At 35.3% G+C, this 144,179-nt stretch overlaps 2 protein-coding genes across 2 annotated transcripts; one reads left to right on the top strand and one right to left on the bottom strand.

Moving 5' to 3' along the window:
• The first annotated feature begins 38,739 nt into the window (after positions 1-38,739).
• On the top strand, positions 38,740-132,295 carry LOC149566002 (Sugar isomerase (SIS) family protein). Its single transcript, XM_089819456.1, has 24 exons — positions 38,740-38,906; positions 39,374-39,439; positions 39,556-39,632; positions 39,824-39,905; positions 40,067-40,114; positions 40,632-40,787; positions 40,907-41,003; positions 41,206-41,248; positions 41,589-41,656; positions 41,764-41,848; positions 41,966-42,014; positions 95,028-95,100; positions 95,227-95,287; positions 117,354-117,420; positions 117,535-117,591; positions 117,708-117,761; positions 117,862-117,990; positions 130,587-130,650; positions 130,739-130,812; positions 130,953-131,006; positions 131,110-131,178; positions 131,372-131,461; positions 131,568-131,675; positions 131,834-132,295. The coding sequence occupies exons 2-24, from the start codon at positions 39,389-39,391 to the stop codon at positions 131,885-131,887; spliced, it is 1,710 nt and encodes a 569-aa protein (XP_089675582.1). The 5' UTR covers positions 38,740-38,906; positions 39,374-39,388; the 3' UTR covers positions 131,888-132,295.
• Positions 114,060-114,528, bottom strand: LOC149566003 (uncharacterized). The gene is made up of 2 exons (XM_089823359.1): positions 114,440-114,528; positions 114,060-114,300 (listed from the first exon to the last, which is right to left on the bottom strand). The coding sequence occupies exons 1-2, from the start codon at positions 114,526-114,528 to the stop codon at positions 114,060-114,062; spliced, it is 330 nt and encodes a 109-aa protein (XP_089679485.1).
• Positions 132,296-144,179: the final 11,884 nt, after the last annotated feature.

The raw sequence follows: 144,179 nt of genomic DNA, 5'->3' as shown, positions 1-144,179 counted from the left end.
AAAGAGACAATCATGGCTAAGTTTCGAAGGGACAATGTAGGAACCTTTGACTTTGGAAGACCCCCTCCATTATCAGATCCATCTCACCCATTGTTTGGGCAGCTGCCACCACCCATAGGCTCTTATGATCCAAATTATCCTCAATATATTCCAAAAGAAGAGCCTCTAGCCAATCCATATGACCCAACAGACCCAAACATACCATCATCCACCCAAGTTGAAATCTCCATGCCGCAAGCCAACCCAGCCACCAACACTCCATCCTTGGTTCATACCTCTCCGCTCCAAACCCCCTTTACTCAAAATACCTCACCGTTCACCCCCTTCACTATTGTTGTTGCTCCCACACCTAGCCTTCCAAATCCACCCATCTCCCAAATTAGTGCTAGCATCTTTGGCCAACCTCAGCAATATACAACAGGGATGCTACCCATGGGGCCAAGTAATCAACCTTTCATCACCCCCAGCTTGTTCACCACAGCCCAAAATACAATCCCATCATTTCCATTAAGTCTTGGGAGCTCAATACCACTAGCCACAAATCCACAAGCTACTACCTTCACTCCACAAAGCTATCAAAACCCACAAGCTACTGCCAATCTTCTACCAAGCTCCCAAGTGACCCCAGCTCCATCCACCACTCTACCAAGCTTCCAAATCCAGCCACAAAGCTATCAAACCCCATTAGTTCCATTCCCAAGCTTTCAATTCCCACCACCAACTAATCCATTACCTCCAATTACCAACTACTTTTCAATGCCACTTCTAGGAGGTAATCCACCACCCCAGCCAACCACCAATTATTTACAGATACCATCCCAAATGGGGGCACAACCCACATATATTGGTCAAACCCCATAAGCCCTCCGATCCTTTCCCCAAGCCTCACAACCATCTTATACCTTACCTCCACAAAGCAATCCATTTATCCCATAGCCAGCTTATGTTCCTCAATCCCAACCTCAAATCCCATATCAACAGCAAGCCTCACAGCACATGCAGCAATATGCGCCATCTCCCCCTCAACAACCCATCATCCACCATGCAGCTGCCCAAACAATGTACAATCCCTATCAGCAAATCCCTCACAGCCATCCATATTCAGTGGCCCCATCCAGCACATACCTACCTCAAGGCACTCCTACATTGGGGGCACCCCAACCATCACCTATCAATTCAGAGTGGGAGCAAATGAAGACAGCTCTAAAAGCCATCCAAGAAGGGAATGATCCAAAGACATTTAAGTTTGAGAATGTGTGTCCTTATCCATTTGATAGAGCCATTACCACGACAACGTTTCCCAAACACTTTGAGGTACCTAAATTTGACAAATTCAGGGGAAAAGGAGACCCTGTCACACATATCAAAGAATTTGACATGCATTGCCAGGACGTGGCATACAATGATGTCTTCCTCTTGCGCCTTTTTCCCAAAAGCTTGGCTGGACCAGCTCTTGAATGGTTTTATAGAATCCCCTATGGCACAATTAAAAACTTTGCTGAATTATCTGAGGCATTTGTAGCCCAATATGCCCATCTTGTTGAAACAGAGCTATCAATAGTTGATCTTGTCCACACCAAGCAAAAAGGTGGAGAAAGCCTTGCTGAATACCTGCAAAGATGGAAAACCCTTACCACCCGCATATCCTGCACCTTGCCAGAACGCCATGTGGTGAAAATGTTTATTGATAATGCACATCCCAGCTTGGCTCACCACATGACCATGAACTGTTTACAGACCTATAAGGATATCAAAGAGAAAGGAATGATTCTTGAGCAAGGACTCATCAAAGATGGTGTGGTAAAGATTTACAAAGAGGCCAACCAAAATCAATCACATTCTAATGACAAGTCTAGGTATTGGAACAAAAACAAGCATGTTGCAACAGATGGGGTTACTGATACCAGACATGTGAATATCGTTGGTCCTTCTCAAAACCAGTCTAACCCACCATATCAAACAAACAACCAACAAGCTATCAATTACCAGCAACGAAATAACCAAAGCTATCAAAACCACAATACAAGACCCAACTTTCAAGGGTCTAACAATCAAGCTAATGCCATCAATGTAGCTGCAGGGCAAAAGCCCAGATTCCAACCTGCACCTAGAAACTATACACCCCTTGGTGAGCCATTGGATGTTATTTTTGAGAAATTAGCTAAGGAAAACCTCATCAAATTTCCACCTACCCAGCAAATTGATCCAAGCCAATCCAAAGCTGCATGGTACAAGGACAATGAGTATTTCATAGGGTAAACGGTCACACCACCCTCAGATGCATGAAATTGAAAGACTATGTGCAAGACCTCATTGATCGGAAGGAAATCACTGTTGGTGCCCAAACCTCTCCCAATGCAGCCTTACAGATTTATCAAAATGCTTTTCCTCCACACAACAACCAAAATCCTGGAAAAGCACCTATCCAAAACAACACCAACAACCGCCAGCCAAACCAACAGCATGGGAAGAACAATGACCACACTTCATCCTATATAGACTACGGTAGCCTTATAGGTTGTATATCTGAGAAAGAGCCTTCTGTCAATGTTATCAATATCTGAGGACCAGACAATGAGTGTGCGGTCACCACTCGAAGAGCGCGATTTAACATCGCAGGCCCACCAATTTCTTCAACACCATCAGCTCCATCAAAAAGCTGGTACAATATCTTGGAACACCTTGGGAACATACCAGCCCAAATATCCATTTTAGACCTTCTCTGCACTAGTCCTGTGTACAAAAACATCCTTGACAGTGCTCTCATAGAATCCCGTGTCCCTTCTGATATCAATGCTACTGATTTTCGTAATCTTGTTGGACACCTTTCATCCTCATGTGCCCTATCTTTCAAACCCACCGACATACCCGCGGTTGAGCCAGATCACACCCTTCCGCTTCGCATAGCCATCATGGTATCCAATTTTGCCATGAAAAGAGTAATGATAGATAATGGATCAGCCTTGAACATTTGCACCCTAAAATTCATAAAACAAGCTGGGTATACTGAGGTAGATATGATCAGTGAGGTTATCACCATCAAAGCTTATGACAACTTGGAAAGGACCACAGAAGGGACTATTATGCTACCAATCAAGGTTGGGCCAGTCATTCAAGAGATAGTTTGCCATGTTGTTGATCTAAACCTACCATTTAACATCCTCCTCGGTCGCCCATGGATTCATGCTATGAAGGCCGTTCCATCCACCTACCATCAGTGCATCAAATTTTCGCATCAGGGCACTGAGGTAACCATCCATGCCGATCCAGAACCCTTTGCTTACTGCAATGCGGTTGAAGCTTCATATACAAACCATTGCCCTGGAATAGACATCGGCACAGCCATCGCCAGCTCATCCCACACTTGTAATGACGCAGAAACCATCCTTGCCTCCACCCTATCTACTGTAAAGATCAATAACAAAGGTTGTGGAGAATATAGTCTATCAGATGCATTTGTTGTCGGAGCAATCCCACTTGATCCACATACCCATGGACGACCAACATATCACAAAGCTAAGGAGATTCCACCTCCTTGATACAAACAGTTTGGCCCAACCACCTTTGTGTCCTCAAAAACCCCTCTTCATGAGGAGCTCACTCCAGATATCAACAATTGGCTACATAAGGATGCACCTCCAAGAAATCAAGCACGCCTTGATCACTTCAGCCAGAAGTATCCCCAACAACATAAGCTCATCACTAAAAAATGGAACTATCAAGGAAGTGGACTAGGACCAGAAGAAAGGGGCATGCAATTTCCCATAGAAGCACATAATTGGGAAATAAAGTCAGGTCTTGGCTTTGGCATACCCACAACTGGGGGCACCAACGAGAATGGTCACGCTTTTTCGAACATCCACCGCAACCTTGTCAAAATTGAAGACATTCCTGAGGAAATTGAAAAGAGAGCCTACGATGATATCCCAGACCAAATCTTCCTAGGAGACTCTGTTCTCTGAGAACTATCCATCCATCTCATTGACCTACCACTTGCTCATCCACAACTCATAGATTGGGACCAACCAAGTGTCATACATATTGATGAGTTCGCATCAGAGGAAGCGCTTCTAAGATTCATGGGAGCTGAAACTCCTCATAAGAAGACAAAGCCAGATTTTGCCTACATCTACAAGCTAGATCCCAAGGGGTATTTTGGAGAAAATCCCCAACCTAGTTTCGATACACCCAAAACTGGAACTAAGGTAAATCTGGGACTAGCTAAGGCAGTGAAGAGAACCCCTTAGCAAGAAAATCCAGAGCCACAAGCAGAACATGAGGATTTAGTATTGCCTCCTCAAGATAATTGACCAGAGGTGTCTTCTATTCTAATAGAGGATACTAGAGAAGTCAACATTGGTTCTTCAGAGATCCCTAGAATTGTTCACATTGCTGCATCCCTATCACAAGACCAAGCTGACCTCCTCTTTGAGGTTTTATGAGAGAACATTGGCCGATTTGCATGGTCATATCAGGACATGCCAGGACTTGATCCAAAGCTTGTAGTTCATCATCTTGCAGTCGATCCAAAGATCAAGCCCGTAAGACAAAAGCTTAGAAAAATGCACCCCAAGGTGGCATTACTAGTCAAAGCTGAACTAGAAAGAATGTTAGCTGCTAAGGTTATCCGACCTATCGACTACTCAGAGTGGATCTCCAACATGGTCCTTGTCACTAAGCCTTCTGGTGACATCAGAATCTGCACTGATTTTAGAGATCTTAACAAAGCTTGTCCAAAGGATGATTTTCCCTTGCCCAACATAGATATGATTGTAGATCTTACAGCTAGACATGAAATTATGTCCCTTATGGATGGATTTTCTGGGTATAATCAGATCAAGGTTGTAGAAGAGGATCAGCATAAGACAGCATTCACTACCCCTTAGGGAACCTTTTGCTACACCATGATGCCTTTTGGCCTAAAGAATGCTGGGGCTACCTATCAAAGAGCTATGACAGCCATTTTCCATGATCTTATCCATAGCATTTTGGAGGATTATGTGGACGATATCCTAGTCAAATCTCACACCTTCATGGATCATCTTGCTGACCTGGAGAAAGTCTTTGATAGGTTGGCCCAATATCATCTCATGCTAAATCCCAAGAAGTGTGTCTTTGGGGTCACATCTAGCAAGCTTCTAGGCTTCATAGTTTCTAAACGAGGTATAGAGATCGACCCCAAAAAGGTCAAGGCTATCTTAAACATGCCTCCTCCCCAAACACTGCGATAGCTTCGCTCTCTTCAGGGAAAACTTCAATATGTTCGGCGCTTCATCTCCCAACTTGCAGATAAGTGTACACCATTTTCACACTTGCTAAAGAAGAATGAGAACTTCAAGTGGGATCTTTTATGTCAGCGCAGCTTCGATCAGCTCAAGCAATACCTCACCAATACCCCTATCTTGGTTCCACTAGTTCCTGGTCGTCCCTTGATCTTGTATATATCAGCAACACCTACTGCTCTAGGGGCACTTCTAGCACAACATGATGATTATAGCAGAGAGAGAGCCATCTACTATATCAGTAGAACCCTAGTTGGTTATGAAATCAATTACACTCCTATGGAAAAAGCTTGTTTGGCAGTTGTTTTCTCAACTCAAAAGCTTCGCCACTACATGCTAAGTCATACCATCCAACTAGTCTCCAAGATTGACCCTCTCAAGTATATGCTCTCCAGAACAGCACTTACAGGCCGTTTGGCCAAATGGGTTATGCTACTAAGTGAGTTTGACATCCAGTATGTGGATAGAAAGGCAATCAAAGGGCAAGCTATAGCAGATCACCTAGCTGATGCACCTCTAGTAGATGCATATCCTTTGCTCACAGAATTTCCAGATGAGCATATCTGCCTAATTGAAGAACAGCCCCCATGGAAGCTTTATTTTGATGGCTCATACACCTCTCATGGATCAGGGGCAGGAATATTATCAGTTACACCTCAAGGAGATTACATTCCAAATGCCTTCAAGCTACAATTCCCTAGCACCAACAATATAGCAGAATATGAAGCTCTTGTAACAGGATTAAAGATAGCTGCAAAATGGAATATCACTGAGTTACAAGTCTTTGGTGATTCCCAACTCATCATCAAACAAGTCTTAAATGAATATCAAACCAAAGATGAAAAGCTATTACTCTACAAAGAGCTAGTTGATCAGCTGACCTAGCATTTTACAAAGCTTCAGTTTACACAAGTGCCTCAAATGCAAAACAAGGCAGCAGATGCCATGGCCACTATTGGCTCGCTCTTGGAAATTCCCCAAGAAGCTACGCAGTATGAGTTTTTAGTTGAGCAGCTCCTCACACCTGCCTATGCGAATGAGGATTCAAACCGTGTTTATATCTTGGTTGGTCCCCAATCCCCTTGGTACCATGAAATTCATGCTTACCTTAACTTTTCTTTTATGCCCTAGATTAGCTCACATAGTCTAATTAGGCGACTTATAACTCTTCATATTTTTTTAACTTAGTGTACATCTTGCACATCATCTTAGTTTACCTTGTATTCTCATTATGATTCTTGGATGCTAACACTCTTGCTATCATCATTAAATCTCTTGTTTTATGGTGCATTTTGCAAGGGTTACATAACTTGGCTCATTTGAGAGCCTCTATAGTATCATTTTGCACCTTTGCACATCATAGATAGAGAGCTATAAGATACCTCTTGAGATGATCTCTTTCATGGATATTCTTGAGAACAAGGGTTCATAATGTAGACACCTAAATTTGATTACACTATTTTAGTAATCCTATTTAGTTATCTAAAAAGGCATTATTAATTAAATTTCTATTTAATTAATCCTTTGTCATCCCCTAGTTGATTAATTTAATTAATCATCTATAGTCCTAATTGATAAATCAAATAATCTATTATTTATCAATTATATCCTTTTCTCCTATCTAATTCCAAAAATCCCCATTTATTAAATAAATCTATTTGATAAATGAAATCCTCAAATTCAAAAACCCCTAACCTATCTCTAATCCTCCATTTAGCCTAATCCACCCCATCCACCCATACTAACCAAGCTTAGCCACTAACTCACCCACCCTCATTAATGCCATCCACTTGCACATCTCTAACATCCCTAATCTAATCTTAAACCCAAGCCTAATCCACCCCCTAATGTTGTCACATTCCTTAAACAATTTTAAGACTTTCCTAATCCAAACCAAAGTCTCCCCTCAAAAAACCCAACCACTAAGTCATGAGTGCTCTTACAAAACATAAAAGACTCTTACAAGCCCACTCATGACTCTTACACCCATCTTCCACACTCTTCCCTCTTCCACACTCATTCCTCTTACATCCCTCTTACATACTCAACCCCACTCATCATGACTTTAACCAACCCTTTACCCTACCCTCTCACACTCATCCTCCTTGTGACAAGTGTCACCTTCTCATTGGTGCTAAACAAGCACAATCCATGTGCTCTCCTTTGAGTGCATCCTAGCCCTCCTTAAGCCTTCATCCATCCTTGCATCTAAGCCCTCCATCCCTCTACCCCTTAGCCTATAAATTGAATCCCATCCCAAGCCATTTCATCAACAATCTTTGAGCTAAAGTTACCATGCTATTTTGAGAGCCAAAAGACATACCCATACCCTTATAATGCCAAATTGAGAGCTCACAAAGCTACCAATTTTCCATTACCCATCTCCATTGAAGCAGCTTTTGAGCATCTTGAGCATACATCCACAGCAAAAGGACACATCTACAGAATCAAGAAAGCATGGAGTGTTTTCTCTTGTGAGGTTTGCACTTCTTGTTTGCTTTCTTTGTCTAAGCATATATGTGAATTTAGTTTTTGGTTTGTGAATGTTTACTTTATTTGTTAATGTTCTTTGCATACTAATTCTTGTTCTACACATAAAAGTGTGCCTACTTTTTGGTATACATTTTTGGCACCCATCGTGGGGTCGAACAGCCTTGTCTACCTCTATTTCTTACATTTTCATCATTTTTCAAGCTTTTTGGTTTAGATTTTATTTTACAAATAGAATTATCATATGATACTTTACTAGTGATTGTAGGATACTTTCTATAAGGGAGTGTGATACTTTACCAATTAATTCAGTTGTACTTATTTTCTCAATTTTGTGGTATTGCTTCTTACAGATGATCATTCTAGTTTGGTTCACTATGTCGTATTGTACAGAAATATAATTCTACTTCACAAAGAACATCATAAAATATTCTGTTAGCCATAAGTATCGTACTGTTTGATTAACTTGCAGGATTAAACCTTCACTTTTGCATCTTTTAGATTGCATTTTTTAGTTTTTATCTTGGTTTTTAGATTCTAAATGTGGTTTTGCAAGTTTTCTTTCATATTTTGTTATCTATTTTGATGTACTAACCAATGTTTGTTGATGCCCTAGCCTTTATTGTTTTATAGGGACACATTTCTTACTTGCTTGCTAAAGACATTGCTAAATCAAAAAGGGTTACTAACATTGTCACAGGGTTGCCCAAGCAAAAACAAAAAACAAAAATTTGTGTCTTCTATTTCATTTTTATGGGTGACATATACTAGTTTTTTCCTTTTCTTAGCACATAAAATCACAAATAAGGGTTCATTGTTGGTAGGAGAGTATTCTCTTCACTATTAGGTGAATCAAGACCCTTCATTGAATCAAGAAAGTGGGTGAGATACTCCACTCTTTAATGGTTTTTATTATCTTTCTTGGAGTATTTGGGGGAAACATTAAGGAGTATGAGAGTATGCTCTTCACCTTTTAAGTGAATAAAAAATCTTGACCTCCTTGGTAAGGATCCATTTTGTTAATCTCCTAGCAAGATTCATACCTTTAGATGGTCTTCTATTGGTGGAAAGATGCCAATAGGAATGACCCGAAGTGGGAACAAGAAAAACCTAGCTAATCTAACCCACTATAATCACAAACCTCTTGACAAAATAAAAAGCCTTGGGGGGAGTAACACTTGACTTTACTTGGTGAGATTACTTGTGGGATTCAGGCCATGATTAAATCACTAGGTGGGTATTCTTAAGGTACCCTTGTGCTTGCAAGGTTCATTATTAAGTCCCACATCAGGAAGGAGAGGGGTGTTGCAAATGGAACCCTTACTAGACACATTAGGATTAGAGGCCACCCTTTTTAGTCACTCAATATCTTGGTGCAAGGATTGATCCAAGTGGACTATCTGAGACACCCCAAGATTTGACTCACCATATGTATCATGTTGGTTGTGTTAATAACACTTCCATGATAAAGCCAATATCTATTGTAGATAACCACTTTGTGTGAGGTGAGGGGGCATCAGGTTGTAGGCCAAGGTATTAAGTAATGAGTTGTATCCTTTAGGTAGAATGTGCTTGATGTGTCTTGAAATGTGCTAGACCTATGGAAATAATTTGAACATACACAAATAGTAGTTTTCATAGGGTTTTGATTTCAAACTTCCCAAGTGTTTTTATTGGCAAGGTTGCCTTGTCCCTTGTCCAATTGTTTGAAGACGTGTGTTCTCATCACCACTGTTATAAAAAAATGTTATTTTTCTATCAAAAATGAATTTAAACATTGCTACAATACTCTTCTTGGTAAGAAAACTCAATCAAATTAAGTATTTTAAGAAAAAAACACTTCACACGTTGTCTTTTACATCAAACTAGAATACTATCATATTAGTACACAAGAAATATCGTATGATACTTCTAGGTTTTACAAAGTATCATACTACTTCTTACAAAGTATTATACTACTTCTTGTAATGTGAAGTACTTCCTCTTGGAAAGTATCATATTGGACTAAAGTGAAGTATTGCTTCTTACAAAGTGTAGTATGACATTTTATATTGTCCTACTACCGTCTGGCTTACCAAACTATCTCTCCTAATTGCTAAACTTGCTTGGTCTTGATTCAAACTTGTTCTTGGCTGATCTAGGGTGCCTATACTTGGTTTACCATGGCTTCTTATATGGAAATCTGCATGTTAGGGATTGTTTTTTCTAAAATGGTTACCCTAATCTCTTGGCTACACTCTTTGATTGGGAAGGTTGGTCACTTGTCACCCTACTCTATCTATTTGGCTATTTGGCTTCTTGGCTAGCTCTTGACTTGAGTCGATGATGTCATGAATTGCTTGGAAACTTTTATTAACAATTCACTCTTTCATTGCTACCTCTCTTTGTGAAGTGAACACACTACCTCTCTAGTTTTCACATCAAGATATCTTGTGTCACTTATTAGCTTCCTCTAGTCTCCTTCATGCTTGACTTTCTATCTCCCACTATGGACTTCATGCCTTTTTCTTCCAAAATTCAACCAAGTCTATGTGATCATGAGTTTCTAGATGCCACTAAAGAGTTTCAAGACCTATATAGTGAATATAAAGATCTAGAAAATACAAATGATCCTACTTACCTTCATCTCACTAAGCACATGATGGGATTACTCTAGATTTCAAAAAATGATAGAGGAGAAGATAAAATCATTACATAAATCTTTCTTAATGCATATACATGCATATGAATCATCTTATTTAAGGTTATTATCTTCTTCAAGGTCTATATATTCTACTCTAAGACATTGATTGTCTTCATCTAAAGACCTCTATAGAGAACAAGTGATACCTCCTTTGAGCCTATGCAAAGATTGCATGATAAGCCTATATTTTACCGCTATGATGAAGACATGGATGCATCATATTCACTTGATAAACAACAAGAAGAGCCTAGACATACTTTTGAGACAACTTTTACTCCTTTGGAAAATTATTATGATGCCTTTTTGCAAAAACTCCTTGATAATGAGCTTATCACATTACCTAAATCTAGCTCATATAGAAGTCCATTCTTGAAAGTATATTGTGATTATCATTGACATAATGACCACAATACTTCAGATTTCATGGCATTGAAACATAAAATCCAAGATCTTATTGATGACAAGATAGTTGGCATTAGAAATTTTATAGACTCATGTGACAAGGATACTTCTCTTGAACAAGATCATGTTGATGAACCTAAGTCCAGTGATGGTTTCCTTGATACCTCCCCTTCTTCCAACACTTATGTGTCTTTGTATACTTCAAATATTTCCAACATGCTTCCATCAAATAAAGAACCTAATTCTTTCCACACTAGCTATGTGTATCCTCAATGGTTACCTCTAAAAGAAACTCAAACTAGCTACAAATCTTTTTCATGCTACTAAGACTAAAGATCCCCAATCTTCATGTGATTTCATGCCTACTATTCTCACTTTGACTAATCCTTTACTATCTCTTCATGATCCTACCATGCAAACCTCACATACTCGTTTGTCCTTCAAAGTAGCTCAATGTTAAGAGGACTCTCAAAAAGATGAAGCTATAAATTTCAAGAAAGATCAAGATCAAGAAACTTGTCATCTCCTTTGAGATCAAATTCCTTCATATCCTATTCTTTTCCATCTCCAAATTATGATGAAGATACCACCTCCAATACTTCTAATGAGATTATTGAAGATCAAGAAAAACTCACCATGCCTATGTTATCCAAAGAAACTTGTCAGGATCAAAGTATCCCCTCTTGTTATACTTCTCCATATCCAATTCAACACTATGCAAAAGATTCAAATTATCCTATCAAAGGTGTTTCTCCTATTAAAGTCACTTGTGAGTCTATTGATGGCCTTGGTCACATTACTCACCCTAAAAATGTTGATATCCCTACTTACTATCTCTTTGCATCTTCTAAATCTATCCTTGGTCCTTATCCATCTAAGCTAAATCCTTCAAACCTCCCTTCCATATTGGGGCCTCGTGTTCCTTCATCTCCTACATTTTCCACTCCTAGCTCTCCTATCATACCTCAAGATCAACAAAGGCACTCATCCTTGAAAAATCTTCACTCATCTATCCATATGAACTAGTCATATCATCCTTATTGATCCACAAGTACCAAGTCTTTTGGAAGCAATTTGGATGTGCAACATAAGAATAAACACAATAATCCATTTACAAATGAAGATCACTATGTCCTATCTAATCGACAGATAACTATAAAGAAAGAAAAAAACACATTCAAAAGACTACAAAGGTCCACTAATCAAAAAGAAAAATCAAAGCAAAGATAGGTTCCTAAATCCATCATTAAAGAAGTGCATTCTAAACCATCCAAAGTAAATAAAAAATTATAATCTATATGGATTCCCAAGTCTCTCTTGAAAGAATTGAACATTGAAATCAAATCAAAGTTGACATTCAAGCTTCCAAAACCTTTCACTCCATCTTCTCCCAAAAGTCTCTTAACATCTCGTATATAAAAACCTCAAGCTATTTCACCCATGACTCCTCCATTGTCCCATCACCCTTCAAGGTGTGTACCGATGTTGATCTTGTCCACTTTCTCACTTACACTTATACCAACTTCTCAAGCCTATGCTTACCTACTACCCCTACTCCTAGCTTTCGAAACCATAAAACATTTTCCTTTATATTCCTTTTATATCACCTCCCTTTCATCACCCTATTAGCATATTTGATCATATTTTTCTATGGTTTTGGCTTATCCTTCCAATAGGAGCACTATCTAACTTGAAAAAGCTTGACCCTATTTCTAAAAAAATAAAAAAGAGAAGAAAAACACAGAGAGAGAGAGAGAGAGAGAGAGAGAGAGAAGTGCCTTGGTGAAAACCTAGTAAACAAGCGCCTTGGTAGAAAAATTAAAGAGAAATAAATTTGTCCTATGGTGAAAACCACTTCTTTTAGTGCCTTGGATAAGTACCATGATAAAAACCTAGCAAACATGCATCATGCATATTTCTTCCATCCATTCCATCTTTCCTCTTTCATCTTGACAATGTTTATCTATCCTTGAGTATTGGATATCTTACACACTAGCTTCCTTATCATAATCTTGACCATTCACTCATAGCCTTCATATATAGTTTCATTCTTATTGCTCTATCTTATCGCTATCCTACTGAGTTAACCCCTTGGTCTTGAGCACACAAAGAAAAACATGGTTATCATAGGTCTCTTGACATGTCTACTCTTTTATATTACATGCTTTTATGATATCTCACTTATTGGATTTCACTTCTTATCCCATATGTTATCTCTCTTAATGGATTCCACTTCTTATCCTACATGTTATCTCCTTTCTTGGCTTTCTTTGCTTATTTCAAACCTACTTCATATGGCTCTTTCCCCATTTCATATCTTAAGTACTCTTGAGAATTTTTTCCTTTAGGATCACATTCATCTTGCTTCATGCATCATTTCCTATTCATCTTATCTATCAGATTACTACTACACCATGTCTTATACCTTGCTTGACATTGGAACAAAATAATGTGATATTGCTTAAGAGCTAGTAAATCCTGCCAAGTGGTGAAAACTTGGAAATAGGTGCCACTTGAGACCCTTTCACCTATGTCTATCATCATCTTTCTTTGCACTCACAAACCACTTGTCTTACATTGCTTTACCTTACCTAGCTTGGAATTGACTCTCGTCTAGGTCAAGGGGCCATGAACTGTGTAGCTTATCAGGGTCTCCTTATTGTATTGGTGTTTATTTGGCAGCTCGCTAAACATATTTTTTCAACACTTCCCTTAACATTGAATGTTTCTCAACACTTATCAAATACTTTAGCTACAGTCTAGGATGATGTAATACTTCTCATTGGTAGACTTGAGTCCTAAAGAGATAGTCGTGTGACTTCCACACACGCACTTAGACACTAAAATTGTTGAGATTTGTTGGCTTTATTTCTCTTTATCTGTTGTCTATGATGATTTCTTTACAAAGTGTTCCCTCCCTAATACTCTCTCAAGGATGTCATGAACTAGAGGGCTGGGGGCATAGGGCATGTTTTTCTTTCCTTTCTACTTGTGGGTATACCTTGTCGATCTTAGGTGTCTTGTACATCTTGCTTCTCCCACTTGACACTTAGGATCTACAACATATCATCCTTGAATTTTTTTTTGAAAGTGCCTACTTATGGCCATCTCAACATTTTGCGTCTCGATGCAAGCATAATCTTGCTATATTAAACCCATTGAATCTAACTGCACTGTCATCTTGACCTTTATGTCTTTCGTGCATAGGTTTGTTCCCACACTCCTATCTAGTATAGATCATATTCATATACTGATAGTTATACTAGTGATGGTTTTATGATCTTACAATATCCCTAAAAAAGGCTTGATGATAAAAACTAAGACCTACTTATATAACCCTTGCAGTTCCACCTTTGCATACTAGCCTGCATTCTAGGGTTTATTATAGCTTAGCTTGCATTCTAGAGTCTTCTTTATCTTTCATGGACATGTTAGCTAATTGTGTTCATCTTCTCTTACTTTTTCTTGATCATATCTTATCATCTCCTTTTGGCTTTCGCTCACCTCCTTGCTATCTTGTCATCACAAGGGGTTAATCTTATCATCAATTTTGGACCCTTTATATAGCATTTTTGAACTCATTGGATTTCCACAAAAATGACACCCTTACCTGATTTAGACACCCTAGATCCATTTTTAGGATCAAAATCAAAATCTAGGTTCATCTTGCTGGTGAAAATTGTGTTTTAAATTTTCTCCTTCTTTTAAGCAGTTGGCTAACATTTCAAGGCCTAAAATTTGAATCTTGTTGGGGTATTCTTCATTTCATTTCATCTTTCTTAATGCTTTGACCTAATGTTCATGCTTTATCTTTCTTGGTCAAGTCTAATCACACTGGAGCATATCTTCACTACTTGGTGGTCACTCTTTGGTCTCAACTACCTATCTGTCTTTATAGACTTTGCTTTATCACAATTTGATCTCAAATATCACTCATTTCTACATCTCCTCTATCTCATTTCAATTTTAATCTTGAGGGGAAGGAATATTCTATCATTGTTGCAAATTGCTTTTTCTCCTATGGCTATCTATTTACTCTTGATCTATCTACTTTCTTTGGCTACTTGGCTTCACATATCAATGCTCATCTCAGGTATTGATATTGTATATCTCTCTCCTAATGTTCAATTTTGTTGCTGACTAACTATGCATTAAGGATTTGCTATCTCTCTATGCTTCATTCTTTAGAGTTAGATCTCTTTATCATCTGCTATCTTGCTACCTTCATTCTTTGATTTAACGTGTTCCCAGATTGATCACACATTAGTCAAAGAGGGGCAATTGTAATCACCCAAAAATAGTCATCAAGACTATAAGCCCCCTTTCTACTATTTTTGCATAATTTATCTATTGCTTGTCTTTTATCAAATCATTACTTTGCTATTTATTTGATTATAACATATGGTTTGACCACTTTATCCTTAATCTTTTATTTAATTGAAACAACTTGCTCCCTCAAAATTAAATAAAAATCCCTGAGTCCCACTTATCCTAAGTGTGCACACATAAATCATTATTCCTATTTAAAAAACAAGAGGAAAAGGCATTTTTGTCTACACATGAATGCACAATTTTCTATGTGAGAGGAATCTTCTATCTTGAAAATAACCTTAATTCTTCTCCACACATATTTTTCCTCTTAAACATTACCGGTAATCTTGCTTAGGTGAGATTATTATGTACGTGGATCACTCAAGATACTGTAAGAATTTGGTATAGCTTTGATACTATGTAAGGATTTTCCTTAGGGAAAAATCACCCAAGATCAAGGAACTCAAGCATAAGCACAATAGTAGACCAACAAGGTATGATCATAATAACAATATCCAAAATTGATTTATTGTCATTCAATATTCTGTACATACACACTAGGAGTGCTTGAATATAAAGGCCTCTGGAATGCTTCTAGAATGCCTGGGAGTCAGCACACTGATAAGTATTACAACCAAGAACATGTCCACTAGAAGTGGATTATCCTCCATTAAGCATAGGAGTTAGTGCAATGATGAGAGGATGAGCCTACAAAGGTGTAGCATGTACAATTATGTTGTAGACACCATGTGCTTAATTAAGAGTGTAAATAACTATGTTGTCAACATGAAAACTTAGTTAATTATGCAAACTCTAGTGTTGTAGACACCATGTGTTGAATCAGAGTTGCTTACTCTAGTGTTGTCAACAAGACAACTCATAAGAGTATGCAAACTCCTAAGTGTCAACCTAATAAATAATAAAATAATGCATTGACTTAAGTAAACTTGAGCAAAGTGTAAATAATAATTATTTACACTAACACCCCCCCTTAAGTGTAACTTAGGGAAATACACTTAAGCTTATGAAAGCTAGGATGAAAGTGCATAATGGGTCCCAACTACCAGGCCATGTTAGGTACCCATGTACAAAGCAATGCAATCTCTCATAAAGCAGAGAAAGAGGGAAAACCTCATGGGAAAAACCCTCCTCCAAAAAGAGAGATGAAAAATAAGATGCATGGATGGATGGAGTAATCAAGACCCCCATTACGACATACATCAAGTATATACAAAAGAGAAGTATGAAAAGGAAAAAACCCCATAAGAGGAAAAAATCCCCCCCTAATGTATGATTTGGTGCTTTATATGTAGTACATTTACAATAGGCCACTTTGTCAATTTTGACCTTAGTGGACTTCTAATTTTTAGTTTACAACCTCCTTGGAGTTCAAATTTGGAACTTAGCAATGTACAACAATTTTGAAGTAATACAATGCAAAGAAAGGACCTATTTTTGAACATGGTATTTCTATCCACACAAGCCTATATTTCGATTGTAGATCTAGAAAGTAGACAAAAAATTATTCACTTTCAAAAAAAATAGAACCTAATTTGGAGTCTAGATGAGCTCGTACTAAGCATTTGAAGTTGCAAAAAATGAGATTTGCAACTTGAAGAAAATTTTATGAATAGAGGTATCAAACATCCTACACCAATGTGTAGATCATAAAATTCTACCCCAAAACAACAACAACAAAAATTGCTCGCAAAAAGGAGTCCATATGAGGGAGATATCCCTATTTGAAAATCACGTTTGTTATTATTTTTTCTGAATCGCTGCCACCGCGCCTCCAAAAATCAATTAGCTCTAGATTTCACCTCAGATGTCCAACTTTGGTGAAACAAAAGTCAATTTGGGGGTTTTTTGACCTTCTAAATATGATGCCAATATTTGATTAGCACTAGCAAGCTTCAATCTTCATTTGCAAAAAATTTCTCCTACTGGCCTGATGGCCAAAAAAATTTCGAACAAAATGTGCAAATCCAAAAAATAATGCAGAGAAATTGTAGAGACTAAAATAATAAAATATGTAGATCTGAAAATTTAATTCAGAGATCTGAAATGATCATACCTATTCCGCAAATTGGGCCTTTGGGTGTCGGTTTGCAAAAAAAAATTGCCTCAAATTTGAGTATAGCCTAGGGTAGGCAAATTTATAGTCAAAATTCACCGAATCAATGCTCCTGATGCAATGGTGAGGTCCACTTTGGCTCTAGATGCTCCAAATATCTACAAATACTCCGGATCTAAGTTGAGATGTCCTCAGAGAGGTAAAGCAAGATTGATCTCTAATGGCTTTGAAATGATGCCTCTATGGCTTTGATACCATGTAAGAATTTGGTATAGCTCTGATACCATGTAAGAATTCTCCTTAGGGAAAAATCACCGAAGATCAAGGAACTCAAGCACAAGCACAATAGTAGACCAATAAGGTATGATCAGAATAACAATATCCAAAATTGATTTATTGTCATTCAATGTTCTGTACATACACACTAGGAGTGCCTAAATATAAAGGCCTCTGGAATGCTTCTAGAATGCCTAGGAGTTAGCACACTGATAAGTCTTACAACCAAGCACATGTCCACAAGAAGTGGATTATCTTCCATTAAGCACATGAGCTAGTGAGATGATGAGAGGATAAGCCTGAAAAGGTGTAGCATGTACAATTATGTTGTAGACACCATGTGCTTAATTAAGAGTGCAAATAACTGCGTTGTCAACATGACAACTCAGTTAATTATGAAAACTCCAGTGTTGTAGACACCATGTCCTGAATTAGAGTTTCTTACTCTAGTGTTGTCAACAAGACAACTCATAAGAGTACGCAAAATCCTAAGTGTCAACCTAACAAATAATAAAATAAGGCATTGACCTAAGTAAACTTAAGTAAAGTGTAAATAATAATTATTTACACTAACAGATATATTATCCACCCTTGATTAAGTCTCTTTTTCCTCTTAACCTCAACCATCCATTTATCTTTAGAAGGGAGACTTTCTCCCCATTCTCTAAACTTACACTATCACACTATTGTTGTGCTTTAGGTTTTCTCGATGACTTTGGAGCTTGGAGAGCTTGGAGCATTCTTGCATTTGTATTTGCATACTTGCATTATGGTATTCTTGGCTTAAATTATTTTTTATGACCTAGATTAGCTCACAGTCTAATTAGGAGGCTTGTAACTCTTCATATTTGTTAGCTTATCTTGCATCTTGCACATCATTTTAGTTTACCTTGCATTGCAATGCATTCTCACTATAATTATTGGATGTTAGAACTCTTTCTCTCATCTTTGAATATCATGTTCTATGGTTCACCTTTCAAGGGTTGTATACCTTAGTTCATTTGAGAGCCTCCATACTATCGTTTTACACCTTTGCACATAATAGATAGAGAATTATAAGCCACCTGTTGAGGTGCTATCTTTCATGGGTATTCTTGAGAATAAAAGTTTATAGAAGTGTGCCTACTTTTTGGTATACAAATAATAATAACAAGCAATTGTTTTTTAGGTGGCATTTTAATGCAGGAGCATCTTGGGTCTTTGAGAAATCTTGCATCGACGAAAAAAATTGTTGTTTTTTGTACCAGTATGTTATTCATGAAGTAGTCATTGCTACTTTTGGTTTCATATTGTGTGCAGTTGATATCATGTCAAGGACCTATCCTAGGTCCTTGACCTAATTTATGTGACCTTCACAATCTTTATTTCTTGTATTTTTCTTCTAGCAAGGCATGTTCTTTTATTTGGCATGGTTTCCAATGCTTATGTGGCATCTTGTGTAGTTAGGAGATGACTATTAACTCCTGTGTGGACCTATCCTCGAGTGTGTGTGATCTTATGTTGTCATTTGCTAGGGTTTTGTCTTGCTCTCCAAGACTGGACCTAAATTGTAATTAAATGTCTCACTAGCTAACTTGTGGCTTAGCAAGGTATATAAGAAGCTTGATTAGCTACATGGGAAATCATCATCAGAAGTGTTAGAAATATATTAGAAGGTAGAGATGCGAGCTTGGACTCTAGTTTCATAATTTCCTTATATATGGCCTCAACCTAAAAGGCCTTACTGTCGGCCATGTTGATTTCTTATATGTGAAGTGAAATAATTACACCTATGACAATGTTGCATCTAGCTTTATGTTCTCTATTATTTTGAATTTTGTATGAAGCTTACATGTGACTCTCTAAGAAGGGGTTTGTTTGAAGGTTCAAGTTGATTTTATTCAACCTTGATCTCTTTCTTTCATTCTCCTTGTGTCACATAGTATCAGAGTGAGTTCTTTCTTATAGATTGGATCGTGGAGAACTTTATTAGATTGGTTGTAGGGTGGAAAATCTAAAATTTGACCTATAACTTGCAAAAAATTACGATCTTGCAAGAACTATTGTCAAGATGGTTTGAGGTAGAGGAAATACAGATAATGCCATAATGGATATATTGAGATAGATTGCAGCGAGGCTTCAAGTTGTGGAGATAGCCCAGAGAAGAGGTCTATATCTTGATGATGTTAGTGATGATGAAGAAGTAACACCTAATCCTAATCCTGAGCTTGAAGTTGAACAAGATGAGGAAAGGCTTCTGAGAGTTTTGTCTGGGGCGAATGCTAGACCTTCTATTGAGGTTGCTTTCTATGATGGAAGACTTGAGATAAATGCAGTATTGGATTGGATATTTAAGATGGATAAATACTTTGAATATGAAGGTACTCCTGATAACAAAAAGGTTAAGATAGCAATCACCAAGTTGAAGGGTCGTGCTTCACTTTGGTGGAATCATTTGCAGACTGAGAGATAAAAGAGAGGAAAGCAAAAGACCAAAAAATGGATGAAGATGATTGGAAAGATGAAGAAGAAGTTTCTCCCTACTGATTACCAAGTGAATTTGTTGAGAAAAATGCAAAATTTGAGAGAAAAGGACATGATTGCAAAGGAATATACTTAGGAATTTTACAAATTGGATATTAGATCTGGAGATGTGGATGATGAAGTTGAGGAAGTGGCTAGATACTTGAATGGTTTGAGGGTATTTGTTCAAGATGAGATCATCTATGTTAAGATGGATAGTGTGGAAGAAGCATATTAGTACACTCTAAAGCCTAAAGAAAGATTAGCGAAGAGACATGATCAAAGACAAAGAGGAAGATGTGGCATATTTCAAAGAAGTAGAGGCATACCATATGGTGAAAGTAGCAGATGTGACAATGCAATGCAAGATAAGGGGAAATTAGAATGTAAAGAAGAACATGCTAGAAAAAGAGGTAATTACATTAGAGGAAAATATACTAGTTACTCTAGGAATAATAATGATGGTAAAAGAGAGGAAATATCTTGGTTTAAGGATTATTTCAAGTGTGGAGAAGAAAGACATAGAGCTTTTGAATGTACTAACACTAGGAAGAAGATTGGAGGTAATAGCAGAAGCACCTTGGCTTGTGAAGAAGTTAAAGAGACACTTAATGAACCTAAGAAGGGTGACCTGATGTTGACAAGGATCTTGTGGAATGAATAAGTTGATGGAGAACCTGTTTTAAGAAGTTTGTTCAAATCCAGATGTAAGATCGCTAGAAAATATTGCAAGGTAATCATTAATAATGGAAATTATGATGATTTGGCATCCAAAGAGCTGGTTAACAAATTGCAATTGCAAAGATTAAGACATCTTAAGCCTTCTCATGTTGCTTGGATCCAACATGAGAAAAAATTACTTGTAAGTGAACAATGCCTTGTTAAATTCAAAATTGGGAATTATCATGATGAAGTCTTGTGTGATATTATGCCTATGGATTGTTGTCATATTCTTCTAGGTAGACCTTGGCAGTATGATAGACAAGCTTTGTATGATAGTAGATTGAATCAATATACTATTTGGGTTAAAGGGAAGAAACAAATATTGTTTCCTTTGGTAGAAAAGCTTCATGAAAATCATTGTACCGCAATTAGAGCATGTTTTGTTGAGGATAATAAATTTACAAGAGATGTGAAATAACATAATGGGTGTTTTGCTTTGATTCTTAGAAAGACTGAGAAACAAGATGAGTCAAAACATGCACTTGAGATTGAATCTTTGTTTGAAAATTTTCAAGACATCATTTCTGATAATGTACTTGACAGTTAACCTCCTGCGAGAGTATAAGTCATCGTATGTATTTGATACCTGAAAATAGTTTGTCTAATTAAGCTCCGCATAGGTTAACACCTAATGAAAAGGCTAAGTTTAATAGACAAGTGCAAGAGTTGGTTGAGAAGTGTAATGTCTACCCCTACTTGACTTTTCTGATTTGTTTTGATCGGATTCTTTTAGGCCTATTATATTATTATGTTTTATGATTAGCAATGCTAGATTACCAGAATTGCTTAATTTTATTTCATATTCAGTGAATATATGTGTTAAAAGTTACTTTACTGCTAGTTATTTCATGTATGCATGATTATACTTTGATGGTGATTGTATACAATGAATCCAGTTATTTAACGATGTTGGTTAGATGAATGATTTTTATGTGGTTTTTATGGATACTTACCCCATACTTGCATGTGTATGGTGTGTGTGTGTATGTTTTCTTTATGTTTGACATTTCTGATGTGGTTAAGGAAGGGAGTCATAGTCACCTGCTAGTCAGGATCTACACGATGCACCACTTCCTGGCATTGCTTGTTTAGTTTAGAATATTGTATTTGTATATGCATGGATTTTATGCAGATTGTAGGTACCAGGTATCGACTTCCTCGAATTGCTAGGATGAGCATACCCTATCACAGCATTTCAATGGTATAAGTGGGGAGATAACACTTGAGTCCAAATCCTAACCTAAGCCAATTATCCTAGAAAATAGGACAAGTATATGAGTTAGTTTCACCTTTCTAAATTCATCAAGTGACATGAATTCATGATTTTGACCCTTGAGTTTGATCTAGTTTTTTGTATTTTATGTTGAGTTTTTGTATTTGGTCTTGCGGGCCTGTGATGATTTTATGTTTTAATTAAATCATATTAAAAGATAATTTAAGGATTTAATTTAATGGAAATTTTATAAAGAAATTTGATATTTATTTAATTGAAAAATTAATTAAATAAAATAATTAAATTTAAAAGATTTTATTAAAGTTCTATTTTTGACGTATTTTATTTTATTTTATTTTATGATAGGTATTTAAGAGTTTTATTTAAATAATAAAATCTAAATAATGTTATTAATTAAGTTAATAAATATATTATAAAAAAATGTCTCGTGAACTAATTAAATAAAAGAATTAAACCTAAAGATTTTATTAAATTTTTATTTAGGTGTATTTATATTTATTTAATTTAATACTAATTTATTTAAGAGTTTTATTTTAATTAATAAATTCTAAATAATATTATTAGTTAATATAATAAATATTATATTAAAATGTCTCATAATTAATAAGAGAGAGTAAGCAATTATTTATTACAGTTTATTTTAATTAAATTGCATAAAGCTTATGCATGAAATTAAAATATAATAAATTAAATTAAAGAGAGAAAGAAATTATTTAATTAAGATATTTTGTAATTATATATCTAAAAGAGTTGTGCATGAAAAGGTAAAAGGTAATAAAGTAATAAACAGTAATTGATCAGCAAGTTCCCTCTTGTGATTGCACAATTAGAGCCCCAATTTAGGGGAGAACTCTTTATCAGAGATCTAGAGGTCATTATGCAATTACACAGGTTTTGTAGGAGCAATTTCTGAGAGAAAGGTTTTTAGAAAAAGGGAATTGTTGCGTGTTATGTGCGCCCATTGTTTTAGCATCAAATCCAGGTAGGATCTTGTGGTTTAATCGTACAGTAGATTTCCATTCTTTGAATTCTTGTCTTCTTCATGTCTGGATATATCTATTTTCAAAATTTTAGATTTGGTTGAAACTCTTGTGTTGAAATTTACTATTCTTTGTCCTTGATTTTGTCTATGAACGAATTAATTAAGTTGAAACCCTTGTTTGTTAAATTGAGATTGGAAACCCTCGTTTGATTTAAATTGGGTGATTCGTAATGGATTTGATTAAATTCGAGATAGGGGTTTTAAAAAGAAAAGTAGTTTTAAATTACTAAATTTAATTGTTTAAATTTCGTTGCTCTATTAGATCTAGTTTGGAAAGTTTCCATTTTTAGTAAGCTTTTGTTTTTGGAAAGTTCCCATTTTAGTAAGTTTCCATTTTGAGTAAGCTTTTGTTTTTGGAAAGTTCCCATTTTAGTAAGTTTCCTTTTTTGAAACTTTCTATTTTTAGTAGGTTTCCATTTTTAGTTTGTTTTCATTTTTGGAAAGTTTTTGTTTTTAGTAAGTTTCAATTTTGGAAAGTTTTTGTGTTCAGTAAGTTTCCATTTTTGGAAAGTTTCTATTTTTTGCATGTTTCTATTTTTGGAAAGTTATTGTTTTTAGCAGGTTTCCATTTTTTGAAAGTTTCTATTTTTATTAGGTTTCTATTTTTAGCAAGTTTTTATTTTTTGAAATTTTCTATTTTTAGTAGGTTTCCATTTTTGAAAAGTTTATATTTTTAACATGTTTCTATTTTTGGAAAGTCTCTATTTTTAGTAGGTTTCCTTTTCGGGAAAGTTTTTCCAAAGTTTAATAAATTTAAAATTATTATGGTAATAATTGATAATTATTATTAATAATAATTTTAATAAGTATTGTTAAAATTTGAAATTTAATTATTTGAAATTTTGATTTATTACTTTATTATTTAAATATATTTCTAAAGTAAATTAAAAATCAAAGAAATTAATTGGGAGAATTAATATTTTTTTTTATAAACTTGGATGTGTTTATATGGTTTAGATATATCAAAATGATTTGTAATACTAGGGAAATTGTATTATTCAAAAACCTTAGTAATTATAATAATTTGAGAAAATGAAAATTGAAACCCTAGTTTTGAACATCGAATCTTGTGTTTATTTTGGTAACAAATTGAACTATGAAACTATGTTTAAGTAACTTTATATGATTTGTTGAATCATCTGGGATTCTAGTGAACTTGGAAACCTTAGTAAATCTAGTAAATAGAGAAATGGAAACTAAAACCCTGATTGAGATCGAAAATATTATGAACTGTAATATTTGGAAATGAAAATGAAAACTTGAAAACCTATAGTGAACATTGAACTTATTTGTTTTCAAAACCTTATGAATTATGAAAATGAGTTTTCTATGTACTCTTTATTACGTGTGGTTTATTGATGTTGGGTTTCAGGGTTGACTTAGTACTTTGACCAAATCAGGATGTTTACTAGAGGCTCAGGAGTTCTGTTTTGTGATGTCATGATGATGGTTTGATCATAATCTTTTATACTCAACCATGGTAATGTGTCTTGTATGCTCTATGAGATGTTTTGATCTATTGATAATTATTGCTTTATAGTGTTCTTGTGTGAAACTAAGGTGAATGGTGTGACCTATCTGATATAACATTTGAGTCTTTGATCAGTTGTATTTGGATTACTTTCTAGTCACTTGTATAGGATTGAGGTGTTGGTATGATTTGTTCTTGGTGAAGTCATGTATGACGTGGATTGGTTTATGTGTACTTTCTTGGATTAGTCCTGTTAGGATGATCATTTTAGTGATGCTTGTATTTTGACCAGTGATATTTCAATGCTTGTCAGTTACTTGATTAAGAACTGATGTATGGTATGTGGTCTTTTGAGATCTTTTTTATTTTACTGAGCTTAGGGTAGGTTATATGTATGTCATGTTGGGATGTGGCTTGCAATGGAGGTCGAGGCCCCAAAGAGGCTGACAGGTAACCCATTGTAGGTTATTTAATAAGTGATAACATTTCATTAAATGGGTTTACAATGAATTAATAAGAGTCATTATTTTCCTTGCCCATGCCTCGAGTGCTAGTACAACCTAGGATGGGAGTAGAGAGGACACTTGTTTGTGATCATGCTTTGTTAGTATGCCTTGTTAGTATGAAAGGATACTAGTGCTACATAGAATCATTAAGGGGGCAGAGGATCAAAACACTAGTCGGGTAACCTTAGAGTTCATTCGTGCGATGACACTTGCCCACATGCATAATAGGTTTCCTACGTATCTGTGTTGTCTCTAGGATTAGTTGATACTTGTGTCTTGGTACCCTTTGAGATAGTTTGCTTTTAGGTGATTCCTTGAATCTAGATGTTGGTTTTGACTTTTGATTTTTTTATCCTCTTTGGGGCTTGAGTTTATCTCCTTAGTTCGGTGGGAGTGGACATTTTTGGGTTCCACGAGGTTGGGTGGTAGTGTTTTTATTTATACCATTGAGATCCAACCGTCAAATGTCATTGTTGGAGGTGTTTGTGTAGATGTTCCTTTCTATCCGTTCTTGCATTTCTATGATGGATGGTTATACATATTGTATTGTATTTGATTTCATAGATCTTACGAGATAATGTAATCTATTTCATGATGTATATTATTTCAGCCTTTCATACCCTGTGACCTATACAGAGGATGATTGTGCATTCTATTTATTGCCAAGTGGTATCATATATAATTATATTTTATTTAAATGGAATTTGTACTTGTACTTATTCTTTAATGTGGATGTGTCATATATTAGTTTTAGTATTAATTACACTTATATGTGATTCAATATCATGGGACCCTTAAGAGTTGTAACTTGTTTATGTGTTGTTGATGTATGAGTGTATGTTAATTGCTTCTGTTATTCTATAACTGTTGTTGTATCTTTATCTTTAAAAAAGAAAATGTTTGTCAAATTTAGTAAAACTTTAGTTTAACTTCTTTTGGGTCACATGGCGGGGCATTGCAAGAAGGGTTTTCTTAGAGAAAGTTTGAGTCCTTGTGCAATACCTATTGTGCTAACACCTAAAAAGAATGGAGTATGGAGAATGTGCACTAAATCTAGAGCCATAAACAAGATAAAGTAAAGTACAAATTTCCTTTGCCTAGGATGGATGACATAATGGATAGTTTGAGTGGAGCAAAGTAATTTACCAAGATTGATTTGGAAAATGGCTATCATCATATTAGAATCAAAGAAGGAGATGTATAGAAGATTTCTTTTAAGACTAATGGGAGTTTCTATGAGTGGTTGGTTATTTTAGTTTAACTAATATACCTAGTACTCTTATGAGGCCGATGAATGAGGTTTTGAAGAGATTCTTGGGTAAATTTGTGATTGTATAACTAAATGACATCTTGATATTTAGTAAAACTAAGGAAGAGCATCTTGGGCATATCAGACAACTATTGTAGAAATTGAAGGAGGAGAAGTTGTTGATTAACCTAAAGAAATGTTCATTTATGAAGGAAGAGATTGTTTATCTTGATTTTTTTATTTCAACTAATGGTTTGAAGATGGATCCTTAAAAGGTAAAAGCTATTCTTGATAGGCCCATACCTAATAATGTTGGACAAGTAAGATCATTTCACAAGTTGGCAAGTTTTTATAGGAAGTTCATTAGAAATTCCAATTCTATTTGTAATGTTATGATTGAGACTATGAGAGGAGATAAAAAGGATTTCAAATGGACAAATGGATTATAGAAGAGCTTTGGAACATCGAAACAAAAGATTACATAATTGCCTACATTTTCTTTATTGAATTTTAGTAAAGTTTTTCAAGTTAAGTCTGATGCTAGTGGAAGTGATATTGGAGCTATTTTGAGTCAAGAGGGAAGACTTGTAGCTTTATTTATTGTGAATTTGAATGATGCTAAGATTAAATATTCATTTTATGATCAGGATGTTTATGCTATTGTCCAAGCTTTGAGAAAAAGAGACATTATTTGATACCTAAAGATTTTGTGTTGTATATTGACCATAAAGCTTTGCAATATTTAGGAAGTCAGAATAAGTTGAATCAAAGACATCGAAAGTGAGTTTTTGCAAAACTTTTCTTTTTCATTGAAGCATAAGAGTGGATAGTCAAATAAAGTTGTTGATGCATTGAGCAGAATAAGGAATTTACTGATAAAGATGAGAGTTGAAGTACTTGGTTTTAATGATTTGACGAATTTGTATGAAACTAATCCTAATTTTTTAGGCCCTTGGAAAGCTTTTAAAGAATAGATGGTAAGTGATAAGTGGACCGATTATTTAATTCAGGAAGATATGTTGTTTAAGGGAATTCAATTGCGGATACCTAGAGGGTCTATGAGAGAGAACATCATGAAGGAAAAACATAGTAGAAAACTTGTTGAACATTTTGAGATTGATAAGACAATGAACTTTATTTTTGATAGATACTTTTGACCACATATTTATAAGGATGTGCAGAGAATGGTTAGAAGTTACAAAATTTGTCAAACAACAAAAGGAACTAGCTAGAATTTGGGATTGTATTAACCATTGTCCATACTTGATAAACCTTGGGAAGATATCAATATGGATTTTGGTCTTGGTTTACCTAGAACTCAAAGAGGTAATGATTCTATTTTGGTAGTAGTTGATAGATATTCAAAGATGGCTCATTTCATACCTTGTAAGATGACATCTAATGCAGTACATGTGGTTGAATTATTCTTCAAGGAAGTGATAAGATTGTGGTTTTCCTAAAACTATTGTTTTAGATAGAGATACTAAGGTTACTGGTTATTTCTGGAAGACACTTTGGAAGATGGATACAAATTTGAAGTTTAATTCTAAATTTCATCTGCAAACAAATGGACAAACTAAGGTTGTGAACAAAAGTTAGGGTCATTTATTTAGATGTTTGGTTGGAGATAAACCTGCTAATTGGGATTTGGTTTTGGCACAAGCATAATTTGCATATAATAATTTTGTGAATAGAAGCACTAAGAAGACATCCTTTGAAATTGTTAATGGGTTGCATCCTATAGGAACTACTGAATTAAGGGATGTGAAACTTGAGATGAAAAGAAGTGTTGAAGTTGAGGAATTTGCAGAATTCATGAAGACTTTACATGAGGAAGTGAAAATGAACTTGGAGGACAATAATTTAGGATACAAACAAAGAGAAGATAAAAGGAAGAGACATAAATATTTTGAAGTTGGAGACAAGCTTATGATTCATTTGAAGAGGAACAGATTTCCATCTGGCACCTACAACAAGCTGAAGATGAAGAAATTTGGTCCTTTTAAGATCCCAAGAAGGTTTGAAAATGGAAATGCCTTTCAAGTTGAATTACCATATGATATGGATATTTCACTTATATTCAACATTGCATATATCTTTGAGTATTTTGAATTAGATGATGAATTGATAGACAACTTAGATTATCCTAAGAAAAAGGCAAATAACATTAAGAGTATCTTGAATAGCAGAATAAGTAAGAGTACCAAAGGAAAAGACAACATGGAATAGCTAGTTTAGTGGAGAGATAAACCAATTGAAGATAGTTCATTGATTACACAAGATGAGTTGGATCTTTATGATTCAAGTCATAATATCAAGGATTTATGTGGACATCACTTCTTTATTATCCCTAGGTGTCTGATGTAGGAGCATCTTAGGTCTTTGAGCGATCTTGCATTAATCAAAAATATTCTTGTTTTATGTACCAATTTTTTGTTTGAAAAGTAGTCATTGCTACTTTTGGTTTCATATTGTGTGGAGTTGATATCACGGTAAGGACCTATCCTAGACCCTTATCTTAAGTACATGAGTTCTAATGTTTTATATTTCTTGAGTTCTATGTCATTTTTTGCGGTCTCTGTTTCCTACAATTTTCTTCTAGTAAGGCATGTTGTTTCATTTGGCACAATTTCCTATGCTTATGTGGCATCTTGTGCATCTAGGAGCCAACTTCTAACTCTCGTGTAGACCTATCCTTAAGTTTACATGATCCTATGTTCTTCTTTGCTTGGGTTTTGGCTTACTCTCCAAGATTGGACCTAAATTGTGATTAAATGCCTAACTAGCCAACTTGTGGCTCAATTGGCTATATAGGAAGCTTGGTTAGATGTAGGAAATCATCATCAGAAGTGTTAGAAGAATATTAGAAGATAGAGCTATGATCTTGGACTCTGGTTTCATAATTTCCTTATATATGGCTGCAACCCAGAAGGCATCACAATCGAGCATGTTGATTTCTTATATGTGAAGTAAAATAATAGACCTATGAAAATGTTGCATCTGGCCTCATGTTCTCGATTGTTTTGGATTTTGTATGCAGCTTTCACATGTGACTCTAAGAATGGGTTTTTTGGAAGGTTCAAGTTGAGTTTATTCCACCTTGATCTCTTTCTTTCATCCATCCCTGCATCACATTTGCATCTAGTGGGGATTTTTTTAATCATCACTCCAAAATATATGATCTTAAGGGCAAAATTATCATATTCAAACTGAATTTAGAAAATAAGCTAGACTTGAATCAAAATCATGAAAGATTTTTGAATCTTAGTAGTGTACTCGAATGATGCCTGGTTCAAATTCTCTACAGAAAAATTGCCAAGTTTTTCTCTAACTAAAGTTGTGAAGTGCAATAAGAGTTGAAGTTGAGAGGAATGATAGGTGTCTGGATGATCAACACATGTGGCCCTCTTCCTCCTCCAACTACCAATAAGCAATATAAGCCTCTTTTCATCCAAGATGCACCAACTAGGCCTCAAACTAGTTGGAAAAGCGAGAGACATGTCGTGCTAAAGCTCTACTAATATGTGATAGATGCCAATGGGAGCATTCTCTACATGTCTAATTTTTTACTTTCATGGACCAAACCTCGCCTATTAGATGACCATAAAAAATCAAGGAAAGTGATTGCAATAAGGCATTTGAAAAACTCACCCACCATTGCCATCTTAAGAAAATTAGAAACATAAATGATCCCACTAAGGATGTCAAGAACCACTTCAATACCAAACCCAAATTGTGAATCTGGAGAAAGAACTTGTGTTAAACACACAACTTGTGTTGAATCCTCTTGCAGGAATTGTAGTAGATCTGTGAATTAGCAACTTCTATAGTAAATCTTAGGAGACAAATTGGAAGGTCTTTGTGCTTGTTGTGGATGTTTTAACTGGAACTCTACAATCTCACAATGATAATCCTAGTCACATCTAATATGAGAGTTTTTGTTCAGGTTCCAAAAAAAGTCACAAAATAAAATTATTATATGCTATGGTTGTCAACAAGCAAAATGTGTAAGTACAACCATGACACTTGAATTATTTGACAAATCATCTCTCAGAAAGACATTTCATGGAATGCTAGATTGCCAAATTCTCAAAAAATGGATTTGTTGTTGAAGTTTTAAAGATATTTCAAACAAATAGAATTGATAGGAAGAAAGTAAAATTCCATGATTTTTGTAACCATCCCCCACATTGTGCCAACATAGAAATGACACGTTTTGATTGATTAAAAACAAAAAACTTCAAAGGAATCTAGTTCTGTCATATATGTATTGGTTATTGGACATAAAAATGCATTTGTCAATGTATGCCTCTGAATATTTTCCACAAAGGTAAAGGGTAGTGTGTAAATTGTTTGACAATATGACTTAAATAAATAATATCTCACTGAATAATATGATTGAAAGAATGAAACATGATGGATTTGTTGAAATTGATTATAGATTTCTCGAGCATATATGATTGGCAGGTATAATACCAGATTTTACAACCTTTACCAATATCTTGTCCACCTATACATATAGGACATTGCTCATAAGTTGCTCTTATATATACCACCCTCCCCCCCCACCCCAACAAAAAAGAAAGAAAAAAGAGTAAACAAATAAAATGATAGTAATTAAAATATAACAAAACTAAAGCTAAAAAGAGACTAAGGAAAACAAAAATTAGATCAATATTTCAGGTCTAAAAGGCCTTATAGTGGATGAATACAGTCTAATAGATGTACAAAACTATATATCAACAAGCTGTAAAAATAACAAAAAAAATTCATCCTTACAAAAAACTTTATTTAAAACCAATCATTATTTTCCTGGCAACACACAATATTAAGACTTAAACAGGGCAATCCTAAGTTCGTAAGGGTAAATGTTATTTGACTCTTTAAGGACATAGAAAAAAATCAAAATAGGAGTACAAGCCTAAGTGGATAAAGATAATTGTCATTTAGTTTCTTCGAAGATACATAAAAGAGTCAAGGTCTCTACCACTTTTCAAAGATGAGTTGCAAATTGTATTGAATAACGTCCATAGTGAATGCTTGAAACCAAACATATTATTGCAACTTTGAAGTAATTAAAAATACAAAATAGACTATATCTAGAGTAGAAATAGCAAAGCCTTGCATAAGGTATGCCTTAACAATGGTAGTGTTTCAAAGTAATCATCATACATGCCTATTATGATGCGTTCGTTTCTCTGACTGTACAAATATTTAAGTTTACAAGAAATGTGTTTTAGGGGCAAAAAAGTCATCACAACTTGTTTGTGCCCAATTCTTAATATAATACTCATAAGTAAAAGTGACCTCCATCTATGAAATTTGTTGGAACTCTACAAAAATCTACAAGAATAAATGTAATTTCCTTTGTTTTTGGGCACAGGGAATCAATGCATGTGCCAAATCTTTTATTATTTGCTTAAACAATTTTTCCAGACATTCTTTTGTTGTAGCATAAAATTGGGGGCTGACCATCAAATTGATAATCTACATCCGAAAATAATCATAACTAAAGATTTTCCTCTTCCCTAGGATTGAAGTTATATGAAGAAATGGTAAAGCAACATATAAATAAATAGAAACCAACATAGGAATATCTTCTGGGATGCCATAATTAATAGAAGAAAATGCTTCCTTTATCATGGACGATATTGATGATGGGATTCCATGCTTCAACTTGCTCCTTTGTCCAAATTCTAGGTTTTTGTGGGATCTTGGTATGAAGCATAGAATTTCAATCCCCAGTAAAAGGGAGCCAAATTTATTGACATGAAAAATCTATGGAGTGAGTACCATAAATACAAAAAGGAACCTAATGTACTAAACACTCGATCCGAACTCTTTGTAATCCAACACACACAATAACAAAAAAGGGAAACATTGATAACTCTAAATCGTAGATAACTCTGAAGTTGGGGAAAATAGTGCAGTGAGAATGATTTTGTCATATTTTGTTTTATTGAGGCAAATCCTATTTATCAAAGAGAATGAAAATATATATCCAAAGATCAGTGTAATCTTCTGAATGTCGTGAGTTTTGGAAACTCCATTACTAGAGAAGCGCAATAGGCTTTGGATAAATTATCTTTGCAAAGATGCTCTGCAACATTGCTGACAATTGTTGCATGAATCACAGTTATATTGTTCATGCTCGTTACTCCACTTGCTACAATTTGTAATTGATGTGGAAATCTAATAAGTGACATGTAGCAATAGAAGCTCACATACACAAATCCATGTTGAATATAGAAATAGAAGCGAAATGTTCTCTCTAAAAATGGAAAACACAACACTTTAAAGTTTTTCTCATAATTTTATGAGGGAAAAATGGAAAATATCACCCTAAAAAATGAGGTCATCCAATCAAAAAGAAGAAATAAAAGTAAAGAAAATTCGCTTTAATAAGTAAATATGTGAAGACTATAGAATAGGCTATAAAATAGGCATTAATTTGAAATGTAAATTAATAGTGAAAGATAGGTGAAGACCAATAATTATTATCATTATTTCTTGCCTACGATAGGTATACTATTGGAATCGTTTAGTGCTCTATTTTTTTGTTTGACTAAATTTGACCAACCAATAGCATTAAAGTATTAAATTGTATTTAACAAAAAAATCTAGATTTAACTATTAATATTCATTTTTTTTGTAATATAAATTAATTTTTTTCTTATTTCTCATTGGATAGAACAATGAGAAAAATGAAATTTTGGTTAAAAAATTAAAAGAATTTGAACATAAGTTAAAAAATTCTATAAAGTTCATGATTAAAATTCTAGAAATTTCTAGTAAACATTCTAAAAGTTTTCTACTTTCTAGATTTGTGGCATCAGATTTGGCACTGAGGACCTTGTCTTCTTTCTACTCTTTCATTGAGGAGCACAGGGCACCATTTCTTTATTCTGCGGAAACTACTTGCAAAGTTTTGCAAGAGCTTGAGCATCAGTATGGTTTTCACTTTCTATAAAGTCTAAAGATTCCATAGTTGTTTTAGATCTAAAAATTATGAGTATATACTTGTTTTGCTATGCATGTGAAAGGTATGTAGCGAAGTTTGTTTTGGTTTTGTAAAAAAAATCTACAAACAATTCTTCCCAATGTTACATTTGTGAAACAAATGTACTGCTGGAAACCTGAGAAATATTTACCCAACCAGATTTATGGTTAAAAACACAATGTTAGTTCCTCAATTAATACCATATTTTGTGAGTCCCAATTTTTTGGTTAAAAAATGTGCAGTCATCTTAAATTAATCCCATGTTCTTTGCATCATTATTTTTGTTTGTTTCTACCATTTATGGGTGCGTCTATTTTCCTCCTAGTTTGTATTGTTTCAAAATTTGGGAACACCTCATTTTATAAAAAAGATATTTCACCCACATTATAAAAAGATCTTGGTACTTTTGAACCCCAATTTTTTCCCCAATAAGAAGCCTTGAGTGCTAAAACTTGTACAAGGTGCAAAAAGATATACTGGAGAGAAATGGTGCCTTACAATTGCACAACATGGAAGACCTTTTGAATACTCTTATTGCTAATTCTAATCTCAAATTCAAAGTTATGTTAGTAATATGTTGAATTTATTTCATTCCTTAGTATATGTATTTGAGACACTTTCAAACTATATAAAGTCATAGTAATTGTGGATTGTATTTTCATTTTTTAATAGTAAATTACATTTTTACCATATGCACTTATCAGATTTTATAACAAAACAACTAGAAAAGGACTAGTGATAAAAAGAAATACCCAAATTCTAAGTAAGTTCATTTAAAAACAAACAAAATATAGAACAAGAAAGTTACAGTATCAGGATCCTAAAAATTTGTGATGTCCCATTTCTAACATAAATCAAAATTCCAACATTAATGAAAAAAAAACTCCACCAAATTCATGCTCTCATCTGTTTACATGGAAACCACCTAAACAAGGAACTAGAAATCATAGTTTACAAAGAGGACATTTAGCTAGGCATACATGCAACATATGGAAGCACGAACAAGGCACATGAACACGTCGAAGTATATCTTGGCAACAAATGTCATATTTTATTGAATTCATTAAATTTTATATGCTTAGATCTGATTGGCCCAACTTTTTAATTTCAATTTTATAAATAAAAAATCATAAAATTGATTGTGAATTTCCCTCAATTGATGCAACTTGAATTAAGTTGTTGTTGTGGATTATCTACATTTTAGGTGAACCACCCTACATCTCTCTATGATGTGAATGTATCCGACTTTTGGTTACTTGAAAGTCTGTGAGTTGCCAAAGAAAAATTAGGAAAATTTCTACTCTCTATTTTCCTCAATGCACTAAGTAATTTTCCCAATCTTGAAAATTTGACACTAAGCAAGGTGATATATGCTATATTCTAGGTAGATTTATTGTTTTAGCTTAAGCACTATTACCCCATGTCCCCATGCAACTGCTTAAATCAAATTTCTGCTTAAATTTAAGTAGTATAGTGTTCCCATGCAAAATAAAATTTATTGAAAAATAAAATTTTGGAATCTTTACCTATTTTTGTGGAGCAACTATTTTTTAGCATATAAAAATAAGTTGTGTGAAAAGTGGGGGGGCTAGAAATAAGCAACAACTACTTATTGAAAAAAGTGACACATGTCTTCACCATGTATTTTTAATCTCCTTTTTAATTTCCTATAATTTAGTATCATTATTTGCAAAAAAAGAGAGTAAAATCTAATTTAAAATACTAGTTAAAATTAAGTAACAAACATTACAATCATGGGGCCACTAGCTCCACAAATTGTGCCACAAAATAATGAGCAACTGCTGTTAGCGAAAATAAACCAAGCAACAACATGGGGACTTGCTCTTAATTCTATTTTTCTTTTCTTTTTGAACACTAACCATTGTATAGTGTTCTGTTGGAGAAATAAATATGACACCAAGAAGAGAGATGAGAAGGGGGTCATAATTCAATTTACCAAATCTTAAAGAATTATTTGTAGAATTTCTATGTAGAGTGATTGACAAAAGTTGAGATTTCTTGTGGGTAATGCTTCTTCATTAAAACTTATGTCAATTAGTCTTCCAAGTTGTTGTCGAGGTCTAACAATCATATTTTATATTGGAACAAAGTTTCTACACTAGTCAAAATAAGAACAGTGGACTAGAAAGAGGCCAATGATGCACTTCATAACAAACACTATAGGCTTAATATTTAGTTGAATGTGGAATAGGCTTATCATTGAGATTTCTTATTTATAGTTATTTTCAGAACATGTTGTTAGCGGGCTACAATGGGTTATTTTTGCAAGGGCAACGTGCTCTTCTAACTTTCTAATCATGGTTTTCCTATGCTGAAGAGCTACAATGTGTTATCATTTCCTACAATGCCAATGTCACTAAAATCTTGAATTTAAGTAGGCTTGGAATTTTTGTATTATTGAGTAACCTTACAAAGAAGCCTTGATGCAATACCTAAATTGTATTATTTATTGCAAGTAGTAAATCTGAAATTTAAATTATTAGAGTAAATGATACAATTTGGCTATTGTATAGACGATGGTAAACTAGAATGAGCATATGATGACATACTATAGTCTTGAGACTACATTGTTGGTGAGGAGCAGTGCATTGTATAGAGCCTGACTTGTAGGTGACGAGAACTCTCTCCCTTAGCCACATTAGACAAACTAAACATAAATGCAAAACAAACATGCACACCAAATACATGCAAGTATGGGATAAGTAACATAATAAATAACAAGTAGACATAGCATTAGAATCCAATATAATTAACTCATCATCACGAAAGCAATTGCATTTATTAACTAAGAGTCATTAAGCATCATCAAATAACACATGAAATGAGCCAACTATCATCTTTTTGAATAGCTAGAATAGTATCATCAAGAAATTCCGTAGTAGGACATGTTTCTGAATGAGGACAAGGAGCTTCAACTAAATAATCCGGTAAAGCTTGTCCCTTAATAGACTTATAAGAAATGAAATTAAGATCAAATTAGGTCATAAGGCTTTATCTCAAACAATGTTATGCATGAAAAAAGACATCGTATAATAGCAATGAGTCTAAGATCTTTTTCCACTTAATCAACACCATAGATCTTAGGGTTCATGATTTGATTCATCAAATACAATGTAGCTAATCACCATTTTGTTTATCTCTTCTTTTATAGAATCTTTCTCCTTGAATTTATCTCTTAGATCGTTTACCTAATCCTCTCCTAGAATTAAATGATCCAACTCATCATTCCTTATCTTTAATACATTTTCCATATCCTAAGAAATCAACTTAGTCAGCTAGAAATTACAATTTCATGCAAATAATTAAAATCTTGTTCCTCAACCAATACTAAGCTTCGACACTCGGTCATCACTGAATTGCCTAGTCGCTATAAAACTTCTTGCTCGACATCGACACTATCACTCGGTCGATACTGATGGTGGATGATAGTGTTAGCATGTTACAATGGGTTATCATTTTTGTGCTACTTTGGGTTATTTATGAAGTTATTTTTTCTAGTGCAATAATTGTCACTGAAATCTTGAACTTACACATCATGAACTCTTGTTTTGACCCTTTAAATGCCATGCAAATATTTGTTTATGTTCTTCAAAGTGAAGTCTCACGTTTATTATCTTAGTCCATGTCTTAGCATTTTGAACTAATTTATTTAAAAAAAAAAAAAAATTACTGTATCAAAAAAAATTCTAAAAGTATGTAATATTTTTTCATTAAATGTAGTATTTGGTTAAAACTTATATGGATGGAATTTTAGTGACACTATAAACTATTATAGTAATATTGATATGATTGATAATGTGAAACTAAATTATGATTGACATAGAAATGATAACTATTCCATAAGAAAATTATTTATACACAATTAAAAAAAAAAAAACATTAAAAATAAATTTTGCTATATTTAAATGCAAATATAAGAATCAAGAAGAAGGATTTGAAGGATTTCATTATGGCTATTAGCCTTGAAATTTTCACAACTAAAGGTACTAGCAAATTTTATGGACTTATAAGGGTTGGTTGGACATGATCCATAGGTGGAGGATAGTTGAGGAAGCCTATAAAAGCCATATCCCATAATAGAAAATTCAATTGAAATTTAGCATTGAATGAGGTCATAAGGCTTTATCTCAAACAATGTTATGCATAAAAAAAGACATCGTATAATAGCAATGAGTCTAACATTCCAAAAACAAATTGTTGCTCCTCAACCAAAGCATTGTATGTTTTGTCCATTTGTGCATTCATGAAAAGAGCTTTTGCATGAAAATGAGAGCTCTTTCCAACAAATATGCACAATCAATTACTAATTGAAAGAATGCAATTTACAACTTTCAATCCCTCTCATATATCTCGTTGGAGACAATGATCTACATGATACAAATCCAACTTTGCTATCTCAATGTTTGTACGGGCTATTGAAAATGTTTTTAAAAATAAATTTAAGGGTTAAATATGTAATGAGGGCTTCCATTATGACAGTGTTTGAATGTTGTAAAATTTGAAAGGGAAAATAGTCAATTGAGTATAGTGATGTCTCTTGATATGCCTCTTATATATGCTATACTTGACTTTGTTCTCAATGAATTTTTAATGTTGCTAGCCAATAAATTTTTTAATGTTGCTAGCCAATAAAATTGGTAATGTATCAATCTACCTTTTATGGTTCAAGCCTTCTCTTTTGGGCATAGATTTGAATTAGATTGATTGCTTTGAATACCATCTACATTTGACACAAGTTTGTACAATTTTAGAAAAGGTCTAGCTAATTGCCATTGGCTATTGGGCATTAGCATTCATTTTCCACAAAAATAATATTTTATTAAAATTTAGTACTAATTTTCAATTGAAAAGCATTCCAAATCAAATATTTAACCACATCATGAGGGTTTTAATGTCTACTTTAGATACATTAAATCAGCTTGTATAATTAGCAATGTGAAATCAAGCAAAGTTAAATTTGATGCAATTGATTTTCACAAATTAAAATTTTTCAATAGCATTGACAATCCATTTCAATTTGTGATGTGAATATCAGGATTTAACTGTGTGATTTTTGAGTCAAACTCGATGACCCATGTTTCATGAGTAGTGATTCAACATGAATCCATCTCTCATGAGAATAAATGGAACACTTAACACTCATTGGATCTAGGTGATGCTCATAGGGGTGAAGCACCGGGACAATCTATTTCAAGTTCATAGGTAGTCAAATATATACCTTGACTCATCTCTTCCTATGCCCCTTGTTTTCATAATAAGTTTTCCAATTCCACGTATCTACTTTCCATAAATCCAACGTACCATTGAAAATGAAAGCGAAGAAACCACGAGGCAGAACTGAGAGGAATTAATTCTCATGAAATGGCAGCCACGTGGAAGATATGACACGTAGACTACCTCTTGTTTCTCCCCTGCAGATGCGGTGTTGTGGTTGGTGGTATATTGGAAGATACGCGCACGATAGGGACGATGTATTCAAGAATGGAGAAGATTATTTATAAGAGTTGATGAATAGCAGTTGGTGGCTCCAAAATATTTTGACAATCAGCAGGATTAGCAGCATTCTTCGTACACCGTTATTTATCCTTTTTGCCCTCTTCTACTGTAGCTCTGCGCTTTTGCAAATTATCAGAATCTGCAGTAAGTCTTCAAACTTGCAATTGATCTAGAAAAAGTCTCATATTTGACTCCGACTGTTTTCAGCTGGTATCAAGTTTCATCATTTGATTTTAATGATGAAAGTTTTAGTACTATTTTACAATGCTAGAACCCTTTGTATCCGGCTCTGGTGTTTTTAAATTTTTTTTAGATTAATTGAATATAAGTAAGCTGTATAACGGCTATAAGCCCTAGCTTTTCATTGGAGAGACATATATTTTGCACTCCGCATTGGTTATATGGACATAGCTGGGAAGATGTCTGGGAATTTTAATTATGTATGTTGTGAATCAGATCCTTGGCTATTTACCGGGAATGATTTGTACTGAGATGTTTCTCCTCTAGAATTGCGGGCTCTTTATTTTCAGGGTTTTCTATTTGATAATTATAATGACGGCTTTGATGTGAAGTGCACATATAGAATAACTACGGTCGTTTTATGAATGCAGACAGAAAGCCTTTTAATGGCAGAGACAAATCTAATCAACGCAACTAATGCGTGGAAGAGCTTAGAGGTTGATTTTCATAAATTTCAATTTCTTTGAAGCCTTGGTCTTGATGTAGATGTGGGTGCTTTTGTTGCTCAATACTTACTGAGTAGGCTTCATTTGGAATTGGCTTCATTCTTCAGGCACATGTTGCAGATATCCGTAAGACACATTTACGTGAGTTATTGAAGGATGAATCCCGCTGTAAATCGATGAGCCTGTAGGGTTCTTTTTTCCCTTTTGTCAGGCTTATGTTTTTCAATGTATTGAATTAAAATACTTTTTGGTATTCATATTTTCGTTTATTGCACCTGGATATATTTGACATACTGGTAGATTTTTTTGGACATTTTTGTTAGCACAAATCAAAACTTAAAATAAAATTGGTGTTCAATGTGTTTTACTCTCTAGAGAATATGATGGGATTACATTGGACTACTCACGACAAAGAGCAACTCAGCAGACATTGGAGAAACTTTTTAACCTTACTAAGGTAACGTGTCATTTTCTGACATAATCATAAGAGGGATCTGAGAACCATCCTTACTTTGAATTTACAAACTTTTATTGAAATTAAGTCTAAATTTTGTCCACTATTAGTGCTAAAATCTCGGGTGCTGGAAACCTGATCACTTTATTTGTTTGTATGACTAGGTTGCACATCTGAAGGAGAAGATTGACAGAATGTACAATGGAGAGCATGTGCGCAACCTTCATCACTATATCGTTGAACTAGGGTCCTTTTTATTTAGGGGGATGTTCAAATAACTTAATGTGGATTAAACTTCCTATCGCAGGCTTAGGGCAAAGTTTGAGATATTCGCAATATGATCTGTTGTTGGAAACTCAAATAGTTTTTGATTTTAATGGTACCATGCATTAATGTCAAATGTCCAATATATATGGCAAATATCTTTTATCACTTTTTTTGTGATTACTAAGCAAATGCTCAGCTGTTACATAAGCCTATTTACTGCATGCTAAAGAGAACATGCAATTAAGAGTTGATGCAAATAGGAAAACTCAACTGATAATTTTTTTGAAATCTCGCAAAGGCTAGTTGGATTACTATCTGTTACAACTCTCATTGTATATCATTATAAGCATATGGAGAGCCAATTCAACAGGTTGCATTTAGGATCCATGTTCAGAATTTTTATGTACTTCTTTAGTCTTTGTAGGTTTTAATCTGTTGCCTCATATTTTATTACTACGACAGATAAACACTACAGAGAATCGTGCTGTGCTTCACATCGCACTAAGGGCAGCCAAGGATACAGTTATTAACTGTGATGGGAAGAATGTTGTTGATGATGTCTGGAATGTTCTTGACAAAATTAGTGAATTTTCAGAGAGGTTCCGGAGTGGTGCTTGGGTAATGACAAAGTTTGAGTCAGATATTAATTTTGTATATTGTGAGTCAACAGGAATGAATTGGCTATGATATAGGTTTAATTCGTCACCACTGTTTTAGTAATATTTAGAAATTGACAGGTAGGTGCAACAGGGAAGCCACTCAAAGATGTTGTATCTATAGGTATTGGTGGCAGCTTCCTAGGGCCACTCTTTGTGCACACTGCACTTCAAACAGGTGGAGTAATAATATAAATCTTTCACTTACTTTTCTAATTTTATTCTACATGGAGCTCCATCTCTGTTTTATTAACTTCTTTGAACTTTTATTTTATGCCTTAATCATTTTTCATTTGACAAGAAGAGTGACAATATATTTTGGTGGTAAGGCTATAATATGCTATACAAAAGGCTATAATATGTTATACAAATATTTGCAGATCCAGAGGCAGCAGAGAAGGCAAAAGGCCGTCAGTTGCGATTGTATGTAGACAAATCGCACGCCATTTTTCTTCTATGTTGATGCACTAATGCTTTGCTTCTCCATATGCTTTTTGCTAAAACTTGTTTTGAGACTTAAGTTTAGGAATTCATACAATAAGTAAGAATAGTGTAGGTATTACGTGTACTATTTAAATGCACAAATCTCTTGTTATAACAATAATTATGGTAACTGTAGCATGCTACCATATTACAAAAGAGAGAATATTCTTTTATCCAGAACGATATTACCTTTTTATCATTTTATGAATTATTCATTATTAACATCATTTCCTGATTTTACAGACAAAGTTCTCTGAAGTTAAACATTCCTCTTTTGCAGTTTGGCAAATGTGGATCCAGTAGATGTAGCACGGAGTATTAAAGGTTTAAATCCAGAGACTACATTAGGTCTGTTTTATAATTTTATTGATGGATCTTTGTTTGAAAAAATTCTAGCTTATTCACTAAGCATTGTATTCTGTTATTTATTTGAATCCTGTGATTGTTTGCTGCAGTTGTTGTGGTCTCTAAGACATTCACAACAGCGGAAACCATGCTAAATGCTAGGACATTGAGGACATGGATTATATCTGCTCTTGGGTGAGTTGGGGAATTAAGTATATGGATTGCAAATGTTGCTGATTAAATCTTTTGGGAATTATTATGTTGTATGTACATGTTGAGATATCTTACAAGCCTCTGTTGGCACATCTACAGGCCTGATGCTGTTGCAAAGCACATGGTGGCAGTTAGCACAAATCTCAAGGTATTCTTCATAATTTTTTCTTCGTCATAATACTCTATTTTCGTGCATTCTTAATGTAATGTTTGGTCACCTTGGTTTCTTTAAAAAATAAATAAATTTTCCTCTATCAAATTAACCTGACTTATTATCTCATATATTTGGCAATCTCTGTAGTTTGAAGTATTATTATGTAGTTGGAAGTTGTGGTATTTTAGCCATGTCCATTTGTATCCATCGAAGTAATTCTCCTCTACATAGATATCTTGTTAATGTGAACTTGCCAATTTTGTCAAATGTTTATCATCTATAGTTTTGTTATTAATGTTCTGGTGGCTGTGAGAGAAATCCTTCATACCTGTGTTTGTTCCTTCAGTATTCTTCATAGCTGCTAGAGACATTGTGCGGCTTCCTGTATCTTGGTCAAGCTGTTTCTTTATCAACGCTGTTCTTCTATAATTCATTCCTATTATATTTGCCTTCTTGACCGCTTGGAATATGTGACATGGCACCGTAGATGAGACGACCTGGCATCATGGATTCATAGTGAGTGGAATGGCCCATCTTTGTGGTCACACTTTGCATAGTATGTTGACAGATCATAGTTATTGATCACCGTACATGCTTTGAACTGTATTGGTCATGATTTTAATGGCTGTCTCCTTGTTTCCACAGTGGAGACCATTCTTTTCTTGGGAAGTATTCGCAATATGAGCCTATGACAAGGAATAGAGACTTTGAATGGCATATTGGGGTTCTGTGTCAGAATTGATGAACACGTCTATGTGTATTGTTATATCTGTTATCACCATCTATTTGTTTTCATGTTCTGCCTTATTATCGTTCATCATTCATTTTATGTGTTGCTTCTTCAAGTTAGGTATAGGATGATTTGGCATCGTAGTTTCTTTCTATTCCATGTGGGTAGCACTCATGTTACATCATTCGACGATTTTTTGAATGTTACATTGGTCTCTTTGTATTTGGTGGTGATTCATATTATTAATGCTTCATTTTCTTTAGTGGTGATTCAAATCTGAAGACGAGTTCAGCTCAATTCTAGCTCATTTGATGTATCAACAACCAAGATAAGGATGATCGAGGAGCATGAGAGGGTGGAAGAGCTTGATGCATCTTGTGAAGCAGATGAAGAATGCCAAGTACTTTGTGGAAGATCAACAAGCTCGTGTAGCAGTGCAACTTCACAAATCCTTGGCTGGATAAACATTGAAATCAACTCTAAATTTTTGTGATCCTTGACAGCAAAAATCCTTGGCTGGTCAAACATTGGAATCAACTCTAATAATGTGATAATCAAAACAGTGAGATTGCTGCCGCTGCTGAGCTGAGAGGGAGTCTTTGTTGAGAGGGAGTCTCAACATTCAGTTGTTCTATTATGTGTTGTAATGCAAACATTGGAATCAACTCTAATTAATTGTGATAATCAAAGCAGTGAGATTGCTGCCCCTGCTGAGAGGGAGTCTTTGTTGAAAGGTAGTCTCAACATGCAGTTGTTCTATTATGTATTGTAATGCATTTTTTCTCTGAGATGGAGAAATTTGAGGTGAAAGCCTTGTAATGCATTCTTTTTTGCGAAAGAAGTTTGAGGTGTAAGCCCTTGTTAATGCATTCTTCTCTGAGAGAGAAGTTTGAGGTGAAAGCCCTTGTTCCACCCTCTATGAGTAGCCATAGTGGATCCACCCTCTGGGAGTAGCCATTGTGGATGTCATGTGAGAGACTCCATGACTTAGCACTTATGTTCATTCACCCTTTGTGAGCAGCCATGGTGAACATCATGTTGAGAAGACAAAATCACATTGAGAGAATTTGTGATAAAATTTTGTTGTTGACACATTTTAGTTGCAGCCTTTGTGTTAGCATGACATATGAATGATCTCTTTCTTGGTAAGAGGGAGTGTTAATGTTTTGCTAGTTGTGAGAGAAATCCTTCATACTTGTTATAACATCCACTTTTTAAGGGTATTAACTGACAACTAGCATATCAAAGAAATACAATTATTAATTCATATTCATAGGAAGACAATTATATTAGTTATGTTCATGTGAATGAGATTAATGGTTACAATCAGTTAAATGAAAAATTTCATAACTAACAATTGAAGACACCATTTATGAATTTAAAACGGGATTTGAAATCTACATACCGTAGGATTCAACACTGAAATCCGTCTGCAAAACCTAGGTTAATTCATAAATATCGTTTAGGAACAATTAGCTATGCCACTTTATCATTAGCACATCACATACCACTGTATCAACTAGGACATCAATTACCATTATACCATTTAGGGCATTACATACCACTGTATCAATTAGGGCATCAAATACTATTGTATCATCTCTTCTCCTTTCATTGCTAACTATGGCAATAACATTTAGTTAGGAAAATACGCTCATATTCATTATTCAAATAAATGGAAGACTGAAATAACAATCCATCAGATAAACCTATCTCTTGCATGTAGATATATTCCATGTCCAGTTGGAAGATCAATCGATCTAATTGGTTGCCAATTACATTGACGAGAATAGTTGCTTTCATTTCAGAAAATAAATGAAATGATGATATAAATCAAACCATCTTATCTTCTACTTTAATAAACATCATAAAAGTAAAATACTTGTTACCAATAGGTGTTTGAATGCTTAACTTATTTTTCTCTGGTGCACGTCCTAACATCTTGTGGAAAGGGGAAACATTGTTTGGGGCTTAACCTCCCAACCACGGACCTTAAACTTATCCCCACACTTTCTCTAACTAGAAAGACCCTCCCAACCCGGAATAGACATGGAACACCTTGTCCAACCACTGAGCATCTTGGTACTTAATTCCACCACTTGGACAACATGAGCTATTGAATAGTTTCTTTAAAAGTAATAAAATTATCATATTAAATTTGATTCCATTTTCTTGTTCTTGCAGAACTTTCTTTCCACCTCTTCACCCTCTTTCTTGGCCAGCCAGCTGGGCGAGTCCTAGGTGTCTAATCCCAGGGGGTATTAGCTCACTGTTGAAACTCAACTGATGAGAAAGATAATATAAAATCACTACTGTCACCATACAATTCTTAAGATTCGAGAACTTCACTTAAAGAACTTCAGAGAAATAAACTTGAATTTGGAATCCGATTGAAACAAAGAGGTATCTTAGCATAACATATGTATTGGTTCAGACTTAACACGGTGAGATAGCTTCATTGAATGTACTATTTAGATATCATAGTCAAACATTGATACTTAGAAATCATGGACACTATCCTTGCATCTGTACTATCAAATGCATAACATATACCAAATAAGATTTGGGAAAGCTGATCACATCACCTGATCAAGAAAGATATGGAGCTTTTGTGCTTGACTCTGTACAACCAGCTCTTGAAGTTTGTGTTTCAAAATGCAGAGCTCAAAATCGAAGATCTTTCAATGAAAATCAATGACTTGGATTCGTCTTCAATCCAATCGCAAAAATAAGGAAGAGAAGAAAAATAAGGGAACAAAGGTAGAGCTCTGGACTCGGGGTTGGTTCTTCGACGTCCCTCCCACAAGAAGACATACAGGAAAATATAAAGGCTTGGAAGAAGTCGCGGCTCTTGCAGCAATTATAAAAAGAAAGCTGGCTTCTTGGTTCACCAATAAAAAGAGATGCCAAGTGTACTCCTTGTCTCTTATAGAGACTTATAAATATGAGGAAAGAATTTGAAAGTTTTCTAAACAAAAGAATAATTTATAAAATACTTAATACATACATACATACATACATATATATTATTTTGAGTGGTGGCATCGTACTATAATTATTTTATCCAAGGTTATACCTATTAGGATACGCATATGTAAATACGTGTATACTTGGGAGATTATTTTATTTTCATATCCTCTCAAGGTATACACATTTATATATACGTATAATAGAGATGAGCTTGTATAATCTAATACCATGGTGGCACCATTATTTTGAAGTGATGAAAATGTCAACATAAACCATTAAACATACATATTTTGATTATGTTAAAGTGTTTAATGTTTTATTGATTGTCCAACTAGCTCATGCATGTCCAATGCATGTATCCTGTTACACAGTCGCTAGGTCCTCAACCATGGTGATTCAAGATTCATACCCATTTTCCTAGTGATGGCGATGCCCTTGTGCCCAATTCTTTTCTAACAATGCTTCCACCCCTTTGATGTGCTCCCTACAAGGAAATTCTCCACAGTTAAATCATATTACCATAACAAGTTATTAATCATAAATGATCATAACGGCTAACTGCCTTTTCAATTCACATGCATTCATGATAAATAACCAACTATTTGAAATAGCTTTAATGTATCATCATAACGGTTAACTAGCATGTCATCTTTATATGAAATTATAGTGATTAACCATCTTACCATTTCACATGATTATAACAAATTTTAACTGTCATAACTTCACGTGAAACCTCAACCACTATATGAACATTTTAAATTGGGTAAAAAATTGGGATGTAACACTTGTGTTTGTTCCTTCAATATTCTTCATAGCTACTAGAGACATCATGCGACTTTTATATCTTGGTCAAATTGTTTTTTACAAATAGTTTCTTTTTATAATCCATTTATCATGCCACATAGGGTCATGACCCTACGTTGGCACTACCGATTATATGATAGCCGATACTTAACTTGATCGATTCTTTAACAAACTGACTTGACCACAATATAAATGATATATTAATATATGTTGATGATAATTTTTTATATATAAGAGTGTGTGTGTGTGTGTATATATGTGTGTGTGTGTGTGTGTGTGTTGATAGGAATCAAAGTATGATATAATATGCACATACATACAAAGTATGATATAATATGCACATACATATATCATATGTATGTGCATATTATATCATACTTTGATTCCTATCAACACACACACACACACACAAATATATAATCATTACTTATGGAATTTGTTTTGATTCACTATGAGGCTAATTTCTCAACACTCCCTCTTTAGCAAAGAGGGAATTGAAGCAATTATAATACAAGATTAAACACCACCTTAAGTGTACTCTATGATAGATTTATGTCATGGTGTTCGACAAGATCTGACCCAAAGAATCATAACAAATTGATTTATATGGTGTCCGGCAAAATCCGGCCCAAAGAACCATGATAACACTTGCTCCAGCACATTTTTGTGTCAGGAGATAGATCAGCTATTGATAAGGTTGTCACCTTACAATAGTGACCTCACACATATGAAAGATCGTCACCTTTCATAATACATGATTTGCAAGCAATCTAATTTTTAGTTATTCATGAATATATTAAATTACAAATGTATTTACAAACTTGTCATGCCAAGTTTACCTTTGAAGTACTCTATTTTCAACCTTGCACGAGACTGGGTGAAAATGTCAACATTTTGCTCATTAGTGCTGATATAAATTAGTTTGATGACATTTCTGTCAACCATGGCTCTTACGTAATAGTATGGAGTCTCGATGTGCTTTGATTGATTGTGGAAGACAAGATTAGCAGAAGGTTTGATGCAGCTTTGATTATCACAATGAATCATTGTGGGACTTAGTTGCTTTCCAAAAAGTCCAAATAATAGCTTTCTCAACCATACTACTTCGTGAGCTCCCATGGAGGCTGCCATATATTCAGCTTCGATGGAACTCAATGCAACTGTTGGTTGTTTTCTACTAAACCAAGATATCATTCTTGATCCAAGACTAAAGCAACACCCTGTAGTACTCTTGCGGTTTAAGGAACAACCAACCCAATTAGAATCAATATATCCTTCAAATTTAATCTCAACATTTTTGTACTTCAAACCAAGACCAATAGTACCACAGATATTTCAAGATATGTTTAGCAACGTTCAAATGAATCTTCTTTGGTTCACACATGAAATGACTTAAACCATTGGTGGCATAGTAGATATCATGCCTAACGTTTACTAAATACATAAGTGATCCAATGATCTGTTTGTAGAGAGTGGGGTCAATAGATTTTGAATTCACAACTTCTTCTTTTAGCTTGTGTAGATTTGTTTCCATTGGAGTTGCTAGAGGTTTGTAGTCCATCAAACCAAATCTAGTTAATATGTCATGGGTGTACTTCACTTGATGTAGAAAAATATGATCTTTCTTTTGACATACTTTTAGAACCAAAAAGTAGTGTAATAGGCCTAGATCCTTCATTTTAAATTCAGCTACAAGATCTTGTTTGCATCTTTCAATTAAATGATCTTTACCTGTTATTAATAAGTCATCAACATATAAAACAAGTATTTGTTATCCTGCATTTTGTCACCACAAAATGCAAGTAATAGTACGAAACTTTTTCAACTTAGTTTCACATTTTTCTGAGTTTAGTTTGTTATTTAATTGGTTAGTATTGATCAACCAATCAGTACCAATTGATATAATGGATCATTTTACTAAAAGCCTTTGTCAAGTCTTTTTTGTTTTGCTTTCTGTCGAGTCTTTGCTTGATTTTTGAAACCTTCATCCTTCGTTCTTTGTTTTTGAGTTTGTGTTTGTTTTTCGTCTTTTGGTTTTGCTCATGTCATGCTTTTCGTTTTCCCTTTTGATTCGGTCTAACCTAGAGGTCAATCGGAGTTGTTAGTCAAGAGATATGTCCATTTTCGTGCCCAAAAAGTGGACCTTTTTGATGCAACAACACGAATTAAAAATATCATGTTATATTTCTAATTTGACATTCGCTTTTTGAAAAATGTAACTTAAATTTACTTTATGTTATGTTTTTAAGTTACTTCATCTTTTAAATTTTCACTTAAAGTAACTATAGTGCATTTTATGTTATATTTTTAAGTTGAGTTATTTTTTGATTTTTCACTTAAGTGACTATATTAACTATATAATTCAATTTAATTTTAGCATTTAAATCAAATGCTCTAGTAAATATTACTTCTTAAATGGTATTTACGTGTTATATAATTAATATGATATGTAAATATATTTTATGTCCTACTTAAGTAATATTTTAATGAATTTAAATTGACACGTGCTTATTAAATCAGTTTAAGTCATCAAAAGTGGACATTTTATATGTCATTGCATGTAAAATTCATCAAAAGTAGACTTTTTACATGTTATTGCCTATAATTTTCAACTTAGAAGTATTAATCCATCAAAAGTGAACCTTTTTCATGTCTCTGCATATTTAAGTCTTCATAAGTGGACATTTTATATGCAATAACATGTAAAATTTATCAAAAGCGGACATTTTACATGTCACTACATATAAAGTTTACTTTGGTGGACCTTTTTGATGTCATTACATCAAAAATCCATCATAAGTGGACCTTTTTGATGTTATTGCATCAAAAGTGAAGTTTTCATACTTAAGACATCTAAAAGGTGAGTTGCATTTTAAAACATTCTTCCTCTCCCAAAAGGTCCATTTTTGCCTATGAGCACATATTAAAACATGTAATGGCACCCAAAATAGTGTGATTTTGAAGAGATGTATGTTTTAAAATATGTAAGTGACCCAAAAAAGTCCGATTTTGATCAAAAGACATGTTTTAATATATGCAATGACATTCAAAAAGTCCGTTTTTGAAGAACATGTCTTTGCCCACCAAGAACTCGATATTGGAGATTGTGAGAGATTTTCTTGATGGTTTTGCATGGAATCTTTTCCAATAGGGTCGTTTTTGCGTAGCTATGGATTTTCCAACATTGAAAATGGATTTATTTTGCTATAAAACAAATTTTCAAACTCCTTTCAAGGGTATGTTTTTGGAAAGATCTTCAAATAAATCCATTTTGAGTGATTTAAATCACGTTTTTGCAAGAAAAAGAGGAGTTTTGGCATCTTCAATCATTGGCAATACATCTTGGTTCACATTTTTGCACTTAGAAGTAAAAAACGAATTCATTTTATGCCTTTTATGAATCACGTTTTTGCTAAAAACGCCCAGAAAATTGGGGTTTTTATCCACTTTTTTGTGTTTTGGAGTCACGTTTTTGCATTTTGATTCATTTTAATACATTTGGGGAAGTTGTTTTTGCATTCCCAAGTCAAAAATGACTCAAAAACATGTATTTTTTGGCCACGTTTATGCAAAAACGGCCCAGATTTTTGCATTTAAAAGTCATGTTTTTGTTCAAAAAACTAAAAAAGTGGCATTTCAGCCCATACATTTGGATCAAGAGGGGTCGTTTTTGAGTTTTAATGCGTTCTCTTGTCTTTGAAGACCACGTTTTTGGCCTTTTCATGTCAAATTCAACCATTGAATGTCCATTACATACATGCACGGGAAAAGTCAAAAAGTTGTTTGAAAATCCAGATTTGAGGAAGAATTGGTCTTCAAGTCTATAAAACATGCTATTTTGACTCTTTAACCTCCAAGTGGACATTTTCAAACTTGCTCATCAATTCATGCTTATTTTGCTATTTCCATGCATATTATTGCTTGATGATTGCCACTTGTTGATTTTGTTGCCATGGAAAGTGCATTTTTCCTTTAAAAATGATGAAATGGTTCATTTTCACACTCTTGGTTTTTCCCCAATCTCTAAATTCGAATTTGTGTGTTGAAATGCATTGCATCTTGACATGTTTGAGTCACTTTTCAAAGGTATGTTTTTCTTTTGTGTTTTTGTACTTTGTGCTTGCTTGTCGGTTTTCTCCAGTTGAAGAAATTGCAAGTTCTTTCCCAAGAACTTGTTCTTGTTTCACTTCATGCGAAAGAATCATCACATTCCACTTCAATTTTCCATGCCACAACACTTCACATCTCATTCGACAAATGCGATTACATGTTTTTCATTTCATTCACCATCCACACATGCATGTAATCCCATTTTCTGCTTCCATTTCCATCTCTCCATATGTGTTTGCACCTTCATGAGCAAATGCATGTTTCTGCATCTTTCCATGCTTTACATCTCATCCTTCATCCCTTGTTACATGTTGCATTTACATGTAATCCATTTTCATCGCAATGACATCTTGAAAGCCCAAGTCACTTTTTAAAAGTCAAAAATCTTCATTTGCACGCATTCTCATGTGTTCCACTTTCATGTTTCAAAGCATTCCCATGCGCCAAACACTTTACTTCAAAAAAAGAAAAAGAAAAGTTAAAGGTGCTGATGGAAAGTTATTTCGAGTTTACATCCGGACATCATTGAGAAGGTTTTCAAAGTGTCAGAGACTCCAGTTTGTGCTTATTTACAAAGGAGAATTCGCGACAACTTGAGCAAGAAAAGCTGGATCACATCAAGTTTCCACATGACAACAGACAATTTATCAAAGTTAGAGGTTACCAAAAGACGCAACACCATAGTTATCAAGGTAAATGTAGTGGCACAAAATACAGGAACTCCCAATCTTGTGATCATTCGGGGATAACATCGCCAAGTACAAGGTCCTTCAGAACAATTCCTAGGAATGCTTCCTTCTCTTTCATCTTCTTTCTTCTTCTTTCATATTTGTAGTTGGAGAGGATGCATTGCATAAAAAAATGTAATTACATGTAATGCAAGTTACATGTGCATGTAATTTCATATAATGCGAGTTGCATGTGCAGTTGCATGTAACCCTATATTTTCTCTTTTAGTTAGACTAGGTCAAAGTTGGTTGAGTTGCTCCCACTTTTTTCTCCACCTTTTTCTCAACTCCTGTGCTTATATAAAGGAGTGCCCCTCATTGTAAAAATCATCTTTTGTTGTATGCAAGAAAGCTGTGCGACATTTGTGCAAGCATAACTTTGATTGTGTAGTATAAACTTGGGAGAAAAGTGAATAAAAAAAGCATTTGGATTTGAAGGTTTGACTGGAAGCAATTGTGATAGAGCAAATTAGAAGCTTTGACCATAATTTGTGCCTATTGTCTTGATTCATATTATTATTGTGTTCAATAAAAGAGCATAGTGATTTAAGAAGAAATCTGAGCCGAAGCTTTGACTGGGAGCGGTTGTGGAAATATATAGCTAGAAGCTTTGTCTGTAGCTTATGTTTTCTTCTTTATTCACAAAATAGTTAAGTTACGTTTAGTTTTAAGAAGTCTTTGTGCCCTAATTGTAAAGCTTTCAATTTAGAAGTATGACAAGACTTAGAGCCAAACCGGTACATTTTTAGCTAGCCTTTGAGTTAGTGAAGGTTTATTGGTATCACTGTTTCTAGCTCTTGATAGAAGTGTAGTTAGAGATTCACCCTGCCCATTATTTGCTCCATGAGTAAGTGGATTCTGTCTTGAAAGATAAGACGAAAGGACATTGATAACACCCATTTTATAAAATCTCTCAACTTCTTGTTTACCTTGAGTTGATCCAAGGAATGGTGAGAAGGGGGAGCCTTCCTTTTAAGGTAGGAGAGACTCTGTCTCACACGCTATGGCTGGTCATCCTATTTTGTGACTAGATTTTTATCCAAAATTTTCGGTTGCAAAATATCCACCCGACAATATTAACATGTCACCATTAGATATTTTGAAATATATGTTAGAATCAACTTCATTTTTGGATGTTGCAATTGTAATAATTGTCCTTACTAAAGTGTATGGAGCAACTAGAGCAAATGTTTCCTCATAATCAATACCTACCTTTTGAGAGAAATCTTGAGCAACAAATCTTGCTTTATGTTTTTCAATACTACCATCTGAAGCATACTTGAAATCGTATAACCATTTTGATGAAACAATTGATTTGTCTTTTGGCCTAGGTACAATATCCCAAATATCATTTTGTAATATATATTGATATTCTTCAACCATAGCATCTTTCCATGTTTGACAAGATAGGGCTTCTTCAACAGTTGATGGTTGAAATTTTGTAAGCTCAGTTACTAGTGCAGTGTAACATGATTTATTTTTGGTTTTCTTGCTCTCTCTAGAGATTTCATCTGGTTCAACATTATTTTCTTCAATCATTTTCGTTGCCCATAATGGCCTTTTCTTGATATTAGAGATGTCTCTATTTTCAGTGTCTAGTGATAGTTCATTCTCTTTTGATACATTCTCCCTCTAATTTTCAGTTTGTAGATTTTCTTCTAATTCTGTAATGGGCTCATCTTCTGTACTAGTGGATAGTTTTAAGACAGTGTTTTCTTCAAATTTGATATCTCTGCTGATTTCAGCTGATCTTTGCCTAGGTATATAGACTCTATACTCTTTGGTGTTTTCACTATACCCAACAAATACTCCTTTCTTCCTGGATGGTTCTAATTTGGTTCTTTTTTCTTTAGGTATGTGAATGTAAACAAGGCAACCAAATATTTTGAGATGACTTAGGTTAGTTTTAATTCCTGTAAAGGCTTCTCCAGGGGTTATGTTTTCTACGATTGAGTGGGCATCTGTTTTGAATATATACAACAGTATTAGTGGCCTCAGCCTAAAATGAGAAGTGTAAATTTTGATCATGTAGCATGGCTTCTGTTGCTTCAACAATGGTTCTGTTTTTCCTTTCTGCCACCCCATTCTGTTGAGGATTATAAGGTATAGTATACTCCCTCTTAATCCCAACAGAGGTGTAGAAGTCTTTGAAATTTTCCGAGGTGTATTCACCCCCATTGTCTGATCTTAGATTTTTTATTCCTTTTGATGTTTGATTTTCTACAATTGCTTTGAATTCTTTAAATTTCAGTAGAACTTCATTTGATTTTTGACCTTTAGAAAGTAAATCCAGGTTTTCCTAGAAAAATCAGCAATAAAGATTATGTAGTATGAGTATCCTCCTAGAGAAAGTTTTGGCATAGGTTCACACAAATCAATGTGGACTAGTTCTAGAATAGACTTAGATTTGTATTCATTTGGAGGAAAAGATCTTTTTACATTCTTTCCTAGAGCACATCCTTTACAAATGCCTATATGGTTTGAATTTAAGTTAGGTGTTCAAGTGGTGATTTTTTCTATATTTGGTGGTGTACTGAATGCAATATGTCCAAGCCTTCTATGCCATATTTCTTTAAGGTTTGTTACGTCATGATTTAGAGCTTGCTTTTGAATGTTACACAGTTTATATAGGGTAACATCTCTAGACCCTATGATGATAGCATTCTTGAGGTTAGAGTTTTTAGGCCAGTACAAAACTTTGTCTTCATTAAAGGTGACTTGATACCCTTCATTTGCAAGTCCAGAGATGGATATTAGATTCCTTTTTATGCCAAGTACGAAAAGAACATCTTTCAATTTTAGAGTAATCCGAGTTTTTAGTTGTATAGAATAGGTCCCAATTCCTTTCACTGGATAGGTGGAATTATATCCAATGGTGACTTCTTCACTGAGATAATTTCTAAAAGTTTCAAACTTATCTTTGAATCTTGTTATGAGACAGGATGCACCACTGTCTATTATCCACACATTTTTGTTGGATTTCATCTCACTTGATAGAGCTAAGTCGAATAATAGATTTTCTTCCTTTTTTGTTTCAGCTAAGGAGGCTAGAATTTTTTCCCTTTCTGGACAAAATTTGAAGGTATTCCAAATTTCTCACACTTGTAACATTGAACTTTAAAGAAGTCTTTTCTATTGTGATTATTGTTTCCTTTTCGTTGATCACTTGTCTTCCCTTTATGTTTAATTTTTCTCTTCATCCCTCTGTTATTAGAGACTGAGAAAAGCACTTGATTTTCTCCCTCTTGATTTGAAATGATCCCTCTAGAAATTAGTCTTTGATTCTTTTGAGGTGCAATCATTTTTAAGTTGATCAAAAATTGGTATTGAAGGTTTGTTAATGACTTGGATGAATGCTTCGCAAGATATAAGTAGTCTTCTAAGTGCTATTATGGACAATTCTTGATCTTCTACTTTGTTTCCAATAGAAGATAGTTGATTCCTTATTTCGGAAATTCTTCTAAAGTAGGATGAGATTAACTCTCCTTTATTCATTTTTATATTCATAATTTGATTTTTTAATGTAAGTAATCTACTTGAGTTGTTAATCTCAAATGTATCCTTAATTGTTTTAAATACTTTCTCGAGATTTGATATGGAGGGAAGAATATGATCTTTTACTGGATCAACAATGATTTTCCTGGCTCTATTATTTCACCTTTTCCAAGTGGCTTTTTTTGCTTCGTCTTCAGGTATTGAAATGTCTGTTTCAATGAATGATTCTAATTCCAATTCTTCAAGGATTGTTGTAATTCAACTTTTCCATGTGAAGAAATTTGTTGGTTCTTCAAGCCTATCCTTGACTCTAACATTGTTTGCCATGATGTTTATTTTAAGAAATTAGTTTAGCAATCTCTCTACCAGTTTGGCTTTGATAACATGTTAATTTATAGGATCAATTTGGTGGAGATAGAAACTAACTAATATTGATTGAAATATTGTCCTGATTTAAGTATTTACTCAACTTCTTTCTTGAAACTCTGACAATTACTTTCCTTTGCATTCAATGATGTGATCGAATGGTAAACATTAAACTTCTTTTGAGAGCTGATCAACTTTAGATGATCGAATATATATATCTCTATATATATATATATTAGCAATCTCTCTACCAGTTTGGCTTTGATAACATGTTAATTTATAGGATCAATTTGGTGGAGATAGAAACTAACTAATATTGATTGAAATATTGTCCTGATTTAAGTATTTACTCAACTTCTTTCTTGAAACTCTGACAATTACTTTCCTTTGCATTCAATGATGTGATCGAATGGTAAACATTAAACTTCTTTTGAGAGCTGATCAACTTTAGATGATCGAATATATATATATATATATATATGCACAAAACTTACAGATCGAATGAGAGTGGATGGCAGACTGAAATGTATTGATGGTTGTGTATTACATTGCCTTGTATTGATGTTTTCCATCAGTCATCGAGTGGTATTAAACAGAGTGGGAAACATGGAAACATGCCCACGTAGGGTCATGACCATACGTTGGCATTGTCAATTATATGATAGTCGATACTTGATCAAGTCTTTAACAAACTGACTTGACCACAATTTAAATGATATATTAATATATGTTGATGATAATTAATTATATGTATATATATGTATATGTATATATATATGTGTGTGTGCATATTATATCAGACTTTTATTCCTATCAACACACACACACACACATATTATCATATATTACTTATGGAATTCGCTTCAATTCACTATGAGGCTAATTTCTCAACACTCAGAGGTTCAACATTCTAATATTCTTGAGAGAGATGCCTTAGACTAATCCATAATGGGATCTCTTTAATATCTTCCTTCTTTGGTCAAAGTTTGGTTCCATCTTACAAGGGAAAACCCCTATCCATCTATCATGTAAGGGCCATTATTTAAGATCCATTCCCTGTCTTGTTCAAAGGAGCAGTAACTAAAGAGAAACCATTATACTATTGTTTTGAAAGATAAAATTTCCCCACATTGTCGGTTGCACCAAGCTCTAATCTTTGAATAGGTTGGCTATTGGCCTCCCCTTTTCATGAAAAAGGACAAGCTTTCAAAAAAGGTGCAGATTCATTCCCCTTAACATTCATTAACCAACAGAAAAACCACACTACAAAGACTACAATGATCTATTGTAGGAGTTACTTGCAAAAGGTTCTTTTGCACTAGATCCTATTTTGGGCATCAAAAGTTTCCAACAATATTGTTGAAATCTACCTTTTTTTCTAACCTCATCAATTCAAACTTATTTTAAATGGCAAGTCTCCAGAGTCTTGTTCTGCACATTTTTGGTCCTCCAATTCCCAACAGCCTTAACTTTTAAAACCCTATTCAAGTTTCTCTTCATGCCCTCTCAAATTCTCTCCACTCATAACCCTGGTTGACTTCATCCCAAATTTTGTTGAAAGGCCATCTATATCGATAGCTATTACGATAGACAAGCCCCTGGTGTCTATAGAAGCAATTCTTGTTTTTGTGATCCTCTATTTTCTAGGAATTCTCCTTGTAACTTTTAGAGATATCCGCATTGAATATTAAGATATCATAGCCGTTCAAATATTTAATCAGGATTGTTATTAGACCATCTTATTATTAGAGGTTGGTTTAATAGGGAGAGTGAAATAATTTTTTGGCAGAGAAATATTGAAATTTTGGCATAGATTTTGTTCTTGCAGATTGAAGGTAGCTGCCTAAAATTAAGACCTTTGATAATTTCTAATGCATTGGTAGGAGAATTGGATTTGTGTGGTTAATCAAATGTTTTGCGGAGAATATTAATTAGTTGTGGAAGCTTATATTGATAATAAAGTTGGTATTGTGGGAAACATGTTCTCATCCCAAGTTTTATCATGCCGCAGGAGTTTCATACCTTGCCAGGATTCGATTTAAAGAAATATAAACTTTATATTTCAGCTTGGCACTTTAATTAAATCTTGATTCTAGGCAGTCAATATCTCTCCAATTCAAATAAAGTTTGGAGCGTATCTATTTTAATATAGTTGGCAGAACAATATTGAGGCACAACCATTATGGGTTGAGAATATGGACAAAGCCGATTCGTAAGTTTTATCGGGGCAACACTAAACGTGCGATGTATTTATTAATTTGAGAAGGTAAATATTAAATTGTTTTATTTTGTAGGTCCAAAAATTACATTTGGGTGACTTAAATAGAAGTTGATGAAAGATGCCAAATTTTTGTTTGTGAAGGCATGTTTTAGAGGAGTATCCTTCATGTGGAGTTTGAAACCGTAATATATTTCCAATGGAAACAATTGAAGATTTGCATATTCCACGACTAAAGTTTAATTAATAGAAAGCATCTAGGAAGATAGGAAGTCAGTATTTGTTTGGTGGGAATACAAACTATAGATTAAGCTTATCGTGAATTTTGGATTCCATTCAAATGTTTCTAATAAATCTTTTGTGATGGAGAAATGGTGCCAAGAAGAGTAACAATTGGTAGGTGCCTTGCATGATTCTATCGGGAGTGTTTTGTGGCAGGAGTTAAATTAAATTTGTCAAGCTTATAGGGCAACGAAAAGATTCACTGGAGCGATTATTGCTTGATTGTTTGAAGCTATTTGAAGAAATTTGTCTACAACCACAATCTCGTTTTTAGCTATCTAACTAGCTAAGTACATGGGATCATGGTCCTTATATCCAAACATTTTGCCATTGAATTCACCCATGTCAAGACCTCTTAGGTTTGTGCCATCGACGACTTTCCACTTTGACACATTCTTTGATTCTGGATAAAATTCTCTATTCATTCTTGATCAATGTTGCTTTGGACAAGCTGAAATCCTTTGGGGCTGCCTCATCTCCTTACAAAACAAAATATGCAACATACAAGAAACATGCAAGGAACGAAAAAGTAGATTGAATTTCTTCACTTATAGATTGAACTTTGACTTTGACGAATAAAGTTTTGGAAATTTTACAATATAATTCACTCTATTTAGAAATGGGCTCTCTTCCAAAAATCTATGCCTCTTCTTTGACTTTTTCAACTTACTCTAGAATTATTTCTCTTTGAATTTCACAACCTCTTTTCTTGATTCTTCAAACTTAATGCAACTTCACCACTCTCTAGAGACTTTTTCTCTATTTGGAAATCCTCTCTCTTGAATTCTCAAAACCTTCAGTCTATGCTCTTGACTCTCCAATTCTTTGATATGAAAATGAAATCAGAAGTCCATCTCTTATTAAGTCATAGGACTTGTCGAACTTCATCCATGAAATTTGAATTATGGTGATTTTTTACCCTTGCCAAACTTCATTTGAAATAAATAAATTTATACAAGGTGAATTTAATGTTGTTTTTATTTAAATTTTTACCCTTGTCAAATTTCAATTGAATTTTACGATCTCTAAAGTCGAATTGAAATTGGAACCTTTTGACTTATATAGAAATTCAATCCCCAACTTGCTAAATTTAAAATGAGTTAAATTTGGGCAATGTAATATCCCTTCCCTAATAATGAAATTCAATATTATATCATAATAATTGAATTATAAATATATTATCATAATCTATTATTGATAATACTTATATTTGATTTAAATATTCAATTTAATATATATTCTCTAGAGTTAAAACATAAATGATAGTTCAATATATAATATAACTAATATTATATTAATTACAAAAACATATCCAAATAATCATTATAATAATGACTTAAATATGACGTCTAAGAGATGACATTAATCATTTAAACATTATATAATAACAAAGAAACATTTTGGACATGTATATTGGCAAAGGACGTGGCTCGTTTAATCGAGCATGGGTACTATAAGTACCATATCATTAGTAGATAGGAGGGGGATAACATCTTCAGCCGGACGAGCATTAGAGCATGACATTATTAAGGGAGCAATATCATCGGAGGTAATTGGACAACAGGCCCACACAATACCCAGCGAGAGATCACGTGAAATTCCTACTGGATGAATGAAGTATAACATGTATCGACAAGACACCTAGTTAAGACAAGCATCCCAATTGGAAGGGAACATTCAAGCGACATTCATTTCATTAAAGGACAGACATAAAGAGATAGGATCGGATAAGTCCCACCCCATATAAGGATTAAATGATAAAAATTCTCCTTGGGAAGTGCAAGTGCAAGGTTGGTAACATAAAACAAGGTCACCCTAATGCTGAAAGTATAAGCATCAAACTCATGCATTAAGGTAAACATATAAGGTATAACACCTTGCAAATATTTCTATCATACTCGTTCTTTCCTAATATTACTAAATATTAAATAGAATACTAGAATTACATATAGTGTATATGATACACTTCACCTTACACAAATATAGTGTGTCATTAAGTATATGATAAATATGTAAGTATATTAAAATTCAAATAGATACTAATTCAATATAATGATCATCTAAATTTTGATATTGGTTAAGTATATAAACTAATAGATAAAATATCCATAGTGTCAGTATAAGGACTTTGCTCAACTATATAAATGGCTTTGTGCTAGTATAGAGTCAAGAGTCGTCTTTATGTAAATGGCTAAGATGGGATTGATGAAATCTTGTAGTGCCAGTGCAGGAAGTGAGATCCTTGTATAAATGGCTATCGTGCCAGTGCAAAAGATGAGTAACCTTGTATAAATGGCTAGTTAAGGAGAAAATAATATATTTCTACTTTTAGTATTTAATCCTAACATTTATTTTGCAAGTATTGGTGTCCCAATCTAACCCTAGTAGTGAGGACATTACGGTACCCTCTCAAAATTGCTTGTCCTTAAGTAATTCTGATTTTCATTTGATTTGTTAGGTTATTGATCAATCCTTAGATTTCTTGTTAACTTAGTCAATTTCCAATTTTTAATTGATTCATTAGATTTTGTTATACGCAATCGAGAGTTTACATGATAAATTGATAAGTGTATTTATTGAATGATATGAGTGATTCAATTTATAGGATTTGGTGATTGTATGATGGATCGAAAGATATAGTATGATTGACCCTTATAGTTTTAATACAGTTTCCTTGATGATTCGTAGATTGAATAGGTTAGCATATTGAGCTCAAGTCCTTTTGTGTTTCATACATTACGTCCTTAAGAGGATGAAAATCTCAATGTCCAAGTTACTAGATACCTATCTACGAGTAGGTTCCCTCAAAGCATTGACACCGCATGTTCGTACCCATCTTGGATTCTTTCCTCAAGGATTTTGGCATCATATTCTTACTTATCTCGGACTCTTTCCTCAAGGTATTCGAAACCATGTCCTCACCCATCTTGGAGTCTTTCTTCAAGGCATTGGAATCAACGTCCTTACTTATCTTGGAATCTACCTATCTTGAGGGGATTTACTCTGCTTCTCCTGTCTTGACAATAAATCACTTGTATGAACTTAGATTCATCATTTGTTTAATCATATTTCTAGGCTTTTTTAACAATTGTATTCCATAGTTTGATCTTTTATAATTGTCTTCACCCTATAGGATGGCAAGGTCATGCTCTGATACCATTGTAATGTCCCCACTATTAGGGTTAGATTGGGATACTAATACTTGCAAAATAAATGTTAGTATTAAATGCTAAAAAGTAGATTTTTTTTCCTCCTTAATTCTAGCCATTTATATAGGGTTACTCATCTCTCGCACTGGCACGATAGCCATTTATACGAGGATCTCACTTCCTACACTGGCACTACAAGATTTTTTTTCAATCCCATCTTGGCCATTTATATAAGGACGACTCCTAACTCTATATTGGCACGAAGCCATTTATATAGGTGAACAAAGTCCTTATATTGGCACTATGGATATTTTATCAATTAGTTTATATACTTAACTATTGGTTAAAAATTTGTCTTATTAAATTTTATAACCTGACTCTTTGATACCCAATGTTTTGGAGAGACAAAAGGATGTTTACCAACAAATGAGGCAGTGTATGTATTCTATCACTGTCCTCTGGATTATTATGTACAACTCCCTATGATTTGCAATAATATGCAATGAATCTATTTTTATGAGATTGAAAGTTTTGACATTATAAGTTTGTAACTTGAGAGTAGTAAAGGATAACCAAATTGTTGGTAGGCACAAACAATTCAAGCGAGATGGATTTGAATAACCTATCACACTCAATGGAATGACTGTAGTAGATTATCTTGATATTTCTAATCCTTACTTCTATTCTAAATGTAGATTAACCATCTAAATGCATAAGAGGAATGAAGAAGATATGCACATGAGGGCAAATGGAATTGCTTTCACTATCAACCTTGAATGAAATGGAATCCAACCAATAACAAATAGATTCATACACATTTATCTTTCATTTCCCGGTGAAACTAGCTAACATTTTATGAAACTAACAAGAGAAGAAACAAAACCATATATCAAGAAAGTAAATGGAATCACTATACTGCAAACATCAAAGTGAAATGGAATTCATTTGATTATTCATAGAATCATACATGACTGTCCTTCAACTCTTAATGCTGACCTACTCTATGCATGGGCCACAAAACATGACAAGCAAATAGGGTAAATGGAATTATAGATCAATTCACCATCAAGTTTGCTGACCTTTGTATTATCAAAAGAAATTACATTTATAGTTTTTTGGCATCCCTCAGTTCTGGTAGAGAAACAGTCACAAAATATAAAGAAAATATGAATAATACATGAAAAAATCTAATCTTCAACATGGTGTAGATGCGTGATACCATTCTCGATGATGTCTTGATCCCATGGCACCTCTAAGAACACTTGGAAATAGTTCATTTTCATGCGACTTTAGAAAACCCTGTTAAACTCTTCGTTTCCTTCATATTCTGCTATTGGCGCCAAATCCATATAATTTGTATCTCAACGAGCACACCGATTTTGAATTTTGGCTGTCAATCTTAAACCAACGACCGCGATTAAAACCCAACCAATTCCCTTTATGACTTTCTCCTTGAGTCCACCTAGGTACACGTGTCAAACTGTCGTTATGTCGCTATAGTTAACGGTCCACTTTCCAACTAGGCACATCGTGGCAGACAGGTGGCACCATTTTATTGCTTGGAGAATCTGGCATTGGACTGCTTTGCTTCGTGGAATATAATGGGCCCATTAGGACACGTGTTGAACTGTCTTTATGTCGCTTTATTTATCTTTCATGCTACATTTTATAATGACAGTGACAAACATCGATTCGTTTGGAAATCAACAGTGAAAAGACTTTCTTAAGAACTTGGCTCTGTTTTGTATGAAACCAATCAAATGTAGACACTTGGCTCTTCGTTTGACAACTGTATCAGCCACAAAAGGAAATGACCCATAGGGACACATGTCGCTCTGTCACTATGTTGCTATCATTAACAATCAAACCACTTTCGAAAACAACATAACGACAATCATGGATCTTTTGATCTGATGGTTCATAAAGAGGTAACTTTTTCTGACAATCAAACATTCTAACCAACTTGAGCATGCCATCTTGATAACTTAATCTGACGCATTCCTTTTTTGAGGCCTATAGCTGAGTTAGGTCCCACCATCTCCATGTGTCATGCTATTGTTATGTCACTTTGGTTATTTTTCGCGCAACTCTCCATAACGATATAACGGCAAGCGTTGATTTCAAGTCTGATCTACGGTGACAATTCTTTTGGTGATCTTACCTTCAGTTGGGTCCCGTGGACAGATGTCAACTTGTGGCTATGTCACCATGATTATTCTTCGCGCAACTTTGGAAAGCGACATAGTGACGATCGTGGATCTTTGTGAGTCTGATAGCTGAGGAGATGCATCATTGAATTCTTATAATTCCAACATAGAACACCATCCATTGATCTGATCTTTATTTGACGATCTGGATTTAATCATTGAACCATTTGACTTGTCAACTTTGCAACGAAGACAGTTAGATCAAATATGAGCTGTCGATTTAATTTCAAGGAGAGTCAAACCACCTTTGACTGGATTCTTTACTATTTCTGCATCTTTTAGTGTTCACTCTGCATCAAATTCAACTGATCCTTCTTGTAGCTCATTATCACGATCTGCATATTGTCTTTAACCTTGATCCTCATATTCTTTGCTGCCATTTGCTCTAAATATGTGCGCGATCTTCTTCTTGGATGCATCCTGTCTTCACCACGAACACTTGATCAAAGCATTAGGGTTTCAAAACAACTTTCTTCTCATTTGGGAAACACATAACAAACCCTCCAAAACCTAGCCATTGGACTGGTTCATTGCTCATGTGATTTCCTGCATCAGGTTAGCTCAAAGGAATAATGAGAAGAAAGGCCATCGTATGGGCAATCTAGTCTCAGACTCAAGACATTGACACTTGACTTGACTCAAAACCCTAAAGCAAAAAGAGATGAATTGAAACTTGGGCAACATTAACCAATATCAAAATTTAGATGATCATTATATTGAATTAGTATCTATTTGTATTTTAATATACTTACATATTTATCATATACTTAATGACACACCATATTTGTGTGAGGTGAAGTGTATCATATACACTATATGTAATTCCAGTATTCTATTTAATATTTAGTAATATTAGGAAAGAACAAGTATAGTAGAAATATTTGCAAGGTGTTATACCTTATATGTTTACCTTATGCATGAGTTTGATGCTTATACTTTTAGCATTAGGGTGGCCTTGTTTTATGTTACCGACCTTGCACTTGCACTTCCCAAGGAGAATTCTTATCATTTAATCCTTTATATGGGGTGGGCCTTATCCGATCCTATCTCTTTGTGTGTCCTTTAATGAAATGAATGTTGCTTGAATATTCCCTTCCAATTGGGATGCTTGTCTTAACTAGGTGTCTTGTCGATACATGTTATACTTCATTTCTCTGATGGGAATTTCATGTGATCTCTTGCTAGGTATTGTGTGGGCCCGTTGCCCAATTACCTTCGATGATATTGCTCCCTTTATAATGTCATGCTATAATGCTCGTCCGGCTGAAGATGTTATCCCCCTCCTATCTACTAATGATCTGTTACTTATACTTACCATGCTCAATTAAATGAGCCACGTCCTTTGCCAATGGACATGTCCAAAATGTTTCTTTGTTATTATATAATGTTTAAATGATTAATGTCATCTCTTAGACGTCATATTTAAGTCATTATTATAATGATTATTTGGATATGTTTTTGTAATCAATATAATATTAGTTATATTATATATTGAACTATCATTTATGTTTTAACTCTAGAGAATATATATTTAATTGAATATCTAAATCAAATATAAGTATTATCAATAATAGATTTTGATTATATATTTATAATTCAATTATTATGATATAATATTGAATTTCATTATTGGGGGGGGGGGGGGTACTACATGCAAATACATTAATTTTCTTCCTTGTTGCCATTTTGAGAGAGATTCTCTTACGAAAATTGCCATGTGTCTTTGAGTTTCTATTATTTTTCAATAGATGCTATTTTGAGCATTTATCTTCATTAGCAGGCTTTGTCCATGTGTGTGTGTGTTTGGAGAGGTTGGGCTATAAATACTTTGGTCATCACTTTATTTCCAATATTATACTTAAATATTTAATTCCAATATTAAATTATTTTTCTAAATAATTCTCATATCCATTATTTTCAAAATTTCATCTCCATCTTGACTTGATTTTTTCATACACTTGATTGAATCCATGTTTGCCATTTCTCATTAGTCACGAGATAGGTATTATCATGGGCCTTCAATGCTTTGAACCAACTTGATTATTTCAATGTTTTAGATAACAAGAAATTTAATTAAGTTCCACATGCTTCTAATATTTCCTTAGATCAATTCCAAATTCATTTCTCATAATTTCTCAATGAGTTTTCAACATTTTCCATCATGAAATAATAATAACATATTATTATTATCATTAAACCTTGGGTGATAACTTAATTAATCCTCCAATATTTCCAAATAAAATTAGATGTTAATCAAACAAAACTTTTTGTACCTATGTAATTCCTTCATATGCATATTCGAGACAATGGGGAGGATTTTCTTCTTTCCTTCTGTGTGAATGAATTCAAAGTTGAGAACTTTAACATTTCAAATGAATATTGCTCATTCTAACCTTTGCAATTGATTTTATAAACAAATATCATACTATGTAGAGATTTGGCTCAATGCATATATAGCCTAGTCAAGGATATTTTAATCTTTGCATATTAAAGGTTCATGAGTAATTTTGTGCCTTCAAACGCATACTATTCTCAGTGAAGGATTCCAACCCTTACAAAAGTTCCCTCATATTTGTAATTTTGTGCTCATGAGCGCATTTTTGCTAATGTGAGGAACTTTAATTTCTACAATGATTCCATGGTCTTGTATGGTTTGTGCCCTAAACACATTTAGACTTGAGTAGAGCATTTTAAACACTTGAACTTTTTGCAATCATATGATGTTTGGGCCTTGAGTGCATTTAGACTTGAGCAGAGGATTTTAAATACTTGAACTTTACACAAGCATATGATATTTGCGTCTAGAGTGCATATTTACCTTGCTAAATGACATTTATTTAAAGGTTTCCATAGTCATGTGTCATTTGCGCTCAAGCACAATCTAACCTTTGCCGTGTATTTTCAAACATTCATATTTTCCTCCAGTATGTTCAATATGCACTGAGAACGCAAATCTTACCTCTTCATGAACTTTTCTTTCTTGAACACATTCCCTAACTTAGGGTTTTGCGCTCTGAGTGCATTTGGAGGTATGTAATGGACTTTATCACTTCTCAGTTGTGATGAATTTGTGCTTTGAGTACATGTCAACTCTCTCAACAAACTTTCCTTGTGCTAAGACCCCAATGCATAGAATCTTTTACCCTGAGGATGTAACTTGGCATTGAGATTTAACCTCCACAATAGATTGCATATCACCAATCTTTGAGCATTTGTCGATACTACTTTATGAATAGTTATCACAACTTCAACTTCCTTTGGCATTTGTGTTGGCATTCATGGTCGTACATGATGGAGAGGGCATACTTTTATGTCCAAAAATTCTAGCATTGTGATTGCATTTGGAGGTATCTATCTTACAAGCTTCTAAATTTCTTTGATGTCCTTGAGCACTCTTGGATGCATATATATTGTATTGAAGGACTCTATACATTGGACTTCTCCGAGTAAAAGAGGACTTATGGGCATGATTTGTTTCCTTCGATAACTAAATGTTCCAAGGTCCTACTTGAGCCAACCAAAGGATGCCCTTGGACCTAGGCGCAACTTAGACTTCCTAGAGCATTCAAATATATAATTTGATTCAATGGCGTTTATTTATTAGTGCCTTTGAGCATACATACACCCTAGCAAAGGATATTACATTGTATGATATTTTCCTTGGCATTATCGATCATTGTTTGATGAAGAGCTTTCACAGTTTCCAACGTTTCTTGTTATTTTTTGTCTTCATATTCCTTGAACTTGCTCTTTGAATGCAACTTTGATCTTGTGGAAGAAATTTGTGCATAAGGATCACGGGTGTGAACTAGTTATGTGAGGAATTTTCATTTTCAGATTGTTTCTTGTTTGTGGGTGTTAAGTTTTAACTTCTCCTTGCAATTCCTTCATAAATCTTCTATGTCAATCATTTCTAGGCGCCTATTCATCTTAGGGGAGGATTTTTGACATTTTTTAAGCATACTTAAATCATCACTTGCACTTTGTTCAGTCTCTACCCATTTTCAAACTTGGACACATATTAGTGTTATGAAGTATCCTTTTATGATTGAGTCATTTTCAATATTTTCATGCACATTTGATCAACACCTATCCACTTTGATGGATTTTCTCCAACTGAGGGAATTTTTATTTCCTTACCCTTTTCGGATACTCTCTAAGGATGAGACCCTTTCCCAATTTTAAGCATGCCTGCTACACTGCACATCGATAAGGTAGGTCCTAGAAGTAGAACTTTGTGCTGGATGTGACTGTGCCTCTTCGCCATGTATCTCTACTAATGTGTGTTGCTCGCCATCCATCCTAAATGTGTTTGCTCTTGACACTAGCGACGACTCCTCATCATCTTCCTAAATGCCATCTAATATGAAATCCATTCCACCCCCTCCTCCATAGCTTGCCTCTCCAAATTAGTGATATCAGCCTCTATAAACAATGGAGGTTGCTCTTTTGTCGTCCAATTGCTGTAAGGATCTATATCATCCAAATCAATTTGTCTAGCTGGTGCTTTCTGTGCCTTTGTTATGCACAACTGAAGATTATATTGCACATAAACAAGGTCATTCATGTGTTTTTGGGCTAACTTGTTTCCCTTCTTTGTGTGGATGGACTCTAATAAGCTCCAATTGCGCTCACAATGGGATGAGCTACAAGGCTGGCACAAGATTTTGAGAGCAAATTTCTATAGATGTGGGGTATTTTCATTCCAACTTTACCACCAATCATCTACAAAATAAAATATTGAGAACTTAGAAAGCAAAGTGAAAAGTGAAAACATAATTTATCAAATGGCAAAATTTCAAATGTTTTACATAGGGTTTAAGTGCCCCTTTCTCTCTAATTTACCTTTTCTCTCTAATTTATCTTTTAATTCTACATAGACTAGTTGTTTGGTCACAACAAGGTCTCTGCCCACAACATTGGGTATCATCGTCTAAATGCATACAAAGAGGCAAAACATGACCTCTCTATTAGGATTTGATAAAGAATCACAACCTGAAATGAGGGTTGTGGAAGTACCCTGCTGCATGAAAGGGTTGGTGGAGCCGATTGTTCTACCTCCTATCAATAATTCCCCATATGGGATCACATTTGAGCCTACCCTGCTTGTAGTAATTTTTAATAGACTCCTTGGCCCTATCTATGGCCTCATAAAGACACCCAATTGGTGTTTGGTCCCTATCTACCAAGCATAGAACCCTAACCAGGGGCTCAAACACCTACAAGTGAAATTTTAAAATACAAATTAGCTTACAAAAAGATTAATTAATGAAACTATTAAGTTAACAAATTGATAATGAGAGACTTGAATTTAGAATAATAAAAGTTTCAAGTTTTGAAGTAACAAATTGATAATGAGAGACTTGAATTTAGAATAATAAAAGTTTCAAGTTTTGCGCACAATCAAGCATAAAACCCTAACTAGGTGTTCAAACACTTGCAAGTGAAATTTAAAAAAATACAAATTAGTTTACAAAAAGATTAATTAATGAAATTAGTAAGTTAACATATTGATAATGAGAGACTTGAATTTAGAATAAGTGAAAATTCAAGTTTTGAAGTTACCTTCACAATCTCAAATTGCTTTTCCAAAAACTCTTGACAAAGACTATGCGCGCAACAATCTCTCCTTCAACCTTCTTTCAATAAGTTGAATCAAGCCATGGTCGAGTCACAAACAGTTGTTTCAAAGAAGGCAATCTACCAATAATGCTATGCAATGTCAAGAAAATCATTGCAAACCTTGTGACAGCGACTCTCACCAAATCTTTCCCATGAGTGTGATGTCTCATTAAGTGTAGAGCCCAAGGGTGATTGTAGTTGTGATTTGCCTTGCATCTTCCACAACTGGACTGTCCTCCAGAAGACGGTCAAGGACACGTGTTGCACAAGGTGTCCAAAAAAGAGTGGGGTGTCACTGTTGGAGGATTCTACCTAGCGTAATAGTAAAAATATTCAATAAGTAATTTCCATATTTTACCTCAAAACTAGATAAAATAAATATTGAATCATATACAATACAAAATTACCTGTTGTCGCATATGCTGTCACATTATTGCACCACATTCTTTACTCCCATTTCCATGACAACATTCTCCAACATTAATGCCAATGTTTGTGCAGTTTTCACCTTGTTGGAGGTACCAACCAATTTCCAAAACACCACATTATCCTCGCAAGCAATTAAAAAGTTAATAATGGTTTCGTTTTTTCCATCTATCCACCCATCATAAAGAATGGTGAAGCCAAATTTACTCCTCATTTTTTTGGTCCACCACTATTCTTGCCCTATGAACCACATTTACAAGCAACCTACAAAAACAAAGTGAAATCAAGGCTTAGTACATGATTTTGATTTAATAAACATGAAAAACCAATCAAAGTTTTAAAATGAAATCAAGTGGCTTCCAATTATTTACTAACCTCCCTCCCAAATCCTTGCAAGGAGGGGCTTTGTACCCTTTTCCCGAAATTGTCATAGCAACCACCAAATCTAGCCAATGAGGACTCTCAACCACACATAGTGGGAGATTTTTGAATTACCAAAAATCAGCACATGCAATGTCTATTTTCTGATGTGCCTCCTTGTTCCATCCAATGGCCTCTAATGATGGTTGTCCTCTAGATGTGTTCTTGGGCACAAAATAACTCCCTATCCCTAACGCTGATGGGTGTGAAAAACTAGGAACTCTGCTAGACGAAGCAAAAGTGGTAAAAGCGGAGGCACTCTAGAAGGCATAGTGCTAATGGTCAGACTGCCTCTAAATTTGTCATGCTGATTTAATGGTTAACTGCTGCCCTACACATAGAAATTAAAAACACAATATAAATATTTTAGTCAAACAATTAAACAAAGTTAGAAACTATCTAATTTAGTTTCAATATTTTTAGACATTATTCGAAGTTATAAAAAAAAAAACTAAACAAACTGCTAGGGTTTGTTTTAAAAAAACTAGATGTTAAACTAGATGTTCCTTAAAAAATAGTGATAGATTCAACAAAAATTGTCAAAAATATTGTTGAATCTTGTTCTAACGATTCAAATTTGTTTCTAACTTCTGAGTAATGATTTTCTATTCATTTAGATGAAACAAAAAAAAATAGAACATTTTTAAAAAACATAAAAATAAACTTAGCAAATCTATTTGGGAATGTGATTTTCTTGAAAAACCGGATTAAGTCTGTCTCAAATCCACTCAAATCTGCCTTCAATACTTTGCAGTCACCTAGCAAGGACTTGGAAGCCCACTTTCCTCCACTCATAAGTCAAGTCACTGCAAATAACAAATAAAATGAAAAACTGCCTTTTATTTTAATTTTAAAGTTGTTACACAAGTGCAAACAATTTTTTTAAAATTCATTTATTAAAAAAATAAATAGCCGATTTTTTTGTAGAAACTTGCTGATTAACTGACAAATTGTTACAAAATAATCAGTGAGCTATGCCTGTGAATTTTTTTCCTGAATCACTTGCCACTTAATAAAACTCCGCAATTACTTAGCAAGTGTTTCCACTATGGCCATCTGCACCGATACAAAAGATTTATTACAAAAAGGTCTTACTGACAAAATGTGAACTGATATAATTGCATCTACGATTACGAAGTAATTGGAAAATATTTGCTTGTTATTAACAGTGATCAAGAGATCAATTTATACAAGAGACTAAACGATGTTTCCTTAAGAAACAATCGTAAAGAATAGAAACATTCTATTCTAGAAACATTCTATTCTAGAAACATAAAACTAAATATTGGAAACATTCTAATATTTACAAAAGATTACAATAGGTAACCATTAGATACTAAACAAAGATAATAAAAACTATCTGTTATCGTAATATCCACGTATGCATAAAATAGTTCCAATTGAAACAACAATAATAACTAGTTGCAACAGATTTGGTTACAAATCTTTTGCCAATATTTCCTTGACCTTGTGCAAAATTGAACATTTCCTCTTGTAGCAAGCTTTATCTCTATCTTTACAATAGTTTCTTAGTGTTCTTAGTTTTGCTCACAGAAATCACCACTCATGATGCATAATCATGCTTGTATCATTCTTCCTTCAGCATACATGGGCTCTCTACATCAGATACAAAACAATTGTTTTGTATATGTATATACATCCAATAATCATAAACAAATACACATGTCGGCCTAACCATAAAACATGGTGGTTTTCATTACAAGAGATATTACAATATAATTTATTATGATAGCACAAACCTAAAAGTAGGTCACACGTATGAGATCTCTATACTATGTTATCATAGGACCTAAAGATATGTCACACATAAGATTTTTATACCATGCTTCGTGAGCTTATTGCCTCTAATACCTATGTGAGTCAAGGACAACAACGTGAATGCAGGATGTCAAGGAGGTGCATGTTCGTACAATATAGACAATGCACAAAAATAATAGAAATAAGTTAGTCTAGTAGCAAAAAACATGGAGGATGACTATGCTATGAAAATAACGACAATACAAGAGACTAGAGAGCAAGAAAAGCCTCACTATCGGAGAATGTGGAAGATTCCAACAAGCTACTGTACTTCTACTTTCAACGAATGTGCACACACAAAAGCAATAGGATTATTGAGTGGTTGTTTGGAGACTTGCCTTAGTCAAGTCCTTGCTTTGATGTTTCCACCTCTACAACAACCCAATAGACAAAATAATGGTGATAGATAACTATAAAGATAAATAGATAAACGATAAAGATAATAATATTGCAAGAGTATGATCAAGAACCTATGATATGATTGGCAAAATAAAAAATGTAGCAGTGTGAGTGACTTCCGTTCAAGATCATGAAGCTAAAGCTCAATGGAGTGAAGGCAAGAGGACCAGGGAATGGAAATACAATGCTGTGAAGATCTAAAGACCATATGCAAGCTGTCTTAATACAATAATAAATAATAAACTCAAGAATATAGTGAAGGAGCTTTATAATGACAGCCCAAGCATGATAGTGAGGCCAAGAAAATGTCAAGGAGATCAAGTGAGGTGAAAAGATGAAGATTTAAGCTACTGGTTTGATTCTTGGTATCAGTGAGCAATGGTAAGAGATGTTGCATTGGAGTGGTGGCAGTTGTAATGTCTTCATGATTCACTGCATAATTGTGAAATTGCGGGAGGAATGTGCACCATGCAGGCATTTTTTTGGTGCTCATGTGTCCTATGTTGAAAAGGCTACATGGCCAAGAATCTGAATGGAAAAGGACAACTGATGCAGGAGCATCCTAGGCTTTCTTGCAATCCTGCATGTTTGGAGGGATTTTGGCTAAGTGTTGTGGAGCATTGAGCTTGGATTTTGGTGGAGCTATGTTTTCATAGTTATGGATGTGTTGGAGACACATTGGGAACTTTTCCTCACGATTTTATAGAGATTGGATGGATTGTGTTGAAGTTGGAACTATTTGAACCTTGCTGCTGGAACTGCGTTTTTCTGGATTCTGGGTGCCTGTTGCAGAGCGTATAACTAATTTTTCTTAATGAATGAGAAGCTGCGCACTTCAAGGTTTGAAGAGGGCTTAGAGTACTATCTATGGTCAAGTGCACAAGTTCTAGCTTTTTATAGTTTGGGAGATATGACAATTCTCCTACAGTATCGATTTCTGGCAAATTGCGCAACAGTTTTTTGTGCGTGACTTTCAGGATGGATGCACACTTTTCCTTGGAGAATCAGCCTTTGCGCATTGAAGGGGTTGTAGAGGACCTAGATTTCTAACTATGGTTCGAAGCACGAGTTCTAATTCAATCGGAGCTAGGAGATATCACGATTTTACTTAGATATCGATTTCTGGACATTTAATTGTTGTTACAGGCCAACTTGTGGCATTTAATTTATATATTTGTATTTAATTTATGTTATGAGCCAACTTGTGGCTTAGATTAGTATAAGTAGGGGTCTTGGGGAGTTTTTTGGTCATTATTGAGTTTGGAGAGGAAGAATAGATGCGAATTTGGAGCAGAGCTAGAGCTGCAGCTTAGGAACTAGAGGATCTCTTGGTGGAGCTGCAGGTACAAGTGTGGATTCTTCTTGGTGTTCTTATCTAGTTGTGTATTTGGACTAGCTAAGATTGGTTGTAAGTTGGATCATGTTGGATCTTGCAGAATTGATTTTGTAATTTGCTATTTGTATTTGGCCCTAACCCGGAAGGCCTTACAGCCGGACATATTGCATGTAATCAGTTTTATATATACATATATCTATGAATCAAGAATTGTAATTTGGTATCAGATCTTGCATTATTGTTTCTTGGTGTTGTGTTTCTGCTGTGTGGTTGTATAGCTAGGGGCTAGGACATTTCCTTTGGGGATTCTCTTGCCTTGCACTGCGTCAACAACACAAAGAAAAGAGACATGGAGCCAAGAATTTGAATGGAAAAGGACATTGCAAAACAAACAGATGTGGAGGCTCATATGGAACTTTGTCTTTCCGACCTCTTTATGTTGGGAAGGATGAGATTCTAGAAGAAAGACAGCTACTTTTTGGAAAGGAGCATTAAAATAATGGTAAATTACATGATGGTATGAAATTACAACATTACATTTTACCCCCACTGTAAGAAGCACATCATAATTGAAGAAGCAAGCAAAAAGCTTACCTAGTTTACATGAGGGTCTTTTGTCACTAGAGGTTGCCCCTAGGGGAAAATCCCCTAATTGTTGTAAGGTTGAACCCAACATGTAAGCTGCAGATGAGCATGCTAGATGATGAAGATAATGATCATTAATGGTAGCCGTTATGGATATCAAATTGTATTATGCTAGCTATACAATAGGCTAATTTTGACTACATCATTATGAGTATCAAAAGTGGGATAGTCGCATGATAGGGCTGCTTTAAACATGTGCCAATGTGAGTAGCAAAAGCTAGATAGTTGCATGATAGGAAAGCTTTAAACATATGCCAATGTGAGTAGCAAAAGCTAGATAGTTATATGATAAGACAACTTCGATCACTTTAGTATAAGTGGGAAATGCTAGATAGGTGTACGGTAGCGTGAGATATTTGATAAGGCCCAACAAAGGTAGACAAATAGATCAACAAAAAACTAATCTATTAGAAAAGTTATGATGTAGAGACAATGTGATGATCAGACAACAAAATAGCAAGATATAATAGATAGTTGCCCCCTTAGAATGGACGATGTTGCACAAAGTGGAATATGAGACATTCTAAGGAGAAAAAGACATCGTGGCTTGACAACATACAAGACATTTCCATGGAATGCCACCCCACAATAGGTGGCACATGATATCTACAATATCGAGATAGAGACGGGGTGATTTGATTTTTTGGTGTCATCCCAGAAGAGGGAAAATGATATGACATAAGACCTCATGGATATTCCATCAAGGTCTACATGTTTTAGATTTGAAGAAGAGTACATGAAGACAAACCATTATAAAAAATTGGGTCAATACGGAAGGGAAGCCGAAACAAACCTAGTACAACAACTAGAAGAATAAGATGACAAATATAAGAAGGTGCACAATAGATAATCCATTGTTTCTAGGTACTAGCAAAGTACAAGGTTCTTTCAGAAGGGAACAATATTAACAAACAAGCATAAGGGAGTACAAACATTCACACTCAAATCTACAAATGTAGACTCACATACTACCTTTACAAATTGTTCACCAACAAATCCTTGTCCTCACAATCTTGATCATACAGGGAGGGAGGTCGATAATGAAGTAGTATAGCTCTTATGGTAACCCTTGGCACTCCACTAATGACCAAAGCCAAGGATGAGGCTGCTTAAACATCCTCATTTAAGAGCTCAACTGAGGAGAGTGAGGGATCTTGTAAAGATATTTCTCACCGTTGGAATGTTTTGAAGGATTGAACAAACATGCCTTGTAAAATGCAAGTGAATGAACTTGAGGCAATGATGAGGAAAGTGCCCCATCGACCTCTAGGAAGGGCATGCTCCATTAAGAACACAAATCAAAAGAGGATTTGTTGGAGTAGACTTGTGATGGCAGAACTTGAGCATATGGCACTGCATGAACTTTCATTTAAATGGAGGGGAGACCCTTCAATCCGCTATAGTTGGCCTCAAGAATTTGAGAAAGCTAGGATCGCAATTAGAAGATGGTGCTAATGAGTAGACATAAGTGCACTTGACACGACTTGTATATGCAACATATTCATAGGAGTGGAAAAATGTGAGATGTCTAGTGAGCGGGGCTTCTTGCAAGGGGGAAATGAAAGCCTAGACTTGCTTGGTGGGAGGTTTGACAGTCACTCCTTCAGTATTGAGAAGTGAGAGGAGGTGGCTAGGTTAAAGGCTGGAGCAACAAGAATGTAAGCAAGAGTAGTAGTGGTAGCAACAAATATGGGAACTGAAGACTAACTCTTTGCCTTTGCATTGGCCTCACATATCATGACCCTCTCCCACGAGCAATGCTTACACCCACGTGCAAGTTGGTTTCAACATAAGTTCAAGCTAGCTTGAGAGGTTAGTGCAACTCTAGTGGCATTTTTCTCTATACATATGACCATCGATGCTATGATTGACAAAGGAGAGGGCCCCACCAATAAAGTAGGAGATCACACTGAAGTAGTAGTTGTGGGCTCTACCATGGGTGCTCTTCCCCTTTTAACCTTATGAGCGATAGGAGGAACAAACGACGCCCTTGAAGGCTAAGGAGCAAGTACTAAAGGAGAGGGAGAAGTCTTAGGTGACCTCTTATGCTTGCCATAAACGATGGGGTGAGGTATATTATATTGGGTGGATATTTTGCAACCAATAGCTTGTTCAAATTCAATTGCAAAATAGGTAGACCAGCCACAACGTATGGGACGAAGACTCTCCTACCTTAAAGGGAAGGCTCCCCCTTCTCACCGTTCCTTGGATCAACTCAAGGTAAGCAAGAAGGTGAGATATTTTTGTAAGGGATGTTACCAATATTATTTCCTCTTAGCTTTCAGGAAAGAATCCACTTACCCGGGGAGCAAGTAATGGGCAAGATTAAATCTCTAAACTACACTTCTATCTAATAGCTGGAAATAGTGATACCGATAAACCATCACCAACCCAAAGGTTGATTGAAAGCGCACTAATTTGGCTCTAAGTCCTATTTGTCTAATTTATAAGAAACATCACTACCATTGGGGCACAAAGATTTCCATAAGTAGATGATTTCTATTCTATAACTTATTTTTAGTTTTAAGCTATTCTATATAAAAACCGTCTACCGTTGGGGCACAAAGACTTCCAGAAGTAGGAAAATTCTTAACTATTCTTTGTGAATTTGAGATGGTAATACAAGCTACAGTCAAAGCTTCTAGTCTATGTATCACCACATTCGCTCCTGGTCAAAGCTTTGGCTCTGATTGTTTCTTAACTCAATATGTTCTATTATTTAAACATACAATAGAACATGAATCAAGACAATAGACACAAATTACAGTCAAAGCTTCTAATTTGCACTGCCACAATTGCTCTCAATCGAAGTTTTAGCTCCAATTGTTTCTCTGTATTCACTTTTTTTCAAAATCATTACTACATAATCAAAGTTATGCTTGCCCCATTTTATCAGAGCTTTCATACATATAATAAAAGATGATCTTTACAATGAGAGGGGCACTTCTTATATAGGGAAAGAAGTGAGAGAAGGAAGGAGGAAAAGGTGGGAGGAACTCAACCACCTTGACCTAGTCAAAGTCGATGAGAAGAGTTATTGGATTACATGTCATGAGGACATGTAATTGAATTACATGCGATTGCATCACATGCAACTCATCTTCTGCAACTACAAAGTTTAAAAACACTTGTAATTGTTGAAGCTGTTGATTTTGAATGAATCAATCTTATAGATTATCAGCAAAGGCCTTCTACTTGATGGTGCAATTGTTGATGATTACCAAATCGGGAGTTCCTATATTACGCGTCACTGCATTCTCTTTGACGAATTGCCAGTTGTTGTGAATTCTTCTTTGTCAATTTCGCACATTTTGGATTTTTCTCTAGCTTTTCCTCATTCCACAATTGTTGTGAATTCCTCTGTCATTTTCACACATTCTAGGATTTTCTAACATTTTGAAAACCTTCTCAATGATTCCGGATGTAACCTGAAACAACTTTCTTAAGAGCATCTTCAAATGATTTCTCTCTCTCTCTCTCTCTCTCTCTCTCTCTCTCTCTCTCTCTCTCTCTCTATTTAAAAAAAAAGTGTTTTAGCGCATTCCCACATGAACGTGGCTTCTAGGGCCGCCATTGGGAAAGTGGAGACCACATGAATACAACTTCTTTTGATTCAGAGTATGCCTTCTTGACTTGAAGAGTTCGTTGTAACATGAATACTCCAATGAGTATAGGTGTTCGAAGTATGGATTAGATACTTATTGAACACTTTTGAGGGATGGAGATAAATGGGACAGCTTGTATTTTGGACAAAAATGACCAAAATCGAGTTTAAGATGGTGGATTGCATGTGGGCAAAATGAGACTTTTTCTTTGGGTGACCAAGAATGCAAGTTGGAAGCATATGGATATGTGAAAAATGAGAGTTTCAGCATTTAAAAATGAGAGCTTTTTTTTCCAAAATTGGGTTGTCTAGATGTCATTGCATATGGTGAAAACTTCTTATTTTACATCGTGTGTTGGGTGTAGATAGTGCAATTTACAAGTACAGGAAAGTGGAAAACAAGTGAGTTTGAAAAATGGATGAAGTGTGGAAGATGGAAACATGGAAATGCACTTGTATTCTCGGGTGAAAAACTTCAACTTCTTTTCAAAAACAAAGTAGAAACAAGCAACAAACAAGAAAGAAAACTAAAAATGAAACAAAAACTTATCTCTTGCTTTTGACTCAAACTTGACAAACTTCAAAACCTCTCTTTACATTCAATTTCATTTTTGGAGTTGGAAGACTTTTGCATTTGCAATAAGAAGAAGATTTCAAACTTATTCAGAGACTAAATGCAAAAAACTAGGGCTGCATTTGAACAAACGGACAAAAATGAGCCAACGATTGTAATATTTTAGCAAAACAGGTAAGAAATCCAAAAAAAAGTTGAATCCTTCTACTCACTTGGAGCTCAATGAGCCAAAAATAAAGGAAAGAGAAGTTTGGATGAACAAATCTTTTCCAAAATCAGGTTCTCTACGTGCAAACACATGCAACAACCAAGAGCCTTTGAAAAATTCAAAGTTTCAATGCAAATCGTGGTCTCCAAGGTCAAAATGCGCATGCATGAAAGACTAAGATGTTGTTGCAATCTTCTTCCTTCAAACTTTTTTGGTGCAAATGGGACTTAGAAGGCTCAATAGCATGGGCATTTTTGCTTGTAGGTGCCAAAATGTGATGTCCAAAGTCATTTACATGCAAAATGTTTTTGGAAAATGCATGTATTTGGGTGTTTTTGGTGAAAAATGTGCCCTAGAAATGCATTTGCATGAGGCATTTCGGCATGTATTGGTGAAAAATATAGACTCTAGATGCATTTACATGCATTTGAAAGCCAAAATGCCTCCTTGAGATGCAAACACATGTTAAAAATGCTTGTATTTGTGACTTTTAGTGCAAATCGCACTCTACAAATGCCATTACATGTAACGTTTTAGAGAAATACATGCTCTCAATGGAAAATTGGACTCTTGGGATGCAATAACATGTTTTTGTTTTCCTTCCAACTCCAACCTTTCCTTCTTATGAGCAAAATCAGACTCGCCAAGGTCAAGTGCATGAAGCAAATGCATATGCATAGTGAGTTTATAGTGCAAATTGCACTCTCCAAGTGCAATAACATGTTTTATTTTTTGCTTTACATGCAAATCGCACTCTAGAAGGATGGTTGCATGTTTTAAAATATGGCTTGACTTATTATGCATTTGGGCTGGACAAGGTAAATCTCATTCTCTAGATGCATTTGCATGTTTCAGTCATTTTTCAAAAAAAGGAATGTTATTGGGTTGCACAACTTAAATTTTCTATTTAGCGCATGTCTAATTGATTATTGAGCAAATATCACTTAAAGGGGTCAAATAGAATATTTACACTATAGTTTACATATTATGTGTAAATATTTTTAAAACTAACAATTTACTTAAGGGCTCGTTTGGTTGCTGGAATACAACCAGAATAGGAATAGAAAATAAGAATATATGCTGTATTCTTTGTTTGTTGCGCCAAATCGAAATTGGGAATAGGATTGTGTATTCCCATTTTCACCCCAAATGAGTTTATTTCCATTCCAAAAAAACCTTTATTGGAATACACTATTCCTATTCTCAATCTGACTTTCCCAAATTGTATACTTTTTTCGAATCCATGGTTCATATTATCTTGATCGATCTGGGCGCTTCACATCAAGTGATATGTTTAGTTTTAATGTCTCTGATTATGGAGAAGGCCCCCTCAAAAGATTAACACTAGATATTGAGGAAAATTGTTGATTATACAGTTTGGAATCACATAATCTCACCTAGGATATTTCTTGGATCGCTTTTACCAAACAATGCCACGTCCATGGCCTTTGTGGATTCAACGATGTGTACATATACACCAGAGCCCAAGTGCATTTACTTGCTTGGTTTGGAAATGGAAGACTTGACAGACTAGTTCAAAGGCTGCCCATTCTAAGAGGACGTACACTTCATTTTTAAATTTCTGAATTTAATAGTAAATGGATGAACTCTAAAGATTTCTGGTTGTAAGAATTCTAAGTGATTGACTCAACTACCTGTATAGTGATTAATAAACATAAAAATGAATAATAAATAATGTCAAACTATTTTAAGAAACAGACAAATGGGGTTAGTTACAAGCATATTTGTTTTATTCATTTTAACTAGATAAAGAGGAAAATGGATTCCATTAATTAGTTGAATATCCCTCTGCTTGTATGAAGCGGAGTATGATTTGAATCCTCTCTATAGCATTTATGTTTATGTCCTTCCTAGCAATATCACTTCACCATAGCCTAAATTTTGTTTAAATTATTAGAAGTGTTGACTTCAAATACCACCTCTACATTGTAAGTTAGGAGACAATTTGCAAACTAAGTTGAAGCTCGATCACAAAGTACAATTTTGTTTTGGCTAATATTTTAGTGGAAAAATGTGCAATTTAATTTATCAACGTCTTTAAAGCTTTAAAGCTTCCTGATTTTTCTGATTGCATCACCCGTGGGGCGCCATACACAGAGTAAGTGCTTCCATGTGAATGAGCTTGAATTTGAGCTCGACTTTGTGCTCCTCTTCCATAATGATGGGGAAACTTACAAGGATGGAGGGGGATGCGCAGCAAGCAAAGGATGGAAATGTGCCCAAACAACATATTGTTCGATAAATCCGTTATGTGCAAATCAGCAATTGCAGATTTTGAAGCACTAAAATTTGTTGTAGTATAAACCTAACCTTATTCCAATTCCAGTTTTGTACAACCAAACAAGGGATTAACATATCCACAATCAAATTCCAGGTGACCCAAATGGGACTAGAATTGCCATTTCCCAGTCCCTTCCCCATTCCCATTCTCATTTTCAATTCTAATTTCCAATTCCTATGCCTTCAACCAAACGGGCCCTAAATGTTTTAAAACAAAACATTAAAGTAAATCTCAACATTAAATTAGACCCTATAGTGCGCTATAGTCACTTAAGTGAAAAATCAAAAAGCAACTCAGCATCAAAATATAACATAAAATGCTCTATAATGACTTAAGTGATAAATTCAAGTCACAAAGTAACTTAAAATCATAACATAAAGTGAAATTAAGTTATATTTTTCAAAAAGTGCAACTCAACATTAGAATATAACATCCATTTTTAAAAATATGCAGTTGAGCTTGGAGAGTCCACTTTTTGGGCATTTATATGGTCATATCCTTTGACTAACAATTCTGATTAAGCCCTAAGATATACCAAATCAAAGGGAAAACTGAAAGCAAGAGATTGAACGAAATAAAAAGACTAAAACAAACTAAACAAGCACTCAAAAACACAAAAAGGGACGTTGAAGGCCTCAAAAATCCAACATAGGCTAACAAAATGAAAAAAAAAAAAGGACTTGACGAAAGCCTTCAGTGAAAGGATTCACTATGCCAATTGGGAATGATTGGCTGATCAATGCTAGCCAATTAAATAGTGAATTATCTCAGAGAAACACGAAATTGTATTGAAAAAGTTTCATAGTATTACCTACATTTTGTAGTGACAAAATGCAGGACAACATGTTGTAAGGGTTGGGATTGGAAAAGGAAGACGAACCTTGGTTTTGGGCAACAAGGGTGACTTTCCCTTGTTTGTGCTAGGTGTAGCGCAATCATCATATCATGCATGGTTAAGCCCATTAACAAAGAGTACCTTTTTAGTTATGATATCTAAATGGCATGTGGGGTCAAGCATAACACCTCTAACAAAGGTCCTGCTGATTTCAATGCCAAGATATAGAGAGGAGAGGGTTCTCTGCTATAAGAGTTATCAAGAGGGGTGAATGTTATATTAATATGCCGCACCCTTTAATAACGTGGTGATATGAGAGTGATCGTCACTAGGTTGACGAAGGGATTATCACTCAATGACAAAGGAGATGTGTTTTGGTGAAAAATGGAAAAGGGGAAATGAGACCTAGGTCTCCAGTTTTCACACAAAAGCATTAATATGTGTGTGGGGAGAAGGAGAAGTTCCAACTTCCAAGCACATTCCCCTTTTGAATTTGAATTAGATTAGCAAGACCCAAATAGAGGTCGGGATGCCAATACTGAAAATGAATTGTGAAAAGGGAATACAATGCAAGGAAAGGTCTTTTCCTTGTGTGTGATATGTAAATGTGATTGTGCAATTGAATTGATTGGCTAAATGAGATATGAAATGTAGATCTAAGTGCTAAATAAATTCAACCAACCCAACTAAGATATGCAATTATGCTAAAACTGGAACTTGAAATGAATGATAGAATACTTACCTTGAAATGTGTAGAGGAAAGTGTCTTTTTGCTCTAAAAAGTGTAGGTTTGGGCTTGATTTTGAAATTCCATTTGTAGATTCTCGAATAAAATTGAAAACCCAAAAAAACTCAGAAATGATTTTTCTTGCCGAAGCTCCGAGAGTGGCAAAGTCATTGTGTTCCCGAGACCTTGTAACTGGGTCAACATGACTTTTTTCGGAAGCTCCAAGGGAGCTATTTCCAGCTATTCAACCATAATTTTGCTAACTTGTTCTTGCGCACAATAAATCTTGCCTGTAGAAACCCTTGTCAATAAGGATTTGTGTTGGCTATGTGTTGTAGATGTTGAATTTGCTATGTAGAATGTAGGATATTTCCACAATCGCTGTGGATCTACCAAAACCACATCATGGAGCCATGGATGTAAATATGCATCAATGAACAAGATAATGGATGCCTATAGATCTCCTCCCTTGATGGCCAACAAAATGCTAGATCCTGAAGAGGAAATGCTCACAAAGGATTCTTGAAACTTTGAGTGCCTTGAAATCTTGATGAAAACTTGCTTGCTTGAATGCTTGAATGCCTTGAGTGTGCGTGGACTTATGGATTGATTGTTGATTCATAGAGAGTGTGTATTGCAAAAATGAATATCCCAAACCTCCTTTTATACTAGTTTTCAGGCGGGAAAGCAAAGTAACTAGAGGTCAAAGAAAATAATTGGAAACCCTGAGGCACTCTGAGCCCTAAGTCCTCTTTCCCTCGGGGAAGAGGTCAACCTGGTCTTGGGAATAGGTCGATTTCGACTAAGGTCGTTCTCTTCCAGAATAGGTCGACTTAGGTCGACATGTTCTAGAAGAGATTGACCAGGTCTATCTATTCTTGAAGAAGTTCCCGAAACAAGATCTTGGAGGTTTGAGAGAGAGTGCAGATAGAATTGGGAAAAACAGAAAGAAATAGGAGAATGAGCATATTGAGCACGGGTCCATCCATAGTTCATGAAGTTGCTATGGGATGGATGCTAAAAGATCTTAAATGATGGGTGCTTCCTATTTAAGATGGTACAAGATGATAATATAGAGGACGCTAGTTCATGTTGGGCTCACCAAAATGTGGAGAAGGGAAAATTTACCAATCTCGAGATTGGTCAATGTGTTGAACCAATCCTTGTGCCACCTCACTTCTACTGGTGCTTGGGTGAACTAGGGTAATCAAGACAACTTAAATGATGAAAGGAGAGTTTTTTAGTCTAAATAATGCGAGGTGTGAAAATACAAGAACTAGATTAACTTGACTATAACAACTAAAAAATATTTAGACAATAAAAAGTGAAAGAGCTAACTTAACTACCAGGCTTTGTGAACTTATTGCCTCGAATACCTATGCAGGTCAAGGACAACAACGTGGATGCAGGATGTCAAGGTGGTGCATGTTCGTACAATATAGACAATGCACAAAAATTAAAATGGTAATTGAAATAACAAAAATAAACTAGTCTAAGAACAAAAAACATGGAGGATGAAAATAGCGTGAGTCAAGGATGACAACATAGATGCATGATCTCAATGCAGTGCATATTTGTCTAGTACATAGTGCACAAAAACCATGACAAAAACCCAAAATGCTAATTGAAATAACAAAAATCACTAGTCTAATTAAAAAATGATGACTATGCTATAGAAATAAGGACAATACAAGAGAATAGAAAGCAAGAAGAGACAAAAAAGCAGAGAAAGTGGAAGAACCCAACAAGCTGCTCTACATCTCCTTCCAGCAATCGTGCACACACAAAAGCAATAAAATCTGTTCGGTGGCTATTTGGAGATTTGACTCAGTCAAGTCCTTGCTTTGGTGTTTCCACATCTACAACAACCAAGTAGATGAGATGACAATGATAGATAACGACAAAGATAAATAGATAAATGATAAAGATAATAATATTGCCAAAGTATGATCAAGAAACTATGATATGTTTGACAAAATGTAAGATGTAGTGACTCCCTTTCAAGGCCATGAAGCTAAAGCTCGATGCAATGAAGGCAAGAGGACCAAGCAATGGAGATGCAATGTTGTGAAGACTTTTGGAAGACTATATGCAAGCTGTCCTGATACAATAAGACACTCAAGATTGTGTTGAAGAAGTCGTAAAATGAGGGTCCATGTGTGATAGTGAGGCCAAGAAAATGCCAAGAAGATAAAATGAAGTGGAAAGATAAAGTTTTAAGTTGTTGGGTCGATTTTTGATGTTGGTAGGTGGTGGTAAGAGGCATTACATTGCAGGGGTGGCAGTCATAATGTCCCAATGGCTCACTGTTCATTTATTTGCGGGTCAAATGCATGCCACGTGGACGTCTCCACGACACACACACATCCTATAGTGACTAAGTTGTGTGGCCAAGAATTTGAATGGAAAAGGACAAGGCAAATCCTCTACATGGAGGTTTGTGTGGAATTTTATCTTTCAGCTAAGGTAGGAGCATTTTATAATGGTAAAGTACACAAGGGTGCAAATTTGCAACATCATGTATCTATTATTAAATCCTACTTCAAAAAGGGGACATTACAACTCTTGTTTTGAAAGTTCAATGTCATGATATTTTTAAGTTTTAAGTTTTAGCGTTAGTAAAATAATAAAGTATTAATTTGATTTGTAAGAATTGGCATCTCCAAGTACCCCCATCTCTTATTTTTTGAAAACAAAGGTAGGGGGACCAGTCTCCCATACCAGTGACAATACTTGTCTCCTATCAACCACGCTTGAACATCTTTCATTGAATTGTCAGAAGTAGAAGCTACACCTTAACTATCCTATACCAGCACAAGTTTTATAGTAGATGAATCCTTACCATTGAAGCCTCTAGTAGCATGTCTACTAGTTGGAGATCTTTTCAGGTGACTAGATTAAGGCTCTGAGGTGCTGTGACATCCATCCAAAAATGATCTCTTTCTCATCAAAATATGGGATCCTAGAAAGTTACTTATATTTGCTTGTTTTCCTATTTTAAATAGATTAAATAGTAATTAGCTTGTAAAAGTAAAATATTAATTATAGTTTTTAATTTAAAAATTAAAACAAAAAATTATGAAGCTTCAAAACCTATCTTAGCTGCAACAGGAAACCTATCTCATGTATTGTGCTTGAAACACTCTGCATTTTGTATGGTTGTGAATTTTATTTCATTGTTTGATGTTTGCCATATATTTGATACAAATGAGTTTCAGAATATCTCTCACTCCACACACACAGGCATATATATAGATAAACAAAAAATAGGGGAATGAATCATCTATAGATATTAATATATAGTATCTGACAATTAGAGTCATCAAGAGATAAGGACAAGCGTTCCAATTTGACATACTTATCTACTTTTTTTATCTGATCTCATGTAGTTTGCTATAGCATTTTATACATTTTGTTTTGAATCGTATTTCGTTGTTCAATGTTTGCCATATAAATTGTGAATTTGATGCAAATTAGTTTTCAGATCTATCTATATAGAGAAATGGGAAGAAAGGATGCCAATTTAAGACATTTTTCTACTTTTTTAAAAATCTCATGTAGTGTGCTAAAATGATGTATGCATTTTTGTCTCATGAATTTTATTTTGTGGTGTGATATTTGCCATGTTAATCTGAACATTGTGCATCTCTCTCTCTCCACACACACACACACACACACACACACACACGCGCATATGTAGATGCATACATACACTATATAGTACTTTGGAGACAAGTAGTGGTACGGTTATGTTTGCTTTTTCCAAATAGGAGAGGGGGTACTTTGGGTATGCCAATTTTTTAATATATATTTTAATATTTTATCGAAATTTTGAAAATATAAGTGTTCGAATTCTTTAGAATAATTGAGAGGGGGGGGGGGGGGGGGGGGTGAATCAATTATCCAAGGTCCAGATGTATAAATAAAACTTTTCACAGCTTAGTGAACGCATAAAACATTTATCATCATGCATGCATCCATAAGATTTATGCAATCACTTAAAAAACTTGTAGGTTACTGTCAAATCAATTAGCAAAAATGTAAACATGAAACATAACAAATTCAACAACACATTTGATACAATGATTTACGTGGACACCCAATTTGGGAAAAACCACCAGTAACATATACTCCTTTTCACTCTTCTGAAGTGATGCCATGTGAAAGGCAAACCTTGTTAAAGGTTACAATACACACTGTTAAATGTGACCTTATTAAAGGATTTCAATCACCCTATTAAGAGTGAGCCTTGTTAGAGGATTTTAGACCATTCACTTGGAATGTCACTTAGTTAAAGGGTTTACAAATGACTGTTAGGGCAACCTTAATCCAAAGGATTTACCTTAGACTGATACAATTATTAGACAGTAATAGTAAGGCTTGATCTGATAACAAGTTACAAGTCCATTTGCAGATTACAGATCTCTGTTTCAATCCTCCATTTTGCTTGGCTTTCACACATTTCAGCTTTGATAGCTTGGTCACCCTTCAGACATCCATACACTTTAAGCCTTCTTGCTTAACATGCCAATGCAGACTCTCAGTTAGATCACTAAAATGAAGCAATACCCTTGATTCCTTGTCTTCCTTAGGTTCTTGCACATGACAACCCTTGCTTCTAATTAGGCATCCCTATAAATAGAGAATTAAGATCTTTTGCTGTTCATTCTCCAACGTCCAATTTAGGGTTAGGACAGATTAGGTAGGATTTAATGAATCTACCCCTCATTTCATATCACTTCTAGAAACTTCTCCTTCAATCCTCTTTGAATTTGTCTCAAAACGGTTTACCATGAGTTCAGTGTCACCAGCCCATCAATCTTGTCTTCCACCTAGTTCACATAATCCAAGAAAACTAAACTGTCAGCTCAGATCCATCGAATTCACGATATTTATAATAATGTTGACACTCGGCATTAACTTGCTTCTGAAGCTCGACACATATTGCGTTGCTCGGTGTTGGTAAACATATTTGTCTTCTATGAAAATCTTTCACAAATAACTCTGAAATGCCCAAATTGAAAGACAATTCTGAAACCAACAGTTTGAGTCACTTGCAATTGTTTTGTCAAGCGCTCTTTGAATTTTGAAATGAAGGTACAACTCCCTTCTTTTGATTTATAATAAATAATTTTCAGATTAGCCTTTAACCAGAAGGCACATAAGGAATACTAACATCCATTCATCAACATGATATGAATGCAAAGCTTGATTTAAATAACTTTAAAAGGAAATCAAATATATAACACACTGGCTATCTAATCAATCTTCCCATCTGCAGAGAAATGAATTGGAGATCTAATATTCATTTTGCATATTTGGATGAATAAAACCTCAAACTTTCATCACACACCAAAAACCTTAATAAATGAGAGCAAGATGTTATTTCAAATGTGACCAGAGCAACCATAGGATCACTTCCAACTAGAGAAAAATAAATTCAAACCATAGGATTTCAAGGTAAATTTCTCTTTATTTCAAATAAACAAGCAAACAACCATATGATTACTTGCCCTTACATCATAAACAAGTTGCAAAATAAATACCATCTCTTTCCTTCCCTTCTTTGTTACAGATGTTTAAAACTGAAAATGCCTTCCCTTTCTTGAAAAATGCACAAGCATCTCCAAAGCCGGAGAAGAACCCCATTACAATAGCTTTTCCCCCTTAAATAATTTTCCAAAGAAGTTCAACTACCACAACTTCTTACCGAACTAATTTACATTTTATCTCTTTACTTATGCTCCTCTCCTTATGCCTTAATTTTTCATTATTAAGTGAAATAATTTTTTGGCACTTTACAATAATGTTAATTCTTTAAAGAATTAACCTTGTCCTTTGTACTTCTCTTACTTTCAGCCTCATATCATAAAAATAATTAATTCTTTTTTAGAATTAACTATGTGAGAAATTAATGTTGGTTTAAATTAATTTGATATTTAATTATTTTGCATTTGAACGTGATAATATTTAATTCTTTAAAGAATTAAATATTATACGATGCAAAATAATTTTTAAATAATAATTTTTTTAAAAGCTTACCTTGTTTTAACTTCTCACATATTTGAATGAAGAGGGGAAATACTTAGGGGTTCAAAACCTTAGGTAACAATGGTTCTCTCCGGGGGCTGCATTCTGTGCCAGGACGCAGAGAACTCCAAAATCTCTTGCTATTGCTATTCAGTGCCTTATCCATTTGGGGGTGTAGAGTCATCATTCCATTGTCCTCAAATTATTTCTGGAACAAATCATCTGTCAACATTTTCACACCATTAGTTGACTAGATGCTGAACCAAAATTTTAAAGTTCTTCAGTATTCTTCCATCCCTGAAATTTCTTGCTGGTGCAGATTGAGTTTTGCTAATCATTTCTTCTCTTGGTTTTTGCTCTTCTAACAGCTGATACATGGTTGTGTTACTGTCAAACTATAAAATATAAGCCCCTTTTTATTCTTCAAACAATCCTTCACCCAACATATCAATTATACAATGTGCTTCCACAACTGTCTTAATAAAACTGTCTACTTGGAGACTTCTTTCTGTAAGATTCTATTTCACAACGATTCCTTCTGTCCAAAATATCTTTCTCGTATCAGCGTATCAAACTGAGATTTATTGGGCATGGAATACGTGCAAGTAGTGCAAGATCTATTTGTCTTCATCTAGTTCATCCAACAAGATATGCTTCAGATTGTATTGCATGCATATCGGATTGACCAGCCACAACACAGACCAAAATTTGGGTCTCCCATAATTACAATAATGCTCACAACATTGCCTCGCTTGGCTCCTCCATGCTGCACACACAAATTCGCCGTCCCTAATGTCATTATATAATGTAAATAAAATTACATAGACCAATGCAAATTAGAGAGGGGACAATAGGTGTGTGATTGTCAACGTGTATGGGGAAACTATTGGCATTTGAGGGCATGGAAAATGTATTCAATGATGCCATGTGGTCTTGCTACAAAATTTCTCAGAGTGGATTCTAAATTGAGTTCATCACACTAAATCTGTTGGAGTGGGAGCACTGACTGAGAACAAATTATCTCCCATTTGATTCTGCTTATCTCCCATCTGATTCTGACTCACTTCCTTTATCTTCTTCATTTGGGCATTAATTCTTTTACCATGTTCTCTTCTTTCCAACTCTAAGACTTCTTTGTCACCTTTTTGCTAATTATATCTTTGACTATTGTGGTTTTGATAAGTCTTCTACTTATGAAGCTTTGTCATTTTCTCCCAACCGAGCAACTGAAGGCTTCTAGAGATAGCCAGAGATTGATTCTGCAATTGAAATTCAATTTGAGATACTCCTTTTTGGCATGCACATCACAATTTGAAGGCGTACAACATTACAGTATCCCATGTCTCTCAAGTATCGAGGAAATGGTCAGCATATTCCTCTCCATTGCAGCCTTTAAAAGCGCAATATTTTTAATTGCTATCACAATCTCGATTTATAAAGGAGAGATCACCACAAGGACAAGAGCACCATGTGTGCGGATTAAGGCACATGACGGCATTGGCATTCTTATCAGTTTGGTCCTTTATGTCCAGCGCTTCTACATTCAAGGGTTCTTTTTCTATTCACCCACACTCCATTTTATTCACCAATAACCCATTCCCTCAATCATGGTTGTTCGAGTGCTTCATATTTCAATTGCATTTGTCTTCATCGAGACTACACTCCATTGACAGATTGAATGCCAGTGTTTGACAGAGACCATTTTTTATCTTGATACCTTGATCCAGGCTCCGTGTTGCTATAGTGCATATTTGTTGGTTTGAATGGTATCGTTGATGCAAAATGAAATCGTGATGAAACCCCAAAAGCAATGCCCATACAGAATTATTATTTGTTAGTGAAGATTTCTCACTGGATTGCCAATCAAGTGACAAGTTCCCCCTAACAGAAGTTTGAATACATGGCAAAGTCCCTGCTCCGGAGTGGTAAGGATCAAATAATTGTAAAGATTGCATGGATCAAGTATCAGCTATTGTCAAAAGATTTCAATATGAAAGGGGTCTCATCAAAATAGCTACTCGGAGAGCTTCATGGTCTTTCATCGAATACAAAACATCTTTAGCATGATTATCCATATTTGATGCCTCTGCATACTGATGCCAGCAAGGCGCATGGATACCCTAATATGTCATGAAGCATTTTATTTTTCTTTGTACTTTTCACTTTATTACTTTAGGGATCCAATTTTTTTTTTAAAACCATGGAGCTGTTGGAGATGTCCATCATTGAGTGCGCTCAAAATATATTCATTTTAATTGTAGCTTGACCATGTGGCAATGTCACTGTAAAATATTACCATTGGAATTATAGTGCGGGCTGCTACATCATTAATCCTCAGTAGAAAATAGTCTTCTATCTCCATCTTAAAAAAATAAAGTGCATCGGCCACCTTTCAAATGACATTACAATAGAAATATTCATGAGGGGTCCACATTATTTCGCTGACCACGAAAAGATAAATGCAGCTTTATTATATAAGCTTCTCATCATAAATTCTTTTCAAGACCCCAATTTCTGAAGATAATGCCAAGAGAAACTCTAAAACCCCCTCATGCACACTCATATTGAAATTGAGCTTGAATCTGGAGCTCGAACTATGCATCTGAATCTTGGAACTCTGAACTGAGCTTTGAAATTGCATGTTGAGATGTAAAATTGAGCCTTGAATTTGAACTTGGACAATACAACTAGGCGAGTTCCGATTTTTGCCAAACAATTCCGAAGGGCTTAATTTTCTGAAAAATTTCAGAATATGGATTGACTCAAGGGAAGGGAAAGATTAAAAGATGATGCAACTTGAAATGGAGGGAAACAACAGACAAAATACAACCGAAACAAAACAAGCCAAAAGTGAAAAAAGGAGACACGGTTATTTACAATGGAGAGGACAAAACCTAAGACAAAACTAAATATGACCATTTATAGGCCTGAAAAATATGAGCCTCTTCGAACCAACTCTTGATAGAATGGACGAATGTTTTACACACAAGTGAGCAACATGGCCAATGTGATCTTTAACTCATGTATGGAAAATGAATGTAGAGGAGGGAAAATAAATAGAGATTCAAGATTTTCTTCCACATTTTTCAAATCAATGTTATCTTTTAAAAAGATAGATGGAATGTCAACTTCTTTTTCCATACCTTGAGTCCTTTGATTTTTGGATTGCTCATGTGATTTTTCCATTGTAATTTGCTGCATTCATTCTTCCAAAGGAAGAGAGGGGAAAAAGATCTACAAGGGGCTGAAAAATGCATGAATCCTTTTGTACTTCTTAGCTATCATTTGGTGCTTTAGGCTGTAGTAATGCTTCATTAGTCTTCAAGAGATCAAACAAGAATAATTCATAATCAACTTCATGCTCATAGTAAGAGCCATCCAAGCATGCTGATAGATATTGCACCATACTTTTAGAAGAGTATTCATTTCATCATCAATCTTTTCTTGTGTATGTTGATCCTTCATACCTTCCTGAACAACATCATTTGGTGAAATAGCATTAGAAGTCCCAAATATAAAAGAATCAAACTCTGAGGTTTGAAAATCTCCTAATATGTTTTCATTTGATCTTTCACCCTCCAGGCTTTGTTCAATGGGAGGTATATCAAGGCCAATCATTGAGTCAGTTGACTGTGAGGCGTATTCATTATCATAATCAACATGTAGATGGTAGGCTCCAGCTACACTACAGGGAGCGCTTTCAATCACAAGAGGGATTAAGAAACTTCATCATTGAAAACTGTTAGGCTTTGATAAAAAGAGGTAGGGGGTGCTGATTTTACTTCTTTGAGGATGAGCCTTTTCTGTTTAGGCTTTACCTTTGGATAATTCTGTTGTTCACAGAGATAAATTCCTGCTTGTGCAATTTCTTTACACTTAATTCCACTTAGAATCATGTCATCATCTAAACTAATGGCCTCCCTTCGTGCATCTTGCAATGTTTGCACTTTCTGATGCTTTAATAAAAACTTGATTTCAGTTTGTAAAGCAGCAATGAAAACACATAATTGATTACTTTCATTTGGTTGGCTATTTTGAGGAATTTTACCATCACACCTATTGAACCTACCTATGAAATCCCTCATAGTTTCAATCTCTTTCTTTTGAATTTGAAAGAAATTTAATAATAACTTAGCAACATCAACTGCAGGCCTAAATCTCAAGAGAAATTTTACCTTAAGGTCACTCCAGCAAGTGATACAACCATTATGCAAATTCTAAAACCAATCAGTAGTGCTCCCAATGAGATTCGTTGCAAATAGTCTAACAAATATGTTCTCTTCCTGCACACCAAGAATACCACAGGCGAATGTAGTTGCTTTAATGTGATCATGAGGGTCTTGATTTGTGTTGTCGGAAAACTCCGAGAGATATTCTATTAAACTTTTAGGTAAGGCTGAGTATTGAGATAAAGAAAATGGCCCAATCTGAGCCCCCCACGGCTGGGCTGCAACCAAAGCTATAGCACCAGACTTACTTTTCACTAAAATAAATTAGAGTCACCAACCTTCGTCTTCGGGGAGGTAACCTTCAGATATCCAAGGAAAGGAAAGCACTGGATTCACTTTCTTTCCCCAGTAGAGTCGCCAAAAAATTGTTAGTAAACAGATTTGTCTTCTATGAAAATCTTTCACAAATAACTCTAAAATGCCCAAATTGAATGACAATTTTGAAACCAACAGTTTGAGTCACTTGCAATTGTTTTGTCAAGCGCGTTTGAATTTTGAGATGAAGGTACAACTCCCTTCTTTTGATTTATAATAAATAATTTTCAGATTAGCCTTTAACTAGAAGGCACAAGGAATACTAACATCCATTCATCAACATGATATGAATGCGAAGCTTGATTTAAATAACTTTAAAAGGAAATCAAATATATAGCACATAGGCTATCTAATCAATCTTCTCGTCTGCAGAGAAATGAAATGGAGATCTAATATTCATTTTGATATTTGGATGAATAAAACCTCAAGATTTCATCACACATCAAAAACCTTAATAAATGAGAGCAAGATGTTATTTCAAATGTGACCAGAGCGACCATAGGATCACTTCCAACCAGAGAAAAATAAATTCAAACCATAGGATTTCAAGGTAAATTTCTCTTTATTTCAAATAAACAAGCAAACAACCATATGATTATTTGCCCTTACATCATAAACAAGTTGCAAAATAATTACCATCTCTTTCCTTCCCTTCTCTATTACAGATTTTTAAAACTGAAAATGCTTTCCCTTTCTTGAAAAATGCACAAGCATCTCCAAAGCCGGAGAAGAACCCCATTACAATAGTTTTTCCCATTAAATAATTTTCCAAAAAAGTTCAACTACCACAACTTCTTACCGAACTAATTTACATTTTATCTCTTTACTTATGTTCCTCCCCTTATGCCTTAATTTTTCATTATTAAGTGCAATAATTATTTGGCACTCTACAATAATGTTAATTCTGTAAAGAATTAACCTTGTCCTTTGTACTTCTCTTACTTTCACCCTCATATCATAAAAATAATTAATTCTTTTTTAAAATTAACTATGTGAGAAATTAATGTTGGTTTAAATTAATTTGATATTTAATTATTTTGCATTTGAATGTAATAATATTTAATTCTTTAAAGAATTAAATATTATACAATGCAAAATAATTTTTAAATAATTTTTTAAAAAAAAAGCTTACCTTATTTTAACTTCTCACATAGTTGAATGAAGAGGGGAAATAATTAGGGTTTCAAAGCCCTAGGTAACACTTGGCATCCTTTTTAAAATCACTCGGCACGAACTAAAGTTTACTCATGCTCGGCATCAACTAAACTTTACTCGGCATCCACTGTTTTGCTTGGCATACACTAAAATAGACTCTTACTTGGCTCAAATTGATTTTCTGCTCGGCTTGCACTAACTTTGTTTGGCACTTACTATTCATTCGGTCAAGCTTGGTAGACAAACTTTGTTTAACTTGTTCTTTTGAACTTGCTTAGTGTAACCAACCTTTGCAACCTTAAGAAGATTATCAATGCACTATGATATCACTGTCTTAGCTGATTCTTGTACTCCATTTTATATCATAACTTGACCTTTCCTCTAGGTACTTTTGTTACATCTTTTTGATCAAATCCTCTTCATCAATTGAACAAGTGATAGTACTTAAATCATATAAGCAATTGTCTTACTAGCAAAATAGCAGGTTTGACATTAGTGACAAAACAATGATTGAAACATATTTATCATACTTGTATCAATTTGTCTTCAACAATCTCCTTCTTAACAATAAGTACATTGAATATTCAAAACAAGATTAGTAAGAAAGTTTGCTGTATAACATTAACTTTGAAGATTAATTACACAAATTGAAATGTCACACAATCATTGTATCAAAGTTTCAAGCCGATAAGTGATTACATATTGAAATAAGCTTGATAAACTAGAAGCTGATATGCAAACAAAACAAAATCAGAAATTATAATCACGGTCCTTTGCTATCATGCTTTCCACTATTAGCGAGTTCCCAGTACTTGGGCACTTGTACCCGGGGTATGGCTATGAGTATCCATGCAACACACACACACACACATACATATACATATATGTACAATCACAACCACAGTCACCAGGAGAGAGGAACAGGCATGCATATTTTGAGACACCAAGTACCGGGGGGTTCTATATATTAATCAGTGGATTATCAGTTCCACTGGCGTATGTTTATCTGTTATTTTATGTTGTAATGTCAAATAGAAAGGATATATTGACCTTTATGTTCTTTTTTACATCCAGATGTATGTGGAAGTTTTGTTTGTAGGTGTCACATGGGATTCAGCATTAAATTAATGCACTTGACCCCTGTTAATTTATTACTTTGAAGATATGTTTTCCTTATAAAAATTTGTTGATATTTGCATCTGAAACTGAAAGTAGTGTATGCTAATAAAAAATGCATTGTACTGCATCTGTGTAATTGGCTTAATGGGAATTTGAATGGAACATTCTATTTCTCTGGATGCAGCTCGTAAAAGAATTTGGAATAGATCCTCAGAATGCTTTTGCATTTTGGGATTGGGTTGGTGGTCGGTACAGTGGTATGTGGTTGATATTTGGTACTGTTGACTCTAATTTGTTTTCTCCCTGAAACATACTTCGAGGTATTAATTCCCACTTGCAGCCTTTGCCGTGTTCTTTTAACTAAGTACCTGTGCTTGCGACAGTGTGCAGTGCTGTTGGTGTTTTTCCATTATCACTTCAGTATGGCTTCCCAATTGTAAGCAAGTATGTATTCTTTTTCTGAAAGGACATTTATTGCTTCAAATAGTTCATAGCTTACTTTATAGTGTGAGAATCATGGCATGTTCACAAATTGTAGCTATTGAAAAAGTAAATATATCACTTAAATCAGTTTAGAACAGAACATGAAACGAGTATGAAGAAAACACCATCACTATCATTGAAATTTACAGATACTTAGATATTAGGAACAGCTTGAAGAGAGAAAGATGGTGCACAATAACATGAAGATAGTGCCTGAGTAGAGCTTTGGTCCAAATTGTTACTCAATTGACTCCTTGTGCGTTTTTTGTTTTTATCAGAATAGTATCCTACGTAGGAAACTGAATGGTTGATTTTGACCAAAACTCTCTGAACTCACATATCTAAATGCTTGCATCAGACATTGCATTTCAGTCTGAGGGCATAGACCTGACAAAACCTTATTGATTGATCCCACCAGTAAAAAACATTTTCTTCTAAATACACACTTGTCATCTGAAGTAAATTAGCAAGGCTTGTTTCAATAGTTTATTACTTCATCCTGTGCCCATGGGGGTAAGAGCTTGATGTGTTTTTTAATCAAAAGTGGAAATTTTTTAATCAAAAGTGGAAAATGCTGTAATGTCCTAAAACTTTATAATATTTTATTTTTTCCTGAATTGTGGAACAAACAAAATCTGCAACAGGAAACTGGAAATGGAAACAAATGGCTGGAAACCAAATGTAAATCCCTCAAATGCTGATATATGACTTTTTATGGCAAATCTGGAATAGATCTCATCAATAATAATTAATGGGACCAACCGAGATCGCCAAGAATGCTCAGAGCTGAATTGAAAAAATTATGACAGCATATTTTTACATTAAACATCAATTTTGGTAACTCTCAGAAAGCTAGTTTTATTTATTTTGCAGCTTGTGGAAATCAACTTTATATGGAAAATTTGAATCAAATCTCATTAAGTATGATTGTTATTATAAATTCTAGATTGCCAAAAACACTCGGATCTGAATTAGAAAAGTTATGACAGTATTTTATCACATCAAACATCAATTTTGGCAACCCTCAGAAAGCTATTTTATTTATTTGGCAACTCTTACAAATTGTTATAAAGCTGGAAAGTGGACACAATATTACCAGAATTTCAATTAAGAAATCTACTCATAAAGACATTTATGCACATCTGATCAGTAATGGATGAGATTTAGACTTGTATGACTGCTGCAATACATGGCAGCTGGGTGATGTAGGGCTGTATGACCACATGGCTTGAAACAACTGGATAATGGCAGGAAAAGTAGCCAAATTGATTTGATCTCCCCTTTCAAGTTTTTCTTCATTATACCAATGAAGGAAATGATTAATGATGCTGGGAAATTGACAAATCGACAGTTGGAAAAAAATGGAAACATACAATAAATATTGCTTAATGACCCCAAATTGCTTAAATCTGGTAAGGCACTCGTTTATGATAACAATGCACAGAAAATAGAGGTGAAAGATGTTGGCAATGAAGTCAATAACTGCTATCTATCTCCTTCTATCTGGTGTACCCCTAAAGCAGGGAAAATACTAGGCGATAAACAATAAAGTAGGCATGTAACTTTTGAAATTCAGCAATGGATGATAATGGCAGCTCTCCTTCTATATGGTTAACGAGGTCTAGCATGAAAAGATGTTGAGCAACAATCCATAACTATGAAAATGCTTTGACAATACCCTTCAAGAGTCCAAATGATGAACACCAAATTTTTCTTGCAAACCAAATTGTCCAATCTGGAAACTGAATAGGAACTCTCCAAAAATCAGCTTTTATGCAACCTTATGCCTCATGCCTGCTCACAACCCAACTTAACTATTGTTCTATCTACATACAAAGGATAGAGAACCAACAACCAATAATGGGAGTAGTGTTGTGAGGTTTTCACACCATTTCCCCTTTGCAAATGGGGATCCCCTCTTTTTTCTTTGGCAATAGGAGTAGTAGTCTTAGATTCTTTTAGATGGTCTTAGTTGGCAGCAATTTTCAAGTCCAAAAGTCGAAGAGATGAGTTTGGGCAACCTTGGCCTGTTGGGTAGTCAAGTCTGTGAAGTGATATGGGTGAGAATTGGTCTAAGGTCGTCAAGGATATGGAGTTGAAACCAAGTGATTTGTGATGAAATGAATTGGAATCATTAGAAAATCCTTTTTTCCAGTTTTAGTTTCACCTTAGAAAGCTAGGAAAGGTTGTGGGAGGTAACAATGTTGAAGGTGTGTTGAATAGTGAAATTTGACTTAGTCTTGAATTTTTTAGAAACTCGTCAAGGATATGGAGCTGAAACCGAGTGATTTGTGATGCAATGAGTTGGAATCATTAGAAAATCCATTTTCCAGTTTTAGTTTCACCTTAGAAAGTTGGGAAAGGTTGTGGGAGGTAACAATGTTGAAGGCGGTTGAATCCTGAAATTTGGCCAAGTCTGGAATTTTTTAGAAACTCCCAAAACCTAGAATCCTTATTCAAACTCCTTTGATATGTTAAACATCCTAAACATATTTTAAATATAACTTAAACATCCTAGTAGTATTTATATATAAATAAAACTTCAAGCTTTGAATTAAATGTAATGTTTTATATAAATCCTCTGCCCCCTGTGTTGAACAATTGACTTGCAAATGAAAAATCCTGGCACTAGGTCAGAATCCAATTATGTCCTAGGATTCATAATCCTTCACACCTTCTAAAATTCCACCCCTTGTAAAAATGAGTTTCAAGTGTATATTGTTGAAAAAACGAAGGAAAATGCAAAATGATGTTTTGTTGAAAGGTGTGAGATTCCTCAAGATAAGATCAAACAAAGACAAGGTTATAGAATTTTAAAGGCAAAAGAGTTATGAAAAGATGATGTTAGAAACAAGAAAGTTCCTTGGGAGATGGCAGATTCCGCCACCCTACAAGGTTTCATATTCCTTGCTCACCCCCCAATTCTGCCTTTGATCTATAATTCATTGAAACACACTAGACTCACAAGCTAAACATGAAAGGTGGAGAAAGGAGTGAGGAATGACGTGTAATAAGAGGGGATTCATATAGACATGAATTTGAATGAAGAAAAATCCTTGAGGGATGGTGGATTCCACCACCCTCCAAGGATTCTAAATAGTTTCTTACCCTTGGATTTTACATGCACCCAAACAAATACACCTCCCTTGGTCCCCCTCAACTTCTATAGTGTGAAACAAATTGAAAAATGAAGTGGAAAGGAATTGAAAATAATTTGGCAAGTTTTATTGAAAGCGAATGCAATATTCCTTGAAAGATGGTGTTTTCTGTGATCCCCCAAAGATTTGTAATCCTCAAGACGACTCCAATTCCACCTTGGGAATGATGCTAATGCAAACCAAGCCTTCCAATTTGCACAAAGTGAAGAACAAGAACATGGAAATGATAACTAAAATGAAAATCAAGTATTGGCTGAATTCTATGAAGAAAGACAGGGAGCTTGAAACGATGAAAAAGTGGAAATTCCTTGAAGGATGGTGCATTACATCACCCTCCATGGATTCAAAATCCTAAAAAATCCTCTAATTGCCACCTTTGAATAGTGGTGCTCAAAACTTGTCTTGGATATCCAAGTTCAGAAAGAGAAGAAAACGAAGGTCAAAATAGCATATTGACATGAGGATAGGGGATGTATTTCAAGAAATAAAGAAAATTCCTTGAAGGATGGCAGATTCCACCATCCTCCAAGATTAATAATCATCCTTCGTGGCTAAATTTTGCCCAGAATTAAAGAGGACAGGAGGGGGAGAGGATAGGTACGATTTGGTCAATGATTAATGATTAGAAACTTACAATTGCCATCCTCTTACAAGTTGGCCTGAATAAGGAAGAGAATTGAGATTAAATAATTTTTTTTAATTGCTCAAAAGAAGCAAGTCAGCCTCCATAGGGACACATTCCTTCAAAACATCCAATTGCCTATATAAGGAAGACAAGAGGGAGTCATTTTCAATCAGACCACAAGCAAATACACCTATTCTTTAGCAGCGACTTCCTTCTAATTAGCAGCGAAATATCTCTTCCAAGGCAGCAAACTATCATGAAGAAAGAGTGTATTACCTTGAGTGGAGTAAATCTTTTTGATTAGCACTGAATTATCTGAAGGAGCATCAAACTATTATCTTGGAGGACTAGATTACCTTGAGGAAGAAGGAAATTATCTTGTGAGAGCAACAATTTCATCTCTAGTGATTCAAGAGGCATTGACTTTGGACATGTAAGGAAGATCGTCTCCCGACTCAGATAAAGGTGGTAAGGAAAATGAAATCTGGGCATGCTATTTATTGAAAAACTTATTTATTTTTCAGATAAGTGAATTTATATCAAGTAGCAAGATTAAGACCATTTTATCAATAAAATAAAAAACTTGGGATTTGCGAGAAGAAAGAAAAATTGATCTTGAACTTGAGAAAATCCATCTTGCCTCTTATGTTGATGCAATTTTATGTTGTGAAAGCTTTCAACTTTCGTTCATTTTATCATTTCATAAGCTTAATGCAATCTCTCTTTTTGTTTTTTGCAAGGTAACTTTGGAGCGAGGAGAGGCAAGGAGATGATGGCAAAGTAAAGCTTGAGGACTTAAAATTAAAAGGAAGTTCAAAATCAGATTATCAAATTACAAATTCAAGGCAAGATCAAGATGAATGGAGTTGAGGAAAAACAAAATACAAGGAGAGGGTGAAAATCAAAATTTACATGTGGAAGAAATTATCACCAACTTGAATTTCTTTTGGAAATCCAAGTTCACTAAAAAGGATCCGAGTGCATGAAGATTTCATCACTTCAAGAAGTTCAAGTTTCAAGTTTGCAAGTACATTAAGTTTAAATCATGGCAGCAAAACAACTTTTAAAAACAAAGATGGAGAAAATTTGAGAAGATGGAGCAATTTGGGAATATGCCATCATAATTGAAGGCTTGATAATGTTGAGTATCAAGAGAGATTTTTTCATCACCAAGGATTAATCAAGTCTATGAGATAAGGATGCTGAGATGGCACACACTTGTCTTCTACCAATCCAAAAATTCTAGTTAACAAGTGTTCAAGCACATCTAGTCATATTATGCCATGTTTACAATTTTCTCTTTGGCTATCAAAAGCATTATGTTTTTCTTATTGGCCCAAGAGTGGTGTCCTCTTGTAATTGGATGATAGGGCGGTAACCCTAATTAGGATTTGTGATGGGAAAATCTTGGACCTTGATCTTGGCTTTTCATTGTAAATGAACAACTATAGAAGGCCAAGGCGTTCTTATTTGTAAGGGTTATATTTTAGGTCAATTAAAGAGGAGAGTAAGAGGAGTAAAATAGGAGGAGACTTCTTGAAGTTGTTTCCATAACTCTACCAAAGTAACTGCAGATTCATTGTGATCTTCACGGTGGATTAAGTTGGAGTATTGCATGGTTTCTTCAATTGCCTATTGAGGATTTTATTTTATTTTCTGTAGAAGTAGAAGTAGATGAATGGAAAGTATTGTTGAATGGTGATTAACGAGGAAGCTAGTGTTCATACCTTATGGTACTTACTGATTGTAAGTAACTAAGCAAGGTTAGCCTAGGCCTAAATTGCAAGTGTTTGGATTTCTATTAGAGGTGTTCAATTTCGATTTTGCCTTCAACGACAATTCATTCTTGCTCATGGAGCTCCAATATTGTTATTGGGATAGTTGGCCCCTAAAATTCTATGGTTGTTAGTAAGGTCTCTCCTCACCTGTCCTAACTAATATTCTTTGTGAGAATGCCTAGTTGGCTTCTCTACATCAACACTGCTCTACTAACTGGAAGGTCCTTCATTCACCATGGGGGTAACAACAGTATTAGGCATATTTGAATGAGCATTGACAAAATGAAAATTATTTTGCATTCATAGAAGATTACACCCTCCTATGCCTTGGTTATATGACAAAGCAAGGATTGGTTAGAGGCTTAGCCCACCATTGTCTTGCATTCTTAAAGTTAGATAGAATTTCTAAACCCTTCTCCTTGCAGTTATTTGGTTGGAACTGATTGAAGAGTTTGAAGTTGGTATTCATTGAATGAATAGTGCAAGTTCCTTTGTGATAACTAGGATATCACATCATTAAAATTGAGTAAAAGTCTACGACTAATAAGGAACCTTGAGGTTGTCTCATTTGATCACACAACCTCTACATTGTTTAGCATATGAACAGCCTTATTGGACAAACAATTGGAAATTCGGTATTTCATCTTGAGATACTAAGTATTTGATTGTGCATGTTATAGTAGAACAAAGCTCACATCAATAAGTAGCTCCATCAAAGATAGTCTCCTAGATCTCACACAAATGTGAATGTGAACTTGAATAAATGAATTCTTATACCACAATCTATAGAGTATAATGTTCATCTCTCCAATTTTGTTAAGCTTTTCAAGATACACTTGTGATTCCACCTCATGGGGATTAATCTTAGTTGAATCATTCTTCACACTTGCATATCTTGCAAATGCTACTATATGGATCAATTACTTCCATACTTGTAAATTGGGTTAATGCACTTTGGACATCACTTGCAATTCTTGATACATCTTTCTTCAACTCAAGCTCTTAGCATCCAATAGATGAAGTCTTTCCCACCTTCACTTCATTTGTCTTTTGTTGGCACACAATATTAGATACCAACTAGGAATCTTCACCTTCAACGTGCTTATAGGGTTCCTCTTGATCTTGCTTTATAATGTCTTGTAGCTTCAATTGTTGTTCCTGATTTACCTTCACACTTCTTTCTTGATCTCCTCTTGTGAGTATGGCTTTTATGTACCCTTCACCATACGGGTTCCATCATCCTAGGGTCTTCTTTCAAGAATGATTCGTTTGGCTTTTACTCCTTGATCTCCTCCTTAGCAACTTCAAAATCTTCCTCTTCTTTTCTCTTTTGTTTACTGTAATCATAAAGTCTTCTTTTCTGTAGATTTCTCCATTCAAGCCATCTCAAATAATCATCAAATGGAAGTACAACTTTGATTTCATCAAACATTTGTTGATATTGGTGGCTTCAAAGGGGTACTTCCATGGGTCCTTTCATATTTTTAACAATAGCTTTCTATGCCTTCTTCCTTGGGTTAGAATTTAGCTTGCCATTATATATTCTCTTCTAAATTCCTGGATCTCTTTGACTCAATCTTCATACAAAATTAAACACGTCAGCTGGCAGGACATTTGGCATTGACACCAATGTAGTATCCTAGGGTTTAATTGGCTCAATTTTCACTTGTTCTACATGATTCCTAGAGTTTGTTCTCAAGAGAGATGGGTTCTTGTGAGCCACTATACATGAAACATGGGTCAATGAATTTGACTCAAAGATTACAGTAGCGAATCCTGATATCAATATTATTGTTTGATTTTCTGTGGAAAATATCTCCTACTTAGTGGATGGGCTAAAGGAGCTCTATACCAAATGGTTCATAAGACACAACACTTACTAAAGGTTTTGCAAATGAGGTAGCACGCTAAGTGACTTTAACCTTTGAGGAAGCTCTATTTCATGTTGGGTGGATATTTTGCAACCAATAGTTTTGGGTTAAAATCCAGTCGCAAATAGGATGACCAACCACAACGTGTGAGATAGAGTCTCTCCTACCTTAAAGGGAAGGCTCCCCCTTCTCACTGTTCCTTGGATCAACACAAGGTAAGCAAGAAGTTGAAAGATTTTATAAAATGGGTGCTACCAATATCCTTTCTTATCTTTCAAGAAAGAATCTAGTTACTCGTAGAGCGAGTAATGGGTAGGGTGAATCTCTAACTACACTTCTATCAAGAGTTGGAAACAATGATATCGATAAACTTTCACTAACTCAAAGGCTAGCTGAAAATATACCAGTTTGGCTCTAAGTCCGGTCGTACTTCTTTATTGAAAAACTTTACAATTAGGGCACAAAGACTCCTAAAAGTAAAAATAACTTAACTATTTTGCAAATTAAAAAAGAAGTATAAGCTACCGACAAAGCGTCTAGCTATACACTTTCACAATTGCTCCTGGTCAAAGCTCTCGCTCCAATTGCTTCTTAACTCTTTTATATTCAATTCATAAGATACAATTACCCAAAACACAAGATAACATGAATCAAAGATAACTTAGATGAATTAGAGACAAAGCTTATAACTCACACAAGTAACAATCTCACTTAATCAAAGTCAAGTCTCAAATGCTCCTTTGTATTCACTTTCTCTTGAAATAGTGCTACACGAACAAAGTTCTGTTAGCACAATTTCTCCAGAACTCTCTTGCATAAAGATAATGATGATTTTACAATAAGGGGGCACTCCTTTATATAGGCACAAGAGTTGAGAAAAAGGTCGAGAAAAAAGTGGGAGCAACTCAACTAATTTTGACCTAGTCTAACTACAAGAGGAAATATAGGGTTACATGCAAATGCACATGGAACTAGCATTACATCCTTTTACATACATGTAACTCGCATTACATGTAATTACACTTTTTCATGTAATGCATCCTTTTAAAACTACTAACATGAAATAAAAACAAAAACAACAATCTCAAAGGTTGTTTCTCAGTGCCTTGAATTTGACAATGATGTCACGCACTGTGGGAAGATCAACAATTTCCATAGTCTTTGATATGGCTTCTACTCTCACTGCATTTGCATACGCTGATTGCACAACTTTGGAATTTTCTGCCATAGTATCTAACAAGTGTTTTGTCAAGGATTTATACAAGACAAAACTTGTTCATAGTGTGCATACCAAAGTCTTCAGAATCTACATTAGCATTGATCTTGATTGTATATTCCAAGCTTACCCTTTCAACCACAATGAGATTATCGAAATCATCACTAACATGGCATCCCATCTGTTCCAAATAACAAGTAACACTTGTTTCAACTACTTGACAATCTCCAAAGGCCGCTTGCAAATTTGTGATCAACTTCCTCAATGTTTCCTCTTTGTAACCAATGAGCCCTTGAAATCTTAAGAACATTTCACATGACAGAAGAATGTCACATGAGACCAAGGCATCCAGATCAAATCTTACCATTTCATCCCAATCATCAAGGATTTCCTTCAAATTATCCGCTTCTTGAGTCAAAGAAGAAATTAAGTTTAGCTCCATTTTCATCTCTTTGACGTGCCTAAGAACTGCAAATGTCTCCGTGATGGCTCGAACTCCTTCAGAAATGATTTTTTGTATCCAAGACTTGGCAGCTGCAATCAACTTTCTCTCCTTAGAAGTTTGAGAAATAACAATAACGCTTTGAGAAGATTGTTGCCAAATGACCTCGTTTAGGTGAGAGGCCTCTTGTTTCAGTTGATTTTTCTTCTCCCATAACTCATGATTGCTCTTTGATACATTAGCCAATGCATCTTGAGCATCTTGCACACAACTCAAAGATGATTCCTTCCCGATTTCAACTTTAGTAAACTTGTAATCAGAACGAGTAGGTTCTTCAACAGGTTTATCCACCAAGGGCTCAACAACTTCAACAAATTTGGTTTTATCTGAATCAACCAAAATCCTTGAAACAATCTTATCTTTCAAAGATTTGGATTTGGTCTTCTTAATAGGGAGATTGTCCTGAGGAACAACCACATCTCTTCGTTGTTATTTTGCTCAACCATGCAGGCAGGTTGAAACCTCATCTGTAGAATCAGATACAGTGGAGACTATTGACATTGATCCAGATTGTATTTCTATTATAATAGAACAAGTTTAAGTTTGCACAGCTGAAGGTATAGGAACATGCTGAGAAGATTTTGTCATAAAAAGCTCAAAACTTGTCAAAGACATATCCAGTTGGAAAATTTGACCATTGGTAAGAGTTGGAAAATCTTCGAACACATTTGCTAAATGTTCATATTATTCATTTGTAGGAATGCGAGGAGCAACAGAAGAAATAGGAACAGCTATTGTATTGACTTCTTAGACTAGAATTAAAGGAGTGAAAACAGTGGAGAATGAATCCACATCGTCATCTACTTCATGCATAAAAGACTCATGTATAAATGGTGCACAAACTTGTGCAAGCTTTGGGGGAGATATGATCATGATTTCCCCTTCTTTGTCTGAATCTTCTTTATCAGATTCTATCTCTAGTTCTTCTTTTGATTCTTGAATTGGTTCAGAGATTTGAGATGATTTGGCTCCTTTTCCACCCATCAATTTGAATTTGAGGGAACCCTTAGCATCAAAAGATGAGGTACCATCTTTCCTTGTGATTTCTAGCCATGACTTCTTGCCAGGAGGACCAAAACTTCCACAATCCAAGCCCATCTTAGGATTTACTCTTTTAAGGCCTCTATTTTTCAACCATTTATTGGTGTTTACTAAAATGGATTGAAATCTATCCGTGATAGATGTATCTTCCTTTTGTTGCCACTGAATAGGAAAAGGACACTTCTTATCAAAGCTGACTTGATGAAACTCCGGATCAAGGATGTTACCATCATTTTCAACTCGAAAATCTGAAGGGATCTCTAACATGTTAAGATCAATTATCTGTTGTAGTGTTAATTTGTAGTAGTCCATCTTCATGATGTCAGGCTCTGTTCTCATATCAATCCAGATGTCCTCGATGCGATGAACATGAGTGTAAGCTCTTTTCATTTGAGAATTCATCTCTTGCTAATCAAAGTCAAATCTGGCTTTGAACTTCTTTAAGGTGATCAACTGCAACTTTGCTTCCACGTTCTTTGCTTTAGGTACATAATGGATCGAATAGTTGCCAATAGCCAAAGGTTTAGCTGAGGTAATGCCAAAACCAGACCTATGCACAACGTGCTGATCACCCTGCACATCCATGAGCTGTCTAGCTAGTTCCATCAAGATGATTCGATTTGTAGCATACCTAGATAAGGTATACGACTCACCTTTGAAATACCCAACTCTTAAGTATGTGAAAGGTGGCAATTGAATTAAAATACAGCCGTATTGATTAACCTTTTCCCATACTGCATCAGATACTCTTTTGATAGATAACTGTTTATTGAACAAGCACCGGAAATGCCCAAAGAAAGCATCTTGGACTCTTCTGTAATGAAATTTACTATTTGCCAAAGTGATTTGGTCATAGTTATCCCAGATGGGAACCTAAAGACGATCTTTCTTGGTTGAGAGACTAGAAAAAGATCTCATGGTAGTAGCAATGTAAACAAGGTAAGAATTCATCTAGAAGGGCGTTGAAGTTCCCACGTTGCCTATCTGCTGGCAAAGTGCAGTGCTGATGAGCTCTCCCCAAAAGATGTATTCTTTGTTTTCTATTATTTGAAAGATGAAATTATGTATCCATGGCTCAAAATCAGTAGAATCTTTGAGACCGCAAATTCTGCTGAGAAGGATGATGAGATCCTTATATTCTTGTTTGAAGTTAGACCAATGAACGTTCTTTGGCCATCTGGAGAAATTGTTCCTTTTATTGTCTAACCAATAAAGGTTGACAAATTTCTTATAATCACCCTTTTGCCCATTCCAGCTTGCCAAAGACGGTTCTTTGGTTAAATCCCCCCTTTTGCTTTATGTGGAACCTCTAAGATTTGTTCAATGACCCCAGGATCAAGGCTAACGATAACCTTGCTGTCAGCATCCTTGATAGTTTTCGCCTTTGGAGTAAAACACCGTGCACATTCGAGAACAAAATCAAGTTCTATGGCCGCCATAGGAAATGTTGACACCAAGTGAATGTTACTTCTTTTGATATGCTTCATTTTGTGGCCAATAGGAGTTTCAACTCTTTGCAAAAAATCAGCCACATCCACATGATCAATCTTCGTGTCCATTACGTTATCAAGAATAGATGATTGATGAGGGAGCTGCATGAGCCAACTCTTTATCATATTGATATTTCATTTTGCTTTTGGATTTTGATGGTGAGGACATTTCTTGTGCTTGTACCGCAACACAAAAATCTCAAAAACATAAATACCGTTACGAGATTCAAGAATTGGCGGATCTCCAAAAACAACGCCAAAAACACAAACGTTTCTCCAAACAATGGCTGACATTGCAAGTTGAAAGACATTTGCCCAAAAAAAAACTGCTAGAAAATGAGCTCGATACCAGTAAATCGCGATTTGCAGAGGATTTTGGGCACAAGAAATTGTAAACCTGAGTTCAAAATTTCTCCAGCCAGAAAACCCTAGGCAGGTTTTTTGGAGAAATTAGCTGAAATAATTTTGGAAAAATTTAAACAAATAATTTCAAGAAGAAATTATAATTTTTTCTGAAAAAATTTAAGTATTTAGCTTTGATACCATGTTACAAGATTCAAGAATTGGCAAATTAACAGATTTCCAGATGATTGATTGATTAACAGAGGAACAAATGTGTTCCTTATAAAGAATTACAAGGACGTTTTTAAAAGAAACAATGAAACAACGTAGACTAAAGACCAAATTAGAAACAAAACTAAAGACAAGATAGGAAACATTCCTATCTAGACTGAAAGTCAAACTACAGACAAGTAGTTGACCATTATAGAAAGTATTTAACTAAGGAGATAATATCTTAATAAATACATCATCGGATGGAATCGCCATACAAGTTGATTTGTGATCAGCAACAAAGATTTGGAAACAAATTGGAGACTTTGTAGATCCGATGAAATGATCTCAAAAAGAAATCATATGCATATGCAGTAAATGAACGAAATGCGAAATGAAGTGTTATAAAGGTGAAAAATGGAAGATGGAATGAAATGAGAATGTGTGAAGGTGGAACGCATGGGAATGCGTTCAAATGAAGATTGTTGATATCAAACATAACTTAGGGTTTTCAAGGCATTATTGCATGAAAAATGAGTATATGTAAGTGCAACATGTAACAGGAGATGATAGGTGAGATGAGATGCGAATGCGGATGATGGATGCCCTTTACATGCAAGTTTGAATGGAGGATGAGATGGAAAGCCTTGAAAAATGCGGAAACATGTAATTGCTCATGGAGGCGCAAATGCATATAGAGAGATGGAAATGGAAAATGTAAGAAGGAAAACAAGCTTTATAGTCACCTTTGGTGAAAAGATGAAGTCAAAGTACATGAAAGATGAAAATGACATCTTTTTGACTTTTCAAAAAGTGACTTTTAATCAAAACCGGACCTTTTGGATGCAATTACACGTAAGGCATTTCGTATAATCATGTCGTGCGAATGAGCGTGAAAAGTGCGATGAGTGAAAATGGATGCGGAAAATGAGATTATATGCATGTATGGATGGTGAATGAGATGGAAAACATGTAATCGCACTTGTCGAATGAGATGTGAGATGTTGTGGCATGGAAACGGAATGTGGAATGTGATGATGCTTTTGCATGAAGTGAAACAACAAGTTCTTGGGAAAGAACTTGTGACTTCTCCAAAGAGGAGAAAAATGACAAACAAGCACAAAACACAAAAAGAAAAAGAAAAATGTACCTTTGGAAAGGGACTCAAACATGCCGAGATGCAAAGCTCACTTCAACACACATTCGAAATTGGAACTTGGGAAAGATCCAAAAACATAAAAAATAAACAAATTCTTATTTTTAAAGGAAGAATGCACTTTCCATGGCATAGATTTCAACAAGTGGCAATCATCAAGCAATTATGTGCATAAAATCAGCAAGATAAAGACAAATTAAATAGCAAGAAAGGAGAAGTCCACTTACATGAAGATTAAGTGCCAAAAATTAAGGAAAGAGATGCTCCAATGTTGAAAAATTCTTCAAAAATGCTAAGACTTTTTCCAACTTTGCGAATTCAAATGTGAGAGGGTAGAAAACAAGGAGTTCTTGTTAAGATGCCAAACGTGCCCTATTCATGCTCCATAATCCAACGTTTTTGGATATGCATGCTCATGGGACGTTTTTGGTGAAAAACGTGTTTCACCAAGGAGCATGAGCAAATCGATTTGGTGTTTAAACATCAAATCATGCACCAATATGCAATGTAATCACCAAATAAGACCAAATTGATTCATATTGGAGCAAAAATTTTGATAAAAAATGGATGTATTTAGAGTTTTCTTCAAAAACGTGCCCTAGAATAGAGCTCCCAAAAACAATTTTCAGCATAGTAAATCCATTCTTGATGTAATAAAACTCATTGCCAAGCAAAAACACTTTCAATGGAGAAGATTTCATGCAAATCCACCTAGAAAATCTCCCTTAGTGATCAAAATTGGGTTCTTGGAAGGCAAATACATGCATTTCTTCAAAATCAGACTTTCTGAAGGGCAATACACATTTTAAAACATGCATCTAGTTTAAATCAGACCTTTTTGGGTGCATAGCATGTTTTAAAAATTCTTCAACAAGGCAAATCGCACCTTTTAGAGGGCAATGCACATTTTAAGTTACATCTCACATTTTGGCTGCAAAGACATAAAAACTTACCTTTTGATGCAATGACATCAAAAAGGTTCACTTTTGATAGCCTTTTGATGTAATGACATCAAAAGGTCCACTTATGATTCCAAGTTGAACTTTATATGTAGCGACATGTAAAATGTCCACTTTTGATGGATTTTACATGTAATTGCATATAAAAAGTCCACTTTTAATAACTTAAAGTCATTTAATCAACTTAATTTCATAAAAATGTTACTAAATGGGCCATAAACAATATTTATATATCATATTTAAAAATACAACACATAAATATCATTTAAAAAGTAACATTTAAATGAGCATTTGATTTAAAAATAAAAAATAAATTGAAACTATATAGTTATATAGTCACTTTAAGTGAAAAATTAAAGTTAGAGTAACTTAAAAACATAAAAAAAAGTGAAAGTCAAATTAAAAATATAACATGATATTTTTAATTTGTGCTGTTGCATCAAAAAGGTCCACTTCTGAGGCACTAAAACGACCATAACTTTTGACTGACAACTCCGATTGAGTTCTAGGTTAGACTAAATTAAAGGGAAAATCCAAAGCCATGACATGGGCAAAACCAAAGGACTAAAAACCAACAAACACAAATTCAAAAGCAAAGAAAAGGATGATGAAGGCTTCAAAAATCAAGCAAAGGCTTGACAGAAAGCAAAACGAAAAAGACTTGACGAAAGCGTTCAATAAGACGATTTGATATACGAATTGAAATTGATCGATCGATCAATATTGAACAATTGAATACCAAATTCAAACTTAGAGATACACAAAACTAACTTGAAAAAGTTTCGTGCTATTACCAACATTTTGTGGTGACAAAATGCAGGACAACAAAGCACACTTGGGTTGGAGTAGTATTGGGATGGATGACCTTCTGGGAAGGTCCAATGGTTCACCTCTATGAAAATCACCTAGATGTAATGAGCACTGAGTGTACCATTCATTCTCATGAAAGATTTATTCTTGTAACCATCACTCATGAAACACGGGTCAATCAGTTTAGCTCAAAAACTCCATAGCTGAATCATAATTTGACTTTCTGTAGAAAATATCTTATACTTATCAATTCCTAGCTAAATTATATGGGGATGTGTTTCTTGTTCCTAGGGGACTCGTCCCCATCCCCAAAACATTTTGGGACAGTTGAAAGAAAAGGAAATGTCTCCTGGCTGTCCTCGATTTCATTATGCAAGAAACAACAGGAAACACGCCTCGACATTCAGGGATAGCTAGTTGTTCCCAGAATGCCTGAAATGTCCCCTATCCATCCTTGAAAAGAAAATAAAAAAGTGTTGCACATTCCAATGATTTTTGACATTAAAACAGGAAAAAAACACGATGGGATGTTGATCCTAAAGATGTTACGAAGATTGATGAGCTAAAATGAGGCTTAATTTTAAAGGCTTTGTATGTAGCCTGTTATATTTTGATGTTTGAGACTTCTGGGTACACATCTGACACATTTTTCTATAGATATTTATATTGATAGACCATGGCTTTGATGTTTGAGAGCATTGCTATAGTTCTTTTATACTGATTTATACTGCTGCTATTATCATTTATGTTGCAATATTGTTATCAGGATTCAAAACTGTAGTTATGAGTCAAACTTATTGACCCATGTTTCATGAGTAGTGGTTAAACTGAGCCCATCTCTTGTGAGAATGAATGGAACATAAATGTTGACATGCTGTGGAAAATATCTCCTACTTATCATTCATGCTGTTATGCAACTGTTGTAACTCGTTAATGTGTGATTTATTTGAATATTCTCTTCTTGTTATTAATTATTAACAGCTTCCTCCCCCTCTCTCTCTCTCTATAATATCTTATTATATTTTGAAAAATTCATATATATATATATATATCAAAGAAACGTGAATCGGAATCGGATCGGAATCGGCAAGGCCGAATCGAATCGTGAATCGGCAATGAATCGGCGATGAATTGGCAAATTTGAAAAAACCCTTTAAATTTAAAGATTTTAACAATTTAAAACTTATTTCATGCCCCCTTTATTGAATATAACTTAAGCACACTATAACATCATCAAATAGAAGTTAAAACTTAACATATATAAACATGGAACATAAAATCCATCACATACGTAACTATGTTATCTAAAATGTAAATTGTAGGCTAGCTGAAGTAAATAGAAATCAAATGATCATAATGATTTAAATCATAGAATGTATGTAAGATGATCCATAAGACATCAAATCATAAATGTATGTAAGAATCTAAGATGCAGATCCATGAAAGTTTGAAACATATGTCTATCAATGATTTAGTATCAATATCTGTAAACAAAATATAAAAACAAGGCTCCAGCTCAAGCCTCAGGCTCATAGTCATCATCATCCTCAACATCATCCTCAAGCTCGGCTACAGCCTCAGCCTCTGAGTATCCAGTCTGCCTAGTAGCAAGGCGTCTAATGTAGGTCCTAGAGGACTGTCGAGCCATATCTCCCGCATGTAAGATGGGCTCACGAACGTCGCTAGGGCCTGTGTCTGTGCGTGCACGTGTGCGTCTACCAATGCCTGAAGAATGTGCTCTAGCTGCCTCAGCCTCTATATCCACCTGGTCAATCCACGCACGGTCTTCCTCAGTGAAGACTGGATCTACAACCTCTGTGAGCCACTCTGATTTTGGATCAATCTCCTCCAGAATGATCGGAGAGGAGTCAGTGCCCAAAATCTGTCTGATCCTAAGACGGAGGTTGTAATGAACGAAGACAAGATCATTCAACCTCTGCACTGTCAACCTGTTTCTCCTCTTCGAGTGGATGTGCTCGAACATGGACCAATTGCGCTCACATCCAGAAGCGCTGCTTGGCTGACTTAGAATACGAATGGCAATTTTTTGAAGTTTTGGGGTTGTGGCCCCAAACATTTGCCACCATCTATCTGAAATAAGGGAAAATGAAAATAATTAGTCTCATTTACAAATTACAAATTACAAGTTAACTCTAAAATTACATAATCAACTTTAAGTTTAGAATCTAGATTCATGAACATTGAATATATTATTTAATTTTTACTTGGCTGTATTGTTTCTCGAGCATCTATGGCTACCCTGCTAGAGAAAAGTGGCCCTTCTTTATTATTGAACTTATCAAGCTCAATAATTGCAGCACTGCTATCCTCATTAGTACTCAACCTCTGGATCACTGTATATAATCCGGTGAGAACCTCCTCATCCGCCTTGAAGTCAGGACGGAAACGAAATGCCGAATTCAAAAAGTAAGCTGCTGCATGGATGGGTCTGTGGAGCTGATTCTGCCATCTCCTATCAATGATGTCCCAAATAGGGGCATACTTCTCCTGCACTCCTGCATACTGAGCTCTAATGGCCTCCTTGGCCCTAACCATGCCCTCATATATGTAGCCCATAGAGGGCTTCTCCCCATCAGCAGTTCGTAGGAGAGACACAAGGGGCTCAGTGGCCTACATATAAAGTAAAACAAAAATTTGAGTCAAAACTTAAACATAGAATAATTCAATAATATAACTTAAGGTAAAACTAAATCATTAAACAATTAGCATAGTAAACTGTAAAATATTAAATGTTAAATTGCAAAAAAATTACCTTAAGGATTTCTCTAGCAGGTTTCCAAAAACCATCATCATCAAATATGCAATCCACCACATCTATCCCTGCAGTGGTCGTAGCATAGGAAGATGAAATCCACTCCCGCCCAACAAACATGCTCCTCAAATCATCCCTTGATGTCAATAAGGACTGCAAGGTGATGAAATTCGAGGCAAACTTCGTGATCCCTGGACGAGCTAACTCTTTGTCACCTGTGTACTTCCTCATTGTGCTAAGGAAAAATGAATGATTATAAATAAACTTGCATATGTTTTTTGCCCTTTCCACACATGACTTGACCCACTCAAGTTTGCCAATTTCCTCCAACATGAGGTCAAGGCAGTGTGCTGCACAAGGGGACCAAAATATGGTGGGGTGCCTCTCCATCAAAAGTTTGCCTACAACAATTTTAAGATAATTAGAAATTCAAATTTCAAACATGTTAGAACTTAGGAAACTTAGAAATTCTAAGTTAGAATTAGAAAAAGTTCAAAATTCAAATAAATTTATTTTCAAAACTTAAAAAGTTAAAAGTTTACCTGCAGCAACATAACTTGCTGCATTATCCGTCACCACTTGCACCACATATTGTTCCCCCACCTCTGCTATAACTTCCTCAATAACCTCACATAAGTATGTGGCATTTTTTACATGAGCAGAAGCATCAATGGATTTGAGGAACATGGTATATCCTACAAGTAACAAAACAACGAATTATAATTACTATTAGCAATCAACAAATCAAAATTTGAAATAGTCAATCACGATTCAAAATTATGTATGTAGGAAAGTAAAATGATCAATCACCTTCACAGGATAGAAGAAAATTGAGGAGTGTTCTTCCCCTCCTATCTGTCCAACCAGCAGTCATGATGGTGCAACCCTTTTCGATCCACTCCTTTCGGTTGTCCTCAAGCTCATGCCTCATATCCTCAACCATTTCCTCCAGGAGGTATCCACTCAACTCAGCCTCAGTTGGGGCTTTAAACCCCGGACCACAAATGGTAACTGCATCTATCATGTTCTGCCAATAAGGAGTCCTGTCACAAATAGATAATGATATTGATTAGAAATTTAGATGTCAAAAACTAAAATCATAAAACAAGTAGATATAATTAAAGTTTTACTTTTACTTTTAACTTTAACTTTGAAGATAACAAAGAAAAAAGAATCAATTACCTGGCTGCAATAAATGGAATGTTGCAAAAGTACCAGAATTTGCAAATCTCTTTTTTGGCAACATCATGAATCTCCTTGTTCAAACCCATGCCCTCAAGCGTGGGTTGGGAGCCAGGAGTAGTGCGGGGCACAAAGTAACTATCCATTCTGTTTTTCCGCACTCTAGGCCGCAATAGGTTGGTGTTGGACTCTGTCTCAGTATGAGACCGACTACCACTAACACTCACATGAGCACATCACTAGGATGAAAAGGAGGCCTAGAAGAACCCTCTCCAACACAACTTACGGATGCGGAAGCTGATGCAGATGCACTTGCAGATGTAGATGCGGTTGCGGATGTGGGAGCACGGGAGCCAATACCTCTTAACCCTTCAAGTTGCATTTTCTTAGTCAACTTGTCTTGTTCAATTTTTTCTAATGCCACTAAACAAGTACGTTTTGCCTCAGCGGTTTGATGAGTGCAAACTGTGACATCATGGCCAGGTATGCCAGCAATGTGGTATTTCAATCTATAGATACCTCCCGAATTTATTTTTTCTTTGCAAAATATACATTTTGTTTGATATTTGGTTCTCCCAGGAAACTCTTCATTATATTTCCAGCATTCATCTTTTTTACCCATTGTGGAAATTGGAAAATGAAAGCAAAGGGCTGCTGCAATAAAAAAATTCATGTAAAAAATCAAAGTTTGCAACTAATAAACAAAAACTACAAAACAACAAACCCTAGTTTGCAATTTAGTAAAAATAAAAAACATTCAAGATTTGCAAATGAACACTAAAAAAATTTAACAAAAAATGCATACTACACTAACATGCAAAAAAAAAACCAACACTTACCTCTTGCAAATGAGTTGAGGAGTGTTGATATTGACTCCTTAATGCTCCCAATGCAATTTATGGCCTCCCCAGATGGACTTCTGATCTCTTTGGTGCTCTTCCTTTTTGCCGGTTGGAAACCTATGGATTCTCTTTTCTCTTCTTCTCTCTCTCTCTTCCTCTCTTCTACTCATACTAAGCAAATAGAAGGCTCTTTAGGGTTATAACAAAGAGGAAAGTCAACTTAGAAAGCAAATAAAACATGTGTTTTTTTTTAAAAATTGAACTTTCTATCCTTGCTGCCGCAGCCGATTTCTGGAGATTCACGATGGCGATTTTGCCGATTTTGGCGATTCACAGGAAAAAATCGCCACCAACGATTTCCGATTCCAAAAAAATCGGGAGCCATGAATCTTATCGCGATTTCGGCAATTTCATGGTGATTTTTGGAACTTTGATATATATATATATATATATATATGTATGTGTATTTAAAAACTTGTGTACTGCCGCCCACCGTCCCTGTCTATGATAGACTGTGGAACATAGGCTCCAAGGGTTTATTAACTCACAATAAATAGATGAAGAACCAAAGAAAAATATACATCCCTCATCAATGTCCAAAAATTTGTAACATATATTTGCAGAGATTACAACACAAAAACTGCACAGAATCCCAATAAATCAATTTAACTGATATCATTATAGATCTGAAATAGCTATGAAGTCTACAAAGTTAGTGATAAATATAACCTCCTAGTTAGGAAATTTGCCCAGAGTTGTCTGATTTGTATCGCTTAGGGTCTGTTGGTTAGTCTGCAAACAGTGGATATGCTATTATGCCTGGTATTGACCTTTTGTTTCCCTACTGAACTGGTACACAGATTAGTTTATGGTGGTTGTTGGTTTGTCTGGCAAACTCTCTTATTTGTGATTTGGAGCAGATATGCACCTATCTAGACTAGATTCTGCAGATAGTTTATCTAGCTAGTTGCTTGATGGTTTGATGGTTTGAGATCTCCCTTGCTACCCTCTGTATATGGAAAATGCTCTCCCTCATTGATGTTTAGTAGAAAATTTGCTCTAAATCTGGCCCTGTACAGTCTGCAAACTTGTCTTGAATGATGGTGCCACTTAAATTTGGGGATGGTCTTTGCTTTTCCTGTGAAGCATCCAAGGAATGTTGATAATCAGTGCTCTGTAGAAAACAATAGGAAATTCACAGTTATAAAACACTGTAGGAAGCTTAATCCAAGCTATGAGTTTTGTCCTACCTCAGGGCACTTAGATAGTGGTTTTTGTCAGTGTTGAGAGCAGAGTGAATTGGCTGCCTCTGCAGTAGTTTCCATACGTCCATATTCAAAAGTTGTATACCTATGTCAGTTAAGCTTCAGAAATTTAAGAGTTTGGTCACCAGTGTTTTTCTTTTTTAAATCTGGTAAATATTTGGTTGATCTTAGGCTTATGTGGGGAAAATATATTTCTCTGTCTCAATAATTGTGTACAGGCTTAGTTACAATCTCTGACACTGGAAGTATTTTGTGGCTTATGCCTTTTTTCTTCTCTAGATTATAAATCTGCAGTGATCATAAATATAGTATATCACATAAAGGCTGTATGGACTTCATTACAGTAATGTACTGTGTAGGGATATTTCTTTTTTATTTGAGTTAACTGAATTATGTGCTTTTCTCATTCTGCAACTAGTTAATATGACTAAATAGTAATAGGTTGTTGCCAAAGAAGAAAAAGTCATCTGCTACTCTCTTCTATGTTTTTCCATTGACAAATCAAATATACCCATATTTCTGGTCCCTGAGCACTATCAATAATTGATGGGTAATATAAACATTTTGCTAATGTACTGAGACAGAGATATAATAACATATGTTGTCCATTTGTATGAGATAAAACTATAAGCAAGATTGTTCTGGGCAGATAAAAAACAAAATGGCTGTGTGAACATGCAACAATCTTCCCATGGAATTTAAGTTAATCGGTTTTATATAGGTCAGTTGAACTGGGGTTGAATGTTCATAAAATATCAGTGATTCATCAATGCCACTGAACTCATGTATTGGAATCTGTGTATGAAGGTTCTTGGAAGGAGCACGGAGTATAGATCACCACTTCCACACAGCTCCCTTTCAAAAAAATATTCCCGTATGCCAGGATTCAAATAATTTGATTACACTAAACTTAGTAGATTCTGATGTGTTTCCTTTCACATAAATAGCATGCTCATTTTTAATGACCATAACTCTCACTTTATTTCAGGTTTTGCTAGGCCTTTTGAGTGTGTGGAATGTGTCCTTTCTTGGGTGTCCTGCTAGGGTAACGTTTGCAAGAGCCTGATATTTTTATTGTTTGTGAAAACTTCTTTCTTTACTTTTCTTAAATAATCTTTTTGTAAGCTAGAACGCTAACATTTTATGTTTTCTACTTCGCAGGCCATCTTGCCTTATTCTCAGTCTCTAGAGAAATTTGCACCTCATATACAACAGGTATACTTTGTTTTGCATGCAATGAATTACCTGCATCATACTTTTGCATGCTATAGATTTTATTATTTGATGTTGTCTTTGTGGTATTTAATAATTACAGCTCAGCATGGAGAGTAATGGGAAGGGAGTTTCCATTGATGGTGCCCCATTGCCTTTTGAGGCTGGTGAAATAGATTTTGGGGAACCTGGAACAAATGGGCAGCATAGCTTTTACCAGTTAATACATCAGGTATTTTTTGCCTTTCTTTAAGTTATTAAAGCATTGAAGATTTTCAAATTTACCAGGTTTGGAGGCTCTAGGTCAAATGTGGGTCTGGTTTGTACCGGGTCCAGGTCTGCTTGTGGTTTGAGATGTGTTCTGTATAGAGGAATTTCACTGTGAAAGCCAACAGTCAGTCATATTCGGAGCTGTTTATTGACGAAGGAGTTATAAACAAAATTTTAAGCCAATATTCATTCACCATTTTGTGATGCCCAATATTGAATCCTTACAATTACATCTTCCTCTTCCCAGCGATACTAGAAAATAAGGGAGAGGAACTTGAGGCTCTAGTCTTGGACTAAGTTGCCGATTTGGATGCGAAAATCGGGTGCACGACGTTTTTCTTTTTGATTTTGGATGTGTTTATATGCAAAGAAATTCAAGAAATATGGTACCTTGGCATATGCAAGGAGGTGCAATGGGATAGTCATCTTCTCCCAACAATGATGAATGATCATTTCTACCTAATGCAGAAGGCTTTACATTCTATGGGGTCATTGTCATGTGTTTGTATGGAAAGGTTTACCTTCTCTACCATGGTGTCCACGTCATCATACACATCCCCCAAGCGAGGTGAATCTTTATCAGCAAAGCGGAGCATAGTCATGATAGGGTTGGTGGGGTGATATCCAATACAAATTGCATACAAGCCCACCAACTGTCATCCAAGACCAAAGCCTTGACCTTTTGGGCCCTCTCTGAACTCAAAGCCTTCCATATACCCCATTGGCTAGAAATAACCATTTGGCTCAATGCCCCTTACACGTTGACATGTCATCTCATAACAATAGTATGAGAGGCAAATTGAGTCTCAGAAACCTAAGCAAGTTAACAATGTCAATAAATATAAAGAAAAGTCATATACAATTTGATAATTGAACATGAACACAAAACTTATTCAAATTAAATAAATAAAAGAAGTTGACTAATTACAATTTACCTTCAGCAAGTCCAATTTGGATATGGATTGTGACATGTGGTGGTTTGTCACAAACATTTGTATCTCCTCTCCCTCTTGGTATATTTGCTTCACCCAATCTATTTGGGTGCCAATTTATTGCATGACCAAGTTGAGGGAGTGTACGATGCATGGTGTCCAATAAATATGGTCATACCAACTCTCAACCAAAGCACCTATACCCCTACAATTTTTGGCATTGTCTGTAACCACCTGGACCACATTCTCACTACCTGCCACCTCTATGGACTCAATGAGAATTCTAGAATTGAACTGTGGATCCTTCACTTATTCACAATCAATCGCCCAACAAATATTGCCACTTTGGAGGACACCGCAATCACATTAATCAGTGACCAATTTCTTGTATCTTAACATCCAACAGACACAGTAGATATACCCAAAGTTTTCCACGAAGTTCTAATTGGTTGAAGAGCTTTCCTTATAGAAGTCTTCTCTTCTTGCAGTAGGAGTAGTACACACCTTTTCATACCCGGAACTAGTGTAATCAATCAATGCTTTATTGATTTTTGTCACCATTTCCTTCCAATATCAATCACTGCTTTATTGATTTCTGCCACCATTTCATTCTAATATGGTGATCTCACCAAGTTGAAAGGAAGACCATTAGCATAGAGGCAATGCGCAATGGCTTGATCAACAAGCTCTCTTGCCTCCATTCTAAATGCGATATCCAATGGACCTCTTTTGCGGGGATAACTTCTACTTCTTCATCTTCCTCTCCCGGTACAAGTACTTGCAAGAATGGATGTTTGGAGGATACAACAGGATTAATGGACAATTTCATCTTGTTCTTTCTGGTTGGAGGTTGATAGAATCTTTATTTTGATCTTTTATCCAAATAATTAGTAGCTTCTTGTTCTCTTGTAAATCCTACTAATTGTGCATTAGTCAACCCCTTTCAATCTTTGCTTCCTTTGCATATTTCCATTCCCTTTCCCTTACCAAAAGGGCCCACAAAATAAGTTTATGTGAGAATATGAGCTATTGAATGGTTTACTATGACATACATTGCATTACCAATGTATGACCCACCTCGAAACTCGTGACAATCTTGTGGTATGTGTCCACAATGGAGACCCTACATCAATTTTGAAGTTATCAGTTCCTTCACCTTGCCTTGCCATTGAATGTCGACACAGGTAGTGGCCATTCTTGCACAATACAATCTAATAAGAAAATAAATAGTTTAAATCATAAATAACCTATGAACTTCAAGCATACAAGTGCAAAAAAATGATACAAAATAATTAAAATAGATAGCTGAACTTGTTTCTCCATTTCTTTAAAATAAATGGAAAAGAACTTGTAAAAATTCTTCTTAAACTTGAAAAATTTCATCAAAATCTCAAAACAATTCAGTAAAGGAGTCAAGAATGGGATCTAGTGCTTATCTTAGATGCTTAGAACTCCTTTGTGGAAGCTTTCTCACACCCTATGAACTATCCTCTTTAAAAATTGTCACCTTGCCTTCAAAATGCCAAAATGGAGACCAAACAAGAAGAGAGCCCCATTACAAACAAAATGAGAAGAATAAAGAATGAATGACCTCCTTTAGGGTCGTTTTAGGGTTTAGGAGCAAGAAAGGGAATGAAATATAACAATTAACACATGTAAAAAGGTGTTTTGAGTAAATTTGAAAGCCCAAAAAGCATCAAAATTGACGTTGGACCTGCAGAAGCCTTTCGATGTGTCTAGATGCCCTACAAATGTGCGTAGGAAGTGCTTTTTGATCATCCAAATGCTCATGGAAGTGCATCCTTGCACACATCTGTCAGGCACCCAAAACACATTAAGAATTTGAACGCTTCCGCATCCGATTCCAATCATGCTTGCTACGCACCGGTAAGGTAGGTCCTAGAAGTTGAACATTGCATTGGACGTGACTGTGCCATCGCTCAATATCTATGATGATTTGTGTTGCTCGCCATTCATCCTCGATGTATCTCCTCCTGGCACTAGCAATGACTCCTTATTGTCCTCCTCCTCAATGTCATCCAATGTGAAATCCAATCCACCCCTCGTCCTCCTCAATAGCCTGCCTCTCTGGTGCTTCCCGTGCCTTTCTTATATGCAACTGAAGATTATATTGCACATAGACAAAGTCATTGATGTCCCTTTGGGCTATAACTTGTTTCTCTTCTTTGTGTGGATGGACTCAAATAAACTCCAATTGCACTCACAATGAGATGAGCTACAAGGCTAACACAATATTCTGAGAACAAATTTCTACAGATGTGGGGTATTTTTACCCCAACTTTACCACTAGGCATCTACAAAATAAAATATTGAGAAGTTAGAAAGGAAAGAGAAGAGAATACATAATTTAGCTATGGGAAAACTTGCAAATGTTTTACCTAGGGTTTGAGTGCCTCTTGCTCTCTTTGCTAGCTTAGAAGAGAATAATTTACCCGATGGTTCCACATAGATTTGTTGTTTGGTCACAACAAGATCTCTCTCTGCAATACTGGGTATCATCCTTTGAATTCATACAAAGAGGCTCTCCATGACGTCTCCATTAGGATGTAAAAAAGAATCATCGAATTTGAAATAGGGGTTGAGGAAGTACCCTACTGCACGAATGGGCTGTTGGAGCTAAGTGTTTCACCTCTCAGTAATTTCCCAATGGGGTCATATTTGAGTCTATCCCCTTGTAGTAATCTTTTATAGACTCCTTGGCTTCATAAAGACAACCAATTGGGGTTTGATCCCCATCTACCAAACGCTAAAATAGCTATGATTGAAAAAAAAAATGCAAATTAATTTACAAAAGGATTTAGTAATGAAGCTTGTAAGTTACAAATCAATAATGAGAGACTTGAATCAAGAATACTTAAAAATTCAAGTTTTAAAGTTACCTTCACAATCTCAAAAGCCTTGTCCAAAAAATTATTTTCAAAGACTATGCGCATGGCAACCTCTTCTTCAACCTTCTTTGATTAAGTTGAGCCGAGCTATGGTTGTCTCAAGAAGCCAATGTACCAATAATGCTTTGCAATGTCAAGAAACTTGTCGCAAACCTTGTGATAGCGGGTCTCACCAAATCTTTCTCATGAGTGTGTTGTCTCATCAAATGTAGAACCCAAGGGTGACTGTGGATATACTTTGTGATTTGCCTTGAATCTTCGACAATTGGAGTCACTCAATCAAGTTTTCCTAAGTTCTCCAAAAGAAGGTGAAAGAGGCGTTGCACAAGGTGCCCAAAAAAGAGTGGGGTGCCTCTCTTAGAGGATTCTACTTGGCATATTAGTAAAATTAATCAATAATTAGTTTCCATATTTTACCTCAACACTAAATTAAATATCACTTATTAACATTTATTCATATGCAACATAAAATTACTTATTGCCACATATGTTGTTGCATTATTTGTGATTATTTACAACACATCTTGTACTCCACTTGCATGACAACATTCTCCAACATTAATGTCAATGTTTGTAAATTTTTGATATTGTTGGAGACATCAACTGATTACTAAAACACCACATTGTACTTCCAAGTAACCAAAAAATTAATAATTGTCCAATTTATTCCATCTATCCGCCCATCAAAAAGAATGTTGCAGCCAAATTTACTCTACTCTTGTTTTTGATCCACCACAACTCTTGCCCTATCAATCACATTTACGAGCAACCTACAAGAACAAAGTGAAATCAAGTCTTACTAAACAATTTTGATTTAATAAACATGAAAAAATAATTAAAATTAAAAAATGAAATCAAGTGGATTCTGACTATTTACTAACCTCCCACCCAAGTCCTCGTGAGAAGGGGCCTTTTACCCTTTTCTAGAAATTGTCATTATGGTCACCAAATTTAACCAAGAGGGACTTTCAACCACACACAATGGGAAACCGTTGAAATACCAAAATCAGCACATGCAATTTCTTCTTTCTCATGTCCCTCCTTGTTCCATCCAGTGACCTCTAATAATGGTTGTGTTCGAGGTGTGTTCCTAGGCACAAAATAACTGCCCATCTTTGATGGTGATGGTGGTGAAGAACTAGACACTCTATTAGAAGAAGCAAAAGCGCTAAAGGAGGAGGCACTCTGTTTGTGGATGCACGAGCTACAAAGAGAGCCTACTATGCTCTTGAGTGTTGCTTCTTCTTCAATGTCAATTGGAGCACCTTGAGTTTCAGCTATGGCCGCCCTCATGGCTAATCTTATCCTTCGCAATTTTTTCTCTTCCCCAACTACAAGGCATTAACAAATCTTTTTATCTCTTCTGTATTTTTGTCACATGGATTTGTATCATCCTTCCTAATGCTTGCAAGGTGGTATTAGAGGCAGTTCATGCTTCTAGAAATCACTCTCACATTATGTAAATCAACTTCCTAGGCTCATCCAATGCTTCATAGGCATACCTCCATGCCTTATTCCTAGCATTTTTTAGTTCAAGTACCTATATATCCAAAAGGGCATGGTGTTAGTGGCAACACTTCCTCAGAATTTGCCATGCTGATTAAATGGTTAATTGCTGCCCTACACATAGAAATAAAAAACACAAAGCAAATATTTTAGTTAAACAATTAAACAAAGTTAGAAACTATCTAAATTAGTTTAAATACTTTTAGACATCATTCAAAGTTAAAAAAAAAAAACAATTTGCTAAGATTTGATATTCTAATAAAACTAGATATACTTGAAAAAAGTGTAGAATATTGTTCTAATGATTCAAAATCATTTCTAACTACTTAGGAATGATTTTGTTTACAATTTAGATACAACAAAACAAGAATAGAATGCTTTTAAAAACATAAAAACAAACTCAACAAACCTACTTGGGAATGTGATTTTTTTTAAAAAATCGGGTTGAAATCCACCTTTAATCCACTTGAATCCACTTCCAATACTTTGCAATCACCTAGCAAGGGTTTGGAAGCCCACTTTCGTCCTTCGCTCACAAGTCAAAATGCTGCAAACAAAAATTAAAATGAAAATTTGCTGTTTTTTTTTCTTTGTTTTAACTTTGTGAAACAGGTGCGAGTGAGTTTTTTGTTAAAAACTAGTTGAGTTAAGCATTGAATTTTTTCTCTGAATTACTCGCCACTCAATAAGACTTGGCGATTAATCACCTTTTGGCGATTGCTCGGTGAATGTCCCCACCATGATGATATACATACATATATATAGTTTTGTACTAACAAACCCATACCCCATTTGAAAATTTTGCCATATCAGTGATTCGGTTCTTGGAAACCATATCTGAACCCAAAATCGAACCGGCAACTTAGAAGATTTTGCACATGTTTCAAAACATTTAAGAGGTTTTCCATTTTAATTCACTAGATATGGTGTTTAAGCAAGGAAAGTTTGACAGTGCTAAAGATGATGTCTGCACCTATCAAATGATTGCTTTGGTGTTTTCAAATATAATCTCAACCACTATGTTCTCCTATTAGGCAGATGCCATTACTTAGTTTTAGTCACTTTTTTATGTCCAATTCAGTGTAAATAATTCCTGATAGCTTAATTCTAAGCCAATAGGATACTCACTGTATTAGTATTTGTTTCCAACACTTGCTATTTTGAAATTCTTTGATGTATGTTGTTAAAAATGTGCTCCAAAACTTGCACAACTAGCATGTATAAAGTGTACGACATTTGGCTCAATGAGAGACATTGGCACACTTTTGAAGTGATTTCATTTTACATGCAATTTTCGTCTATGTTAGGTGAGAGTGTAACAGTTCTTTGGATTGAATATAGAGGATAAAACGTTCAATATGCCCTGAATGCTAGATTTCCAACGACACATTTAATATGGGCTATCAATTATTTGAGCTAGACCTTGCAAATGAAATGTCTCTAGTTTGTTTTCCCTACAGTATTTGAGTATTCTTTTGGCTTTAATTGTCTTTTGTCATGTCCTTTTTCCTTTTTAAAAGCTCTTGCTCAGGTTAGTGTAACAACTATAAAGGCCATCAGGAATCGTATAAATATATTTCTGTCTCAGAGTTTACTATTGGAAATTATCAATGAAACATGGGGATGCACACTAGGCCCAAAACCCAGGAGTACCCGGTGCGGAGATGTCCCCAAGACGGGTACTTGGTGCACCCAAGCACCCCCACCGCCACACAAGTGTTGTTGCACTGCTTGGGTGCTTGGGTACTTGTGTGTTTGGGTGCTTCACCCGCTCTGTTAAGAGGAACAAAATCACCTCTAATTGGGTGCTCAGGTGCTACACCCACTATGTTATGAACAAACTTATGTCTAAGAGAACAGAGAAGCTTGTTGTACACATTGTCTTGCATATTGTAAATCGCAAGACACGTGTACAAAGAGAGCCTAGCAGCATGATGGGATGTAGAGGCAGAGGATCTATCTAATATTGATGAGGATGAGATTGCATCAGAAAGAGATGTAGGGTTGGTTGTGTTCTTTTTGCGGAACTTGAGCGTGAGAGAGTCCAGTAGTTCAAGTGATGAGTACTTTGGCTTGGGGGATGCTTAGAGGCTTCCCATCACTGCATTTTGTCATTTTGACATTGTTTTGTACTCATTTTGATATTGGTCGTGATTCAAATCATGCATAATGCTACTCATTGTAATCATCTTTATTGTTATGATATAATTAATATTTGATAGAAGTGATATAAATCCTATTTGCTGATTATTTGGATTTCTATTTGAATCAGAATATATGAATGTTACTATTGGGTATGTAGTATGTTCAATGGTTCTAGTTTGTGTTTTGGTATGTTATACTGAAACATCATTTCATAGCTAGCATTTCACGTTCTATATGTATAGTATGCACCCCCCCTCCCCCTCCCACCTTGTTTCTCATCCTGATGCCTCCCCCAGCTGGAGTTACACTGGAAATTATCTTCTATCATAGAATACTTGAAATTGAAATTATGGTAGTTTTTTTATTAGCCTCACATGAGTAACAAGTCCATTTCTTTTCAAAACATTGTATTGAGGCCTTTCAGAATTGAGTAATAAAGGGAAATGTTTTTGAGTGATCAACCTAGAAGTCAACTATGTAATTGAATCAACGGGTCGAGTCACTTGTGGACCACTGGATTTTGGTATTAGATATATAACATATATACATATGCAAATGTCCTACACCCATAAGGTGAGAGTTAAAAATATAATGCAATTAGAAATACAAATTTAATATGTTTTATTATTTTTATTTTGTTTTTACTTTTTTAATTCTCTCATCGTGAGGACTGCAAATTAAAATTTAATATGTTTTGTTATTTTTATTTTGTTTTTACTTTTTAAAGTCTCTCATCATGAGGACTGCAAAACGGCTTAAGTATTGCCTCAAAGGAAGCCCTGAACATGAGGTGTCCAGACAACAGTCTGAAATCGGATTACATGGCTCAATAACGTCAGGTTTGGGTGTGTCCCTCACCTGCATAACATGTGTGTGTTTATCTGCGGTACAACCTTAAATCTGTTGGATTGTAGGGATCTAGTATAGAGTACCATTTGTGGACCCACTAGGTCTTAGTAGGTGCCTCTGTATTAATAATTATAAAACATAAATAAATATGTATGTATACAAATATCATATATACACACTACAAGAAAACATTAATATCAATTTCTGTTTGTAATTATATTATCTTTATTTTTTCATTACAAGGACTGCAAGAGGCCGGAGTTGACTCAGAGGCAGTCGCATGCATTGAGCATGCAATAAACAGTCAAAAGTTTTGTTTATATTGTCCAAAGATATGCAAATTTTCTGTTGATGTGGGTTCTGTTCCACTACAACATATAAAATTGAATACTTGGTGTCCCGGGATGAAACACCAAATCTCCAGTTCTCTCCTGGATAAAGCCATTTCTTTAGTAACTTTAAGGTTCCTTTCGAATGTGAATACTGGCTCAGTTGAAATGATATGTTTTGCTGGTATCATGATGGGACTGTTTTCTAAGAGTTGACAATTTGATTTGATTGATTTGGCTTCATAATGTGTGGCAAAATATAGGTGTAATCGCCAACTTATAAAAGCGGCTTAAATTTAAGCCTGTGAATTTAACTACTTCTACCTTTATCTAAGGATGCAAGAAAGAGTGAATACAGTCAGACTTTACCAGATGCAGTCTTGTCATTGACTTCACACACCCAGTGCAAGCTTCTAAGGTATATTCAAATGATTTTCTAATCAATACCATCTCCTTAATCCCATCTCTGGGTGCAAATCAATGTTCAAGTATGGGTTGAAGGTAAGCGCATATAAACATCATTTATCCATGTTAATATACTTAAAGGTCCTAGATTACTGAGGGAGGGGGGGAGGGTTGTGAGTCAGTATTCCACTAAATTCATTTTTAACCACCACTTCACAAAACTGATTAACCAATATCAGATCTAACATATATCTATGCATCTATTCATTCCATGTTAACTTGTCAAACTATCAAGACATGTCAAACTATCAATGTGACAACTAAAAAAAGCATCCATACATGTAACACAGTAACACCAGTATTTTTATCATGAAAACCCTTGATTGGAGGGAAAACCATGGCGGGAATTAATACCCACAAATATTTCTCACTCTTCTGAAATTCGCCCTGTTAAAGGCTTGGCCCTATTAGGAGCTTACAATGATGCCCAGATAAGGGCAGATCCTGTTAGGAGTTGCTGGGTTAAGGGTTTACCTCAGACTTGTTAAGATTGTTAACCTGTCAGGAGCAACCTTGTTAACCAGAACAGGTTGGCCCAGAAAAGCCAATGACATTTATTCAGTAATTATCATTTACTAATATTACTTAATAAGATATTACACCAAATAATTGGGTGCTATCTAGCACCACTAATCAGGGAGGCTGGCAAACAGTTTTAAAATGGGCTCATTACAGTCATCCTATTCCATATTTGCTTGCCCTCAAACAATTTCAGCCTGAAATGTTAAAATATCTCCACCCCTTCCTGGGTTGCATCCTCAATCAGTAGACCTTTCCATTTTAATACATAAGAATAATCTTACTTCTCAACCTCTTCTGATTCGCATTCAACACAGTTTCAGGGTCTAGGATAAATTTGCCTTCATCATCAGGTGGTAGTAGCCCTTGTGAAGGACCAATTTGTTTGCCAAGGGCTTTCTTGAGACACAAAAATGGGATATATTATGAATTCTGCCAACTCCATTCCCTTTGATAGAAGATTGCCTATAGGGTTGCACCCTTGAAAACACCATGTCACCATCCTCAAAAACCCTCTCAGTTCAGTGCCTATCAACATATATCTTTATCTGTTTTGGGCCTACTGCAAGTTCTCCTTGAGAGATGTCAGGATTCCTCAAACTATAATGGGCAAGCAGATATTTTGATCAAATGGATAGAGGGCTACATAAGTAACCATATAGAGGGTGGCAAACTATTTGGGTCAGGTGGTTGCATTCCAGGGAATAGTAGTACAACACGTCTCATCACATGTCAATTGGTATGGCTCCCTTTAAGGCACGTAATGCTTATGCAGTTACTTCATTTGTGCATATAATTCTTACAGGTAGAGTTCCAAGAGCTAAAGATGTGGTACAAAAAAGTATGAATATCCTGAAATATCTCAAGGAGAACTTGCAGTAGGCCCAAAACAGAAAAGTTATACATTGATAGGCACTGAACTGAGAGGGGTTTTGAGTTGGTGACACGGTGTTTTCAAGGTTGCAACCCTATAGGCATTCCATCAAGTTGAGAAGCTTAAGGCATGTCACAATGGACCCGACAAGATGGTGAGGAAGATTGGTGAGGTAGCTTATGAGCTGGAATTCCCAGCTAACAGCATAATTCATAATATATTCCATTCTCGTGTCTTAAGAAAGCCCTTGGCAAACAAATCACTCCTTCACAAGGGCTACCACCACCTGACGATGAAGGCAAATTGATCCTAGACCCTGAAACCGTGTTGAATGTGAGGGAGAAGAGGTTGAGAAATATGATTATTCTTGTGTATATGGTAAAATGGAAAGGTCTACTGATTGAGGATGCAACCTAGGAAGGGGTGGAGATATTTGAACATTTCCATCTGAAATTTTTTGAGGGCAAGCAATTATGGAATAGGGCTGTAATGAGCCCAATTTAAGGTTGGTTGGCCAGCCTTCTTTGATTAGTGGTTCTAGATAGCACCCAACTATTTGGTGTAATATCTTATCAAATAACTATTAAATAAAAAATATTAATAAATGATTAGTATTAAATGTATGTCATTGGCATTTTTGGGCCAACCTGTTCTGGTTAACCCGTGTTGGTTTCGCTGGCTGGGTAGACATTTGCCAAATCAAGTATTTATACAGGTAGCAAGGACGAAACAGGCATCACAGTATTTCCATTGTTCTTGCATTAAATGACTGCCCAATGTTTAGACACTTACCTGAGTAGCTACATGTGGTAGGATGCAGCCCCTACCATATTACTATTTGCATTTCATTGTTTAATAATTAATTACTGTGCATTATTAATCCTTACGTAGTTGACCTGGTACCTGCACTGAATCGCATTACTATACAGAATTGGAATAAAATGGAGTCCTTGGGGAAACATTAGGAGTTGCAGATCCTGTGACAGCTTCAGAAGAATCACAGAGGTTTTGCTCATTTGGTATATGAAAGAGAAGAAGACTATATTGACTTGTGCTTGTGCCTTTAAATGCAAGGACCTGAACGCAGTTATGAACAACATTGCTGCAGGTCGGGGGCACTGTGTTGAAAGATTTAGGATCAATCAACTCTTCTCCTGCTATCCTATGGAGGCCACCTATACATCTGAGCTGACATTTACACCAGCAACAAATTCAGACTTATCTGTATGTATGCTGACAAATAGACAGATTATTGTATGTTCTTGATAGCCAAAGAATACCTAAATATTATCCAGATGTGTACTGAGGTTATATGAGGTTGAACTGGTGATTTGTATGGAAGAGAATACCATCTGAGATGATATCTTGAACCTGCTTGTTAATTCTGAGCTGTTTGGTTAATGTTTATCTGAAAGTTTGAATTTGAGTTTACATGATTTTCTTTTCTAATTTGGAGTTACTACTTTAATTCATTTGCTGTTAAGAATTGCAAGCAGGTATATTCAAGGCAGGGACATTAAAGTGGTATCAGAGCGTATCACTTAAAGTTAAAACATAAATTTGCAGAAGGTTTCATAAATATTAGCAGTCCCATATTACTAGGGACATTACACGAATTCATCTCTTTGTCATTCAAGTACCTTGAACTTTGAAGCTTATATGGATTACGTATCTGTAGAAAACAGTACAACATGGAATCAAAGGCTGAGTGTCATATCATATCATGCTTGAAATTTTGACATACACTCATTTTGCAGTTGATATTAGTGTTTCAGAATCATGCAGCCCCAAATATTATTTCTGCTGGATATTAAAAGAATAGATATTAACAGTACACTAGCTTTTGCATTGTAATCTGAATGATGTAAAAGTAGCTTTTCCAAAAGATTGATGACTTTTTCTTTGAATGATATGAAAATCTCTTTAAGTACTTGATTTGGCAGATTGTTTTAATTTTTATTAGTTTTTCTTCTGATGATTATGATTTTTGGGAATACTGTTAAACTGACACATTATTCTGCAATGTTCAGGGTCGGGTGATTCCTTGTGATTTTATTGGTATTATCAATAGTCAGCAGCCAGTGTATTTGAAAGGTTGTTTGTCACACTTTTGTATTTCAAGAATTGGCAATTTAGGATTTGATTCAGTTTTAAAGTTTTAGCATAAAAAATGTAATTGCAGGTGAAGTTGTGGATAACCAGGATGAACTTATGTCTAATTTCTTTGCACAGCCAGATGCTCTTGCATATGGGAAGGTAGCCTTTTCCAATTGGCACCTTGAATACAAATTTTCTTTGCTGCCTTTTAAATTTCATATAAGGATGCTATGGACTTCTATATATAGAAATTTCTGAAATTATGGTGAAGTTTGAGTGTAAATTTCAATTTTTGGCAGACCGCAGAAGAGTTGAAGAATGAGAAAGTTCCTGATAATCTGATTACACACAAGGTATATTTGCATCTTATTGAGATCCGACTTTGGTTTGTTTAAAGATAATTGATCTACCGTCTAAATAAGATTTGGTTAATAATCTTAATTTGGTTTCATGCAGACATTTTCTGGTAATCGACCATCACTTAGCATCTTATTACCATCATTGACAGCATACAATATAGGCCAGGTTGGTTGAAGAATATTATTCTGATGTTTTAGATCCTTCAAATTTTGAATTGGATTTGTTGCATGATCGACTCTAATAAATACTTCTACCTAACTAGTCTTGATTTTTATCAGAGTAGATCTAGTCTTGATATTTACGTTGAGATTTCAGGATATTTCTCTGGTCTAACGATAGACTTTTGCGTACACTTCAGTTGCTAGCAATGTATGAACACAGGATTGCAGTTGAGGGTTTTATTTGGGGCATTAATTCATTTGATCAATGGGGCGTTGAACTAGGCAAGGTGTAATCAAAGTCTCTATTTGACTTATCATTAATAGTTTTGTAACACAGGAAGCAAGAGAATCTGAGTATATAATTGCAAATACTATGTTACTTGCTTTTTGCAGTCATTGGCATCTCGAGTCCGTACCCAACTGAACCTTGCTCGTACTCCAGGAAAAGCAGTGGAGGGTTTTAACCACAGTACGACTGCCTTGATGAATCGATACCTAAAGGTAATGAGGACCTATATCATGTTCTTTAGTCTTTATCTCATAGAGAAATGGAAATGTATTAATTATTAGAACAGTGCTGTTGAAATTTTGATTTGATTTGATTTGCATACATATCACATTCATGGGCCACCTCATCTAACAAATTTTTAACATGATAGGAAAAATCTCCTATTCCCTCTGAGTCGTGTGACTTGCTTCCTTCGAGTGTATAGTGCGAACTTGTTGACCTGTTTAGTACTGGTCGGTATGAGCAACATTTTTGCATTTATATGTACAATGAAGAGGATTTAGAACCCCCAGTGATGTAAGTTGACTGGTTGATATTTGTGCAATCAGATTCACATTAGTTGTTTTATCTAAAAATACAGTATGCTAATATTTTATTTGAAAATAAGGTGTGATTCCCAAGAAGGGAACCTACCAAAACCATTTCATATTATCAGAAATGTGTTCTAGTTGTCTTAAAAGCATCCTCTTTGTTATGTTTCTCAAGTATGTCAAATATTTGTCATCTTTGATTTTGTTGCCTCACCAGATGTAATAATGCCAGGCAATAAAATTCACATGCTAAACATGAATTGTAGACTTCTAGATCTATGTCAAATCATTTGATTAATCCACTGCATGTGGTCTGTTATTTTATTTTTTCATGAAAACTTAGTTTAACAATTCTAGTTCATGTTACCATTGATCTCTTATAATCTGGTCAGATAGTTTTAAATTCTTTAGATAGGCTATAGCTACACAGCTGCACTTTCTAAAAGGCAGCCTGAACTATTAGATGCACTCTTGCATGGGATTTCGTGTATGCAAGGTTTGGCCTTTAATATGGGTTGGAAAGAGCATTGGATGTTGTCGCATGTTTCTAGTTTGGAAGAGCATAGAGAACCTGTCTTACTTTATCTTCAAGAGGAGCTATAAATTGTTTAGTTCATCTCACTAATATCTGATTATTTGGTCCAAGTTATAAAGCTTTTTAGTGAAGTGTTCATTTTCCTTTTTTGTTATTATAATAAGTGTTTGATGAATAATCCCTTTCTATTAATTATAATATTCAAATTACATATTCACAAGAAAAGGGCCGGGGATACAAAGATCACTTTGCGAGAGTTCACACGGTCAAAGGCCGGAAATCTAACAACTATTCGTAAAACAAAACCAAATCTAGCCGAGGGAGGAGGATCATCGCAATCATCAAAACCCCATATATCAATGGGATTGGTGGGTGGCTGAGGAGAGCCTATTTGTCATCAACAACAACTTATTTATCTTTATTTTCCTCTCCCTTTGCTCTGGGAGGCAAGATCCCCAAATCCAAGCAGGGGAATGACCACTTCAGAGCTCTACTGGAGGAGGGCCAATCATAAACAATAGGAGCAACAGGAGGAGCAATTGGGGACCAACTAGAGCCCCATCATAGAGAAGCTGAGCGGCAACGTCGACCATCAAAACCACCGCTAGGAAAAAAGCAAGGAGCCTACGAACGTGGTGTTTGGGAGTGGCAAGAAGAAGAACTACGACCACGAGGCAGAATGTGATCCATGGAAACAAAGTTTGGTGGCACCTGGCAACTGTGCATGGCATGTAACTCCAATGGATAAGCAACTCTTGAAGAATGGCCACTTCCAGCGCAACCTTGTCAGTTTGTACTTGAATCTATGCCATGACATTGTTACATATACAAGCCTTAGTGTACATAGAAACATTGATATCCAGAAAATTGTGAGTTAACAAAACAACATTTCTATCTTTCGTAGAGTTAGGACGATATTGTTCAGTTGCCTCCTACCCCTGAGAAGACTGAAGAGAAAGACCATGTTGGGTCTAATGATGAGGAGAGCTCTAGTAGCTCCGATAGTTCAGAAGAAGAGGAAGAACAACCTCAACCTCAGCACTTGAGGAGATCCACGAGAGTAAGAAAGCAACTAGAAAGGTTTGGTTATTCTATTTTAGATTCCAGTTGTGCTTTTTCTTTGATTACTAACACTAATGAGCCTAGATCTGTGAAAGAGGCTTCGAATATGGAAAATGCAGGTTCCCGGATTGAGGTCATGGATGATGAGATGGCTTCATTGGATAAAAACAAAACTTGGGACTTTGTACCTTTGCCTAAAGGACGAAAACCTATTGGTAGCAAATGGGTGTTCAAGAAGAAATTTTGTGCAGATGGAAGTGTTGAAAGGTAGATTGGTTGTGAAGGGGTATTCATAGGTAGAGGGAATAGATTATGGTAAAATATTCTCTCTTGTTGCAAAGTTGACATCCATTAGATTTTTGTTATCTCTTGCTGCATCATATGATTTAGAGATAGAACAGATGGATGTGAAGACAACTTTCCTTGATGGTGATTTGGAGGAAGAGATTTATATGTCACAACTTGAGCACTACATTGTTAAAGGTAAAGAATCTTTGGTTTGCAGATTAAAGAAGTCTCTGTATGGTTTGAAACAATCTCCTAGGATGTGGTACCTTAAGTTTGATGCCTTTGTGTTGTTAATTGGATTTGTAAGATCGAAATCAGATCATTGTGTTTACTTCAAAGTTGAAAATGATCTCCTTATTGTTGCATTATATGTTGATGATATGTTGTTGTTTGGGAAGGGTAAGGGTATGATTTCTGATTTTAAATCTTAGTTGTCAGCACAGTTTGAGATGAAAGATCTGGGGCAGCAAGGTACATCTTGGGTATGGAAATCAGTAGAGATAGATCTAACAAAAAACTTTGGTTGAGTTAGAGTAAGTATGTGAAGTCTGTGTTGGAAAGGTTTAGCATGGTGGATTGTAGACCATCATGTGTTCCTATTTCTATGGGAACAAAATTATCTATAGATGATTGTCCAAAATCTCTTAGTGAGGTGGAGGACGAGTAGAGTACCTTATGCTAGTGCAGTTGGCAGTCTTATGTATGTTATGGTCTGTACTAGACCAGACATTGCCCAAGCAGTGGGAGTTCTAAGCCGGTTTATGGCTAATCCTAGATGAGTACATTGGGATGCAATTAAGCGAGTATTTAGATATTTGAGGGGTACATCAGATTACTCCATTTGCTATCATGGTAACTTTTCTGGAGCTTTGCATTCAGTTTGTATTCGTGGGTTTGTGGATTCAAATTGGGCAGGTGATATTGATAGCAAGAGATCCACCAGTGCTTATGTGTTCACTATGTTTGGTGGTGCCATCAATTGGATGAGTAAGCAACAACCTATGGTTGCTTTGTCCACTACAAAAGCTGAGTACATGGCTACTACTCATGCTTGTAAGGAAGCCAATTGGCTTAGGAGATTGTGTTTTGATATTAGTGTTGATGCAGAACAAATTACTATTTGTTGCGACAGTGAGAGTGCTATTTGCCTTCCAAAGAATCCAACTTTCCATGCAAGAACGAAGCACATTGATGTGCAGCTTCACTTTGTGAGAGATATGGTGGAAGATGGATAGGTAAATTTGGAGAAGGTAGATACTATAAAGAATGTTGCAGATGCATTGACGAAACCACTGGGCACAGAGAAGTTCAAATGGTGTTCAGAGTCTATGGGCCTTTCGGCTTATAGTGGTTAGTTCCTATTATGTTCCTGTTGCTCTTACAAGGTATTCGACAAGTGGGAGAATGTTATGAATAAGGTGTCTCAACTTGGATAATTCCTATTATTATTATTTGTTTTGTAAATGTATTTTTTGCAAATAATGTAATTAAGTGTGAGTGTACATGTCTAGTTGGCATGTTGACGTGTCACTCCACTTGCATGTGTCGACATCTTGAATTGTGTGTAAGGAAATCATGACTGAAATAGTTATGATGGATTCTTATGACGCGTAAGAGTTATCTTTGGAAGATTTAACTGTGTAAGGAAATTATGACTGAAATGGTTATGACGGATTCCTATGATGCATAAGAGCTATCTTTGAAAGATTTAATTGTGTGTAAGGAGATCATGACTGAAACGGTTATGACATATTCTTATGACGCGTAAGAGCTATTTTTAGAAGTTGCCCTAAAAAAATGGAAAGCGCATTATATAAGCACTTTTAGTGCTGTATATAAAAAAAGAGTGAATAGTGTATTCTTGGTAGCTACTGGATAAGTCTTTCGTGTCCTGAAAGAACTTGCATTGCAAGTGTGTTGTAACCTTCGTGTTGAAGATAATACATTGTGCAGGTTTTGGAGGGGTGGGGTTGTTTTACCAAAAGGTTTTTCTCCATTAGCATATCTCTGTGTTTTTGTTTTCTTTCTCTATCTATTTTCTGTATTCATGGTTGGCTGCAATATTGTTGTTTACATAATATCGAATCTAAAATTGTAAGGATTTAAACAGATTTTGCACAATACTTTCCTTAAGGGATTAGTGTAGGAAGCTGTTTCCGCACTTGATTTTCCTTACAGATGAAGTTTATGTGGATTATTTTCTGTAGAAAATTCAAATCATGATATGATGAGTTGGACATTTAAATGGTGATCATTTGTGGATGAAATCTTAGCAATATTATTCACCAATAAACATAAATTATGTTTAATTTTTTTAGAAGAATTATATATTTCCCTAAGAAGACATTTCAACAATCTTTTTTTTTTCCAACGTATAAGTATAGAAAATGACTCAATACCTTGTTGACAACAAAGTCATAAGGAATGCATAAAAACCAACACCAAAAATATATCTAGTTCATCTTCCATGGCCAATGTAGTTGGTATAAAGAGAAGATCTAGATAGTATGAAAGATAACCTTGCATTCTAATATATACCCACGCGCTAGTTGTTATATTGATAGTTTAGCATTCTCCAATGCCAAAGTTGTGTTATCCATAATTTTATTTGAATGCTTTCAAGGGTAATTTGAAATGTAATTATTAAATACACTCAAGTAAATTGAATTTTATTTATTTAATGGTATACAAATTGTTGGAATACTTTAGAATAACTGAGAGGGGGGTGAGTTAGTTATCCAAGGTCCAAATGTACATATTGAACTTTTTAGTACTTAACAAATATATGTTCATGCATTGATCATCCAATATCTCAAAATCTAGTATATTAATGTCTTAGGTCAAATGAACTTTGCAGAAATGTAAACATAAAATGCCACAAAATCATTCACACAATTTGACACAAGGATTTTATGTGGAATTCGAACTTCGGAAAAACCACTAGTAGCATGCTACTAATTTTCACTATTTTGAAGTGAGCTCTGTGAGGAGCCAACCTTATTAAAGGTTACAATGCACACTGTTTAATGTGACCTTGATTAAAGGATTTCAGTCACCCTGTTAGGAGTGAGCCTTGTTAGAGGACTTTAGAACATTCCATTAGAATGTCACCCTGTTAAAGGATTTACTCATGACTATTAGGTCAACCTTAATCTAAATGATTTATCTAAACTGATACAGTTGTTAGAAAGTAACAGTAGGACTTGATTTGATAACAAAACAACTCACTTGCAAATTACAAAACTCTTATTCAATTCTCCATTCTTCTTGGCATTCATTCCTCTTCATCTTTGATAGCTTGTTCACCCTTCAAGCCTTCACCTCCTTAAGCCTTCTTGCTTAGTATTCCAACTACAGGTTCATTCCTTCGGCCACCAATTGAAGCAACACCTTGCTCATGCACTTCACACTCTAACATTTTGCTTCTAGCCTGTTATCTCCTTATATAGATAATTTAGATCTTTTGTTGCTTCACCAAAGTCATCCATTTCAGGGTTAGGTCATATTCATCAAATCTAGCATCTTTTCCATTTTGTTCCCTTCTAGCAACTTTCCTTAAAATCCTCTTCAAATTCATCTTCAATTGGTTTATCTTAAATTCTGTGCCACATGCTCATCATACTTATCTTCAATACGCTTCACACAATTCAAGAAATCAACTTTGTCAACTCAGATTTGTCAAATCCTCGATCAAACTCATTTTATTCTCACTCGACAATAACATGTTTGTTTAGTAATAATTGTCTTCTGATGCTTGGTCAACACTAGGTTGCTCAGCATGAACTAAATCTTTGCTTGCTAGGTCATTAATGTCATTCTTCTGATGCTTGACACATACTAAATTTTACTTAGCTTGGCACATACTAAGCTTCCTTCGCTCGACATATATTGAATTTCGCTTTGCTCGGCCATATTTAACTTTCTACTCAGCGTGAACTAATTTACTCAGCTTACATTGTTTTCTTGGGCAGGTTTGGTAGACACATTGCTTTGCTTAGTCTCCTTCTTGTCTTTGCTCAAGTATCCTTTCATTGTAGCCTTAAGTAGATAAATAATACACTATATCATCAAAGTCTTAGTCTTAGTGCTCCTTTTATACACTATATAACTCAACTTTTCTCTAGGTACTCTTGTTATCCTTTCTTTTCAAATCCTCTTCATCAATTAATCAAATGATAGCATTCAAAACAAATTATTAATTGTCTCACCAGCAAGTAGCAGGTTTGACATTAGTGACAAAATAATAATTGTTCCATGATAGGTTTCATCAATCTTCCTCATTTCTACATTTCAACAATCTTCTTCATTTCAACAATTCAATTGATGTAGGGCAGGTTGTATTTCAATCTTCTAGTTCTCAATAGTCTTTCCCAATTCATAGACTTCCATCTTCAAGATCTTTATCCTCAATCCCAATTTATAAGTGTTTTAAAGGTATGAATGTGAAGTAATTACATTAATTTGGTGGGCTTAAATAATGTTAAAGCGTTCTAGTTTGAATGAAGAGTTGGTTTGAGGGATAATGTTGTAGCTTGTAACAAAAGTCTACAAGGCGCAATGCATTGGGCATCATTCTTTTTTAAAAAAAAATTTACTCATGTTTCTTTTGGCACTACATAGGAGAGTGATCTACATGTTTTCACTGGAACTTTTTTTTTATCGTAAAATGACAGAGTTTTATGATATAAAATATCATTGTTTTGGTAAAATGAGAACATCAACTAAAAATTATAACATTAAAATTTATTTGTTAATCATCAAAATAAACAAATTTTAGGATTGTATAAAAGCCAACACCAAAAATATATCTCATCAAAATAAAAAACTAGTGAAAAGAAAGGATATTGATTGTTGAGGAAACAAATCTAGGTAGAGTTTAACTTATGATTCAATGGTCTGATTTATTGTGATTGAGTACTCTTACACAACCTTTCTAATTAGAAATAGTATAGTAGTTGAAGCATGTAGTGCTTCAAGATTATTTTGATCTATTACTCGTGTTCAAACTAAGTAATGAATAATACAGATATTGTTCTTTGTTTATTATAGGTATCTCATATGTAGATTGCTAGTAATAATATGAGTGTATTGATATGTTTCTAGCCATCCACAAACTCAACATATGTAAATGTTGACGAGGCAGTTTCATGTAGAGACATGACTCTATGTGTCCCTTGGACATGTAGGGCCATGTCTTTACATGATGTGCCCCTTTCCAAAACATAGTTATCAAATTTTTATCATAATCATGATCGTTGATATTATACAGAATGAGCCCAATTTTCATTGCTTGCGATAGCAATATATACATAAGGAATTTCATAGATCATACATGATCTTACTCATGATTTGTGTAGATCAAATACACAACTGATTTCCTTACATCTTGGAATGAATAGTACCAAGATCAGATTGAACCATCTTGAATAATCATCTGATACTAACATGCAAACATGTGTGTGTGTGTGTGTGTGTGTGTGTGTGTGTGTTAACCAATTATAATATCTAGTTGATTCTATATATTCAACACTGACAAGCACTTGGCATGGCCTGAGCATAGATTAATCCATCACCCAATTACTCAAGAACATTAGAAAACTGAAATTTTGCGGCCATTCTAAAAAGGGCTTAAAGAACACACACACACACACACACATATATTTTAGAGCATCTAGTATTGTGACAATAACCAGATTTGGAGCATCCATTAGTGAACACTCTTCCCAAACCACTCAAGCAAATATAACAGAACAATCGATTATTTCAAATTGTCATCCACTATATGGACTAACGCATCCCTCCCAAATTTACTCGATGTCGACCAAGTATTTTGCAAAATCTGATGTGTGGTTGTGAGGAGACATTGTGTTGGCTACATGTATGAAGTGACATGGTTGGGAAGAGATACAATATGATTTTAGGGCACCATGTTTTTATGTGCATAGAATGTATGTAAATGATGCACTAAAGATTAAATGGATTCAAGTAGCTCGGTGTATACATAAGTGAAAGAAAAAAAAAATGCATTATTTTCCATAATGTGATGTAGAGAACCTTGGGTGCATTATTTTCAAATAGAGGAAAGCATCTTGTATTTATCTTCTACTATTGCAACATGGCCATGGGGTGATCACTTACTTGTCTTGCCTTAATTTCCCTAGCTTGACTTCGCTCTAGCTCAACTTCTACCTCTTCGTGTGCACAATATCTGGGGAAAATGACCCTTCTTTTTCGTCTTTTTTTGTTTATAATCACACAAGTGTCGCAATAATGATGGCATCGTTGGTATTACAATGACATCAGGAACACTTGCAAAAAAACATAAAAATCACACACAAATTACACTGTCATTGTAATTTGACCCCAAATGTTGTAGTGAGAAGGCTTGGATGCCTGTCCATTGAGCTATGATAAGGACTGCTATAAGTTTGATCAGTTAATCAATAAATAAGATAGATAACATACGATGCCAAATAGAGGGAACATCAAAGGTGCCCCTAGTGATGAGATGCCCCTAGCAATGAGGATATTAAGTTCATATTAGATTGAAGCAAGGTTTGATCGATTCAATGATGTAATCATCCTACCCCCACGGGAGCAATATCGAAAGATGACACATCAGAATAGTGACGAAGAGTGGTAGTTTTGAAGATACTAATGTAATCAAAGATTCAGAAGAATGTAGAACAAATCAAAAGAGTGGAGAAAAATTGGATTCGGTTCAGAGTGATTCAGAGGTCCATTTGACCAAGGTTGATCATGGTTGACTTTTCATGAAAAAGTTTGTAAATTTTGAGAACAAGTGTGTCAGATTTTGATTTCAATCTCGAAAATGAGTTCAAAGTGGTCCAATTAGTTAGGGGGTGATTTCACGCCACTTAGAACACTTTGAAAAATTAGGTCAAAACCTATATAAGGCCCCAAAGGGTCATTTTCAAATCATTTGATCATTTGTCTTTTCCTAGAGGAGCTCATACGCGAAAATGATGGTCCCCGTGCATTCTCAATGATTCAAGCAATCCAAGCGTCACAGTTAGTCGACACACTATGGACCACCTATAAGTAGTCGATAAACTTGTAGTTTCAAATTTGTTGCATTTTAGTCAAAAATTTATGTGTTTTAAGTCATTTTAGGGTCAAGTGCATCAGGTCCTTGCGTGAGAACTCATTTTTTTCGTGCAAGACTACTAGAGTCCTTGCGTGAAGAAGTGCTATGAAAGCACATTCTCGCACCATTGGTGGGGAAATCTTGTGTGAGACATGTCCATGTCTCACGTGGGTAACCCTCTTATAGGGTCAAAGTTCACGTGCAAATGGGGAACACTCGCATGAGTGAGGTTTCTCGTGCAGCTTGGAAAGGTTCCTCTTACAACAAAATACATGTCACAATCTCATGCAAGTTTGTGGGATATTTCGAGTCAGTTTGTAAGTAAGATTGCATATTTTTCATTATTTGAGCGTCATCAGAAGTCGCTGTAGGATGTTTGTAAGAAGTTGTACATCAGTTTGCATAGATTTGGATAGCATGGAGTACTAATATCGTCATGTTGTTTGCATGGTTGCAGGTGTATTTCCTAGATGTTGGATTATGTTCACATTATCGCCTCGAGCCTTTAGTTAGACAGTTGGATGTTGCAGAGTTAACACGTGTTGAGACACTAGTACTTGCTCATCTATGTGATATCCCTAACATTTAGATGAATTGTAATTTATTGACAACACTGGTGGAGTGTTTCCATTTGCAGACGAACACTTTCACCTACCACTCGGGGAGGTGTCGATCACTCTAGAGGACATCTATAGGATTTTGCAGATCCCATTTCACAGTCCTCATATCAAGTATGATACACAGTCGAGGACAGGTACCTTGGCATTGAGAGCTATTTTTTAGGATGACATCATCATGGGCAAGGCCATCCCATGGGAGGAGTTGGTTCAAAAGTATGGTCTTACCTATAGACTAGTAGTAGTATTGGGTACATTTCTCAAATGTTACCTTATGTCAGACAGAGGACAATATGGGTTAGAGTGTGGATGGGGTCGTATGTTACAGAGGATGTTAGAGCAGCCCACTCATTTTGATTGGGGTTAATGCATGTTAGCTCATATGTTCCATGAGATGCATGAGATTTCCTATAGAGAGTCGAAGAGCATGGTGGTAGGTGTTTATGTACTACAGGTGTGGTCATGGGAGCACTTGCCCGTAACAAGGCTAATTTGTGAGGAAATGAGATAGCCTCATAAGCCTTATATATGCAGATACGAGGGACAAATGACCCATCTTGCGGTGGGTAAGACTAAGCAATGGAGGGCCAACTTGATGACATAGTATCAGTAGTATGGAGATCATGGATGGATGCAGACACATGGGATGATGCCCAAGCCCAATTTGCTTATATGTTTGCATCTTGTCCACTGAGTGACCGATCGATTTAGGTGATTGAGAGATTCTCATTGACATGCGTATAGAGACATTATGGTCATTCATGGGATATTTCATAGGAGTATTGTGCATATGCCTACTTCACCAAGGAGGTGAAGAAGGGACGGTTGATGAGGTTGGATCCTGGGCGATCCATGATAGATGTGTAAGGCCTCATACTTACCCGCTGGGATTACATGGTGGTAGTCAATGGAAGGATGACTCCTAAGTTTAGGGATCATTTTGTGAGTCATAATTTTCCTTAGTTTATAGACCCAGTGGGTATGGCAATACTTGTGCAGCCAGTATAGCCACACCGACAGGGACCTCGACAGAGGGCTACATGGGTTTCAATTCTACCTTGGTAGATGAAGATAGATCTGAGTTCTAGTGGCAGTGGTCTGGTCAAAGGAGACCCATGGGAGAGATGGGCACATTAGGTGCCATCGATGGTGATGCACATAGGCAGAGGGTGGAGAGATGGGCACATTAGGTGCCATCGATGGTGATGCACACAGAGCAAGGAGATTAGGGGTGGTGACGGGGAGATGTAGGATCAGCCTACTCTTGAACCATATGGTGGAGATGTACTGGTGTAAACATAAGATACTCTATAACAATCCTAGGAAAAAGTGAGGACAACACAACGACACCTAGGAGAGTTGCAGATTCAAGTGGTAGTATGAGATGCATGCTTAGCGGAGCACAGTCAGGAGGTTTGAGAGCTCTAAGATCAACTAGAGAGACAACATGATAAGGCCCACACCTAGACAGCACGAGTGACTTATTATTATGTGGCATATGTCAGTGTGGTACCAGAGGCTACAGAGTAGGTGCCCCACTTTTCAGAGTATGCCAGAGCTTTAGAGGGTGCTGGTCCTCTGACTAAGTAGATGCACCTCCTCCTCCTCCACTAGGGGATGAGGGGGAAGGTTGTAGTTAGCTTACTCTCTTCTATCCTTTCTTTTTTGTAGATCATGTATATGAGATGTATCAACATCACACCTTTATAGCATTTTGAGATATTGTTGATAGTTCTCGAGGAGCACCCTTTTTGTATCATGTCACATTTTGACTCATTCGATATATATATATGAGCTATGTTTTGATATCTTTGCATTTGTCACATTTTGTTTCTTTATGATGTTCATACATGAGATATTTGCCTAGATAAGGTTGATTTATGCAAAGGTTTATGATGTATGAATGCATAACATAGATGAGATGTCATGGATGATGCATATGTGATGAATTTGATATAGATATGTAATGTATGTTTTTGACATGTGGAAATGTAAATGAATGGTTTGATAATGCAAAAATGGATATGTACTAACATCTCATGTAAGTTTCACATTTTGTTGCTCATGGCAGGTGCTCCATCTAATTCGTAAAGATCGACCATGGGATCAAACACTTGTGCAATCAAGATGAAACATGATACGTGTAAGAAAAATTCTACCTCTAAAGTTGAGGAACACAATCGAATACGTAACTGAGATCATGCCCTAATGCAAGTTTAGTATGAAATGCAGGCCTATGCTAGATGTAAACCCTAGGACTAGTTACTGAACTCATAAGATATAGTTTTCATTATAGAGCATTTTGTTAAGGCCACCAAATGTTATACAACCCTGACTGACATTGTAATCATGAGAATATGAATATGACATGAGTCATAGTTTTGTCAGAATTAGATGTAATCATTAAGGCATAAGAAGCCATAATGACCATAACATATTTCCCTATTAATGTAGCAAACAAACATAACCATCATAGCATAAACGCTAGGATGAGCATACTGTTTATTGTGTACAAGCACACCAAATCAGCAAGAGATCCTTCTCATGCTAAGTAATTAGTAAGTATTTTGTATATA

Source organism: Cupressus sempervirens, chromosome 3, assembly GCF_028749045.1.
Source record: "Cupressus sempervirens isolate cs-2001-9-10 chromosome 3, ASM2874904v1, whole genome shotgun sequence".
NCBI lineage: Eukaryota > Viridiplantae > Streptophyta > Pinopsida > Cupressales > Cupressaceae > Cupressus > Cupressus sempervirens.
This window is presented reverse-complemented; position numbering and strand designations above follow the sequence as displayed.

Coding starts and splice junctions, on each gene's coding strand:
- LOC149566002 (XM_089819456.1), top strand. CDS start 39,389: ATGGCAGAGACAAATCTAATCAACGCAACTAATGCGTGGAAGAGCTTA. Junction 42,015..95,027: donor CAGTTAGCACAAATCTCAAG/GTATTCTTCATA, acceptor CTCTGGATGCAG/CTCGTAAAAGAATTTGGAAT. Junction 117,762..117,861: donor TTGCACCTCATATACAACAG/GTATACTTTGTT, acceptor TAATAATTACAG/CTCAGCATGGAGAGTAATGG.
- LOC149566003 (XM_089823359.1), bottom strand. CDS start 114,528: ATGGGTTTGAACAAGGAGATTCATGATGTTGCCAAAAAAGAGATTTGC. Junction 114,301..114,439: donor ATTCCATTTATTGCAGCCAG/GTAATTGATTCT, acceptor TATTTGTGACAG/GACTCCTTATTGGCAGAACA.